Source organism: Leiobunum rupestre, chromosome 6 (genome assembly GCF_980474605.1).
Source record: "Leiobunum rupestre chromosome 6, qqLeiRupe1.1.hap1, whole genome shotgun sequence".
In the NCBI taxonomy this organism is placed as follows: domain Eukaryota; kingdom Metazoa; phylum Arthropoda; class Arachnida; order Opiliones; family Sclerosomatidae; genus Leiobunum; species Leiobunum rupestre.
In genome coordinates this window covers 19,384,681-19,520,832 of record NC_143389.1, presented here as the reverse complement: position 1 = coordinate 19,520,832, position 136,152 = coordinate 19,384,681, and the positions used below count along the sequence as shown (strand labels likewise).

Genomic DNA, 136,152 nt, shown 5'->3' with positions numbered 1-136,152 from the left:
CGGCTTTCACTTTTTCCACTTAATAAAACTGGATTATATCTTACGTTGCCGAAGGTGTGTAATCTATTACGGCAGCGCTGTTCATTTAGATTGGCCGTTGCGAGTGTGTGTCAAACGGTGATTTCGTAAACTGGACTTGTCGCCTTAAGTGGAGTTCTTGTAAAACGCGGTGTTCTGGCTGTCGGTTACGCTACGACATTCTCATTTAAATTACATTCTGCCTAAAGAGATTGAATGACTTACTCCGCAATTTGCATACCTTATTGTAGGCCAAACTATATAATTGAAGTCCATGACCTACAATTTCTAATCTATTATGCAAAGTAATATCTAAAGCCTTTTCCTACAAAATTGATTCGCGTTGAAATCTGGTGTGGAATGCCGTTAACATTTGTATTATAGTATCATTAATTTATAGAAGTGTTAAGTAAGCGTAGGAAATATTTCGAAAGTTTCCGATATCAAATACTTTAATTTAAATATATCAATTAAAAATGTACACTTATAAACCGTGGTATTTTATAGAAAGTTTTTACTTTATTCTCTTGAAAAATGAAACTTAAAAAGTCAATGAAACGGCACAAATGCTATTCAAATTCATTCATATCAATTCAAATTCATATCAGGAACAAATATTAAAAAAAAAAACATATCGTTGTTTAATTCGCAAAACTCATGTATGCTTAAGCTCACATAATGTTTTTTCATGTAGTCCGATATATTTGTAAATTTTGAGCGTGCAAAAGTGGGGTGGCGGAGTGGTTAGCACTTTCACCTGGCAGCAAGAGGAGCCGGGTTCGATCCCAGCTTGTGGCACTGGGTGAAAACTCGGAACAACTCCTTCCGCGTTGAGTTTGCAAGTTCTCTCCCCACTGGTTTAAGGGGTTTCCCCCGAGCTCTTCGGTTTCCCCTTCCATAAAACTTGTTGAGGTTAACGGTAATAGTTAGTGTAGGGAGCTTCTGGCTCGATCGCGTGGCATGCAGGGCTTGCCTCCACCCTCCTACGCAGTGTAACCCGGCCACCTGAATTTAAAGTCTTCAAAAGTCGCTTAATGACTTAGGCCTAAGGTGGTGCCTTGGGTTTTAGCCTAGCTGATTATTATTATTATTATTAAATGTAAACAATTATTTTTAATATTTTAGCACGGTTTGAAGTTTTTCCGTGAAATTGTACATTTGATAAATGCGACAAAAATGTAAGTAAACGGCAGGTGATGGGGCAAAAGGTAGTGAAAACCCTGTGGTGACCTCATTGGACAATTGAAAGAAGTTTTGTTCAATCCCATGAAATTAATTTCTCATTGAAGAAACAGTTAACATGGAACTCGTCATGGTACGTTATAAAAAGTGAATAAAATGAAACTATGGTACAAAAAAAAACAAATGATTCTAAAAAAACCGAAACCTCATTGTATTAAGCTTTTTATGTTAAATACGAAGATAACATAATTAAAATTATAAAGAGTTTAGCGTTTTGTAATAACGAAAATTCGCTTCTTTTTTTGTGATTTTGTTCTTAAAACAAGTTATATTTCTCTTCAAGGAAAGGAGGAGAAATGAGGCGTGTCGTAAAAATTTCTGATCTAAATAGCAGCACAGCACGTAAGTTTCAAATTGATCATACAGAATTGTTTAAATTAAATAATACAAGTGCTTGTGAATTTGTGGTAAGTTCGCGTTTTTATAAGAAAAATAAGAGAAAAATAATATTTTGTGCGGGGGAGATATATTAAATAAGTTTCAATTATTTGAAATTCCACGTCTGTGAAAACTAAATGTTACTAAGGCAATTCTAGTGTTGTTAATTTTCCGGAAAAATAAAAAAAAATTCCGCAAATCGGAAAAATAAAAATATAAAATACTTATTAAGGGTTTTTAATGTTTTTAACTTTTTATCGATATAAAATGTCTAATAACAGTAAACATACTACAAAACATTAATAGTGTAACATTGTTAATCAGTCCAGATTTTTAGTTTTACTTTCAGATTCGAAAAAATGAGGCTAAAATTCCGCTTTATTTAAATTTGGAAAAAATATATTACACTATAATCATGGAATGAAAACTTTTTTTATATTTTTTTCTGAAAAATACAGAAATTTTCCGGAAAAAGGCTTCGATCATTTTCCCGGAAATTTAGCAACACTAGGCAAATCAAAGATTTTGTAACAAACTCTTTTCTTATTACCATCTTTTCCCCGTGGAGGGTTGTCATAGGTTGCCGTATTCTCTTTAGTTAATGGTTGAATGAAAAATTATTTAATTACAAAATGTTTTTTTAATGTATATAGGCTGCACGCGAGTCTAAATTTAAAGCCCTCATTCAGATATCAAGATCCAATATATCATATAATCCTTACGCAAACAAATAACGGAATACGGTATAATCATTTCTATATCTTATGACAACGGCGCTATTTATCTTCATTGATTAAGGCTAATTTATGGAAATAGATTGTACCCCAAAGGCTTGGTTCCTTGTCGGCAGTATCTTTCTTTAAAAACATAATAATTATCTCAAATACCATGGTTTTAAAATGATCTAATATATAAAGATAAATGTTTGTTTGTTTGTATATAAACATGTTTGTCAGCTATAGGATTCTACACTTTTCATCTTAGGTCGACTACATTTGGTATACTATCTCATGGTACCCTGACTGTGGGTTTCGACGGTTACGGTCGCGAAAACAATTTTAACTAATTGAATTAATTTAATCATTTGGTATATCCGCTACATACAAAAGTTTAAACGTTCTTCACTAGCGCTTATTCCTAGTTTATTCAGATAGGCATATAATAATAATAATAATAATCAGCTAGGCTATTACCCAAGACACCACCTTAGGCCTAAGCAGTGGCGTCGCTAGGGTGTTTTAGGCGGCGCTTGAGCCACCTGTCAAATTTCTGAAGCGCCACCTAAAATTTCTGAGAAGAGCCACCTAAAATTCAAAATTTTTCCAATTCACTTGTCGAAAAGTTTCTTCGAACTTAAAAATGGGCATCAAAAATTTAATTTTTCATAGTCGGCCTCAATATTTCAACTTTAAAAACCTTTTTGGGAGCTCCCCCCCTCCCCCATATCACTCACTATAGGATGCCCCTGACCAGTGCTAATGGCTTAAGCGCCACCAGTTTTGAAATCCTGGTGACGCCACTGGGCCTAAGTCATCAAGCGACTTTTAAAGCCATTAATTCAGGTGGCCGGGTTACAATGCGTAGGAGGGTGGTGACAAGCCCTGCATGCCACGCGAACCAACAGCTCCTTACACTAACTACAGTGTATTACCGTTAACCTCTACAAGTTTTTATGGAAGGGGAAACCGAAGAGCTCGGGGGAAAACCCCTTAAACCCCTTCCCCGGGAAATACCGGGTACCCCAGCTAGTATTTAAATAAAATTGAAAGAAGTGGATTCAAAATATTTCTATAATACATCGAAAGATACTTCATTTTGGGGTTTGTTTGATCTGGCAACCCAGGGTCATCTGTTGATTGGTATATTACCGTATTCTATCGTTCTGAAGGTGTTACTCGATCAGTTTCATGTTTTGTACGCGGATAAAAGAGACAGGCACTCTCCTTACTGCATCGCAGTGTCGATTTATTAAACTGTACGGGAAGGCACAATGTGACATCTAGCGGTGTAAATTAAAGTATTATAATTTTATAAACCACGTAATTTTAGCTTAAGTTTAATGATAATAACGGTTTTATAAATTATTTAGTATAAAGGTGGAATAAAATGCTAACATAGGTCATTTGCAAAAAACTCAATCATAGATGGCGATACCACGTAGATAAAACGAAATCTTTTCCTGGACGGTATCATCGCGGCTAAACTAGTAAGATTAATACAGCAATATTCGAATGGCCAGAGGTCGTTTGGGTGAACAAGGAAATCGCATTTCGTTTTGAGGCGATATTGTGAAAAATTATACTCGCTATAGAACGACAGAACGAAATGATAAATATTAGCAATCGAAATGGCATTTTCAATGAAGGACGTCGTGTCGTTTTGCAATTTTTTAGCGTATCAAATTTCGAAATATGAAGATTATGTAAAGGCAAAAGTCGTTCAGATAATATTAAAAAATGAAATCTGCATTACAGTGCAGGTGATTAGTGGCGTAGTGACAGGGCCGGATTAAGTTTATGGGGCCCTAGGCCCAAGTTAATTTTGGTGCCCCCTTTCAATAGCGAGCGAAGCGAGCTAGGCGCTTCCTCAATTTATAATTGAGAAATGGAAGGAAAATCCATTTTGCTGCCAGATTTAGTATGTCGTCAGGGGCTAGACGGCAGTCCGTCAGAGAATGTGACAATCAAACGTTTTTGGTTCATAGGGGTGGACGCATTCCCTAAAATTACTCCGGAAAATATGTTTTGAAAAGCAAATGATTAAAGTTTTGCACTTTTTTTTCGATCCCTCTTGGCGCCCCTTGTAGGCTTGGTGCCCTATTCGGCCTATTGTTTAATCCGGCCCTGTGTAATGAGGTTATTTGGCGCCCAGGGCCAAACTCCAAAATCTGTGCCCCCCCCCCCCCACCTACGCCGGCCCCAATTTCCGCCATAAAACTCCTTGTTTTTAAACGAAACCTAATCATTATCAATAACAAAATAAATATTAATTTAATTGATAAATTACAAAATTTTCAAGTTTCCAATATCCGCTTTAATACTTTAGGCGCCTCTTTGGCGCCCCCCTGACCGTCGGCGCCCGGGGCGTATGCCCCCCCTGCCCACCCCTCACTACGCCTCTGCAGGTGATACATTATGTGTTTAATTTTAATAATGATTTCTACACTAGTTGCGAGAAGGTTTACTAATTAGGCTTAACGGTTTCTCACACGATCAGGGAACAACTTGTAAAACGATATTAGAAAATTTAAACCATCCCAAGTGTTAGAACTACAGTTAAATTTATGCTCGTCATTTTTATTAAGTCATAATGGTATAATTGACTATATTGACTAATGTGAAGGCACCTGGTGAGGTAACGCTAATACCCAAGTGCTAACCACCCCGCCACCCCACTTGATGTCACCAGTCGGACCATACATATAATAACCCAAAGGAACATTACTGTTGCAAATTAAAATTTCGGGTTTTCGTCGCTATTTAATAATAAAACTGAATAAATAAGCGCTAGTATAATACTTGAAGTTAATATTAATTTGATGTTGTAGTACGTGTAGTGTCGTTAGTGTTACGAAATCAACATTTCAACATCCAAAGCCTGTATATACAGGGTTGCAACTAAAACGTTATACAGGGCCAATAACTCATAATGTGTTTTAGCTAGGAATTTGAAATATTTAAGACAGATAGAACGTGCAAGGTTCACTTGACAACGGAAATTTCCATGACCGTGAACCATGTCTTCAAGGTCATTCAAAATATATCTCGAGAACCATTAGAGATACAATGTTGGTTTCAATTAGAAACGTGTTCCAAGTCACATTTCAGGACAAAATAGCTTTGGGTACAAATAATTTGACCAAAAACAAGTCGAGGGAATTTAAACAAAAACTGATAGGTAATGTAATGTTGAAGGGCTAATAACTCGAAAAGTACTCATGCTAGAGTAAAAAAAATTGCTAGGCATACTCATCTTTAGAATTTTTAAACTCAGATGACCTTTAACTCATGGTTCAAGGTCATTGAAAGTTTATCTCGAAAACCAATGGATAAAGAGAAATAATTCCAATTGGAAAAGTATGTGAATTGAAATTTTAACCGACGCAAAAAACACCACGATGAAACCTTTTTATCACGACTCACCGGTTTTTGTCTAAACTCCCTCGATTGGTAATTTATGGGCCCAAAGCTATTCAGTACGAAAATGTGACTTGGAACACGTTTTTAATTGAAACTAAGTTTGGTTCTCGAGGAGTCGAGATAAAATTTGTTTGACCTTGAAGACATGGCTCACGTTCATGGAAATTGACCCCCTGCACGTTCTATGTGTCCTGAAAATTTAAAATTCCTAGCTAAAACACATTTTTAGATAATATTAATCAGCTAGGCTAATACCAAAGGCACCATGCCTAGGCCCATTTCATCTAGTGACTTTTAATGCCCGTAATTCAAGTGGTAGGGTTTAATTGCGTAGGAGGGTGGTGGCCAGCCCTTCATGATCCGCAAGCCAACAGCTCCCTACAGTTACTCTTACCGTTAACCTCTACAAATATTCATCGAAAGGCGAAACGGAAGAACTCAGGTAAAAAACTTTTAACCTGTTGGGAGAGAACTTGCTAACTCAACGCGGTATGAGAAGCTCCCAGTATTCAACCAGTGCCACAAGCTGTGATCGAACCCGGCTCCTCTTTATACGAGGTGAAAGTACTAACCATTCCTCTACCCTACATTTATTGGCCCTGTATCGTTTTTTTAGTTAACAGAAAATAAATACCCAAGAAATAATAGGAACATCAATGAAAAGATACGTAACTTGAACCCTTGTGGCAATACTGTGTATTGGGAAATTTCAGATTGGACTAACCGAATTTAAAGCAAACAAGACAGAACACAAAGAAATATTGGAAAAAACCAAAGTACCCCAAAAGCTAACCCTGTCCCGGCTCTTGAGCTGGTTAATCGTTATAATCCCGTTATAATCAATTTAATCATTTCACTCACATCACAAAGTGCCACATTTGCTTGCACTTATTTATGGACATAAAAAGGGTTATTCCTTAAACACTTGAAATTTTGTAGATTTGATAGATACATTTGGGCATATTGTTAAATAAATCTTTTGGTAAGTAGTCACTATAAATAAAGCATGTCTTTAATGTAAAATATTGACCAAATGGTCGTAATACTTGAAACTTTCAATGAGACCTTTCCGGTCGGTTAGCAGTTTATATCTTGATTTAGCTAGCACACTTTACTTTCCGCCTAAAACCCTGGGATTTAAGTAATTGGATATTTGAAAAGGATACTTGATTTAGCTAAACTCTTTGATTCGTATCAAATTGGAAGATAAAACTGAGTAATCCTTTCCTCTTGGTGTCTTATCTCACCTACTAACAATCGATATTGTAACCTCCGATTAACTATGATTTAGCTCCTTTTAAAATCTGTACTCAATCAATCGTTCGTGTTTAACATTTCAAAGGTGATCCTTGCTAGATGTAACAAACATACTTTATTAGTCAAGTTAGTGGATGCAGTTCGATATATTTATGCAAACATTAAACAATTAACTTGAGATATTAAGTCTTAAGACTAATATAATATAACGCTCACGTTAGAAAAAATCTGGAAATAAATATTAATAAAATATGCTTGTTTTTCTTTTTTTTTGTCAAAGTGAGTGGATGTAGGTCGATATATTTATGCAAACATTAAAAAATTAACTTGAGATATTTAAGTCTTAAGACTAATACAGTATAACGCTCACGTTGGAAAAAACTAGAAATAAATATTAATAAAATATGCTTGTTTTTCTTTTTTTGTCAAAGTGAGTGGATGTAGGTCGATATATTTATGCGAACATTAAAAAATTAACTTGACATATTAAGTCTTAAGACTAATACAGTATAACGCTCACGTTAGAAAAAAATCTAAAAATACACATTAATAAAATAGGCTTGTTTTTCTGTGTTTTTTTAATCTTAAATGTCATAGACCATTTGGAAATCTTTATCACTCGACGTTGAATGAAAGAGACATTTTTCACCATCATTGTCGAGAACACTTGGCTACGTCACGGTCAGCGGCATTCTTCACACTTATGGAACTATAGGGGCTGAACAGATGGACTTTTCTAGGAAATAAATGACGCCACTTAGCCAAATTAGTTTTGTGTGAGCATGCTCGCTTTAACCTCGCTGATAGCCTCGCGCCAGTAGCGTCGGTGCCAGATACAGCGTAATCAAGCTGTGTCCACACTAGAAAGGGGACAAACTTTATTAATAAATTACAACATTTTAATTCTACAGTTAAGCTTCCTATGATAATTGGCACTATTTATTTAAAACCAGCGTATTATTTCGAAAAATTATCTCGATTGAATAAAAATTTATCCAAGCAAACTTAATATTTTCTTACGTATAATTGGTTATCAAATTAATTATAGTTTGAGTTATCTGGTGTTTAAACCGTGTACATATTTGCGTTAACTTTATTTCTTAACCAATACCGCAATTTTGTTCTTTTTTAATCCAATTAAAAAGATATACACAACCGTATAATATATATATTCATTTAATTTTACGAGATCTCCGAGTCTCGCGCAGCCAAATTAGGTTCATTTTCATTAAACTTTCACGAACCCAAAGGAGCAAAACGGGCTTGAATTTTAAGACTTGGCTGGCAAATTATCTTTGCAAATATTTGAATGGTCGGGTATACTGATGATAGAGCAAAGCTCACGAGACTGTCACAACTTCGGGCCGACACTATCCTCGTTTAAAATCTATGGCACGTTGCAGGCCGGCCCCTCTTATTAGACGTCCCTGCGTACGCTTTGCATTCGTTACGTTCCAATAAAGGGCCACTCTAATTTCGGCGTCGTACCTACAGGGACTCGCTGACTTATATTCGGAGTCTATGCTTCTCTGATTAGCACATTCTATTTGGACAAAAGTGATGAGGAATTTCAATGAGCGGATCCGGCCTTACACCCCAGAGAGACATTTTTATTTTATCGGAAATTTTATTGACTTTGCAAAGTATCGATTAACCTCCCGAGACTTCTATTCCACGGTACGTCATTTCCATAAAGATCCCCAACAGGTTGTAAAATCGAAATTTAGAGGAAGTTGCTGTTAGTGGATTGGAAAAAAATCACAATGCATTTGAGCCAAACTTTATTTAATGATTTGACCTTTATGAAAGGGAATTTTCCCGCTTAAATAACCAATTATCAAAATAAATAACGTGTCATAGATAATTTACTTCACTGCCAAACCCAGATTTCAAATAATGGAGTTATTTTCAACTTTTCAGTGGAATTAATTAAATTAAAGCTAGGTTTGTTTTACGGATTTTAAATTATTCTGAACACCATTCCAATTACTAACCAGAGAAAAACTCTAAGAGCCAAGACTATTGTTTGGCGAACGAATTTCAAACCAAATTGTATTAGCACAAAAAAATGTGCCGAATAACTTCATATAATGCACATCTATTATATACAAATTTATTCCGCTGGCATATTTATCTCAGGCAATAAAAACCAACCAATATTGCTACTAGAGGTGGAAAAAACCATGGAAGTACGATTTTCCACACGATTTTTAACAGGAAAACAATAGGTGGGAAAAACCGCGGAAAAATCTAGTTTTTTCAACCCTTGGCAAAATTGTGCCGACCCTGTCTGTTTGTCTTTAAAAATGATAAGGATTCCTTGGCTGAGTCACAATTCTAAGAATTCTGTCGTTGATGGTGAGAAATTTTGACTGTCCTTCTCACAGGAAATGACGTAATATCTTCTCACGAGCTCTATTAATGCCTTCAAGCATTCTCTCTTGGTCAAAAAGGGGTGGTAATTATAATTAAAAATGGCAGCTAATATTCAAGTCAGTTTACTTGATGAGGAAGAAATTAAACAGTATGATATTTTTGTGGACGTAAAAAAATTTCAGGTAAGTTAATTTCCGATAAAATCTTCCTTTTAAATTATAAATCAAATGTTTTCTTCCGTTATATACTGTCGTGAAATTGTGTAAAAATAATATTTATTTTCAAAGGCTTAGTTCGTGCGATTATCGTAAGCCGCCATCTTTAGAAGAATCTTTTTACATTTGACGCTTTTTAGTGACTTCTCATGGAGATAAATATTCTCACGAAGAACTCTACTCAAGAGAAGAATTCCTTCTTAGAATTTTGGACGCACTGCAAGTCTGCAAATCTCCACTATCTCGAATTCGTTGTGAAGTATTCCAATTTTTTTTTTGTATCTCCGAGTGTCTCATCGTCTCGTTCGAAAACGTGAACCTAACCAAATTCTACGAATAAAACTTTTGAAATTGGCATAAATTAACCGTTTTTAAGGCTTAAATTAGATTATCTATTTATTTTATTTTCCGGGTCAAATATATATTTTTTAGTGATCATTTTTATCTTTTCATTGATTCCAACGGTTTGTTTATCAATGGATACCCGAGTAAACATTTTTACACACAAACCTTGATCCCCAAGGGATTTGTGTGTACTAAGATCACGTACTGCGTAGCCGCTGATGCCGCCGTCGAATCTTTGGCGCTAGGAGGCCCACAAGCTGGTTATTTGTCCATTTTAGTTGTTTTTGGCGATTTCGACTTTAAATCTACATACTTTTTAAAATTAAGACTGGCCTGGTTGTAAATTACATTTTAAGTCAGTGACGATCATTTTGGATCTACGTTTACGGTGCCATTAAGAAATTTTAATTATAAGTGAGATTCCTAGTCGATTCGTGGGACCCCATAGCCCACGTACTCATTATTGCCATATTTGAATTTCTTGCCAATTGAAACATGCGCCATCAAATTCGGTTTTTCTAAATATTAATTAAATTTACGTGTTCGCGTTTCGCTAACTTTTTCAAAAACCAGGTACCTTGAAAAATTATTTTTCGATAACATTCGTCATGGGTTAATTTAGTTAATAAAAGGTGATTGAAAATTTCTTAAATTTTAAATTTAATATTTAAAATATATTTAACTTATCGGGGGGATTGTGTGTACTTAAATGTCCGTGACATCTGGTTTTCTACTCGTAAGATCATTAAATAACACCCTTAACAAACGAAGACTAGATGATGATGATGATCTGTAAAGCGGTTTGAAACATTCAAATTTAACGAAGTTTTTTCCTTTAAATTCATAATTTTCATAGATTTTACGTCGTTGGTTTTATTCACTGAGAATTATAAACTGATTTAATTCGCAATGAAATCCAGATGAGTGCGTCCTTCGACAGTGCTCTGTGATTAAGAACGTTAAAAACTAAATTCTACACGCACATTAATTTTAAATGTCAAACGAATCTAAAAGACATTTGAATATAAGCAACATATATAGTTGGAATAATTTTGGGCCTTTTGGCGCCTCACCAGAAGACCTCTAGAGCAGTGCCTGGTTCAACATGCCTCCTCTTCCCCCTATCGGTATGCCTCTGGCAATACTGCAAAGTTATATCTTGGAGTTTGCAGATTCAAGTATTACTGCAAAGTCTTTGTCTTGGAGTTAGCAGATCCAAGTATTACTGAAAAGTCTTCCTCTTGGAGTTAGCAGATCAAAGTATTACTGAAAAGTCTTCCCCTTGGAGTTAGCAGATCAAAGTATTACTGAAAAGTCTTCCTCTTGGAGTTAGCAGATCCAAGTATTACTGAAAAGTCTTCCTCTTAGAGTTACCGTAGCAGATCCAAGTATTTCTGAAAAGTCTTCCTCTTAGAGTTACAGTAGCAGATACAAGTATTTCTGAAAAGTCTTCCTCTTGGAGTTAGCAGATCCGAGTATTACTGAAAAGTCTTCCTCTTAGAGTTACAGTAGCAGGTCCAAGTATTTCTGAAAAGTCTTCCTCTTGGAGTTAGCAGATAAAAGTATTACTATAAAGTCTTCCTCTTGGAGTTAGCAGATCCAAGTATTACTGAAAAGTCTTCATCTTAAAGTTACAGTAGCAGATCCAAGTATTTCTGAAAAGTCTTCCTCTTGGAGTTAGCAGATCCAAGTATTACTGAAAAGTCTTCCTCTTAGAGTTACAGTAGCAGATCCAAGTATTTCTGAAAAGTCTTCCTCTTGGAGTTAGCAGATCCAAGTATTACTATAAAGTCGTCCTCTTGGAGTTAGCAGATCCAAGTATTACTTCAAAATATTTTTCTTGGATTTCGCAGATTCAATTATCACTGCAAAGCCTTTTTCTTTGAGTTCACAGATACTGGTAGTTTAGCCCCAACGAGCAGATAACGCGACTACATTCAACGGCTTCAATGTCTAGTTTTGGGATTAACGAAATCGTATTGAACCAAACCATATTCCATATTCGCAATAGCTCTTCGGAAGATACTTGAATCAACTGACTATATTGAGCAATTATGCTGACGTATTTAGGTGTCCAATAAAAGCAAACACGGTAATGAAGTGCTTTTTATACGAACTACTCTCGTATGATATATTTTTCTCCAGTGAGCGCGCATTCCGTTAATAAGAGATGCGACTAATAAAAAGCAACTAATTCGACCCCGGCAGCCCAGCACTTTATAACGCGCTTCTAGATTGCTTTCTTCTTTGGGCTCGGCCCCAGGTGAGTAGATACTCGTTGGCCAATGCCCGGGCATCGGTTGGCGCGGCTTTTAGTCATTCCTTCGAGTTTAGCCTAATACATGGCGGGCAGCAGTCCTGGGGCGCGTACGGGTTGAAGGCGTTTAATACCTTATAGCGAGAGTCATTTCCCGGAGGAAGACCTCAAGGCCCGCGGGAAAGGCTTTAATGAAATCACCTCGTACGAGTCTCCACTTTCTATAGGTGTTTTACCGATCAAATCAATGACAGTTTGCCGAGGGAAAAGCCGACGTAAAGAAACTCGAGAGGTTCCAGAATGTTTTTCCTTCAACCTGGGCCGCGAGACATTGACGACCTTAAGCCATTGAGAATGCTACAAGCCTTCGGGATAAGTGAAGAGGGAAACCACCACTCTTTCTCCGAAGAATTTAATAGGCTTCTTCGACTTTATCGTCTTTTTATTTTTGCTTTTGCCACCGTTTTCCCGAGCAATGACAGCCTTTAGTAAAATATTTTTATTTTATGTATGGAAGTATAACGTCGTCCGGAGCCGAGCATCGGGTATCAAGCCGCACAATGAGCCGAAACGCGCGGATCCAATCTTGCTTTTTTCTTACACATTCTCCGAAGATTTTTCCTTCCACCATATACGGAGCTACCTATTTTAAAGTGGATAATAAAGACTAAATTTGAACTCTGTGAGAAACTTATTTAAACGGGCCTATCGATTTTTATTGAGACGTTACATTATGCGATCTTCGACTATTTTTGGACTTTTTCGGTTATTATTTTTCACACTTGTTTTATTTATTTTTAAACGCTGATGGTGTATTTCTGTAGACTAGTTTCAACAACTAATTATAAATTTGTGGATTAATTTTTAATTTCCCTGTAACTTTTGAATACAAATGTGGCAGTCGAAAGACCGTAACTCCTGTATCATATTAAGTGATTCGACTTTTTTGGATTATTCAACTTCTCATCGACATATTATCACAAAATTTATTCAGATATTACAGTTTAGCTAAAGGAGCCAGGCTCGATCCCAGCTTGTGTCAAAACTCGGAACCACTCCTTCTGCGTTGAGTTTTCCAGTTCTCTCCACACTGGTTAAAGAGGTTTTCCCCAGAGCTCTTTGGTTTCCCCTATCCATAAAAACTTGTAGAGGTTAACGGTAATAATGAGTGTAGGCTCGCGTGGCATGAGGGCTTGCCACTACTTTCCTACGCATTGTAACCCAGCCACCTGAATTAATGGCTTTAAAAGTCACTCGTTGACTTACACCTAAGGGGGGCCTTGGGTATTAGCTTAGCTGATTATTATTATTATTACTATACCGGTGATGATACTTCAGACCTCAATGGAAATCCTAAACCAACTAACTCCAGATAGAGTTCATATTTGGATGATATGAATATTTCTGCAACCTGAGTGCTCTCGAAAATGCCGCACTTAATTTCTTGAGGCTAAAGTGATTCTTCACCCATTCGCCACTGACATATCCAATCAATGGCATGGGCGTCAGTCATTCTATAGAAAAACGAAAATTGACTTTCCGTCTCGTGAAATTAATATTTTGTTTGCTAGCCTTATAACATAAATTCCATTCGGTAATGAGATCTTTACGTGCGTTAGGTACAAATCCAACCCTTTTTGCTCAATTGATCGTACTGGATCTTAGATGTCGTTTAGCCTGGTCATCCGCAATGGAGTGTGTCTTCTCTAGATCTTTACTTTCTTCCCGCTACGACCCACCGTCCCACCTATACTTTCCCGAAAAACGTCTAGCAATACCAAATATTGTTTTACTCTTTGGCCATAACTCTCTTTGAACTCCGATATAACCTCTTGTGCCCCAATTTAAATTCCTCATCACTTTTGACAAACATCTCACAATCTCACAAAATAATGGTTCTCGATACATGTATAATGTTAATATTGTCATCGTTATTGGAAATTGGCTTTAACTAGGACTAATGTGCTGGACCATTTCGCAGAGATGGTGTCACTCTCCATCGTACGGAATTTTATTCAATCGCGTTTTCTAACTCTTATTCCAGATTTCTTTTCTCAGTTATGGTCATTGACTTAAGTGTTCATTACTACACTTTGCTCATTGTTGACATATTATCCCCTAGCCTATGTCATTTACAGATCTCACACGATAATCATGCCGAACCTTTCCAACTTACAACGACAGTAACCACGTATGACTCTTAACGTATTAGACCACTTATCCTTTCTGACCTAAGTGACCCGCGTATCAATTAGATGACTTTTAGTTCTGGTACAGCGCGTACCGTTGAGGGTACCCTTTTTCTTTGAAACAATTAGCTTACCATCTCGGATAAGTTGCTTTTCTCTCTCCAATATTATCTCCTATAACTTTTTAAATCTTCCTTATATTGTGAATAGTGACCATAATGTTATAATATTCAAGACTACCGATTCACGTGATTCTATAGCCCTAGTGTATTTAACAAATATCTTACGAAATGGGCCGCTAAAGTGCTTCACTTAAAGTGGTCACGTGAATGCTATTTTATCACCCAAGAGACAGCTTCTTACGTATCCCTTCCTTATTAATGGAAATATCTACAAAAAGCGGCAAAATAACCTTAGTTTTAGAGATAGACTAAAAATCAGACCCTGTAATGTACGGGAGAGCGATTCTATTATATTCTAAATCCAAAGGAGGAAGAATCTCCGAAGCTCTTCTTATATAATCTTATTTTCGGGCGTTCGACGTCTCTTTCAAACGTTGCTCGGTCTCGGAAGAGCTATTCGTGATTCGAATTTACCAAATATTCAAGAGAAACGATTAAAGTGCGAGATAATATTAGGCTGTCTTTCAGTATTTTGGGGTTTTTTAATCCTATCGCATTAAGAAATCTGCCTTAAAGACATTAAACTTACGTACGAAGGGCTTTCTCATTGCGCGAGCTCACTCTTCACCGCGACCTAGTTTTCGAGCGGAGATTTTATTTCAAAGTCCATTTGCATGTTAATGATAACGGAAGCTTCGCGCGACTCATTTGCATAACGTTATTACAGTCTGGGGTCTGGATGAAGTGTTCTAAGAAACGAAATGTGTCCAATAGAGAAAGAAATATTTCCTAGAATACACGTCCTTATATACATACGTAATTGTTTCATGGGGATTATATTTTGTTCCGGCTGCGGAACGGATAAATCCCAACGGATTTAGTTTAGTTTAAAGGACTAATGGAATATGATGTTTAAATCCTAATAGCCCTAATTCCAAATTAGTGAAAAGGTTATCTCAATCCCATCGCGTTTAAGCTAGATGTAATTGAAGCCCCTTTGGCCGGCTGTCTGCAGGACGAGAGATGTTCTCAACTCGATCAAGAAAGAACCAACATATTTAACACGTGGTTAGGCCGTATTCGATCGATCTCAGCCCATTTTACAAAATATAATTATTTATAACTATCTCGTTAAAAATGCCCGTTAGTATCTTGAACACGTTAAGTTTATAATATTTCTGTTTATTCTTAGTATTATTAGTTTAACAAAGAGGTCTTAACCATATAAATAAGACACTAAATGGTTAGCACTTTCGCCTTGCAGCAAGAGAAGCCGGGTTCGATTCCGGCTCGTGGCACTGTGTGAAAACTTGGAACCACTCCTTCCGCGTTGAGTTTACCAATTATCTCCCTACTGATTAAAGGGGTGTTCCCCCGAGTTCCTACGTTTCCCCTTTCCATATAAAACATGTAGAGGTTAGTAAGTGTAGGGAGCTGTTGACTCGCGTAGCATGAAGGGCTGGCCGCCAACCTCCTACGCATTGTAACCCGGCCACCTGTTTAAGGCATTAAAAGTCGCTGGATGTCTTGGGCTTAAAGTGGTGCCTAGCTTACGTTTTAAATTTTGGTTCACTTGAAAGCGCCCTGGTCATTCTCAAGTCAGTCACGGAAGTCTCGTTTCTAAGGTAATTATGCATAGAATAAGTAATTTAATAGTTTTCTAAAAATCTTACTTAGTATAGAATATATATTCATTTTTGGACGTCTATGAAAATGCATTATAATTAGCTCCAAGAAATTAGCTACAGAACAACCGAAAGGGGTCAAGGAACTTTTTTTAATAAATATCCCCATATCTGGAAATTATTTAATGTTATCAGGTTATTGTTTGTTGCAGATACAGTTTTAATTACGTTAAATGATCTTTACATAACGCATCATTCGGATGCGAAACCAGCTATATTTCAATCATTTCATCGTAGTAACAGTTATACCAATCTAAACTTAGGTTTAAACATTAAGATTCTTTAATTTATATTACCATTTAGTTTGTTATATAGTTTTGATACATGATACATTTTAGGTTTTGACAAAAAAACATTTTTTACATTTTGCATGTATTAAGTAATTTGGTTTGTAGTAAATTTGTCTAACTTATATATAGTATCTATAACCAGCCCTAAATACTGAAGTGGGTATGAATACTAACCCACAATCCTTAATAATAAATAGAGCGATGTATAATATATAGTGTATCGATTAAATTATTAATATCTGGCTTCCATTTCATCGTACAAACCTAAACATTTGTTATCACGTACTCTTTCTAGTTTAAGTCAGTTATAAGAATAGCTAAATTTCATACAAAATACTATGTACAGCTTCAATAGAGAAACAAATGCATGTTGAAATCGTTCATGGTTAGCGTTAGTAACTCTATAATTCTAAAATAAATAGTGTTAAACTTTATTGAACTTTCTTAAAGAATGATAATCAAACAAAGAATGATAATCAGTGTTGCTTTATTGGTCTTTCTGTAGATCAGGAATTTATTTAAATTCCCTGGGTCCTACGAGGACTCTTTAGTTCTAGATCGATGCGATTGCACCCAGCCCGCATTTAAATAATTGGCCTTACGAACAGAAAGGAATTCAATAAGTATCGCTAATTAAGAGCAGTTTTCTCTCGGCGACAAGACGCCCTTTCTGTCAGCGCACCCCAGGGATGAAACTTCAATTTCTACGCTTTCAAAGAGAGAGATAAGTCGAACAGTGTTTAAGGAACTCCTTTTGCCATGGAAACTGGCTTCGCTTCTTAAACTTATTTATTGTTCTTCCGACTGTAACATAATTACGCTGTTAAATATTTTAGTGTGTAAGAATTGGTTTTTCGTATGATTTTAGTGACTATATTTTCAAGTACCTTTTATTTCTATTTTCTTATGATATCCAGTTGGAACTAAGTTCATCTAGCATACATAACGTTATTTTCGGTAATAAATGTATCTATTTCGTACCATTAAGGTGGTTTTTGAAATGAAGGTTTGTTTGAACTGGTAAGAAATCAGAAATATTCTAGCATTTAATGACCAAAAATTTTATTTATTGATAATAGTGCAACTAATCTAGAAATACTGATTCTATTTTTTTATAAATAATAATAATATTAAATTTAAAACTAATAAATGATTTAATTAAGATAATCGTTTCTTTGGAAACTAACAACAGAGTTCCATACTTTTTTGGTTTTTTTTTGCAATAATACAAATTAAAAAAATATATATATTTAATGTAGTTCTTTATCAATCTAATGTAATTTTTCATTTAAATTGTAAGTACTTTTAATACAGTTTAAACAACGAAAAGTTAAAAATATATATTTGCATTCCATGGGTCGGAAAAGATAAAAATGTGTTTAGATTAAACTCAGTTATTGAAATTAGAATCATTATTCATTCGCAAGATAAATGATGAATAATAATAAATTCTTAAGTTAACGGTCGATAAAAGTAAAAAACTTCGAATTTCCAATTTGTAAAGCCCTCGTTGAACTTATTTTCTTATTGTTAATAATTTTTGCGGTGCTATTCTTAAGGATATCCAATTAAAGAATTTCCTGGTTTTAATTTTGTTTCTTTTGCCGAGGTGACCTAGTTGACTTTTATTACACACACTAAACTGAATAAAACATTGAAAAACATCCTTTTCTTATCCGAGATACCAAATTTGTCTCACGAGTTAGAGTTGCTTGTAAGGCGACTTGTGTATATACTTAAAAATTATAAATTAAACTTAATTTACACAAAACAAATATAATTGTATTGTGTGAATAAAGTTTAATTTTAAATCTTTCAATTGTCTCATGATTTATAAGAGTATCAACCAAAAACATTTATTAATTAAGTTAAACTATTATATATTAATATTGGTAAGCAATATTTCGGTCACAGATTTAGTATCTAATTTACCATATAATCGAAAATTCATTAGGCTGACATAGTTACTTGGGGATTAGGCTTCAAAAATTTCTTCAAAAGGGCAGCCCTGCCTCGCAAACCAACTATCTCACATTCGTTGGCGAAACAATTAATATTTCTTAAAAGTCCAATTAAACGAGAACTGTCACCACCTTAAAATTGGTTAAAAACCATTTAAATGGATAGAGGACGTACGAAAATGGTTATACAAAAAAATTCGTGTTAATAATTCCAGTATTTGATTTATTATTAGCAACCAAATCAAGAATGTATTTATTTATACTCAGGGAGAATGAATATGTCGAGATTATTTTTAGCGTTTCTCCAATTCAACCCGTTGGGGCCTCCGGTATGCTCCTCCGCTTTAATAAAATCCAATAATACTGCAATCTCATTGGTTCTCAAAAATTACGTTTTTCGACGCGATTAACGCTGCTGCAAGGACGCAAAAAAAAGACCGCCTCCGTTTTTCCTCCCCCCCCCCCTTAGCTTGACGGGGTTAGGGCCTCAACGTGTCCGTCGATAGTCTCGACATATTCATTCTCCCTGAGTATAAATAAATACATTCTTGACCAAATTTAGTGTTTTATCCCCCCGACTCGAGAATCTCAGAACCACTTGGTTGAACCGACCTGCAGCGCCATCTCGTGAACGCAATATTTTTGCTATGACATTCTAGAATAGATCTAATGAAATAGGGATAAGGTGAAGGATCTTGAAATTACCATAAACCAACCGTTGGTTTAATAACGGAATACAGAAAATGATAGATCGCGACAATGAAATATTACTAACGCGATGTGAAGCCTAGTACCAAAATAATAGTTTCAAAGGAATCAGTGCACCATTCTACGAGTAATATTTCCTTGACAGAAATGATAAAACAAAAAGTAAAGTAATGCTTTACATATGAAAAAAAAACTTATAATTTGTAAGCGAGTACGGCAATTATACGGGTTAAAAATCTTAATAGTGTACTAAATTACTAATTGAGTATGGCAGTACCTTATCACGACTAAGATATTGCGCCAAATGAACGGGGAAAACTCTTGGCTAGTTTGTACTGTGAAATGTTAGTTTATATTATTTACTTAGCTCTTATTCTTCCTAAGTTCCAAAGTTTGTAGAGAACTGGCGAAATATTTGATATACCGTACTGATTCCACAATCTTGCTCTTCCGTGAATGTAATCGACGTAGCACACTGACAAGGAGACGACCCGAGGTGATTTTCACTGATTTTGTTTAAATTCGGGGCATAAGTAGACCAATATATAACTTGAAATTTCCCAAAAGGAAACGTTTCGACGGGCTTTAGTTTTGCCATGGCAACGAAAAATGTTTTTGATTACTTAAAATCTACTTGGAGAAATCGCTGATTTTTAGGGTCCCCTTTTGTAGCATTTTTGAAAATTAAAAAAATATATTATGTAAAAAAATGTAAATTGAATAAATTCAGGTTAATTTCAATGTATCATTGTTGTAAATATAGCCTAATAATATTTAGGCGTCATGTACCCGGCTGTATTAAAATTCGGAAGATTTCACTAATACGCTAAAAACAATTATAAGCTATTTGTTTGTAACCCTAACCCACGCTAGATAGAATAATTTAGCCAAAGATTCTATAGTTATGTATTGTAATCTTAATGGTAAGTGGACAATAAATCGGTAGGATTTTACTTAACTACTGGTGCTATTCTAATTATTTAGGCATCAAAAGATAGAGGGCACGATGGCGATTATTTTAATGTTAAAATATTTTGCGGGAAATGAATATTTACGAAGGGTATGAATTTTAAAAAATGTTGGTTTTCCCCATAGACATAATAAAGAAATAGACACCTTACGCGGAGTTTGATTTGCCAAAAATATACGGGAGCGATAACTAGCAGACAACCGGTATTTGTTCCGTATTCCTGTGGTACCACGTTTAAGCGACGCCTGTCGATTAGGCGAGAAAATACAAAATCATCACGTGACACGTCACACATGTTCGTGTTTGTAATCTTTTAGGTACTCTGACGTGATTCGCGAATTTTTTAGCTGTGAGAATTTAAAATAAGGTAAATTTTTATTATATTTTTTAAATAAGTCAATTAATTCTTTCAAAACCCAAATAAAAAGCAGCAGATGATCTTATAATTAAAAACAAAAAATTCTAATTGCGAAATGATATTTTGTCAAAGGCTTAAGTAACTATCCGGTTTGTTGTGGTTATGGCTTGTTATGGGAATATTCTGAGATTCTAAATTGTAAACAAAAGTAAATGGAATTTTGATGAAAAGGATGATTCTACCTTGGATTAATAATGATTCTACTAAAGGTATGTAGCTATTGTCCTTGAAAAAAAATTAGCTTTGACAATTTAAGTCTGATGGCTTGACCCTTCATTTTTAGATTTTTGTCCTTCGCTAATTTGTGGAGTCTGAGCTTGCAATATAAATTAATAACTTTCTTAATGATGATGTTCGATTCCAACTTCAGGATCAAACATGTTCGTGGTGATCTGGTAAGATGTCCATGCCAACAATATTTCGTAATACAGCAAGTTCTAGCAAGACTACATTTCTTTTATAGAGAGAGGAATATCTCTTCATAACAACTAAACAAAATTGGCTAAAAACCAAGGAGATCTTACTCAAATTATAATAACATAATTAAACCTACACGAAATGATCCTTGGTCAAAATTTAAAGGTGAGAAGTTAGCATCACCGGTTTTTTCTATTTCACTTTCAACATTAAGAAAGTTATTAATTTATATTGCAAGCTCAGACTCCACAAATTAGCGAAGGACAAAAATCTAGAAATGAAGGGTCAAGCCATCAGACTTAAATTGTCAAAGCTAATTTTTTTTCAAGGACAATAGCTACATACCTTTAGTAGAATCATTATTAATCCAAGGTAGAATCATCCTTTTCATCAAAATTCCATTTACTTTTGTTTACAATTTAGAATCTCAGAATATTCCCATAACAAGCCATAACCACAACAAACCGGATAGTTACTTAAGCCTTTGACAAAATATCATTTCGCAAATAGAATTTTTTGTTTTTAATTATAAGATCATCTGCTGCTTTTTATTTGGGTTTTGAAAGAATTAATTGACTTATTTAAAAATTATAATAAAAATTTATCTTATTTTAAATTATCACAGCCAAAATATTCACGAATAACGTCAGAGTACCTAAAACATTACAAACACGAACATGTGTGACGTGTCATGTGATGATTTTGTATTTTCTCGCCTAATCGACAGGCGTCGCTTAAACGTGGTACCACAGGAATACGGAACAAATACCGGTTGTCTGCTAGTTATCGCTCCCGTATTTACCCCCCGTAGAATCTTGGGTCTATTTCTTTATTATGTCTATGGTTTTCCCAAGGAGGATAGGAAGGGAGGCGAAGTAGGAGGGATGAACGCGACAGCATCCTTGTAAGAAGCTTAGCGAGCGCTCGGCGGGAAAATTTCGGAAAAATGGTGGCAAGATTGCGCCCGCTAGTCGCTACGCTACGTGTAGCCGCCATTTTTCTGAAATTTCCCCGCCGAGTTTGCGCTAAACTTCTTACAAGGATGCTGGCGCGTTCATCCCTCCTACTTCGCCTCCCTTCCTATCCTCCTTGGTTTTCCAGTGCATTTTCCCTAGGACGATTCTTTAAATTCCTAGATTTTAATACGTTTTGGATAACGTAGGACTTATGACGAAAAAGAAAAAGGTTAAATCAAATTCTTAGCAGGTATATCCGCACTCATAACGAATCCAAGGAAATAACACATCATGTAGTAAACTACTAAAAAAAGCTATGGGCCATCTATAACGCAACGTAGAGGACAGCTCCAAGCCTTACGCATCAAGTATCATCAACCCGATTTTAATCCTGCACTCCAGCTCTTCAATTTCGGTTCCCAAAGATCCTATTTTGCCCTTTAACTCAACAAAATCTGTGCATTGTGACTGACTACCACCTTCCAAAATCTCGGGAAAGGCTCCTATTAAAAAAAAAACAAACGACATTAAATCATCTAAGAAATAGGCATGAGCGGCGTTGTTTCAAGCAACTACGAGAAATAATTTACAATTGCAGTCCCAAAATCAAAAAACTTTTATTACACAGAATTCGAATTTTAGGCAGCGCAGTTCAAACATGTTATTCCGTTCGTCGTTTGTGCATCTACACCAACCTTTCAAAATATTGCCAAAATTCGACGCAGCGGTTTTAGCTCGGGTTTTCATCGCGTTAGAAAACCAAATGAATGGAACTTTCTAAAATATTCTCAAAAGCGGTTGCTTATTCAAAAGGTAACTAAGTTTTCTATCTTCTAATACCTAAATAACACTTTTATAACCTAAATAACTAGAATAACATCAGTAGTTTAGTGGATACCTTAAGTAAAATTGTACCAATCCTTAAAATTTTCATAAATTAGGGTAAGGTAAGGAAATAATATATACCAAGCTCAGTCCAAACAACAGCGTAGCGTCACCATGTGTTCTATTTTACCTCATTACGGTAGTGATTCTGTACTCAAGTAGCCCCAAATAAATTATATCAGAACGTAGATTATATAGATTTTGTACGAGGTCTATACGTGTATCATCTTAAATTAAAAGTAAAGACTATATTAACGGATATAAAAACTCATGCAAGTCAAAATACCCCATTTTGAGGAAAATGAGTTTTTGATTTCATATTTATAATATTTGCATTAATAGTCTAAAAATTAAATTATATTGAAAAGAAGACGATCTAATTTTCTTTTCGAATTTCTTTCAAAAGTCACGACTTGCTAGAATTTTGCTCTCCGGTAGCTTAAGCTCTCGCTTAGAAGCGATAGCGGATTTAATATTTTCTAGCTCCCAAAGTTTCAGTGCTATCAGTTTGACATTTAACGAAACCCTGCGTGATTTTACAAGTATGTTACTAAGCCAGAGACTTAACGCATAAATTTGTAGTCTGAAAAGTACTAAAATGCGTCCTTTGTAATGTTGTTAGCACACAAATTTACTTTAAACTAAGCTCTGCGGAGACATTTTGCATATTACCCTACACTTGACCCAAAATTGTTATCCCAATGGCCAATTAACTCAATCCCATTCACCAAAACAAAAGGATTTAACTATATACTTCAAATTTTCCTTTATTATTACTTAATTTATAAATCTAGCTTGAAGGTACACAAACAACATATTTGGGGTTACTTTTCTTGTTATTTTAAAATTGAAACCCGTTGGATAATTAAAACCACCTCGATAAATTGGCGTCTGATGGTACAACTAATTAACACCGACTACCCATGGCAGGAACGGGCCAGTGCGATGACCTCCTAGGTCCCCAGATTTGGCACTGCCGGACCTTTTCCTGTGGGGATTCGTGAAGGAGGAAGTTTATAAGACGCCAGTCCCTTGCAGCGTTTCGACTCCTAACTCCAGCTATGGTCGTGGCTCATTTCAAAATATGCTGTATCGCGCACGAACGTGTTTAGCATCGGATGGTTGAATTATTGAACCTCATTTAGTATAAGACTGGTATATTTGTAAATTTGGTAACACTTTCGGAAATTGTTTTGTCTCTCAAAAATAATTACCAATAAAAATTAATTAAAAAAACTTTCATTTAAAACAGTCATACAAACATTGCAATTTAGATATATTTCTTTTTAAATACGTTGTGAAAAGGCTGGGGCCACCTACTACCAACTTGTTACTTTTCCTGACCTAATATCTCAGTGGAAAATTGACCTATTCCGACCAAAATAAATTTTATTTATGGTTTTCGAGTATGAGCCACCACGGCTCAGTGTTTGTCTACCACCTAGCATAAAAAAAAATTCAAAACAGTGAAAAAAAGTATGATTTTTCTGAGATTTACAAATATCAACGACCTTTCCCTATAGTGTATATCCTGAAATTTTTATATTTTTAGTCAATATAGTTTTAGAGCAAAATGCCAGGGGTGACGGAGTGGTTAGTGTGTTAGCCTCGCAGCAAGAGAAGCCTGGTACGATTCCAACTTGTGGCACTAACGAGGAGTGTACCCGAGGTGTTAATCACCGATTTTGATGAAACTCGGGGGGTATGTAGACCTTGGGGTAACATGAATTTTCACCAAGGGAAAAGTTACGCTGGGCTTCCGTTTTGCTATGGCAACCGAAAATGTTTTTGACAACTTAAAATGAAAAAATCTGCATTGAAAAAAAGCATGGGATTTTCTCGGTTTCACTGTGGAAATTTCTTGAAAAATCAAAAAAAAAAAAAATTTTAAATTTCAACTAAAATGCTAAGTTTGAACTATTTTGGGTAAAATTCATAAAGTTTGGGTAAAATTGAGAAAATTTCAATGAATTTGATAAATAAATGAATATTTGCAAATTTTTACCTAAATTGGGTTTTGTTGAATAATTTTTTTTGAAATCGTCAAAAATTGGATAAATTGACCAAAATTAGATAAATTGACCAAAATTGGGTAAAAAGACCCAAATTGGGTAAAATAATCAAAATTCGTCCAAATGACAAAAATTGGGTAAAATGGTGTGAAAACAACGAATATCGGCTACACTTGGGTAAAATGATAAAATTTTTGGTAAAATTGAGAAAATTTCAATGAATTTGATAAATTAAGGAATATTTGCAAAATTTTGATCTTTTTACCCAATTTTGGTTAATTTATCCAATTTTTGTCGTTTGAAAAAAAATTATTTGACAAAACAAATTTAGGTAAAATTTTGCAAATATTCCTTTATTTATCAAATTCATTGACATTTTCTCAATTTTACCCAAACTTGATGAATTTCACCCAAAATAGTTAAAATTTAGCATTTTAGTTGAGATTTGAAAATTTTAATTTTTTTGATTTTTTGAGAAATTTTCACAGTACCCTGTGAAATCGAGACAATACCCATGCTTTTTTTCAATACAGATTTTTTCATTTTAAGTTGTCAAAAACATTTTCGGTTTCCATAGCAAAACGGAAGCCCAGCTTAAGTTTTCCCTTGGTTAAAATTCATGTTACCCCAAGGTCTACATGAAAATCGGTGATAAACACCTCGGGTACACTCCTCGTAAGTGTAAACTCGGAACCACTTCTTCTGTGTTAAGTTTGCATGATCTTACCCTACTGGTTATAGGGGATTTCCCCAGAGATCTTCGGTTTCCCCTTATCATAAAAACATGTCGAGGTTAACGGTTATATTTAGTGTAGGGAGTTGTTGGCTAACGTGGTATGAAGGACTTGCCACCTACGCATTGTACCCCGGCCACCTGTTTAAAGGCATTAAAAGTCGCTTGATGACTTGGGCCTAAGGTGGTGTCTTGGGAATTAGCCTAGCTGATTATAATTCCCAAAAATGGCCATATTTCGTGAAATATGCCAAATCCCCAAGCAACTACGTCAACCTAATAAATTTGATAATTTTTATATTGAAAATTAAAAAGCACTTCTATTGGAGATAAGAAATTGTTAGTTAAAATATTGAATCTGATTTGGTTACAGATTTAGGATTCTTTCACCATTTGGTATTAATTTTTCAGGTAAAACCTATTAAAAACATTATACAAGTATTGGTATATTACAATTTGAATTTCATGTTTATCATTTCGTTATGACAACACCATCTGAATTTTGATTCATTTCGTTATCGCAAATCATGAGTTCATCATATCAATATTGATTCATTTCGTTATAGTAAAGCATGAGCTCATTATCTGAATATTGACTAATTTAGTTATCGCAAATCCTGGGTTCATCATCTGAATATTGATTCATTTCGTTTTAAAACTTCATAATCCAAACATATATTGAGTTTGATCACGGTAACAATTAATGTTAAGTGAATTGTACATATTTCTGTTCAATTACAATAAAAGTCTACTAATATATTAATCCTTTTCTATACTTTTCTTTCGATGTAACAGTCGGTTAACTTTGTATTGAAAACCCAAAATAGAAATTTGTCTAAATCTTTCAACATAATCCTCCATTTTAGGTAGTTGTTTTATGTTTTTGCCTAATTAAAAATGGAGAAAGTCTCGGTTTATGTTAGAAATTCGTCGAGATAAAAGCTGTAAAAGGATCTTAAGAGAAGTGGCGGAGGAAATTTATGTAAGCCACATCGCGGCAGACAATAAAAGGTTTACCGCGAGGGGGCGCATTTAGAAGTGAAGGTGTTCCCCGTACTCGACTGTTTTTCTTTTATGGCCCAATAAGGATTAGAGGAAGAGAAAAAAATCAATGAACGCTTTCCTTAATCGATTATTTTGCGTTTGAAAGCTTGGCACGATGAATTCCCCGCGAATACTCTTAATGTACCCTTTGGCATTAAGGAATAAATGTTTTATCTTGTATATAGTTTTCCGCTACATGTGTTAGTAAGCTGCGAAGGAGACTAAAAGGAATCGCTATATCGACCGGCTCAAGATATTGGGAATAGATATTCCGGAGCAGACCTCCGAGTCATCGCCAACTCTGCCTCTCTTCTTCCTCTTTATGTTCCGCCAAGAATCACCGGGAAAATGAAAATTAACCACACCAAAAACGTACGAACCAATAATCATTTCGAGATAACTGCCCGCAGAATGCGTGACTCTTTCGATATTTCCTCGAAATTTCACTTCAAATATACTAATCATATTCAATTGATTTTGATCGAAACAATATTTTTTTTTAAGTTTAAGGATAATGAATATGTTGACACTACCCGGGGGCATCATGGTCCAGTTTTCTCCCGCCATGAGAGGGGTGGGGGGGGGGGAGGCTAAACGTTATCGGCGTGTGCTTCAATCGCATCGGAAGACTTACCAGGTGGGTACCCGAGGTGTTTATTGCCGATTTTGTTCAAAGTTGGACGTAATGTAATTCAGGTGGCCGGGCTACAAGGCGTAGGAGGGTGGTGGCAAGCCCTTCATGCCACGCGTTCCAACCCGCCCACCTGAATTAAGGACTTTAAAAGTTGCTCGATGAATTAGACCTAAGGTGGTGCTTTGAGTATTATACAAGCTGATTTTTTTTTAATTTAAGACCAACTGTAGAAAAAAAATATTATTTAACTAAATTCACAAAAACAGATATGTAATTTTTATGATAAGTTGCCATTATTTATCCATTTCATTTTACGTTAGAGCAAAAACACTCCTAGAGAGTGAATCTCGTTCATTACTTCTGTTTCGAAACAGTTGATAATGCAGAAGTCAAGTTGACTGTTTGAATATATCGTTAACCTTCGGTGTAATTCGCTTAAATAAATATACATATTCGTTTCTCGTATGGTAAAAATTTATAAAGTTTTGTTTTACGAACATTTTATTAAAACTAGGAATTTCTTCAGAAAATACATCTTCCTACGATAAATCTTCTATTAATAATATAGTATCATCTGCAAAAGATACTAATTGGCTATCTTTTTACAGAAAACACAGTCCACTCACATATATATCAAGAAAAATAGATCCTATAACAATCCATTGAGTGATATCAAATTCCATTTCTTAAGGGTCGCTTTAATTGTCTTTAGTTTTTATATCGGTATTACAACAAATAGCTCCGAAATCATTCCAATTATATTATTCTTTTATAGTTTATAAATTAGAATTTTTTATAATGCCCTTTTCGAAATTCAAAAATATACCGTTGGTTTTGTTAATTAGTACCAAGCGCCATATACAATCCATTATTCTCGAAAACTATTCATTCTAAAGTTCTGTAATTTTCGAGATATATTTAATGGCAAGGGAACTTTTAATTTTTTAAATTTTAGAAAAATCAGAAACAATTTGTAGTTTTCTAAAAATTATTTTTTCACCGATAGCCATCAGATAAATCGTTTCAATTGGAAAGCTGTAGAGCATACACTTGAAAAAGGTCAATTTTTACTTAGATAAAATATAATTAACAAAAATAAGTTGGATATACCTAAACCATCTTTCTCGCAGCCATTTCTAAATTAGGTTATAAGCATAACACTATTTAGTGTACCAAAAATAGGTTTTTTATTTAATCAAATAATTAGACATTTACAAATTAGAAATTTTTCTTGTCACCGAATACCCTGAAAATTTCAGAACTCTAGATAAAATATTTTTTGAGATTCATAGTATAGTTCTTTCGTTTTGGACAATGATGATGATTTGACACTTGATGCACTTTTCAATAGAAACGTATTTCAAGACAAACCGCGAAATATAACCACTGCCTCGCGACTTTAAAAATATTGCATGTATTAATATAAATAATCAGCTAGGCAAATACCCGCAGCACCACCTTAGGCCCATTCCGTCTGGCAACTTTTAATGCATTTAAACAGGTGGCCAGGTTACAATACACAGGAGGGTGGTGGCAAGTCCATCATGCTACGCGAGTCAACAGCTCCCTACACTCACTATTACCGTTAACTTCTACATGTTTTATATGGAAAGTTGAAACGTAGGAACTCGGGGGAAAACCTCTTTAACCAGTGGGGAGACAACTTGCAAACTCAACTATTACCGTTAACTTCAACAAGGTTTTTTTGGAAAAGGGAAATCGAAGGACTCGGAGGTAAACCCCAAAATTAATAAACTATACTTCGTAGGGGTTTTAACTTATACAGAGTGTTTTTTAATTTATTCAATTACGAAAACTACTTAACTAATTATTTTATAAACTACTTAAGATAGAAATTTGAAATATTAAGGAGAAATAAATACACCGGGGACCTGGATTGGTCAAATTTACAAAAACTATTTTTTCACCACTAGGTGTTAGATCCATTTTTTCAAATGATAATTTCTAGAGCATCATCTGAAACCTAGGAATACCTTTCGTTCGATGGGAAAATACCTATTTTTCACTGAAAAACCTGACTTGAAAAATTGATCAGCTGGGCAAGCCAAAATAAACTTGTTTTATCCGGGAAAGAGATAGCAAAGATATGCAATCAATCGCCTACTATGGGAATCGACGGAAACCTCCAATTAAGAGATACCTGTTCTAGTTTTAATGAATTGTAAATGCCACACACGCAGAATAGTTTGCACGTTCACAAAAAGTAACTTCTATTTTTATACCAAAAATGTTACGCGAACTTTAAACCCTTTATATCCAATTAAACGTTTCAAAATAATTTTTCAAGTATTTTATGGAATTAAAAACGACCGCAGCAAGAATAATAATATAAATTTAAGAAAGTAAAAAAAAAAGGTCTTCTTCCATCGAACCACTTAGCCTTGCGACCCCGTTAATTTTAAAGTTGAGGGCAAATTTGTCCATTTTGTATGTTGGGTAAAAGTTAAACTGGGCAGTGGAAGATGCGGTGAAAGACGAACTCACGATCTCCTGTTTACGAGACAGGCGCTTTAACCACTGAGCCACGCGGCCCCGGTTTTATTTTAGACAAGTTAGAATTTGTCATGTTGGGTAAAAGTTAAACAGGGAAGCAGAGGCCACGGTGAGAGTCGAACTCACTATCTATTGTTTACGAGACAGGCGCTTTAACCAATAAGCCACGCGGCCCCGATAACGTTATGACAAGTTCAAATTTGTCAGGTTGGGTAAAAGTTAAACTGGGCAGTGGAAGATGCGGTGAAAGAGAAACTCACGATCTCCTGTTTTCGAGACAGGCGCTTTGACCACTAAGCCGCGCGAAACCGGTTATGACCATGACAAGTTCCAATTGGTCATGTTGGGTAAAAATTAACTGGGAAACGGAGGCCACGGTGAGAGTCGAACTCACGATTTCCTGTTTACGAGACAGGCGCTTTGACCACTAAGCCGCGCGAAACCGGTTATGACCATGACAAGTTCCAATTGGTCATGTTGGGTAAAAATTAACTGGGAAACGGAGGCCACGGTGAGAGTCGAACTCACGATTTCCTGTTTACGAGACAGGCGCTTTGACCACTAAGCCGCGCGAAACCGGTTATGACCATGACAAGTTCCAATTGGTCATGTTGGGTAAAAATTAACTGGGAAACGGAGGCCACGGTGAGAGTCGAACTCACGATTTCCTGTTTACGAGACAGGCGCTTTGACCACTAAGCCGCGCGAAACCGGTTATGACCATGACAAGTTCCAATTGGTCATGTTGGGTAAAAATTAACTGGGAAACGGAGGCCACGGTGAGAGTCGAACTCACGATTTCCTGTTTACGAGACAGGCGCTTTGACCACTAAGCCGCGCGAAACCGGTTATGACCATGACAAGTTCCAATTGGTCATGTTGGGTAAAAATTAACTGGGAAACGGAGGCCACGGTGAGAGTCGAACTCACGATTTCCTGTTTACGAGACAGGCGCTTTGACCACTAAGCCGCGCGAAACCGGTTATGACCATGACAAGTTCCAATTGGTCATGTTGGGTAAAAATTAACTGGGAAACGGAGGCCACGGTGAGAGTCGAACTCACGATTTCCTGTTTACGAGACAGGCGCTTTGACCACTAAGCCGCGCGAAACCGGTTATGACCATGACAAGTTCCAATTGGTCATGTTGGGTAAAAATTAACTGGGAAACGGAGGCCACGGTGAGAGTCGAACTCACGATTTCCTGTTTACGAGACAGGCGCTTTGACCACTAAGCCGCGCGAAACCGGTTATGACCATGACAAGTTCCAATTGGTCATGTTGGGTAAAAATTAACTGGGAAACGGAGGCCACGGTGAGAGTCGAACTCACGATTTCCTGTTTACGAGACAGGCGCTTTGACCACTAAGCCGCGCGAAACCGGTTATTACAATGACCAGTTCAAATTTGTCCATTTTTAATATTGGGTAAAAGTTAAACAGGGAAACAGAGTCCACGGTGAGAGTTGAACTCACGATCTCCTGTTTACGAGACAGGCGCTTTAACCGCAAATCACGCGGCCCCGATAATGTTGATGACAAGTTCAAATTTGTCAGGTTGGGTAAAAGTTAAACTGGGCAGTGGAAGATGCGGTGAGAGTCGAACTCACGATCTCCTGTTTACGAGACAGACGCCTTAAACACTAACCCACGCTGCCCAGTTTTTGGTTATGACCAGTTCCAATTTGTCCATTTTGTATGTTGGGTAAAAGTTAAACAGGGATACAGAGGCCACGGTGAGAGTCTAACCCGCGATTTCCTGTTTACGCGACAGGCGCTTTAACCACTAAGCCACGCGGCACCGATAATGGTTATGACAAGTTCAAATTTGTCAGGTTGGGTAAAAGTTAAACTGGGCAGTGGAAGATACGGTGAAAGACGAACTCACGATCTTCTGTTTACGAGACAGGCGCTTTAACCACTAAAACACGCGGCCCCGGTTATAACTAAGACAAGTTACAATTTGTCAAGTTGGGTAAAAGATAAACCGGGAAACAAAGTAGACGGTAAGAGTCAAACTCACGATCTCCTGTTTTCGAGACAGGCGCCTTAACTACTATGCCACGCTGTCCCGATTCCAATTATGACAAGTTCCAATTTGTCCATTTTGTATGTTTGGTAAAAGTTAAACAGGGAGACCGAGGCCATGGTGAGAGTCGAACCCGCGATTTCCTGTTTACGCGACAGACGCTTTAACCACTAAGCCATGCGGCCCTGATAATAGTTATGACAAGTTCAAATTTGTCAGGTTGGGTAAAAGTTAAGCTGGGCAGTGGAAGATGCGGTGAAAGACGAACTCACTATCTCCTGTTTACGAGACAGGCGATTTTACCACTAAGCCGTGCGGCCCCGGTTATTACTAAGACAAGTTACCATTTGTCATGTTGGCTAAAAGTTAAACAGGGAAACAGAGGCCACGGTGAGAGTCGAACTCACGATCTCCTGTTTACGAGACAGGCGCTTTAACCACTTAGCCACGCGGCCCCGGTTATGACTAAGAAAAGTTACAATTTTTCATGTTGGGTAAAAGATAAACAGGGAATCAGAGGCCACGGTGTGAGTTGAACTCACGATCTCCTGTTTATGAGACAGGCGCTTTAACCACAAAGCCAAGTACCCCCGGTTTCGATCATGACCAGTTCCAATTTGTCTATTATGTATGTTGGGTTAAAGTTAAACACGGAAACAGAGGCCACGGTGAGAGTCGAACTCACGATCGCCTGTTTACGAGACAGGCGCTTTAACCACTAAGCCACGCGGCCCCGGTTATGACTAAGACAAGTTACAATTTTTCATGTTGGGTAAAAGATAAACAGGGAAACAGAGGCCACGGTGAGAGTCGAACTCACGATCGCCTGTTTACGAGACAGGCGCTTTAACCACTAAGCCACGCGGCCCCGGTTATGACTAAGACAAGTTACAATTTTTCATGTTGGGTAAAAGATAAACAGGGAAACAGAGGCCAAGGTGAGAGTCGAACTTACGATCGCCTGTTTACGAGACAGGCGCTTTAACCACTAAGCCACGCGGCCCCGGTTATGACTAAGACAAGTTACAATTTTTCATGTTGGGTAAAAGATAAACAGGGAAACAGAGGCCACGGTGAGAGTCGAACTCACGATCGCCTGTTTACGAGACAGGCGCTTTAACCACTAAGCCACGCGGCCCCGGTTATGACTAAGACAAGTTACAATTTTTCATGTTGGGTAAAAGATAAACAGGGAAACAGAGACCACGGTGAGAGTCGAACTCACGATCGCCTGTTTACGAGACAGGCGCTTTAACCACTAAGCCACGCGGCCCCGGTTATGACTAAGACAAGTTACAATTTTTCATGTTGGGTAAAAGATAAACAGGGAAACAGAGGCCACGGTGAGAGTCGAACTCACGATCTCCTGTTTACGAGACAGGCGCTTTAACCACTTTGCCACGCGGCCCCGGTTATGACTAAGAAAAGTTACAATTTTTCATGTTGGGTAAAAGATAAACAGGGAATCAGAGGCCACGGTGTGAGTTGAACTCACGATCTCCTGTTTATGAGACAGGCGCTTTAACCACAAAGCCAAGTACCCCCGGTTTCGATCATGACCAGTTCCAATTTGTCTATTATGTATGTTGGGTTAAAGTTAAACACGGAAACAGAGGCCACGGTGAGAGTCGAACTCACGATCGCCTGTTTACGAGACAGGCGCTTTAACCACTAAGCCACGCGGCCCCGGTTATGACTAAGACAAGTTACAATTTTTCATGTTGGGTAAAAGATAAACAGGGAAACAGAGGCCACGGTGAGAGTCGAACTCACGATCGCCTGTTTACGAGACAGGCGCTTTAACCACTAAGCCACGCGGCCCCGGTTATGACTAAGACAAGTTACAATTTTTCATGTTGGGTAAAAGATAAACAGAGGCCACGGTGAGAGTCGAACTCACGATCGCCTGTTCACGAGACAGGCGCTTTAACCACTAAGCCACGCGGCCCCGGTTATGACTAAGACAAGTTACAATTTTTCATGTTGGGTAAAAGATAAACAGGGAAACAGAGGCCACGGTGAGAGTCGAACTCACGATCGCCTGTTTACGAGACAGGCGCTTTAACCACTAAGCCACGCGGCCCCGGTTATAACTAAGACAAGTTACAATTTTTTATGTTGGGTAAAAGATAAACAGGGAAACAGAGGCCACGGTGAGAGTCGAGCTCACGAACGCCTGTTTACGAGACAGGCGCTTTAACCACTAAGCCACGCGGCCCCGGTTATGACTAAGACAAGTTACAATTTTTCATGTTGGGTAAAAGATAAACAGGGAAACAGAGGCCACGGTGAGAGTCGAACTCACGATCGCCTGTTTACGAGACAGGCGCTTTAACCACTAGGCCACGCGGCCCCGGTTATGACTAAGACAAGTTACAATTTTTTATGTTGGGTAAAAGATAAACAGGGAAACAGAGGCCACGGTGAGAGTCGAACTCACGATCGCCTGTTTACGAGACAGGCGCTTTAACCACTAAGCCACGCGGCCCCGGTTATGACTAAGACAAGTTACAATTTTTCATGTTGGGTAAAAGATAAACAGGGAAACAGAGGCCACGGTGAGAGTCGAACTCACGATCGCCTGTTTACGAGACAGGCGCTTTAACCACTAGGCCACGCGGCCCCGGTTATGACTAAGACAAGTTACAATTTTTCATGTTGGGTAAAAGATAAACAGGGAAACAGAGGCCACGGTGAGAGTCGAACTCACGATCGCCTGTTTACGAGACAGGCGCTTTAACCACTAAGCCACGCGGCCCCGGTTATGACTAAGACAAGTTACAATTTTTCATGTTGGGTAAAAGATAAACAGGGAAACAGAGGCCACGGTGAGAGTCGAACTCACGATCGCCTGTTTACGAGACAGGCGCTTTAACCACTAAGCCACGCGGCCCCGGTTATGACTAAGACAAGTTACAATTTTTCATGTTGGGTAAAAGATAGACAGGGAAACAGAGGCCACGGTGAGAGTCGAACTCACGATCGCCTGTTTACGAGACAGGCGCTTTAACCACTAGGCCACGCGGCCCCGGTTATGACTAAGACAAGTTACAATTTTTCATGTTGGGTAAAAGATAAACAGGGAAACAGAGGCCACGGTGAGAGTCGAACTCACGATCGCCTGTTTACGAGACAGGCGCTTTAACCACTAAGCCACGCGGCCCCGGTTACGACTAAGACAAGTTACAATTTTTCATGTTGGGTAAAAGATAAACAGGGAAACAGTGGCCACGGTGAGAGTCGAACTCACGATCGCCTGTTTACGAGACAGGCGCTTTAACCACTAAGCCACGCGGCCCCGGTTATGACTAAGACAAGTTACAATTTTTCATGTTGGGTAAAAGATAAACAGGGAAACAGAGGCCACGGTGAGAGTCGAACTCACGATCGCCTGTTTACGAGACAGGCTTTTTTTTTTTTAATTAAAAATTGTGATTACAACAATTACAATACGTTGTTTGTAATATATCCCAACATCATATCATGATCAGTTTCAATATAAAATCGGTAAAACAAAGTTATCAATAATTAAAAGATTTTGTCTAACATTTTTAACAGCAAAGGATTTTTATATTTTTGGTCAATTAGATGAGATTGGAATAGCCGTGTTTCTTTTTTAACCTTAGCGTAAAACCGATTTGTTACAACGATTATTTCAAAATTGTCATTTTTTAAATAAAAGGAGCGGGCCTCTAAAATAAGAAATTTAAACAACGCACTAAAAAATAAAATAGCTTGAGTACAGGTTTTATATTTTTTTAACACAGCCGGAAAACGTCCAAAAACAATAAGCGCGTCCCTGTCGGGGTTAGATGTTCCCATGACATTGCTAGGTAATTGAAATTTATCGAGAAAAATCCAATTCCACCAATTATTAACAATTTTACACTCTAATATAACATGTTCAAGAGTCTCACTTTCTTTTTTACAAAAAGTACATAAAGAACTGGTTATTAAACCCATTAGTATTAGACGGTGATTTAGCAATACTGCCCGATGTACCACTTGTAAATTGGAACTAATTAAAGAAACTGGCCACCACGAGTTCGTTAATTTCGTCCAATTGACTGCCTGCTGAGGACCTCCAAAAAAACGGCGCCATTGCTCTTCACCCGACGATTCGGTACACTGCGACAGCAAAAGTGTTAAGTAAAAGTCCTTGACTGCCAATCTGTCAAGTTCTTTTACATCATTACGTTGCGCTATAACAAGCGAATCCGCCTCCGAAAAGGCAACGGGTTCGTCCACATGCTCGTGAAAAACTCGCGATAGCCACCGCTCCGGAAGTTGGTCTTTTAATATAGGAAATACGCGGCGCAATGTAGCTTCACCCGATTTATCTCCGGAATCACACGATTCTATTATCGCGTCCATTCTTAAAAATCCTGGAATAACCTCGTAGCAAATGTCACAGAGTCGACTAAACCCTTTTGACTGAAAATATAACTTGTCCGTCGCCGTAACCTCCGATAAAGGAAAGGAAACATTAAAAAAAAAGAGGCTCGTGAAAGGGATCGCGACACGGCACAATCGCATAGTCTGCGCTCTTGAGATACTTGTTCCACGCGATGTGCATCTCGCGAAAAAGCGGAGAAAGCCGAGCCAATAAACGACCGTCAAAGCGACAACGAAGAACGTCTGCCCTCAAATTGACCGCATTTACCGAAAACCCGTTTAAAAAGTAATAGACGATATCGCGAAGATAAAGCGGACTAGAGCACCCTAACACCCGGCATATATCTTTAAGACGAAATGCGAATGTCTGCAAACGAATATCTATGAGCCCGTAACCACCGGACCGCCGAGGTCGAATAAGCGTGTCGTAGGAAACAGAATGAGCTCGCTCACCCCAAATAAAGTCCATGATTATTCGCCGAAAACGAGCTTCGTACTCGTTAGGTATCGTGAGCGACCGAACTTTGTGCCATAACAACGATAAGGCGAGATTATTAACGATAACGACTTTGCCGATCAAAGTTAAGGTCCGAATCTTCCAAATACGTAAAGTGGTCTGAAACTTCGCTGCCCGCGCGGACCAATTGAGTTCGTTTAGTTCGACCACTGTGTGTCCAACAAATACGCCCAAAACCTCCAAAGGGCCCGAAGAAATAGGAATCCCAGATAATAAGCAATCGCCTCTGTACTTCTGGCTACCCAACCAAAGCCCACGACTCTTGAGAACGTTAATAACAGCGCCCGATGTCTTCGAAAATTTGTGATACTCTTCAATAATACGTAGTATGGAGGCGTCGTCGTGGACCAACAGTGCGTTATCATCAACGTGAATCCGTAAAAGCGGGGCCTGTGTCGTACCAGGCCAAGGTATCCGCGACAGTTCCTTGTGGTGTAAAAGACTGGCGCAAAGTGGTTCCGTAGTGAGAACATACAGAAGAGCACTAAGTGGGCACCCTTGTCGAACCGAACGCCCCAATTGAAAGAAGTTGGTCACGTTACCATTAATTTTGAGACACGAACGACTGCCCACGAGAAACATCTGGATCCAAGTACGGAACCGAGGGCCAAAGCCAAAAGCTTCAAGAGTGTCGAACAAATAGTCCCATGACACGCAGTCAAAAGCCTTGAAGACATCCACCTTCAGCAAAATGCCCGGCTGGTTGGTAGAATTGAGAAACTCAATAGCCATAGCTAAAAGCGTCGGCGTAGACGAAGCGTCACGACCCCTGATAGCTCCAGTTTGAGCGTCACAAATAATGTCAGGGAGAACAACAGATAGTCGGGAAGAAAATATTTTGGCCAAAATCTTATAATCGGCGTTCAAAAGGGTGATCGGCCGCCAATTCTTAATGTCCTGTAAGTCCCCGCTCTTAGGCAATAAAATTATCATCCCCTCATGCATCGACTGCGGCAGTGTGTGAAGCTCATCACAAGTAGCGATGAGACGGAGATACTCATCTTTAATTTTAGGCAGAACCACCTTCCAAAATTCATTTGTTAAACCATCAGTTCCGGGACTTTTACCATTTGGAAGTTTCCGCACGATCGCCAAAACCTCAGCCCAAGTGACATCCGCATCACACGTGGAACGCAAATTATCAGGAAGACGATTACGAACGTGCTGAAGAAAATAATCGCGAAGACGGGGATCGACAGCTTCACGTTGGCCCATTTCCGAATAATGATTAAAAATTCGTTCCCGTACGCCTCGGGGATCTGTTTCTAACCCTCCATCCTTGGTATAAATAAACTTGATTAATTTCTTCCTTTGCCTATATTTTTCCAGGCGCAGAAAATAACGCGATGGACGCTCTCCAAATACGCGCCACTCTTGATTGGACCGGACAACTGCCCCACGCAAGTCCTCTTGGTCGAAGTCTTTGAGGGAATCACCCAATCTCGCTAATTCCGTACCATCTGACAGGCCACGAGCAAATTGCTCCCGAGCTTCATCCAAAGCGACTCGCAGTGCCGCGCGCCTTTCACGCTGCCTGCGAATTCGAACCTTACCAAAAAACATGGCATGGTCTCTAAGGCGACGCTTCAAACTTTCATACCAAGTAATGATATCTTCGCGCCATTCGGACGACGAGCGACTGCGTGATATAATTCTGTCAACGGAGCTCAAAAATACTGGATCTTGTAGAAGTTGCGCGTTGAAAGACCAAGTGCCAGGCCCTAATTTTATTCCCTCTAAATCAAGACGCAACTCAACAGCATCGTGGTCCGAGAAAGGGCAATCAACAATTTGGCTTATCGAAATGTTCTGCCTATCGGCGTCGCTGACAAAAATGTAATCTATGCGAGAGCGGGTATGCCTCACAAACACATAACCCGCCCAAGCCTCACGGAAAATCTGAGCGTGCTTCATTCTCCACGTATCAACCTGCCGTAACCTCGACATCCAAATAGCCAGCGGCGTCGGACGAGAGTGACCTCCATCACGGGCTATTGAAATAGGAATACGGTCCAAAGAACGGTCAGCAACATCATTAAAGTCCCCTAGGATAACTGGCCTCACAAGCCCCTGGCAATGATTGTATAATATATGGAAAATATCCTTTCTTCCGCCTTCCTCATTCGGCATGTAAACATTGACTAAGTCCACATGCTCGTCATCCAAGTCACAAGAAATGATCAGGAAACGCCCACATTGGCTCCTAGTTACGCTGGTTATGGTAACTTGCAGACCAGCGCGAAAACAAATGGCAACTCCACGGAATCCTGTTGCCGAATCATTGTCAACGAAAACACGCCCTCTCCATAATTTTCGAAACTGTTGGACATGCCAGCCAGACCAATGAGTCTCTTGTAAACAAATAATATCATGTGACTGTAGCCAAGTACACACCTCGTCCATTTTCCGCAAATCACGGAGCCCTTTGACATTAAGAGTTGTGATTCGGACCATTATTATTGCTAGACTCCGGTGACGCCCACTGACCGAAACTACCTTCAAAGGCAACCTTCTGGAAAGTCCTACTATTACAGAGCTTTTTCAGAGAAGCCCCTTTAAGCAGCGTGCTGGAAAGAGATCCCGTCTGCTTCTCCTTGTGCCGCTCGTCTTCACCACCAGTAGAAGTCGTCAAATGTCGCTTCGGGGCGCCCTTAACGGTCTTCAATAAAGTAGTTGCCTCATCAATCTCCATAGTATTAACATCTTTAGCGCCGACATCTTGAGCGCCCACATCTTGAGCGCCCACATCTTGAGCGCGAATCGAATCAGGAGCGACCCCTGTGGTCTTAGGAGGTATTTCGATCTCTTTTTCATGAACAACTTCATTCCCATCAACATTGTCAATATTGGCATTCAAGGGAATGACAACTTCCGGAATCTTCAAAGTGGGACAATGACGAGCAATATGGCCCTGTTCTTTGCAACGGTTGCAAATAAATTTGGGACAGTTTTTATATAGGTGGTCAGGAGACAGACATTTATTACAAATTTTATTCTGGGATGAATGACGGACTTGATAAAAAGCTTCTCGGCCCGTACAATCAGGTAAACGAATACCGTATGGCAACGACGATAGTCCTTCAGGTAATATCAACTTCACCGACCTTTGACCGTAATATTTGTCATTCAGGAAACGCCATTTAATTTCACTTTTCAGCTCGCATTTAAACTCAATCAATTTCACCCTTATAGCCTCGTCAGTTACAAATTCTGGAATTCCCAAAAACGTTGCAATTACCTCCCGGCTTCCTACCTTCCGTACATTGCAATCTTCTTCGCCAACAGACAAGCCATGTTCGGCACAGGTTTCAGCGTCTTCAAGCGAAACAAAGGTAACGAAAAATCCGCCATTTGTAGGGATAATAGATGAATACGCGTCAGCTCCAAAATTGCTTGATATTTCCTCTTCAAGAATACGCAACGTTTTCTCCTTCGTTTCAATAAAAACAGATTTTTTAAAGGCTTCCATGTTAAAGTAGTAAAAAAAGCGCGAGGCCCTGCAACGGCAGAGCCACACGAACGAAAATTAATAGAAAACTCAAATATTAAAACGATTTAAATTAGGGTTAAATTATAAAAACAAACTTTAACAACCAAGGCTTAGCAGTAACCGCGGAGCTAGAAAGAAAAAACGACCTCTCTCCACGAAAACCAAAACAGCTCTCTCCACAAAGCCAAGTGCCCCCGGTTCCAATCATGACCAGTTCCAATTTGTCTATTATGTATGTTGGGTTAAAGTTAAACACGGAAACAGAGGCCACGGTGTGAGTTGAACTCACGATCTCCTGTTTATGAGACAGGCGCTTTAACCACAAAGCCAAGTGCCCCCGGTTTCGATCATGACAAGTTCAAATTTGTCCATTTTGTATGTTGGGTAAAAGTTAAACAGTTAAACAAAGGCCAGCATGAGAGTTGAACCCACGATCTCCTGTTTACGAGACCGGCGTTTTTAACACTAAGCCACGCGGCCCCGGTTATGATTATGACAAGTTCCTATTTGTCCATTTTGTATGTTGGGTAAAAGTTAAATGTAATGACAAAATTGATCTAGCACCTAGTGGGGAAAAATTATTTATCTAAGTTTGAAAATATTGTCAGAAAACGTTGAAATTTGCATATAAAATTTATACCTTATATCTAGTATAGTAAATGAATTTTTCTTTTTCTTAACGTATTTACACCACTGAAAATTAATTTAAAAGTTCTTATTAATCTAGTTAATTTATATTTATTATACTTTTTTAAATATTGTTTCAAACCACGTTGCGAGCAAATAATTTTTCGTATGTACAATAGTACTTTTTTAGTTGAAAAGAAAATTTTTTATTTTTTCTTTATTAGGTGGCGCGTCACTCACGGTGCTTTGACATTTATTGTTCGAAGAGCCAACCCAAGTAAAGTACCACAGAATCCCTTTTGGGTCGAATTTCAGATAGCGCCTTGTGATCTGTCACGTGACTTAGGCAAACCCTCCGGATTCCGAAAAAGGCGTGATATTTTAGCCTCATTGAAAAGATGCTGTAGTCCTTTAAATACACACCCATTTTTAACAGCAATAGACGACCAAAATTTTTGTACTACAAACATTAACTATAAGTTGGTTTTGTATTGTCTTACCTTTTTTCGAAAGTACATTATTTGAACATAAAACTAACTCTTTCGTGAAACAACAATATCCGAATAATTATAATAATAAATAATATAAGATCAATCAAAAGATGCTATCGAACAATTCGGAAATCTATATCGATTTTGTTCGAATTTGTCTTTCAGGAGAAGAGTTCTGTTCGCGGCGCAGAATCGTCTAAAATAGGTTTTCCAGTGTGAGCCGCCGTTGCAGACCACTTCAAGTGGCCGGGCTCGGGTGGTATGATGGCTCCCACAAGCGGTATTACGTCTAGTGGACGTGAAGGGAGCTTATCTTTTTCGCTTGCAAGTCGAAACGCGAGCGGTTCTCTCCGGTTGCGAAAATTCACACCAAATCGAAATCGCTTTTGGCTGAAGGGATTCCGAAGCATCATTTTATTGCTGAATTGGCTAAACTTGCTTTTGGGAAGTAAAACTTCTACTTTAAACCACTATATATAAACAGAAGTTTCTAATATATCTCTCGCGACAGAAGTATCCGTTCTGTACTGATAATGTTATACAGCTGAAACAGGGACCTCCATCAGTTTCAAAAGGTTTTTAAAAATATGTTTAGGAGGAAAAATATCCATTATATTAAAAAAATGGTTTTTTAATGGTATATTAAGGGTACCGAAAATATATAAAAAATATTCTTTAGGGTTAATTTATACACCTTTAAGGGTTTTTTTTCCAAATTTAAAACTTGAAAAGGTTTATAAACGGTGTTATATTACACCGTAAATAGAGTTATTTAACACCCGATAGGTTGAAGCTCCCTTAAGGCAGTAGTTAGTAAACACTTTAAAGGGAGTAGTTTAACACTTTAAAGGGGGTATTGTAGAACCCTTATGGCAGTAGCGTAACACCCTGAAGGGAGTCGTTTAGCACCCTAAAGGTAGTAGCTAAGAGCCCTGAAGGGAGTAGTTTTATAACACAATCGATGAAATGAAGGAACCAAACAGTGTAAATAAACACCCCTAAGGAAAAAATGCTATCTAAGGGTAGAATAACATCCTTTATAAACCTGTTTGGTGTTAAATATTGAAAATAAACCTTTTAAGGGTGTAGTTTGTAATTCAGTAACTAATTTTGGTAACTATCGCTACCCAGTGTATTATTTACATTTTACATCGTTAAAAGCAGTAATGCATACGAAAAATCTTCATCCGTGGTTTGGCGACTAATTATCGCCTGGCACCTGCGAACGAAAATGTTTAAATTGTATAGCATATTTGGATACTTGTGATGTGCTATAAACTATTGATATCAAGTATAGGTGATATAAACAATTACTGCAACATTTTAGTTCTTTAGTGTTCTTTTCTAAAGCTAGCTAGCATAAATTTTAATGACCAAATAAAATCCCGTATTTTTTCAAACGTTGCTACTAGACTTTTATCCAACTTGGATATATTTATAATTTATCTGCCATGGTAGCAGTGAAGCCTATTATATTATCATTATAAGTACACGTACGAAATATGTCATGAAGGGCGTGCCGCCAACCCCAATACGCAATGTAACCCGGCTACCTGTTTAAAGCCATTAAAAGTCGCTAGATGACTTGGGCCTAAGGTGGTGCCTTGGGTATTAGCCTAGCTTATTATTATTATTATTATTATTATTAAATCCTAAGAATATCTTCGAAACGAGTATAAGATGTTGTGCCTTTAATTATAAACAATATAACTTCATTCGACTATCATTGCAAGGAATCTAGAAAGTGTGTCTTTGTGTGGCGTTGATTAGTGGCTACAGCGTCTGTCTTTTAGGCAAGAGATAATCGGTGTTAATTGTAAAGGAAAAACCAAATGTATCCATTTATTTGACCCGGTGTCTTGTGCAATATTTAAAATTAAATTAGAAAGAATTAAGAGAAACCATCAAATTTGCAAATTAAAAATTTTAATTTTATGTAATGGTCTTGAAAACAGGAGGTCGTGAGTTCAAATCTCGCCGTGGCGAACGTTCTAATTATAAATTATTAAAACAGATTTGATATTTTTACGTGTTACTCAGACAAAACCATGGTCGTGTGGCTTCATGATTAAAGCATCTGTCTGGTACTTTCAAGATCGTGAGTTGAAATCTTGACCTAGCCTGTTTCGTTCGTTTTATTCACAAACAATTAAGCTCGCTTGGCACATTTTAGTGGTACTCTAATAATAATCAGCTCGGCTAATACCAAAGGCACCATCTTAGGCCCAACCTCGTGGCTATAACGACCTTTACTCAATTTATAACACTTACACCCTTATATGATATTTCGGTTAAGAAACTGTTTTAAATATCTGGATCAGATTTTGTAGGGAGCTGTTGGCTCGCGTGGCATGAAGGGCTTGACACCACCCTCCTACGTATTGTAACCCGGTCACCTAAATTAATGGCTTTAAAAGGTGCTGATTATCTTAACTTATCTTACTTTTGAAATAATTCTTAAAGCTATTATACAAAATAATCGATGACCAATTTATTGTGGTTGAAAGCACTATTTTTTATAGAATTTTTCCTGCTTTAATTATTGTATATATTTTTTAACTTATTTATTAATAACTAATGCAACAGATCTTGTAGTTTTCGTAAGGTTATATATTGATCAAAATTTAACTATACGTGATCAAATGACTTCTATTATGAATTTTCTTAAACTAATTCTCTAGCAAGGAAATAAAAAATTTCATTAAATAGTTTGACTGCAACGTAAACTATATTACACTTTTTAATGAAAGTACAGTTGAGAAGCGCGTCACATTTTGATAATAATAATAATAATTTAATTGGTCGAGCAGTTCAAAAGTTAAAGATCTGTTAATTTTGTCATTTGTCTATTGTATTTGACGCTATGGAAAAACTTTCAAAATGCGAAATAGCTATGATTTAATTTCATTGACCAGTGTTTGTCATGAAAGTAACGAATGAAATTGTAGTAAAAAACAACAAAAAGTAAATAACCAACTTTGGTATGTGTAACAATGAAGTCATTAAATACTTCGAACGAATGATATTTAGGTTGGTAAATAACTACTGCTCGACTAGAAATACTGGAAAACTAAACTTAAGATTTAATTTTAATAAAACAATAAATCCAATAAATTGTTTCTTTTGATTATTATTATTGTAGGGCACTGTAGGCTTGCGTGGCATGAAGGGCATTAAAAGTCGCTAGATGACTTGGGCCTATGGTGGAGCCTTGGGCATTAGCTGTTAGAGTTCTGGTGTGATATTTTGGTAGTAGCCCACAATTCTTCTTCTCAGATTTTCAATGTCGGCGACGGGTGTTCGGTAAATGACTGTTTTAATGTGACCGCCGAAAAAAGTCACATTGGTTTTATTCGGGGGAACGAGCTGGATATTTGATAGGTCCTCAGGGTCCAATCCATCTTCCGGGATATTCTCTTACATATCTGCTATAATGCGGCGGCACCCCATCTTGTAAGAAAATAACATCGTCGTGAAATTCGTCTTCATTATTTCAACAATTTCGGTTATTACCGATTCAATTACATTTTGCAACATGTGGAATTAAACCGTACTGTTTAAGTTTAAAAGGGTTCCAACGATGTGCTTTGTCAGAGAACCAGACCACAGATTTAGTGTTTACTGATGTTGCGTAAGAGTTTCTCGGGAAAGTTTTGGATATTCTTTATTTCAGAAACGACAATAAGTGTTTCCATAAAATCAAAATATAAAAAAATGTATAAAATGGTTTGATCTGCGTCACGAGCTCAAGTTTTTTAAATGCTTTACTTGTACGCGAGTTTTTTACGTGGGTGTCAGATTTCGAAGGTTCTCGCGACTGCAGCGCGTGCTCTCTACCTTCAAGAGCTACGTAGACAGAACATTATCACATGGGGTGCGTTCAATAACCAAAATACGCTTTTTCAAGAAAGTGATTTCAATCTCAACGATATTTAAGCGCTGAGCAGAGTGACGTCAGAGGTTGTTGTGCGACATTTTAAAATACAATTTTTTATCGATTCCCATCGTGACGTAAGAGGTTGTTCTACGGTTTATTTTTTCTGTTTTCGTTTTCAGCGATTGCAATCGTGACGTCCTATATTTGTTGTACGGTTTTTTATTTAGTTTTAGATTTCAGCGATTGCAATCGTGACGTACTACTTTTTTTGTACGTTTTTTCCCCCTCTGTTTTAGATTTCAGCGATTGCAATCGTGACGTACTACTTTTGTTATACGTTTTTTTTTCTGTTTTAGATTTCAGTGATTGCAATCGTGACATCCTATATTTGTTGTACGTTTTTTTTTTCGTTTTAGATTTCATCGATTGCAATCGTGCCGTACTACTTTTGTTGTACGGTTTTTTTTCGGTTTTAGATTTCAGCGATTGCAATCGTGACGTCCTATATTTGTTGTACGGTTTTTTTTTCGTTTTAGATTTCATCGATTGCAATCGTGACGTCCTATATTTGTTGTACGGTTTTTTTTCCGTTTTAGATTTCAGTGATTGCAATCGTGACGTCCTATATTTGTTGTACGGTTTTTTTTTCGTTTTAGATTTCATCGATTGCAATCGTGCCGTACTACTTTTGTTGTACGGTTTTTTTTCGGTTTTAGATTTCAGCGATTGCAATCGTGACGTCCTATATTTGTTGTACGGTTTTTTTTCCGTTTTAGATTTCATCGATTGCAATCGTGACGTCCTATATTTGTTGTACGGTTTTTTTTCCGTTTTAGATTTCAGTGATTGCAATCGTGACGTCCTATATTTGTTGTACGGTTTTTTTTTCGTTTTAGATTTCATCGATTGCAATCGTGACGTACTACTTTTGTTGTACGGTTTTTTTTCGTTTTAGATTTCATCGATTGCAATCGTGACGTCCTGTATTTGTTGTACGGTTTTTTTTCCGTTTTAGATTTCATCGATTGCAATCGTGACGTCCTATATTTGTTGTACGGTTTTTTTTCCGTTTTAGATTTCAGTGATTGCAATCGTGACGTCCTATATTTGTTGTACGGTTTTTTTTTCGTTTTAGATTTCATCGATTGCAATCGTGCCGTACTACTTTTGTTGTACGGTTTTTTTTCGGTTTTAGATTTCAGCGATTGCAATCGTGTCGTACTACTTTTGTTGTACGGTTTTTTTTCGTTTTAGATTTCATCGATTGCAATCGTGACGTCCTGTATTTGTTGTACGGTTTTTTTTCCGTTTTAGATTTCAGTGATTGCAATCGTGACGTCCTATATTTGTTGTACGGTTTTTTTTTCGTTTTAGATTTCATCGATTGCAATCGTGCCGTACTACTTTTGTTGTACGGTTTTTTTTTCGGTTTTAGATTTCAGCGATTGCAATCGTGACGTACTACTTTTGTTGTACGGTTTTTTTTCGTTTTAGATTTCATCGATTGCAATCGTGACGTCCTGTATTTGTTGTACGGTTTTTTTTTTCGTTTTAGATTTCATCGATTGCAATCGTGCCGTACTACTTTTGTTGTACAGTTTTTTTTCGGTTTTAGATTTCAGCGATTGCAATCGTGACGTCCTATATTTGTTGTACGGTTTTTTTTTCGTTTTAGATTTCATCGATTGCAATCGTGCCGTACTACTTTTGTTGTACGGTTTTTTTTCGGTTTTAGATTTCAGCGATTGCAATCGTGACGTCCTATATTTGTTGTACGGTTTTTTTTTCGTTTTAGATTTCAGTGATTGCAATCGTGACGTCCTATATTTGTTGTACGGTTTTTTTTTTCGTTTTAGATTTCAGTGATTGCAATCGTGACGTCCTATATTTGTTGTACGGTTTTTTTTCCGTTTTAGATTTCAGTGATTGCAATCGTGACGTCCTATATTTGTTGTACGGTTTTTTTTTCGTTTTAGATTTCAGTGATTGCAATCGTGACGTCCTATATTTGTTGTACGGTTTTTTTTCCGTTTTAGATTTCAGTGATTGCAATCGTGACGTCCTATATTTGTTGTACGGTTTTTTTTTTTTCGTTTTAGATTTCATCGATTGCAATCGTGCCGTACTACTTTTGTTGTACGGTTTTTTTCGGTTTTAGATTTCAGCGATTGCAATCGTGACGTACTACTTTTGTTGTACGGTTTTTTTTCGTTTTAGATTTCATCGATTGCAATCGTGACGTCCGGTATTTGTTGTACGGTTTTTTTTTCGTTTTAGATTTCATCGATTGCAATCGTGACGTCCTATATTTGTTGTACGGTTTTTTTTCCGTTTTAGATTTCAGTGATTGCAATCGTGACGTCCTACTTTTGTTGTACGGTTTTTTTTTCGGTTTTAGATTTCAGCGATTGCAATCGTGACGTACTACTTTTGTTGTACGGTTTTTTTTCGTTTTAGATTTCATCGATTGCAATCGTGACGTCCTGTATTTGTTGTACGGTTTTTTTTCCGTTTTAGATTTCATCGATTGCAATCGTGACGTCCTATATTTGTTGTACGGTTTTTTTTTCCGTTTTAGATTTCAGTGATTGCAGTCGTGACGTCCTATATTTGTTGTACGGTTTTTTTTTTCGTTTTAGATTTCATCGATTTGCAATCGTGCCGTACTACTTTTGTTGTACGGTTTTTTTTCGGTTTTAGATTTCAGCGATTGCAATCGTGACGTCCTATATTTGTTGTACGGTTTTTTTCCGTTTTAGATTTCATCGATTGCAATCGTGACGTACTACTTTTGTTGTACGGTTTTTTTTTCGTTTTAGATTTCATCGATTGCAATCGTGACGTCCTGTATTTGTTGTACGGTTTTTTTTCGTTTTAGATTTCATCGATTGCAATCGTGACGTCCTTTATTTGTTGTATGTTTTTTTTTTCGTTTTAGATTTCATCGATTGCAATCGTGACGTCCTATATTTGTTGTACGGTTTTTTTTTCCGTTTTAGATTTCATCGATTGCAATCGTGACGTACTACTTTTGTTGTACGGTTTTTTTTTCGTTTTAGATTTCAGCGATTGCAATCATGACGTCCTATATTTGTCGTACGGTTTTTTTTTCGTTTTAGATTTCATCGATTGCAATCGTGACGTCCTATATTTGTTGTACGGTTTTTTTTCCGTTTTAGATTTCAGTGATTGCAATCGTGACGTCCTATATTTGTTGTACGGTTTTTTTTTCGTTTTAGATTTCATCGATTGCAATCGTGCCGTACTACTTTTGTTGTACGGTTTTTTTTCGGTTTTAGATTTCAGCGATTGCAATCGTGACGTCCTATATTTGTTGTACGGTTTTTTTTTCGTTTTAGATTTCATCGATTGCAATCGTGACGTCCTATATTTGTTGTACGGTTTTTTTTTTCCGTTTTAGATTTCAGTGATTGCAATCGTGACGTCCTATATTTGTTGTACGGTTTTTTTTTCGTTTTAGATTTCATCGATTGCAATCGTGCCGTACTACTTTTGTTGTACGGTTTTTTTTCGGTTTTAGATTTCAGCGATTGCAATCGTGACGTCCTATATTTGTTGTACGGTTTTTTTTCCGTTTTAGATTTCATCGATTGCAATCGTGACGTACTACTTTTGTTGTACGGTTTTTTTTCGTTTTAGATTTCATCGATTGCAATCGTGACGTCCTGTATTTGTTGTACGGTTTTTTTTCCGTTTTAGATTTCATCGATTGCAATCGTGACGTCCTATATTTGTTGTACGGTTTTTTTTCCGTTTTAGATTTCAGTGATTGCAATCGTGACGTCCTATATTTGTTGTACGGTTTTTTTTTCGTTTTAGATTTCATCGATTGCAATCGTGCCGTACTACTTTTGTTGTACGGTTTTTTTTCGGTTTTAGATTTCAGCGATTGCAATCGTGACGTACTACTTTTGTTGTACAGTTTTTTTTCGTTTTAGATTTCATCGATTGCAATCGTGACGTCCTGTATTTGTTGTACGGTTTTTTTCCGTTTTAGATTTCAGTGATTGCAATCGTGACGTCCTATATTTGTTGTACGGTTTTTTTTTCGTTTTAGATTTCATCGATTGCAATCGTGCCGTACTACTTTTGTTGTACGGTTTTTTTTTCGGTTTTAGATTTCAGCGATTGCAATCGTGACGTACTACTTTTGTTGTACGGTTTTTTTTCGTTTTAGATTTCATCGATTGCAATCGTGACGTCCTGTATTTGTTGTACGGTTTTTTTTTCGTTTTCGATTTCATCGATTGCAATCGTGCCGTACTACTTTTGTTGTACGGTTTTTTTTCGGTTTTAGATTTCAGCGATTGCAATCGTGACGTCCTATATTTGTTGTACGGTTTTTTTTTCGTTTTAGATTTCATCGATTGCAATCGTGCCGTACTACTTTTGTTGTACGGTTTTTTTTCGGTTTTAGATTTCAGCGATTGCAATCGTGACGTCCTATATTTGTTGTACGGTTTTTTTTTCGTTTTAGATTTCAGTGATTGCAATCGTGACGTCCTATATTTGTTGTACGGTTTTTTTTTCGTTTTAGATTTCAGTGATTGCAATCGTGACGTCCTATATTTGTTGTACGGTTTTTTTTCCGTTTTAGATTTCAGTGATTGCAATCGTGACGTCCTATATTTGTTGTACGGTTTTTTTTTCGTTTTAGATTTCAGTGATTGCAATCGTGACGTCCTATATTTGTTGTACGGTTTTTTTTCCGTTTTAGATTTCAGTGATTGCAATCGTGACGTCCTATATTTGTTGTACGGTTTTTTTTTTCGTTTTAGATTTCATCGATTGCAATCGTGCCGTACTACTTTTGTTGTACGGTTTTTTTCGGTTTTAGATTTCAGCGATTGCAATCGTGACGTACTACTTTTGTTGTACGGTTTTTTTTCGTTTTAGATTTCATCGATTGCAATCGTGACGTCCGGTATTTGTTGTACGGTTTTTTTTCCGTTTTAGATTTCAGTGATTGCAATCGTGACGTCCTACTTTTGTTGTACGGTTTTTTTTCGGTTTTAGATTTCAGCGATTGCAATCGTGACGTACTACTTTTGTTGTACGGTTTTTTTTCGTTTTAGATTTCATCGATTGCAATCGTGACGTCCTGTATTTGTTGTACGGTTTTTTTTCCGTTTTAGATTTCATCGATTGCAATCGTGACGTCCTATATTTGTTGTACGGTTTTTTTTCGTTTTAGATTTCATCGATTGCAATCGTGACGTCCTGTATTTGTTGTACGGTTTTTTTTTCGTTTTCGATTTCATCGATTGCAATCGTGCCGTACTACTTTTGTTGTACGGTTTTTTTTCGGTTTTAGATTTCAGCGATTGCAATCGTGACGTCCTATATTTGTTGTACGGTTTTTTTTTCGTTTTAGATTTCATCGATTGCAATCGTGCCGTACTACTTTTGTTGTACGGTTTTTTTTCGGTTTTAGATTTCAGCGATTGCAATCGTGACGTCCTATATTTGTTGTACGGTTTTTTTTTCGTTTTAGATTTCAGTGATTGCAATCGTGACGTCCTATATTTGTTGTACGGTTTTTTTTTCGTTTTAGATTTCAGTGATTGCAATCGTGACGTCCTATATTTGTTGTACGGTTTTTTTTCCGTTTTAGATTTCAGTGATTGCAATCGTGACGTCCTATATTTGTTGTACGGTTTTTTTTTCGTTTTAGATTTCAGTGATTGCAATCGTGACGTCCTATATTTGTTGTACGGTTTTTTTTCCGTTTTAGATTTCAGTGATTGCAATCGTGACGTCCTATATTTGTTGTACGGTTTTTTTTTTCGTTTTAGATTTCATCGATTGCAATCGTGCCGTACTACTTTTGTTGTACGGTTTTTTTCGGTTTTAGATTTCAGCGATTGCAATCGTGACGTACTACTTTTGTTGTACGGTTTTTTTTCGTTTTAGATTTCATCGATTGCAATCGTGACGTCCGGTATTTGTTGTACGGTTTTTTTTCCGTTTTAGATTTCAGTGATTGCAATCGTGACGTCCTACTTTTGTTGTACGGTTTTTTTTCGGTTTTAGATTTCAGCGATTGCAATCGTGACGTACTACTTTTGTTGTACGGTTTTTTTTCGTTTTAGATTTCATCGATTGCAATCGTGACGTCCTGTATTTGTTGTACGGTTTTTTTTCCGTTTTAGATTTCATCGATTGCAATCGTGACGTCCTATATTTGTTGTACGGTTTTTTTTCCGTTTTAGATTTCAGTGATTGCAATCGTGACGTCCTATATTTGTTGTACGGTTTTTTTTTCGTTTTAGATTTCATCGATTTGCAATCGTGCCGTACTACTTTTGTTGTACGGTTTTTTTTCGGTTTTAGATTTCAGCGATTGCAATCGTGACGTCCTATATTTGTTGTACGGTTTTTTTCCGTTTTAGATTTCATCGATTGCAATCGTGACGTACTACTTTTGTTGTACGGTTTTTTTTTCGTTTTAGATTTCATCGATTGCAATCGTGACGTCCTGTATTTGTTGTACGGTTTTTTTTCGTTTTAGATTTCATCGATTGCAATCGTGACGTCCTTTATTTGTTGTATGTTTTTTTTTTCGTTTTAGATTTCATCGATTGCAATCGTGACGTCCTATATTTGTTGTACGGTTTTTTTTTCCGTTTTAGATTTCATCGATTGCAATCGTGACGTACTACTTTTGTTGTACGGTTTTTTTTCGTTTTAGATTTCAGCGATTGCAATCATGACGTCCTATATTTGTCGTACGGTTTTTTTCTCGTTTTAGATTTCATCGATTGCAATCGTGACGTCCTGTATTTGTTGTACTGATTTTTTCCGTTTTAGATTTCATCGATTGCAATCGACGTCCTGTATTTGTTGTACGTTTTTTTTCCTTTTAGATTTCATCGATTGCAATCGTGACGTCCTATATTTGTTGTACGGTTTTTTTTTCGTTTTAGATTTCATCGATTGCAATCGTGACGTACTACTTTTGTTGTACGGTTTTTTTTTCGTTTTAGATTTCAGCGATTGCAATCATGACGTCCTATATTTGTCGTACGGTTTTTTTCTCGTTTTAGATTTCATCGATTGCAATCGTGACGTACTACTTTTGTTGTACGGTTTTTTTTTCGTTTTAGATTTCAGCGATTGCAATCGTGACGTACTTCTTTTGTTGTACGTTTTTTTTTTCGATTTAGATTTCAGCGATTGCAATCGTGACGTCCTATATTTTTGTACGTTTTTTTTTTCTTTTTAGATTTCAGCGATTGCAATCGTGACGTCCTATATTTGTTGATCGTTTTTTTTCTGTTTTCGATTTCAGCGATTGCAATCGTGACGTCCTATATTTGTTGATCGTTTTTTTTTTCTGTTTTCGATTTCAGCGATTGCAATCGTGACGTCCTATATTTGTTGTACGTTTTTTTTGCCGTTTTAGATTTCAGCGATTGCAATCGTGACGTCCTGTATTTGTTGTACGGTTTTTTTCCGTTTTAGATTTCATCAATTGCAATCATGACGTCCTATATTTGTCGTACGGTTTTTTTTTCGTTTTAGATTTCAGCGATTGCAATCGTGACGTACTTCTTTTGTTGTACGGTTTTTTTTTTCCGATTTAGATTTCAGCGATTGCAATCGTGACGTCTTATATTTTTGTACGGTTTTTTTTTTTCGTTTTAGATTTCAGCGATTGCAATCGTGACGTCCTATATTTGTTGATCGTTTTTTTTTCTGTTTTCGATTTCAGCGATTGCAATCGTGACGTCCTATATTTGTTGTACGTTTTTTTTTGCCGTTTTAGATTTCAGCGATTGCAATCGTGACGTACTACTTTTGTTGTACGGTTTTTTTTTCTGTTTTAGATTTCAGCGATTGCAATCGTGACGTCTTATAATTGTTGATCGTTTTTTTTTCTGTTTTCGATTTCAGTGATTTGTTGTACGGTTTTATTTTCGCTATTATTATTATTTCAGCGATAGATTTTAAGATGGTGGAAGCCGAAAAATTACACCTTGCGCTCACACGTGCTCGAAAAAGAATGCACTTTCTCCGATTGCAATCCGATTGGAAGCGTGACGTCAAAACCGGAAATTAAAAAAACTCCGTACAACAACTTTTTAAAAATCCGATGCTTAGCGCTGAGGCTTTTTTTTTGGGTTGTTGAACGCACCCATTACCTCCCGTATATTATAGAAACCAATAATACAGAAACCCTTCATAGTGGTTTCTATAGGGGGCTCACAGATCCGTTAAAAAAATACGAATTCATAACTGTTGCACTCGTTTTTGTAAAAGAAAGGATCACTTTGAAGGTTATTATCCAAATACGGACAATATTCGGTTCGGTGGTCTGGATCTTTCTTGAAGCTGTTTATTTTTGTATGGATGGAATTTATTTTATTTCAGTGCTCTGTGAGCATAAATTTATCAGCAGGAATGTTGCGGTGTTTCTATACAGCTTCGACTAAAACCCGGAGCACACTGTCATCTCCAGACCTAGTATTGTTAAGAGAAGCTCAATTTTTTTTCGTAAAGAACATGCCATTTCAAAATTCGTTAAAGGGTCTTACCTACTAAATTTTTATGTCAATGTTCAAAACTCATAACATTTATTTTTTATTTAAATTTCCCTGGAAATATAATCAAAAACTTAGAATTCTTAAAGAAATTTAACACAACCAATGCAGGTATCGAGATGTGTTTTTAAAAAGAAATAAATGAATCTAAGCGGATGCAATTTACTGATCTTCACAAGAAGGTGATGGAATTGAGATCGATTTCTAGAAATTATCCATTTCATGGTCTATTGTTAACACAATTTAACCTTTAAACTGCTTGAGCGATCGAATTGCATCTCACAGCATTATTCTCAAAACGCGACGCTATTCAACGATACTTCACTTGGCAAAGCTTTCTATTGTAAACGTTAATATTAATGTCGCTACGGTGAAACTACTAAGCGCAATTTTTAATTTCCTAGCTAAAGAATTAGTGTACCCAGGGTTGTAGAGAGATGGTTTTTATTTGGCGAAATATTTTTCTACCACGGATGGTGCTAGTGACGCTAAGTTGCCCCTACAGATATTTTGTGGGCTTTACCTCATTACACTGGAGTACCTATGGAAAGAGAACACTACAAAGTTTTCGTGTCGATCGATCTCGGTTCTTTATGATCTCTAAATTAGTTAATTTTCCCTTTTGATATAAATTCATTAACAATTTAATTTTTGAAAATTGCGAACAATCTAAGCAAACCTAAGCTAATTAAGAGCCAAAAGCAAAACTACAGTCAGTGTTATTCCTTTATCAATTCTAGTACAAAATTTATATTTCAGTTCAAATAAATATCTGAGAAACTGAAATTTAATGTTCGCTAATTATAAATATTAAAAAAATAAATTTCCTGAAAATTCACACGTGTAAAAACAAAACAGAAATTAAAGTGATCCCAGTTAGCTTCTAATATTTAAATTTCCCATTATCTCCTATAAATTAGGCTGCACCTCAGTACGTCTATGCATTGGGGGAATGCCCATAAGTATCTGAAGGGGCTACACAGTTTCGGGTGCGCCATCTATTTGCCACTTTTTCTTTAGCCACACTCTCCTATGGTAGAATTGCTCAGTGATCGAACCATCTCTCTACAACCCTGGTGTACCAAAATTGATAGAATGCGTGTTTTTGCCCCATCTAAAACACAAAATAGTTTTAAAAAAATAGGGCGAAGACCATTATTTTTGGGTCATCCTGCATATTGTTATTTGAGAACAATTAAGATCAGCCTTCTGATCTACTTGCCTGTTTTTTTAAATTGGATGCTTAGTATCTTAAATATTTGTCACTCTATCCCCTTATAATTTTCATAAAAACTTATCAAAGTATTTCAATTTAATTTTATTAGATTTGATTTAATTTGATTTAATTTGATTTAATTTGATTTAATTTGATATAGTTTAATTTATTTTATTTTATTTTATTTTATTTTATTTCAATACCCATAATAATTTTAATTTAATATTTATAAGATGGAGCCTCTACAGTTTCAAGCCTAGATTAAGTATATCTAGTGGCGTGAATTTTAACGGCAGATTTTCGTTTACATAATTTAATACACTGCCCTTATAATTACGCTTTATTATCTTTATTATAGATAGAAATGCATGACTCGCTCTAGTACATAAAAATGCCAAAATATGTCACGCAAAAGTGAATAATAATTCGGACAAGTTAACTATAATTTCGTTCCAACGTAATACAACTTATTTTTTTCTTATTTCTGGCTTCGCGTGTCCCTCCATTCGTACTTAACAATTTTTTCGACCATCTATTTCCCTGATGGTGCTTGTGGCTGATTCTTTGGTATTAGCCATTGTGAATGATTGCCTGTCAAATAATCTATTAGATAAAAGGGAAATGATTCCCACGGGTCCATCGGCTCAGCGACTTAGCACCTTTTAGCCTACATGTAAGAGTGCCAACTATAATCGATTTATTATAAGGCAAATGATTCTCGAAGGGCTTCGTTTCCGATATAGCATTTTGGCGACGAGAGGCAAAATAGCCCGAATCATTGTATATTCCAAGGCCTGTGAAATTCTGAGCATATATCATTCATTCCTCACTCGCCATGATAGCTCTACACATTTTCCAAATTACTATTCCTCGCATTGTGCTTTCCACGCCTAAAATATATTTCAAATAATACGAGAACGCATTTAGGTCCCATTGTCTACAACGCCTCGATTTCTATACTCGGCTACAGATGGACTCTGTGTGGAAGTAAGTTCATATTAATCTCACAAAGGCGTCACTCATGGCGGGAATTTGCCTATTTTTTAAGACTCGTTCAGAGTATGAATTACTCCAATTTATAACACAATATACTTGATTCAAAGCTTAAGTCGCGCATAATGACGCCTCTTTGTCAATTGCATCTTTCAAAGTACAATTTGTTGCGCTTTTTGCATTACAAGTTGAAATTAATAATAAGTTAGAAGTTGAATAGAAAATTTGATATAGCGAAACAATGATACCAAACCAGAGACGTATAGGAAAGACGTATTTATCTAGCACATTGAAATAAAATGTACCTTCGACGGCACTAAGTAACTGTATGCAACCAATTTCCAGTTAAATTGCGAATCTCTACATATAACGATGTTAAACATTTTCCCAGTGAATTAGATCTAAAAAGTAGTAAAACATTTCCTGGGACTTTTATTTCTTCCAAAACATGGATTAAAAAATAAGCGGATGCTCGCGAAGGTACATACATCAAGAAACAAATGGCATTAGCAGTATAGGATATCGGTTAAGGAATTACTGTAATTGATTATCGTAGTCCTGTTTTATACGGATACCATAGCAGGAAAAAAATCCGTCCACAACCCCTTCCTCTTATCTGATCAGATAAAAAATGCTCACCTTATCCGAACTTCTTAACTGATTTACATCAAAAGGGAAAAAAGGTTAGTTCATTGGAGAATAACCTTAGCTTCCGGCAACACATAATCAAAATCTTGCACACACACTTCATATTTGACTTTAGCGACGATGTTATGTAGGAATCAGACTACATAGTTTGAAAACACTAAAAAATGTTTTAACACATTTTGACCACAAATCATAGACGATTTCGTGAGATTGCAAAAGACTGCGCTTCCCTTTAAACTGCGATCTGTAAATCCGGGTAGCAGTCTCGACTTCCTATTAGCTCCAAGGTGCGAAACTTCTAAGAGCAGAATTCATCTCCTTCCGAGACATTGCTTCTCTGAAGTCATTTATCTTAACTTTAACCACTTGATTGCAAACTCTTGTTCGGGCTGCGATGGTGTCGAAAAATCCTAAATAGAGAATGTACTTTGTACGACGGTTTTTCTCCCTCGCGCTTTAAAAAGGCAGAATCCTTCTAAGTTTAGTTTTATCGCGACATTAAAGCTATTATTGAATTGTTGTTCATAGTATAGTTTTATCACGTAGAGCTTTTATCGCCTCATCGAAACACTTGATACTGGCTACTTTTCTTGTAGCTCTTTCTAAGCAAATAAGTAAAGGTTTCCTGTAAATCAGAACAAGGGGTGGGGGGGATGAATATAAATCTCAGAAGAAGAAGAAACGACTTATACTTGCAAAATAAAACGACTGTACTTGTGATCGAAGCATTTGGAAACAGTGTGCAATTGTATAAATAATGCTATATAATATAGAAGACACTTACCTGTACGTGAGACGAGAGATGGAATATTTCTGAACTTTCTGATACATCCCAAAAGGAATTGAAATCTGAGGCTGAGTTAAAAATTTTGAAAGGATTTAAGAAACTGTAGAACTCGAAATTGCTTTCAATTTGAATTTAAAATCAGGTTTTGTAGAAAAAAATCCTTTTACACCGTGTTTAACCTGGCCACCTGAATTAAAAGGCTTTAAAAGTCGCTAGACTTGGGCCTAGGGTATTAGCCTAACTGATTATTTATTTACGTAAGCGTTAGTCACCTGACAAAATATGTTTATGCTTCTATCTGTCATTGCGTACCTTTGTTGAGATGTGATTATTTTCGTGTGGATAAAATAAGTAATTTGTCAATTTCAATAGTAGTTTGCGCGCAAAGTATACAGATATCCAACGCTATCTAAGAATTTCGCTATAACATCAACAAAAAGGCTACCTCGCAAATATCGGAGTTGGAAAATAAACTAATAAAGAGGCTTACTAATTCCAAACAGTATTCACACTGGATACATATTTATATAAAAAAGCAATATACGGGTGCAGTAACGGGACTAACCGAAAATCCGGCAGACCCACACCCGACGACGCAAAAAATCTTATCTCACTAAGTGGTCTTTGCTAGTCTCAGTATCATTTTTCCGTGCCACAAAGCTTTACCTCAATCAGCAATTGCCGTTTGTCGTTCCTATACTTTCGCTATGATTATGTTTTTTCTCCTCGCGGGATTACATATATGGCTATATACGAAATAGGGTTCCATTGTCCGGCTCCTTTCTCCGCCGATCTTTTTCTTCCTTTCTGCCTGCAGCTATATTTATGCTCTATCACTCGGCCTTCTTTTTCTTTGGCTCGTTCGGACGACGGCCGCCGTTGTGACCGATGACACATCGCTGCCCTTAAAAGATTAGGGCGTCCGGGAAAACAGAAAAAAAACGTGTAGTAAAGATTACTCGTATTTTCGCGGCTAAACATTCAATGGGGAAGCTGGGTCTCTTTCTTCGATGAATATTTCTTTCGTCCAGCTTGGGACGTTCTTCTTAAAACGGAACGTCAAACTTCAACGTTCTTATTCAACCAATCAAACGCGAGTCATTAAGTTACTTAAGATATTTCGACTTTCCTGACACGTTCGGGAAAAGGTTTCAAAGAGCAGACTTTATCCTTGATAAAGCTTTCACAAAGTTTTATTTAATTAATTAATTTATTTGGAGATTTTTTGATTTACTGAAATATTGTTTAAATTTTAAATTATTCTTATCTTATTTGTAATTGTTTAGTTTTAGATGAAGTTTCGAAAAAAATGTTCCTTCAATGGTTGCCAATGAAACTTCCTTTTATTTACGAAATAAATAGTCTATGTTCTATAACGTTTCCTATTGTGTTACTTAAAAAGGACTCAAATCTATGATTGATTTATTTCCCCTAGTGTTTACTTAAGAAAATATTTCAAACATAATTTTAGCTACATGTGCATTGCATAGATTGAAGAATTTAAGGCACTAAATCTTCATTGGTTTCCGTTTAATTTAACAATAATTATATTTACGTTTAAGTTATAATATTAACTTATCGAATTACAGAGAAGAGAAACTCATACTTTGCTATTACTTCTATGAACATCGGTTGAGCTGGGGATATATAAAACAAACAAACAAAATCACTATTTCGAAATAAAGTTAAACTAATAGAAGTTTTAATTTTCACGAAAAAACCCCACACTATCGGCGTGATTAGATGAAAATACATATACCGAGTATCTAAATCCATACTTTGATTTTCAATAATTGCTTAAGCCCTATATTTTCGGACCTTTTTATGCAGGCTACGTTTGATTGATGGGCTGTCAGCCTGTCCTTTGAAGACAGAAAACTAATTATTATAGAACTCGTGCTACCGTACATTTCCCAGCAGATAAATCAATAAAAATAAGTATTGCTACATTCTGAATTATTTCTGGAGCAATTATAATAATAATACTTTTTGTGTTATACTGAATAGGCTGAGTTATAATTATCCACGGACAATTATGGACCAAAAATTGAGAATGAAAAATGTTCCTAAGAATATTTTGGAAAAATCTATGACCCACGAACCCATTAAGCGCACTATTTAGTTAGTTCATGACTGAAGATGAAACAGAATAGATGCTTAAATAAAACCTGTTCAGTGATCAGCCTAGAGCCAGGACATAGTAGAAGCGTGATATTTTAAAGCGCGCGCAGCTTAGTAATTCAAAATATAGAAGTGATCTTACACGATACGTGTTAATCATTCATTATGATTGTTAGTATCCAAATGAATGCGATAAATTTTTCCACAAAAAATATCTCTACATTTCAGGTTAGGTTATTATTAATATTATAAATAGAATTCCGATTAAATTTCTACAGGAGTTAATAAAATGCTCTTATTTCACAATTCAAGAGGGATAAAAAGTAGAACAAGTAGAGAATGACGAAATTTCTCTTTTGAAACTCCCAATTTTACAATCCCTCTACGACAAATTATCAGTAAACGTAATCTTTCAGAGTCAATGAGTCATATACTCCTGTTTATTATGTTACATGTATACGTTGCACGCGTTGTCATGCTAAAAAATATTTTTAGTCATTAATGATTTATTTACCTTACTGAATAATAAATAATTTAAAATACCCAGTTGACTTTATGTACCGTGATTAAGATAAAACGCTTATAAATACAACCAGGAAAAAAATTAAAACTAGTTTTTATCTCACACTGTTTACCGGAAAGACGTGAAAGTATCCTTGAGCTATCAGTACTAGTATTTATACACTTCTAAAGCTGCAATATTTAAAGGCTTTGTAAACAGATAACCTTTCTAAATTCTAAGAATAGCCTTAAAATAAACTTGAAGGACACACTAACACATTCGCGGAAACGGATATGTTGTAAGTAGAAAAAAACCTTTGCTGAGAGAAAATACAGAAGAAAGAAATACCCCAAGGCCATTCTGTTTCATCGAACATTCTGATTGGCGGTTTTTTTAATTTGCAACTATCACAGGCACTATTCACTCGGAGCTCGGGCTAAGATTGGGAAGCATATTTCTATGCAAAAGTTAAAATGGGCCCCGTTAAATAAGCATTTTTGGATTTCAACCTATTTCCGCGAAAGTCATTCGACTAATGTAGGCCTACACTGAACTTCTAAAAGGTAATCTGTTCTTTTTTCTATAAATATATTTTTCCCGAAGATTTATCGCTCTTAGATATAAAACTTAAAAGAAATAAAGTATTAAACGCTTCTGGTGAAAGAGACCTTTTAAGTAATAACATTTGAATCGATAAACGCTTCTTCGACAGATTTGTCTTCGAAGCAATAGAAATAAATGGTTGCCACTCCGAAAAAAAATCTGAAAAGCCCTCTGTTTCAAGTATTTCCCCATTGAACTTTTCTCATCTTACGACGTTAGGATCGATGTTATTCGCGAGTTTCGTCTAAACGCGGCGGACATAGGTTCGTTTTTTCTAAAATATCTTGCACCTAATAGTAAGAGTAGAGAGCTCTTTGCTCGCGTGGCATGAAGGGATTGCCACCACCCTCCTACGCATTGTAACCCGGCCACCTGTTTAAAAGGCATTAAAAGTCGCTCGATGACTTGGGCCTAAGGTGGTGCCTTGGGTATTAGCCTAGCTCATTATTATGCTTAGTAAAGGAAATAAGGGTTCTACTTAGGTGGGAATTAGATAATTCCTCTTATTAAGTATAATTTTGTAATAATTGATATTAGTACACCTGTAGTCGGCGGATCTGTCGACAATGTAACTGCTTCGGGTTATCTTTATAGATATATTAAATCTTTTTTGGATTAACTTTAATGGGTTATGGGACGTCTACGGGTTATCAACATTTGACTATAAAGCTGCTTTCGGTTATCTTCAGTAACAAAGGAGCTTATTTGGGCTACCTTTAATTGCTCATCTGGGCAGGTTTGAATTATATTTAATTACTCATGAGGTTGCTCCGGTTTAACTTTAATTACCCGTGGGGTTTCTTTGAGTTATATTTAATTATTCATGAGGTTGCTTCTGGTTATCTTTAATTACCCATAAGGCTCTTTCAGGCTATCTTTAAATACCCGCGGGGTTGCTTTGTTTATATTTAATAATCCATGGGGTTTATTCGAGTAATCTGTAATTACCCGTGGGGTTGCTTTGGTTTATATTTAATAATCCATGGGGTTTATTCGAGTAATCTGTAATTACCCGTGGGGTTGCTTTGGGTTATATTTAATTACCCATGAGGCTGCTTCGGTTTATCTTTAATTACCCGTGGGGATTCTATGGGTTATATTTTATTACCCATGAGGTTTTTTCGGGTTCTACTTAATTAGCCATGAGGTTGCATAAGATTATCTTTAATTACCCGTGTGGATTCTATGGGTTACATATTTATTACCCATGAGGTTGCTTTGAGTTATCGTTAATTATCCGTTCGGATGCTATGGGCTATATTTTAACACTTATGAAGTTTCTTCGGTTTATCTTTAATTGCCCGTGGAGATGCTATGGGGTATATTTTATTACCCATGAAGTAGTTTCCGGTTATCGTTTATTATCCGTGGGGTTGCTTTGGGTTATACTTAATTACCCATGAGGCTGTTTCGGTTTATCTTTAATTACCCATTAGGTTGCATAAGGTTATCTTTAATTACCCGTAAGTTGCTTCGGTTTATCATTAATTACCCGTGGAGTTGCTTTGGGTTATATTTAATTACCCATGAGGTTGCTTGGGTTATATTTATTTACCCATTAGGTTGCATAAGGTTATCTTTAATTACCCGTAAGTTGCTTCGGTTTATCATTAATTACCCGTGGAGTTGCTTTGGGTTATATTTAATTACCCATGAGGTTGCTTTGGGTTATATTTAATTACTTGTGGGGTTGCTTTGGCTTATATTTAATTTCCCATGAGGTTGCGTTGGGTTATCTTTAATTACACGTGGGGATGTTATGGGTTATATTTTATTACCCATGAAGTTGCTTCGGGTTATCTATAATTTTTCTAGGGATTGCTTTGTGTTATCTTAAATTACCCGTTGGGATGCTTCGGGTTATCTTTAGTTAGCCGTGTGTTTGCTTCGGTTTATCTTTAATTTCCCATGGAGTTGCTATGGGCTATATTTAATTACCCATAAGGTTGCGTCGGGTTAGTTTTAATTACCCGTGGGTTTGCTTCGGGATATCAATAGTTACCCATAAGGCTGATTCGAGTTATCTTCAATTATCAAAGAGGGCTACTTTCGGATATTTTCAATTATCAAAGAGGGCTACTTTCGGTTATTTTCAATTATAAAAGAGGGCTACTTTTGGTTATTTTCAATTATCAAAGAGGGCTGCTTTCGGTTATTTTCAATTATCAAAGAGGGCTACTTTCGGATATTTTCAATTATCAAAGAGGGCTACTTTCGGTTATTTTCAATTATAAAAGAGGGCTACTTTTGGTTATTTTCAATTATCAAAGAGGGCTACTTTTGGTTATTTTCAATTATCAAAGAGGGCTGCTTTCGGTTATTTTCAATTATCAAAGAGGGCTACTTTCGGTTATTTTCAATTATAAAAGAGGGCTACTTTTGGTTATTTTCAATTATCAAAGAGGGCTACTTTTGGTTATTTTCAATTATCAAAGAGGGCTACTTTTGGTTATTTTCAATTATCAAAGAGGGCTACTTTTGGTTATTTTCAATTATCAAAGAGGGCTACTTTCGTCTAAGCGAGTTATTATCAGACTTTTTATTTCATCTTCCAATTCGCCCATTTTATTTATTCCCTTTGCCTTACACAATGAAGTTTAATAACACTCTTAATTCGTTCTTTAGTTCACCGACCGAGCACTGTTTCGGAAAATGTGAATCTAATTCCATCGCTAATCCCGAAGTTTTAAAGTTCCAAACACGAATAAACTACTATAACTCTACATTAAATTCAAAGGATTTCACTTTAGCCATGAACATCAAATTACAATTGTTTCACCATGATTTAAGGAGTAACTTTATTTCTAAATTCTTAACAAGTGAGATCAGACAAGAAGGCTGCTACACTGTCATATTTGCTTTGTTCCTTAATAGAATATTCTAGTCATACTTCCAGAACCTTTTAAAGAAGTTTCTCACAAATCGCGTTCCAAATTAAGAATGTCTAAAATATGCTTAGACAACGTACAATCAGATTTTAATTTACGTTTTCAAAAATAATTTTTATTGAATTTTTGTATTGTACTTTCTAAAATAAAAAAATATTGTTTACAATTTTATTGATAAATTTTCGAAAATAAACAAAATTCGAATATTGTTTTTTTTTCAAACACTAAAACTCTAGGAGTATAGTATATCAAATTCAAGCTTACGTTAGGGGCTATTTAAAATTAACTTGTATTTGAAAATCGAAGTTGGGACTTGGGCTTTTAAACGCCGTTGAAGGTGACCCCCCATTTAAGAAACATTCTAAGAAAACTATTATTATTAAACAAACGGTTAAAGATAGAAACTTTCTATGGTGTTTTTTGAAATCTACAGTATGTATTGCACTTAATCCGAATATTTTGCTTAAAACGTATTTGTATATTATATTTTATTCAACGATTCCTTAGGGGGTACCAAAATGAGCTTAACGTCACTTCGAAAAATTGACTTCTGTTCATATTGCTCTAGTTTTGCTTAGTATTTGCGCATCAATTTGTCCGTATTTTACGTGGTAAAAATTTCAAGTGGATCGGCCGGCCCATGGTTGCATGAGTTGTTGATTTGACGTGGAATGACCCATCTTTGATAATTGAAGAGAACCAGAAGCAAAACAATGGGTAATTGAAAATAAACCAAAGCAGCCATCTTTGATAATTCGAATAACACGAAGCTACTACTTGAGTAATTGAAGATAACCCAAAGCAACTCTCTAAGATAATTGAAGATAACCCAAAGCAACCCTCTAAGATAATTGAAAATAACCGAAAGAAGCCCTCTTTGATAATTGAAAATAACCGATAGAACCCCTCTTTGATAATTGAAAATAACCGAAAGTAGCCCTCTTTGATAATTGAAAATAACCGAAAGTAGCCCTCTTTGATAATTGAAAATAACCGAAAGTAGCACTGTTTGATAATTGAAAATAACCGAAAGTAGCCCTCTTTGATAATTGAAAATAACCGAAAGTAGCCCTCTTTGATAATTGAAAATAACCGAAAGTAGCCCTCTTTGATTATTGAAAATAACCGAAAGTAGCCCTCTTCCTTAATTGAAAATAACCGAAAGTAGCACTCTTTGATAATTGAAAATAACCGAAAGTAGCCCTGTTTGATAATTGAAAATAACCGAAAGTAGCCCTCTTTCATAATTGAAAATAACCGAAAGTAGCCCTCTTTCATAATAGAAAATAACCGAAAGTAGCCCTCTTTGATAATAGAAAATAACCAAAAGTAGCCCTCTTTCGTAATTGAAAATAACCGAAAGAACCCCTCTTTGATAATTGAAAATAACCGAAAGTACCCCTCTTTGATAATTAAAAATAACCGAAAGTAGCCCTCTTTGATAATTGAAAATAACCGAAAGAACCCCGCTTTGATAATTGAAAATAACCGAAAGTAGCCCTCTTTGATAAATGAAAATAACCGAAAGTAGCCCTCTTTGATAATTGAAAATAACCGAAAGTAGCCCTCTTTGATAATTGAAAATAACCGAAAGTAGCCCTCTTTGATAATTGAAAATAACCGAAAGTAGCCCTCTTTGATAATTGAAAATAACCGAAAGTAGCCCTCTTTGATAATTGAAAATAACCGAAAATAGCCCTCTTTGATAATTGAAAATAACCGATAGTACCACTCTTTGATAATTGAAAATAACCGAAAATAGCCCTCTTTGATAATTGAAAATAACCGAAAGTAGCCCTCTTTCATAATTGAAAATAACCGAAAGTAGCCCTCTTTGATAATTGAAAATAACAGAAAGTAGCCCTCTTTGATAATTGAAAAAAACCGAAAGTAGCCCTCTTTGATAATTGAAAATAACCAAAAGTAGCCCTCTTTGATAATTGAAAATAACCGAAAGTAGCCCTCTTTGATAATTGAAAATAACCGAAAGTAGCCCAATTTGATAATTGAAAATAACCGAAAGTAGCCCTCTTTGATAATTGAAAATAACCGAAAGTAGCCTTCTTTGATAATTGAAGATAACCGAAAGTAACCCTCTTTGATAATTGAAGATAATCGAAAGTAGCCCTCTTTCATAATTGAAAATAACCGAAAGTAGCCCTCTTTCATAATTGAAAATAACCGAAAGTAGCCCTATTTGATAATTGAAAATAACCGAAAGTAGCCCTCTTTGATAATTGAAAATAACCCAAAGCAACCCTCTAAGATAATTGAAGATAACGGAAAGTAACCCTCTTTGATAATTGAAGATAACCGAAAGTAGCCCTCTTTGATAATTGAAAATAACCGAAAGTAGCCTTCTTTGATAATTGAAAATAACCGAAAGTAGCCATCTTTGATAATTGAAAATAACCGAAAGTAGCCCTCATTGATAATTGAAAATAACCGAAAGTAGCCCTCTTTCATATTTGAAGATAACCGAAAGTAGCCCTCTTTCATAATTGAAAATAACCGAAACTAGCCATCTTTCATAATTGAAAATAACCGAAAGTAGCCCTCTTTGATAATTGAAAATAACCGAAAGTAGCCCAATTTGATAATTGAAAATAACCGAAAGTAGCCTTCTTTGATAATTGAAGATAACCGAAAGTAACCCTCTTTGATAATTGAAGATAATCGAAAGTAGCCCTCTTTCATAATTGAAAATAACCGAAAGTAGCCCTCTTTCATAATTGAAAATAACCGAAAGTAGCCCTATTTGATAATTGAAAATAACCGAAAGTAGCCCTCTTTGATAATTGAAAATAACCGAAAGTAGCCCTCTTTGATAATTGAAAATAACCGAAAGTAGCCCTCTTTGATAATTGAAAATAACCGAAAGTAGCCCTCTTTGATAATTGAAAATAACCGAAAGTAGCCCTCTTTGATAATTGAAAATAACCGAAAGTAGCCCTCTTTGATAATTGAAAATAACCGAAAGTAGCCCTCTTTGATAATTGAAAATAACCGAAAGTAGCCTTCTTTGATAATTGAAAATAACCGAAAGTAGCCCTCTTTGATAATTGAAGATAATCGAAAGTAGCCCTCTTTCATAATTGAAAATAACCGAAAGTAGCCCTCTTTCATAATTGAAAATAACCGAAAGTAGCCCTATTTGATAATTGAAAATAACCGAAAGTAGCCCTCTTTGATAATTGAAAATAACCGAAAGTAGCCCTCTTTGATAATTGAAAATAACCGAAAGTAGCCCTCTTTGATAATTGAAAATAACCGAAAGTAGCCCTCTTTGATAATTGAAAATAACCGAAAGTAGCCCTCTTTGATAATTGAAAATAACCGAAAGTAGCCCTCTTTGATAATTGAAAATAACCGAAAGTAGCCCTCTTTGATAATTGAAAATAACCGAAAGTAGCCCTCTTTGATAATTGAAAATAACCGAAAGTAGCCCTCTTTGATAATTGAAGATAATCGAAAGTAGCCCTCTTTCATAATTGAAAATAACCGAAAGTAGCCCTCTTTCATAATTGAAAATAACCGAAAGTAGCCCTATTTGATAATTGAAAATAACCGAAAGTAGCCCTCTTTGATAATTGAAAATAACCGAAAGTAGCCCTCTTTGATAATTGAAAATAACCGAAAGTAGCCCTCTTTGATAATTGAAAATAACCGAAAGTAGCCCTCTTTGATAATTGAAAATAACCGAAAGTAGCCCTCTTTGATAATTGAAAATAACCGAAAGTAGCCCTCTTTGATAATTGAAAATAACCGAAAGTAGCCCTCTTTGATAATTGAAAATAACCGAAAGTAGCCCTCTTTGATAATTGAAAATAACCGAAAGTAGCCCTCTTTGATAATTGAAAATAACCGAAAGTAGCCCTCTTTGATAATTGAAAATAACCGAAAGTAGCCTTCTTTGATAATTGAAGATAACCGAAAGTAACCCTCTTTGATAATTGAAGATAATCGAAAGTAGCCCTCTTTCATAATTGAAAATAACCGAAAGTAGCCCTCTTTCATAATTGAAAATAACCGAAAGTAGCCCTATTTGATAATTGAAAATAACCGAAAGTAGCCCTCTTTGATAATTGAAAATAACCCAAAGCAACCCTCTAAGATAATTGAAGATAACGGAAAGTAACCCTCTTTGATAATTGAAGATAACCGAAAGTAGCCCTCTTTGATAATTGAAAATAACCCAAAGCAACCCTCTAAGATAATTGAAGATAACGGAAAGTAACCCTCTTTGATAATTGAAAATAACCGAAAGTAGCCCTCTTTGATAATTGAAAATAACCGAAAGTAGCCCTCTTTGATAATTGAAAATAACCGAAAGTAGCCCTCTTTGATAATTGAAAATAACCGAAAGTAGCCCTCTTTGATAATTGAAAATAACCGAAAGTAGCCCTCTTTGATAATTGAAAATAACCGAAAGTAGACCTCTTTGATAATTGAAAATAACCGAAAGTAGCCCTCTTTGATAATTGAAAATAACCGAAAGTAGCCCTCTTTGATAATTGAAAATAACCGAAAGTAGCCCTCTTTGATAATTGAAAATAACCGAAAGTAGCCCTCTTTGATAATTGAAAATAACCGAAAGTAGCCCTCTTTGATAATTGAAAATAACCGAAAGTAGCCTTCTTTGATAATTGAAGATAACCGAAAGTAACCCTCTTTGATAATTGAAGATAATCGAAAGTAGCCCTCTTTCATAATTGAAAATAACCGAAAGTAGCCCTCTTTCATAATTGAAAATAACCGAAAGTAGCCCTATTTGATAATTGAAAATAACCGAAAGTAGCCCTCTTTGATAATTGAAAATAACCCAAAGCAACCCTCTAAGATAATTGAAGATAACGGAAAGTAACCCTCTTTGATAATTGAAGATAACCGAAAGTAGCCCTCTTTGATAATTGAAAATAACCCAAAGCAACCCTCTAAGATAATTGAAGATAACGGAAAGTAACCCTCTTTGATAATTGAAGATAACCGAAAGTAGCCCTCTTTGATAATTGAAAATAACCCAAAGCAACCCTCTAAGATAATTGAAGATAACGGAAAGTAACCCTCTTTGATAATTGAAAATAACCGAAAGTAGCCCTCTTTGATAATTGAAAATAACCGAAAGTAGCCCTCTTTGATAATTGAAAATAACCCAAAGCAACCCTCTAAGATAATTGAAGATAACGGAAAGTAACCCTCTTTGATAATTGAAGATAACCGAAAGTAGCCCTCTTTGATAATTGAAAATAACCCAAAGCAACCCTCTAAGATAATTGAAGATAACGGAAAGTAACCCTCTTTGATAATTGAAGATAACCGAAAGTAGCCCTCTTTGATAATTGAAAATAACCCAAAGCAACCCTCTAAGATAATTGAAGATAACGGAAAGTAACCCTCTTTGATAATTGAAAATAACCGAAAGTAGCCCTCTTTGATAATTGAAAATAACCGAAAGTAGCCCTCTTTGATAATTGAAAATAACCGAAAGTAGCCCTCTTTGATAATTGAAAATAACCGAAAGTAGCCCTCTTTGATAATTGAAAATAACCGAAAGTAGCCCTCTTTGATAATTGAAAATAACCGAAAGTAGCCTTCTTTGATAATTGAAGATAACCGAAAGTAGCCCTCATTGATAATTGAAAATAACCGAAAGTAGCCCTCTTTGATAATTGAAAATAACCGAAAGTAGCCCTCTTTGATAATTGAAAATAACCGAAAGTAGCCCTCTTTGATAATTGAAAATAACCGAAAGTAGCCCTCTTTGATAATTGAAAATAACCGAAAGTAGCCTTCTTTGATAATTGAAGATAACCGAAAGTAGCCCTCATTGATAATTGAAAATAACCGAAAGTAGCCCTCTTTGATAATTGAAAATAACCGAAAGTAGCCCTCTTTGATAATTGAAAATAACCGAAAGTAGCCTTCTTTGATAATTGAAGATAACCGAAAGTAGCCCTCATTGATAATTGAAAATAACCGAAAGTAGCCCTCTTTGATAATTGAAAATAACCGAAAGTAGCCCTCTTTGATAATTGAAAATAACCGAAAGTAGCCCTCTTTGATAATTGAAAATAACCGAAAGTAGCCCTCTTTGATAATTGAAAATAACCGAAAGTAACCCTCTTTGATAATTGAAGATAATCGAAAGTAGCCCTCTTTCATAATTGAAAATAACCGAAAGTAGCCCTCTTTCATAATTGAAAATAACCGAAAGTAGCCCTATTTGATAATTGAAAATAACCGAAAGTAGCCCTCTTTGATAATTGAAAATAACCCAAAGCAACCCTCTAAGATAATTGAAGATAACGGAAAGTAACCCTCTTTGATAATTGAAGATAACCGAAAGTAGCCATCTTTGATAATTGAAAATAACCGAAAGTAGCCCTCTTTCATATTTGAAGATAACCGAAAGTAGCCCTCTTTCATAATTGAAGATAACCGAAAGTAACCCTCTTTGATAATTGAAGATAACCGAAAGTAGCCCTCATTGATAATTGAAAATAACCCAAAGCAACCCTCTAAGATAATTGAAGATAACGGAAAGTAACCCTCTTTGATAATTGAAGATAACCGAAAGTAGCCATCTTTGATAATTGAAAATAACCGAAAGTAGCCCTCTTTCATATTTGAAGATAACCGAAAGTAGCCCTCTTTCATAATTGAAGATAACCGAAAGTAACCCTCTTTGATAATTGAAGATAACCGAAAGTAGCCCTCATTGATAATTGAAAATAACCCAAAGCAACCCTCTAAGATAATTGAAGATAACGGAAAGTAACCCTCTTTGATAATTGAAGATAACCGAAAGTAGCCATCTTTGATAATTGAAAATAACCGAAAGTAGCCCTCTTTCATATTTGAAGATAACCGAAAGTAGCCCTCTTTCATAATTGAAGATAACCGAAAGTAACCCTCTTTGATAATTGAAGATAACCGAAAGTAGCCCTCATTGATAATTGAAAATAACCCAAAGCAACCCTCTAAGATAATTGAAGATAACGGAAAGTAACCCTCTTTGATAATTGAAGATAACCGAAAGTAGCCATCTTTGATAATTGAAAATAACCGAAAGTAGCCCTCTTTCATATTTGAAGATAACCGAAAGTAGCCCTCTTTCATATTTGAAGATAACCGAAAGTAACCCTCTTTGATAATTGAAGATAACCGAAAGTAGCCCTCTTTTATAATTGAAAATAACCGAAAGTAGCCCTCTTTGATAATTGAAAATAACCCAAAGCAACCCTCTAAGATAATTGAAGATAACCGAAAGTAGCCCTCTTTCATATTTGAAGATAACCGAAAGTAGCCCTCTTTGATAATTGAAAATAACCCAAAGCAACCCTCTAAGATAATTGAAGATAACGGAAAGTAACCCTCTTTGATAATTGAAGATAACCGAAAGTAGCCATCTTTGATAATTGAAAATAACCGAAAGTAGCCCTCTTTCATATTTGAAGATAACCGAAAGTAGCCCTCTTTCATATTTGAAGATAACCGAAAGTAACCCTCTTTGATAATTGAAGATAACCGAAAGTAGCCCTCATTGATAATTGAAAATAACCGAAAGTAGCCCTCTTTCATATTTGAAGATAACCGAAAGTAGCCCTCTTTCATAATTGAAAATAACCGAAACTAGCCATCTTTCATAATTGAAAATAACCGAAAGTAGCCCTCTTTGATAATTGAAAATAACCGAAAGTAGCCCAATTTGATAATTGAAAATAACCGAAAGTAGCCTTCTTTGATAATTGAAGATAACCGAAAGTAACCCTCTTTGATAATTGAAGATAATCGAAAGTAGCCCTCTTTCATAATTGAAAATAACCGAAAATAGCCCTCTTTCATAATTGAAAATAACCGAAAATAGCCCTATTTGATAATTGAAAATAACCGAAAGTAGCCCTCTTTGATAATTGAAAATAACCCAAAGCAACCCTCTAAGATAATTGAAGATAACGGAAAGTAACCCTCTTTGATAATTGAAGATAACCGAAAGTAGCCCTCTTTGATAATTGAAAATAACCGAAAGTAGCCTTCTTTGATAATTGAAAATAACCGAAAGTAGCCATCTTTGATAATTGAAAATAACCGAAAGTAGCCCTCATTGATAATTGAAAATAACCGAAAGTAGCCTTCTTTGATAATTGAAGATAACCGAAAGTAGCCCTCATTGATAATTGAAGATAACCGAAAGTAGCCCTCATTGATAATTGAAAATAACCGAAAGTAGCCCTCATTGATAATTGAAGATAACCGAAAGTAGCCCTCTTTGATAATTGAAAATAACCGAAAGTAGCCTTCTTTGATAATTGAAAATAACCGAAAGTAGCCATCTTTGATAATTGAAAATAACCGAAAGTAGCCCTCATTGATAATTGAAAATAACCGAAAGTAGCCCTCTTTCATATTTGAAGATAACCGAAAGTAGCCCTCTTTCATAATTGAAAATAACCGAAACTAGCCATCTTTCATAATTGAAAATAACCGAAAGTAGCCCTCTTTGATAATTGAAAATAACCGAAAGTAGCCCAATTTGATAATTGAAAATAACCGAAAGTAGCCCTCTTTGATAATTGTAAATAACCGAAAGTAGCCCGCTTTGATAATTGAAGATAACTCGAATCAGCCCTTCGGGTAACTATTGATATCCCTAAACAAAAACACGGGTAATTAAAACTAACCTGACGCAACCTCATGGGTAATTAAATATAGCCCTTAGCAACTCCATGGGAAATTAAAGATAACCCGAAGCATCCCAACGGGAAATTTAAGTTAACCATAAGCAACCCCACGGGTAATTAAAGATAACCCTAAAGAGCCTAATGGGAAATTAAAGAAAAACCGAAGTAGGCTCATGGTTAATTAAATATAACCCAAAGCAACCCCACGGGTGATTAAAGATAACCAAAAGCAATCCCTAGTAAAATTAAAGATAACCCGAAGCAACTTCATGGGTAATAAAAAATAACCCATAAGAATGTCTTAAATATGCTTAGACAATGTACAAACAGATTTTTATTTACGTTTTCAAAAATAATTTTTATAGAAATTTAGTATTCGTACTTTCTAAAATTAAAAAAATATTGTTTACAATTTTATTGATAAATTTGTGTAAATAAACAAAATTCGATTATTGTTTTTTCAAACCTTAAAAACCAAATACTCTAGGCGTTTTTTATATGGAATTCAAGCTTTCATAAGGGGCTATTTAAAAATAACTTGTATTTGAAAATCGAAGTTGGGACTTGGGCCTTTATACGCCGTCGAAGGTGACCCCCCATTTTAGAAAAATTCTAAGAAATCTATTATTACTAAACAAACGTTTAAAGATAGAAAGTTTCTATTGTGTTTTTTTAAATCTACAGTATGTATTACACTAAAACCGAATATTTTGCTTAAAACGTATTTGTATATTATATTTTATCCAACGATTCCTTTGGGGGCACCAAATTGGGCTTTACGTCACTTCGAAAAAAAGTCTTCTGTTCATTTTGCTCTAGTTTTGCAACCGCTTAAATTTTTGGCTAAAACTTAGTATTTGCCCATAAATTTGTCCTTTTTGTACGTGGTAAAAATTCAATGTGGAGCGGCGGACCCATGGTTGCATGAGTTGTCCATTTGACGTAGAATGACCCAAATGGCTGCTTTGTGTTATCTTTAATTACCAGAGAGGGCTGCATTGGGCTATCTTCAATTACTCATTTGGTTTCTTCAGGCTATCTTCAATTATCAAAGAGGGCTGCTTTCGGGAATTTTCAATAACCCAAGAGGTAGCTTCGTGTTATTTCCAATTATTAAAGAGGGCTGCTTTTGGCTATTTTCAATTACCCACGAGGTAGGTTCATGTTATTTTCAATTATCAAAGAGCGCTGCATTAGGTCATGGATAGTAGATTTTAGAGGATCGGTAAAAAGCCTGGTTTTTAGCCCCCGTAAACCAATCACACTAAGGGAGTCGGCCAAGGTTATTTGAAAAAATACAAGTATCGCTAAGAGTGGAAAAAAGATAAACACGAAGTACATTTTTACGCCAATAGGTATTTTTTCACGTTTTTATAGATTAATTATGATATACTAAATATCAGTTGATAGTTTTTATTGAATTAAAAACCAAAATTAAAAATTACTAAAATATAAAGCGCAAAAAATTACCAAACAATATCAACCGCATTAGATTGCCATTTTGAAATTTTAAGATCACGTGGTACAAACGACCTTGCAATACTCCCTCGGAGTCTCTCGAGCTGATTGATACGTGGGGAAAAATAAAATGCACTGTGGAAGGGTATCGAAAACCTGTCCTCTTAATTTACGGTCCTTGATTAGGTTATCTTCAATTACGCACGGGCTTTCTTCGGGTTCATTTCAATTATTAAAGAGGGCTGCCTAGGGCTACCTTTAGTTACCCGAGACTGTATCGTTTAGGGAAATAATCTTACGTATAAGGGCATGGTTATCCAATAGTAAACCTGATGTATTGTTTTTTATTTTCACATATCGTTACCATATAATTTTGACTATTGTCCATTTTCGATACCCTTCGAAACTTTTCATCGTATCCTTTTTTGACCAATTATTGGCTCAATCCACTGAATTTTGAATTTCGTGTTCACTTAATTCTTGATAGAACAACATTGTAAACAGATTTTCGTTATCTCCGAAAATAATTTTCCCTATATATATTAGGCTGGTCCAAAAAAAATTAAGTTACTAAATTGTTTCTCCTCAAGGCGGATCTTGTGTAAATTGGATAAGCCCTGCATAATTTCAGATAATTTGGATTATATTTAGGGGTCGCAACTATATTCAACTTTGTGAATGCGTTTGAAAAAAAAATCAAATATACGAAAAATCATGTTTATTGTCTAAATAACGAAAGTTACTTCACAAATTGGAACAATCACAATGATCATCGTCAACAACGTAATAATTATTATATCATTTTGGAAACAAGGCGCCTTCTAAGGGTTAAGGTACGCCTTTCTATGGAGCTCCACCAGGCGCAGAAGGTACTGCTTCTGGGTCTCATCTTTTGTCAAACTTTGATTATATTGCTGAATCAGACCGACTCCCCACTCGGTGCAGTAGTTTACCATCTTCATTTGTGCAGCTTTCTTCTTCATTTCTGTGTTCTACCAGAAAAAAATGGTAATGATCGATAGTATTGCAGCTCATAGGGCCCGCGGTTATTCTTTTACCGAAGTCCGGGCCCGTTTTCACCCTTTTCGAAACAAAGCCTTCCTTTAGTCATTACATTTTATAAAAACCAAAATTAAAACTATTCGATCACCCACAATGAAACGAAATGACATAAAATTCTAAAGTTGTCCGTATTACTGCCAATATTTTTTTATAATTTAAACTTCATTTTTCGTATTAATCCCATGGCGCACTTTTTAATAGTAAATAATTGTAGATTTTTTAATCTTGTTTAGAATCAATGTGCTTCGTATTATATTTCTAATCCAGGATTAATATTGAAAATGGAATCAGGCTTGGAATAATGTCTTTCATAATAATTTTACGATGAAATGATGATGGAAAGAAAAATATGAGTACATTTTTAATTTAGATTAGCTTTATTCAAAATAATATCGGGATTTTTTCTAGCTCCTTCAATCAGTTTTAGCCAGACGATACAACTGAAAGAACGACGTATTGAGCGTATTGTGATTAGTGGTTTTTATATTGTTTTAAGCGTAGAGAGGGAAAGTTGAATGCGTTGAGAGTTTTATATTGAAAAATTTAAAACACGGCTTAGAAACCTAAAGTGATTTAAAACTAATAATAATTTAACAATTTTTCGGATTAAAGTTAACTGAAATCTGCATATTTTATGATCACCCGAAGAAAACGTAAAAATTCAAGAACTTTTCAAACTAGGAGCGTATAACTGCCAAGTGTCGGAGTAGAAGATATATTTAAAAATGGGAGATTACTAAAAGCTAAAAATGATTTTTGCATCCTTCCGGTTGCGCGTTCATTTCATAAATAATAATAATAATAATAATCAGCTAGGCTAAAACCCAAGGCACCACCTTAGGCCTAAGTCATCAAGCTACTTTTGAAGCCTTTTAATTCAGGTGGCCGGGTTACAATGCGTAGTGACTTAATTTCTATAGGATATTTTTCAATATAGTTGTAGAAGACTTCTGAGAACCAAATCCAATATGCAAGAAAAGCGACGACCAAAATAATTTCTGATGTACCTTCATTAAATATCTGATAATATTAGTGTATTTCATCGAACCTCGATAAACCCATGAAAAAAATTACGACTGCTTTACGACTCACGCTTAGCCGTTAACGTTTAACGACGAATGTTAACACTTACGAACAAATATAATAACAAATATAATATAATAATATTAAAACAACATACCTTTCATAAATATTTAAATGTGAATAAACATATTGGATATTAGTGTAGGTATTTGGTTAAATAATTGTGAATAAGGTTTCTTGCTTAAATTCCTTAAATAGGCATTTAAACTCTTTACTTAATTTGAAATTATAAAGTGTTAAGATTTCAACATCTCATTATTGTTTAAAGACAAATTTCACTTACGTCGTTAGCGCAAGTTTAAGGTGAGTGAAATAACCGTAAGACTAAAATGATTTTCCAAAACGAGAACATTTTATTACTTTCTAAATTACGCGTATACGATTAATTAATATTTACACATTTGTTAATGATATACCCTCAATATCTCAATATATTAAATTTATGCCAATCTCTTTATTGAGCGCTTTCGTGAAACCATATCAAAAAGAAATTTTCTCTAATATGTAATATACATCATACTCCAGACCTACGCTAGAGAGTTTTTAAAAACAACGCGTCTTTGAAATTTCGCTTCTAAATATTTGATTAGAAAACATACCGTGTACCTAACACAACCACAATCTTTTGCCGGAAATCCCTCGGATAACGGACACCAACTACCGATTTATATATATATAGTATATTATTCAAACATATCAGTATAAGAAAAACTTTAAGTCCATTGATGAAAGGACGAGATCTTGTACTTTTTGGGGAGACTAAAACAGCAACTTCAAGGCGAGCAATATCAGTAAAGTTTGAAGGGATTTTTCGACCTTCAGTGTCGTTGTTTTGTTCGAGTCATCGGGAGAGGCTGCGTCTAAGCAAAGAAACAATTTCAACGAAAATCAATTACTTTCATAAAATGAATGTCAGTGGCGGTGGAACGAAATTTTGTTGGTGGGTTAAGGGGGAAGAATACTGTAAAAGCCTCTTTTTCATTCAAGCTGAACGTTTCTGTTTAAATAACTACACCATTGAATTATATTTTTCTGATTAGGCTGAACCTTCCTCTAGTGCTTAAAATAATTTTGATAATTCTAATATTAATAGTTAACGAGATAAGGTTCTAACTAAAGGTTAGTTGGGGCGTTTGCCCAACTTGTTTGGCTCGGGGGGTCCGAAATTAAAACGTAATAACTTAATTACTTTTAAATTTAAAATTGTTCAAATTATTTTAATCACTAAACAAGAGGCTGTTACACACTTAAATATTAATTGTATAAGTTAAAATACAAAATTAAAAGAGTTCAGATTGAAATAGCGCGAAAGTAGACAATGGCCGCTGTAGTCTTCCCCCTTGGGCCAAAAACGCTGAAAGTTTCGGTTTTTTTGGTTTGTTTTTCTAATTTTGTATGACATTTGCTAGAGCAGTGTTTAGCAAATAGCGAGTCTAATTCAATATTGAATTAAACAACTTTCTTAATTTGTATAATTATATGAATATATCATTATATTATATATAATGAAATTATAGTGTTTTGGAAAATTATAGACTAAAATCTGATTTATGAAATTTTTGGAAGGGCAATTTTGGGGGTACAAATACATTGACTGTGCCTCCGTCTAAAATCTAGGAGGGTGCCATGTACCCCTGTAACCCTTATGAAAACATTTTTTCAAGACATCGTTGTAAAGTTAGATTACTATAGCTTCTTGCACAAAATTACTAAAGATAAAAAAGAGAAAATAACGAGAGTTAAAAGTGCACAAAACATTGTTTCTCAACACGGTGCTCAGACCAAATTGTTAGCCACACAAACGCATTTGCTGGTCAGGTTTAAAAGAATGGCCGGTTTTTCTGACCGAGGCATACCTCCGAAAATTTAAATCTAATAATTTTCGTACACATCCTTTTGATAATGTAAAACTAAATGATAATATTATTATTAAATCCCTTTATTATTGTAAATTACATTTTTTTGTAATAGGTAAGGTGTTTTTAGTCTTACACGAGCCTAGTAAATATATATACATATTTGCTAGGTTAGCTCGTGTGAGACTCCTTTTTGGGACTGCCGGGCCCACTTGTTTTAATAATTACGAGCAGTGTTTTCCACCGGTTTAACGCGCGGAATACTCTTGGAGGTACGTCATTGAAAATTCAACATCTGTAAGATCTCTACGTATTCGGGCAAGTCTTCATAGTGAGCTTTACGCATTCGGAGTATTTTCCACGTAATATCAGTGTACACCTCTCAATTTTATCGATCTGGAACTAATGTAAATTTCGGTATTGATCAAAGAAAGTTTCAAGCTCTCTATGCGAGCCTTAAAAGCTTTTAATAATCCTACTGCGTTACGTTAATAAAATTAAAACTTTTAAACTCAATAATTAAAGCAATTCGGGAATGAAATTTTAATTGAAAAGTTGAATTAAAATTTAATGTTTAGAATAGGTCTGTACCCGAGTTTAAATTTGGAAATATTTCGATTTTATATTTATTTTTTAAAGGACTCCAAAAATAGGGGTTTTACACTGAAATGGTATTGTTTGGTTCTTTAAATAAAAAAATCACGCCTGGAAGAAAAGGTAAAACAAGAGAAATAAAAAATCCGTGTTCTAATTTTGCTCACTTTTATTTCTCTCTGTAGTTGGAATTCTTCGCCTGGTATTTGGTAGAGTCGCCGGTTGCAAGCTTCCTGTCGTTATCTCGGCTCCAGTTATTTTTAATGCTTCAGAAGAAATTTTATCGAACTAATTATATTATTTATAAAGAATTTTATAAAGGTGAAACACGTAAAACAGCCATGTTACAATTTAATTATAAATATGATGGAAATAATGTGTTGTCTTTCCAATTTTTACGGGTTTAACTTTAACACTTAATGGATGTATGTTTTATATGGTCAGTTAATTTAAAAAGTTTTAAAAATATTACCTTCTTTAGTGTTTTTGGTGACGGTATTTTGCAGAGCCCCCATTACAACGTCTTCACTTTTTGGTTTTTGAATACCTTTAAATAATTAAATAAAAACTGTTAATTATGTCAACAAAGCGAGATTCATTTCAAAGCAAATCATAAATCATATATAGCTTGTGATGTTTGACCATTTTGTTTCATCGTAATGTCTTCGCCACCAAAAAAAAATATAACGGTTTAAATTTATGCAAAGGTCTATTAGAAACTGAAATGTTGTTTTCACACAAACAATTTACGCTTAAATAAATCCTGTTCAAGGAAATACTTATAAAAGCGTTATATTTTAGAGCGTGCGCTGCTTAATATTTCAATAACACTAACATAAACACGCGAATAATTTATTCAGTTGTTCAAGAAAGCAAGCGGTATATATTTATTGAAGCGCCTTTTGGCTATATTAGAGAAGAAGTAACATATTCTTTAATTAATTAGTAGCAATATTTTAAGTTTCATTAACACTACACTTTTAATTTATATTTTATAACTCAGATACTAGTTAAGAGTATAAAGCCATATAAATTAAGTAAAATTAAGAGATGTAAATGATGGAAATTAAACCTATTTGATTTGAAACAAATTGATTTAAAACCCAATTTTTGTAAATCGATAACTAAAAAAATAAAAAGCAATTAAATTTAATCAAGATTTCATTTAGTTTTAGATTATATAACCGATAGATGCAAACTATTCTTCAAATAGGCTAGTAAATTGTTCAAAAAGCAATACATTCAATAAAATTGGAAAATTGAATTACAAAAAGACTATTGATTTGACTGTTATTCAAAAAAGAAAAAGTGCCAACAATCAGAATGAATGTTGTAAATAGATCATACCGTAAAGCCGAATAGTTCCTTCAGTTTCTCCCAGTTCGTTTTTGGCAACGCAAGTGTAGGATCCAAAGTCGTTGGGTTGGGTCTTGAATATCTTCAGTTGAAATTGAACTTTGTAAGCACCTTTGCTGATGACAGACTGAGAATAGTTTTCATTAGGAGTATCAGCGAGTAAATTTCCGTTTTTCAGCCAATAAGTGGATGCAGCCGGTGAAGCTTCAATATTACAAGCCAGCAGCACTTCGGACTCTACAGGGACACCGACCAGTTGGTTTGGAATCCATAACATCGGCTCGACTGCAAAACACACACGCAACGGCAGTTATAGATACGACCAAACATCGACCAGCACACTTTTATAACCCATGGGTGGTTCCTTTTAACTTTAACTTAAGCACACTTTTATAGCCCATGGGTGGTTCCTTTTAACTTTAACTTAAGCACACTTTTAGAATTTTTTTTTAAGAAAACGTAACACTCACTTTCTATAGAGGGTGTCTATGAAGTAAGGAACATACTATTTTTTAAATTTAAGAAAAACTTAAAAATATTTTAATGTTTTTGGAAAATAAATGTTTTGACAGGTACGCGATAGACGAAATCTATCAATTAGAAAGCTGTAGAGCATACATTAAAACGTACAAATAAAGTAAGTTCGGTTAAAAAAATGTAGGAAATTTACTTCGTGTGTGCTAATGCTTCCTAGGACCAACTTGTTATTTTTAATTTCTTTGTAAAAAATCGATCTTTTTCAACCGAAAAAACTTTATTTGTTCCAAGCAAAATCAGATACCATCATAAGACTATCAAGAGCTCAAGGCCCCCTAAGTTTGAAACGAATGGGATTTAACGTTAGGCTAATGACTGGCCAAACTGGCTTCATGAATCCACCGGGTGGTGAAATACCGAACCTCATGCGCAAACCCCCCAATGCATGCTACTGGAAACTGCTTCGTAGATGTATTGGTGGTAGGGGTGAGGGGATTAGGATAATTTGTTCTTTTTCTCCGCCAGGTAGCGTAGATCCTAATTCCCCCCCCCCGCGCCTTTCTAGTGCTGAATACATGGGCCCTTCTGCCCAATTCAAACTCAGGGGGCCTTGTTAGGCTTATGACACCGTTTATATCGGAAATAATGGGGTTATAATCACAAAATTAAAAATTCGATAATTTATATAGTTTATTTTCTGATTAATTTAACTAAATTTCTCTTGAATTAAACAAAAACACAAATTGTGTTTAAGAAATACACCTATACATAACTAACAAAATATTTATTTATGCTATACTGAAGGGGTGTAGAAAGCATTTAAACATTGTTGAAACGTCTCTCTCTGTGTGTTGATACAATTACAGGATTAATTAAAAAATCTTCAAATTGAAAGAAAGGTTACCGTTGTTATAAAGAATACAAAGGGAACTTGGCAAATGGCGTCAAAGGTACTTTCTTAAGCCTGGAAGATATACCTTATCGCGGGTGTTTATGGAACCTAAATGCGAGTAACAACCATAGAAACATCGTTTTTCTTTTGGAAGACTTCCGTTTTGTGACCCTAGAAACATTAAACTATTTTATCTAATTTCAGCACTAATTTTGTACAGTGTAAGAAGGAGCGTGATAGATTGGACGTATAATAAGAAAACGGACACGAATAATAATTGAAACGGAGGAGAAGAGAAAGGAGTCGAGAATTCTGTCACTTCCTTTCCGGGTTTTTCTCCGGAGAACCTGTACGATTTACCAGCAAATGTCATTTCAGGTGTAGCAAAGTCTTAAAACAGGAACTTTTCCTTTAACAAGTCTTTTCGTTATCGATTAGAGCTACTCGCTGCTGATGCGACTCCTTATTGCACCCGAACCTTTCTTCCCGGAAAACCTTCAATTCGATGGGAATTAAACAACGGAAGACGTTTGAATCGAAGTTCGGTAGTTTCGGTACGCGCCTAGGTTGGAAGTTGGAAATCGCCAATGTCTCGAGATTTTTTTTGCCGCAACAACGGTGTATCGAATAAAGTTAGTTACCCCGATGAACCCACAGAAAGACGGACACGGATAAAACGAATATGAAACAAATAAGGCTTACAGATCACGTTCAGCAGGATCCTCTTGCTGACAGTTGGTGGAACTGTGTTATTTGCAATGCAAAGGTAAGCTCCCATGTGCGTTTTCGTCACCTTGGTTATATTTAAAAATTCCCCGTACATATTCTGTACTGAAAGACAATAATTGACGTCATTATGATGATACACGCGTATTAGCCAACAAGCGCTATTAAAATCAAACGCTGTCTAAAATTTTGTATAGAGTGCTAGCAGTTGATGCGTTTTTAAAAGTTAGTGACGTCACAGCCGTAGCTTCCGTAAGGGTTGTCATGAAAACTCGCGTTTTTTCTCAATAGACGTTTAACATTGGTGACGTCGCAGGGTTTCAAGCTGCTGGCACTCTATAATATATGGTCAACTATCTTCTCATCTTCGAGAAATTAATTGCGATAGACTGTTATAGAAAATATTATTTCTAAATAGGTATCAGCATTTCCTAATTAATATGCCAAATTGTCCCCAATCATTCAATTACTTAAATTTTATTTTATATATTTTAAAATTAGTATATTTTGACTCACTAATCTGCTGAATTTCTGGACGTTTGGACATCACGAAGCCAGTATCTCTTAAGCTATTTTCGCCATTTTCATGATCTCTTAATCCAGGTTAGTTTTACAACTAACTGGTTGTTTTTTTTTAATTTTCGTAAATGTTCGAATTTCTGGAACCTAGGAGCAACAAACGCAAGAAGAACGCAGCTAGCCTTTGAACACGCTAACGCAGTGTTGTGTACAAATTTCGTTGCACGAACATTAACACTGAACGTTTTACGGAAAGGGGAAGACAATTTCCGAATTTTCCCCTTCCGACGGCAGCAGGTGCTAAAGCGTCTAACCAATGAAAACTGTACGCGAGAAAATGCATGAATTTTGACGGGTTGCGTTCTTCTTGTGTGGGGTGCTTTGTTTCTTGCTCCTAGCTGGAGCCAAGGGCAGAAATTAAAGGAACCATTAAATTCCAGAAGTCAGGGAACAAAATTTCAAATTGATTATCTAATTTGTTCAGCAAAATAGACAAAAAGTGCAAACGTTCACTGTGAAATCAGCGTCCAGAAATTCAGGAAATTGTAAAAAAAAAATGCCCGATTCTCAGATTCTCACAGTCACTTGGCACTTTAAGTTAAAAAATTCAGTAGCTCAGAAAACGAACGGTTCGTTAATCTGCAAATCTTAAAAAAATCTTAAACAATCTTAATAGAGGTAACAAAAAAAGGATTCATCTTTTCTTAATAGCGGACCGAAACATTGTCATAATCGAAGATCCTATTTCAATGTCGACCTTCTGTGCTAATTATCTCTGAAAATCTTTTCGTCTTAAGGGGAAATTTAGTTTGCATTTCAAACTACGTGTAGCGCTTGACAAGTATAAGCAGATTAGGTTGCACATAAATTCAAATTCTGCAGGGTCAAATTTTTTACTTCTTTTATAAAGAGATCCAATGAGATTTATGTTTATTTTGGTAGTTTTAACCTAATTTTTAATTTAAGAAGGCCAAGTAATTAGTATAATATTCGGTATCTTAAGGATATGACGCTATAATATAATCCAGCGACTAGTGACTGCGTGGTAAACATACCTGTTTTTCTGCCAATGAGAATACTCGCTGAGTCTTCTCTCCTCCACGTAATTTGCGGTTCAGGATGGCCGTGGGCAGCGCATCTAAGGCTTATTGATTTGCCCTCTCGAACTTCAGTGTCCGAGCTGGTAAGCTCTTCGTTTATGACTGGAGGAACTTCAAAAATATCAAAAGAAGTTAATCAACGCTCTTCAGATAACCTTTTATACAAGTGAGGAAAATTAGTCTTAAGTTGCGACTGTTAGTTAAAGGGCCACATAATCGTTCAAATTTCATTAGTCTCGCAGCCTAGTCTCTGGAAATAGGGCGTAAAAATAGGGCAGAAATTTTCAAATCATTCGTTGACCCTTAAAAATAATTGATAATAATAATAATAATAATAATTTAGTTTCTGGTATAAATCTTTGTTATGTTATTTAGTAACGCTTATTCAAATCCCCCTCTCCCCTTTTCGGCGTTTCGTAATTTGTGATAAGTCCCTTTTAATACGATATATTATTTTGTTATATGTTCAAGTCGTTAAGTCGTACAGGGTTTGTAGTTTGCTCCTGTGATTAAGACTCTTTACGGAAATTCAATGTTGACTTACCTACCGCTATGAGGTAGCCAACGGAAGAAATAATGGGTAGCTTAGGGGTAAATTAAAAACTGGATCCACCTATTGCGAGGTAGCTATAACGGACGTAATCATGGGTATAGCTTAAAGTAAAATATAATCTTAGGCCCACCTACAACCAGGGTTGGCAAAAACCCGGCAAAAACAGGTTTTTGCCGGGACATGTGGAAAAAACTGGTAAAAACCGGAAAAAGGAAAAAACCGGAAAAAAGTGGAAAAATCTCTTTTAATGCTAAATTAATCATTGATATATCTATGAAGTGACTAATTTGGTCATTGAAAATAGGAGAGATGAAAAGGGCCAGAAGAAGAGTGAATCGAATAGAAGAATATACTGCTTTTATTATATATTTTGCCACTAGAGGTGGAAAAAAACCATGGAGGTACGATTTTCCACACGGTTTTTAACAGGAAAACCATAGGTGGAAAAAACTAGTTTTTCCACCCGGTTTTTTCCATCCTTGGCAAAATTAAGCCAACCTTGCCTACAACTGTGAAGTAGCCAACGAAAGTAACCATTGGCAGTTTAGGTGGAAAATCAACGTTGAACTCACCTACAACTGTGAGGTAGCCAACGGAAGTAATCATGGGTGATGTGTTGACCTGGCACATGTATTCACCCGCATCTTCTTCTCTGACTTCATTTATGTGTAACCACCACGTGTGGTAACCGTTGTGCGATATTTTATACCTCTGATTTCTGGTAATTACTTGTTCTTGGAGAGTTAAGAGCATGTGCCGATCTGGCTTCATCCAGGCAACCTTTTAATAAAAGGTTTCTTTGAGTTGAAAATATCTTACAGTAATAAAAATGTCTTTCTCAATGCACTCAATTTACGGTTGTCCTAGATTTATCGTTTTTATTATTTTTGATCACTTCGCTGGTTTAAATACAATATTAAACATCTAATAATCATATAATGAAACTGAAATTGCCACGGCTTAAGTCAAAAGTAATGTAATAAGAAAAGAGTGACCTTATAATTTCCTATGTTTTCTACGATACATGAAAGTGTGATGTCTCTGCCAATTGCTTTTGTCACGTTTCGGACGGGCTCTAAAAAATACGGCTCTGGAGCGTGAATCTGCTGACTGGATACTGCAACGAGAACGCAAAATCATTAAGTTCTACGACATTCAGTGCGAAAATGGCTTAGTTTAATTATATTAGTTTACAAATATCGTAATTAGTCAGAAGAAACTTGTAGGAGTGCTTAACTGTCTAGCATCAGTAACATTTCATAAACGTTTATTCCCATTCGACCGAAATCCCATTCGACCGAATCCCATTCGACCGAATCCCATTCGACCGAAAGAATTTTAAAATGTAGCCCAATTGGCGGGGTGATTTGGTATTTTATTTATAAGGTATGTACTATCGAAGATCCATGTTCAGGTTAGGTTAGGTTAGGTTAGGTTAGGTTAGGTTAGGTTAGGTTAGGTTAGAGTTGGTTAAGTTTACTATTTCAGTTTTGGTTCAGTTACTTTTCTTGACCCTCCTTTATTAGCTATCCGCTCCATTGCAAACGACTTCAGTAACTAAATTGAAAACATAGCAAAAGCCAATTTATATAGCAGCGTTCGGTCGAATGGGACACATAAAAGCGTTCGGTCGAATGGGACACATAAAAACCGCACGTTTCGGCGGAATTCGGTCGAATGGGACACCTCAAAAACCGCCTTCGGTCGAATGGGATTTCGGTCGAATGGGACTAAAGCTTCATAAAACCCTCCTGTAAATAAATTTATCTGAAATCTGAAATAATATTCTTCATAGAAAAATAAAGGTAACAGTCGAATTATATTGGTAAACACGTTAATTAGTTTTCGTTATGTTTTCACCAAAGGTTACGAAGTTCAGGATATTCATTTTCCGTATGTGGAAATAAGACATCAAGAGATAGTTTTCCGACAGTGACTTTGTGGTGATTTTCTTTATTGAGAGATGAAAGCCCGGGTTATTATCAATAGAAGCAGCGCTGCACTGCTATGGCGAAACAGATAATACTAATAGCAAACCGAGACCTTTTTATGGTCAGGTCAGCGCACTGCCCTATCGCGGCCACATAACGAAGCTCAACCCGTTCTTCACAAGCCCAGTCTGATTCTGATGGGGGGAAAGGAAGTACTTAGAGTGTCTCGTCGCGCCATCTAACGACCGTTTTTATACGAATTATGATTTTTAGCGCACAACTTACCATAGAATTAATAAAAGCTGTCAGATATTGAAGATTAACCTTTTATTATATTATTTAATTTCGTTTTAAATAAAATAATTATATTGCTGTCATAAAATATTTCGTTAAATATAATTTCTTATTGATAGTATAGATGGCGCCAAATCAAAGCAAATTTTTCCCTTTCCGAAACTGAAGAACAAATTACGCAAAAAAATCGGGAGTGCGCTGACCTTCCCATAAAAAGATCTTGACAAAAAGATCTAAGTGTCAAGGAAAATTTCTATCGTTGAAGTCGGCATTTCACCATCAACAACATCACGACCATTCCGAGTTCTTGTTGTAATCCATTTCACCGAGAAAAATGATATTATTGGCAACAAACGCGGTTATACGAAATCGTGGAAATTGCCGCCTCTCCTTCGAGACGTCTATTTCTTATATTTTAAAATATCGACACATTGGCTCTTCAAAAGCGGAATAAAGTTGCAAAGCACCTTTAGGTCGATCGTACCATAGACTATAAGGAAGACCTTCCTAAGTCTATGATCGTACTCTGACTGCGGAAAGTCGAAGAAGCGCCGTATCCCTGGTAAGTTATCGTTTCCGCGTAAGCACGGCGCATTAAGTACGCTTCTGCAATTCAATTCATAAAACGAGGCTGGAAAGAGTATACTTTCGCTGGTCGAAAGATATCATTTTTTCGCTTATTGTCCATAAGGGGATGTTTTAAATGCTCCGCGATGATATATTATCGGCGGCGCTGAGGGACTGCCATCAATTTATATCAAAGACGCTCGTGCGCCACGAAATTGGAAACGGAAACGTTGAAACGCGAGAGTATCTCGCCATATTTTCATGGTCACGTCATGTTCCACTTGACTAATGACCCAGAGCGCGTCATAGCCGATAATGTTGGCCTCGTCGCGTAATAGCCTTTCCTTCCAGTTTGACCCCTCCTTTCAGACTATCCCGTACCTAGTATATTCGAAGCTAAAAATGTCACTTCTCTCTAACGGTCTACGTAGCGAACTAGATTTAGAAAAATAGTGTAAGGTTTGACTGGAAAATATAGCAGGTATTGCTTTTCAAATCTATTCAATGAAAAGAAATGCCGCAATTTATATATTTTTTAACACCGTGAATTTGGATCGTTGACTGACCTGATTGTTATTGCTATTTTTAATTTTTTTGGTGAGATAATATTTAAGACACTAATTACAAATATTTAATATAATAAGATTGTAATAAAATATAAAGATAGCAATTTATCGGAGATAAGCTTCAGTAGTAGCAGTAGTAATTTATTATTAAAAGTGGGTATCGGAAACTAATTAACCAAATAATTAATTTTTACCCGAAACATTTTGATGAAGCCCAAATTCAAAAATTCGATAAATCAGCCTCAAAATTTTAGATCAAAAGAATTCTGTTTACTAGGTAATATATTTTTTAAATACAAAATTTTGCCACATGCTAATTCCAACAACTAGAGTGTCTTATCAAAAACCCACATTTGAGAGTTCTACATATGACTCGAGATATTTCAAAATCAAAGTTAAACAATAATTGGTTATTTGAACACTTGACCTTCAATATCGTGTAGTTTATATAATGACGTCATATTTAACTTAAATCAATACGATGTATTTAGTATTGAAACAATGTTCAATACAGGCGATATCGAAAATCGGAAACTAATTTTGATTTTGAGATTTCAGGATTGAATTTTGCAAACAATTTGCGATTTTTAAAGTGAATTAAAGATTTCTAAAATCTTTTCCTATTTCGCAAAAGTGTACAAGATTTTCCGGAACGTCTTGCTCCTGGCATTTTCCAGTAAATAGATAATCAACTGTCTATTATAATATCCTAAAAATCGATTATTTCCGCTAGAAGAGCTATTTCTGACTTGCACCTGCCCGACAAAAGACTATCTGAGATTGAGAAGAAAACTAAAATTTTAAAAATAGGTCTTATCCTTTCTCTATCACAAAGTAAATAAGTGGATGAATCGACGTTTATAATAGATAGTTATACCTTAATCGCCCTACTAATAGAACTTATTAAGTTAGAAATTAAGTTGAAATTTTTAATGTTTAGGCTTAGTTTATCTTATCGATATAACAGTCACTAGCCAGATTTCCCGCACGGTACTGGTGAGTTCCATATAGAACGAAACCGGTCTACCGTTGGAATTTCTGGCTATTTTATTTATTTTTTTAAGTAGTTTTTTACTTGAAGATCTATTTGATCCGAGATTCGCGTCTTTTTGTTTGCTCGAAGACATATTGGTACTAGTTATTTGTATGTTTTTAAATTTCTTCAAATTTGTTTAGGGTTTAGCTATTTTATCCCTTTTAATTATTCGCGTAATTTATCGAACTTATAGTAACCTTGTATACAATACCTTGTTTCGTGTTATTGTTCTAAATTAACTATTCCAACTACCAAGTTTTATTTTACTTTTTGTTTTAAATAATTGAAGCCTATTTTAACTGAAAAGGTCAAGGTGTATTGTTTATGGTTTATATCTCGTTGAGAAGAGGTGACTTTTCATAATCGAAACGAAAGTTTTGAAGGTTTTTTTATCTAAAATTTTTGTTGTTCTACTTTTTACAAAGATGTGGTGATACACCCTTAAATATCATCGGTCCAGTTGAGCCCCCGCCTCCAATATCCGCTTTTTCATTTCAGAGATGGATTGAAAAACCCCAGAAGGGCTGCATTTTTGGTTTGTGGCTTACGTGGGTCATACACAAGGATTATTTTTATAAAAGATATGGAATTTTTCAACGGATATTCGCCAAATTTAAATATTTTGGGACATACAAATTATACTTAAAAATAAATGAATTCATTTAATTCATGTTAGAATTTCACATGAACTAAATTAAACAGAATATTAAATCAAATCGAAATAATAAATGGTATATAACATATCTAATAGAATTAATCAATTGATATACCTTACATTTCTATATTGTTTTGACTGTAATTAAGTTGCATAGCTTTAAAAATATGAAATAAAACATTTTTGATCTTTAAAAATCAAATTTTAATTTTAAAATTAAATTAAATTTTAAATATAATAAAAAGCTAGTTCATCATTTAGCTAAGATCAAAATGTAGTATTTTTTCCCCATCAGCTGTTACACATATCTCGGCACATTTACCATTAAAATAGCAAATAGTTGATTAAAATGGGGTCTTGCCCAACTTTTTAAAATGTTGCTCTTACGTCACAATACCCAGCTTTAATAGTATTTTCTTCGCACGAGCGATTTGCACGCGCGCTAGAAAATCTATATTGCCCTGGCGACTGTAGCGCGCGCTCGTAGGCTTGTAAAAGTAAGAGACTGTGACGTAAGAGCAACATTTAAACAAGAAGGCCACGTTCCTTTATAAAAAGAACTATTTCTACAAGATGCGCTAGGTATTAAAATTTAAACCGCATCCTCGTTCAGTTTAGCTTACCTACTGAAATGAGAAAAATACCAAATAGGCGTTTACGGTCTTTCATATTCGCCATTGGCTCGATCCATTATACGTTGTTGATAATATATTTAACGAATTGCCAATAAAGTACAGCGCGGTCAAATAAAAGTTCGTGTAAACAGACTTTTACTGGGAAGGGGATCGTTGTTTGCTTTAAAACCCCATCTTAATTTAATCGAAAACTTATCATTAAATACTTTCGCGTTGTTGATTTAAGGAAGCGAGTCTAACTTATTTAACATCGCGCTCAGGCCGGATAGAAGTTCTTTTCAGCGTATCTCCCCGGAGAGGGCGCCAGTGGAGTTCCGGGCTTCCCTTTTATCTATAGCGAGTCTACTCCTTAATACATCGTGTCGGTCTACAAAGCCAAGTTAGAGGCATTTAATAGCGAGAGTCATTTCCCCGAGGAAAGCGTCTGAGACCCGCGGGAGACGCTTAATGAAATCAGCCTCGCAGCATCGCTGTCGAAAAGGGCCTTCTTTAACCGATCAAATCAATGACACGCTGCCTTCGGAGCCTCGGACGGACTCGCTTATTCTATTTCGAGATCGCTTGACGAACCGCCGCTCGACGTGCAACTCGAAGGACGTTCCAGTAGACGCGCCATTACGCCCTCCTCCATATTCCGTTCGTTTCCTAAGTTTTAAAACTTTAATACCGCTCGTATCTCGAAAACCCCCCGAGACACGGACGAAAGGAATCGAAAAGAAAAAGAACCAAATCAATTTTGACCCTGTGTTTATACCGTTTCAGTTGAAAAATATCGAATGTTTTAGTCACTGGGATTCAATTTCCTACAAAAAGAATTCCTGGAAAATATGATCTAGCGAAGATACGATGAAAAAATTCGTAATAATATCATTAATCGCTTGAAAAGGTTTCTAAACGTGAAGGTAGTCACTTAAATAATCAGGTTCGATGCGTCATCTAGGTGTACCTGATCAATCTAGAATTCTTGCTTTTCCTATTTCACATTTTCTATGGTACCAATTGTAAGTAATCCCTAGAAATAAAAATTAAAATCAAGCAAATAATAAAATCAATGTAAAACAAGTAAAATTTAACGTTAGATATAAGGTTTTGAAACTGAAATTGATATATTATGAAAATACTTTTTAAAATATTACTACTAAGTAATTTTCTGCGATTTTTTTGTTAAATCACAAAACATTTGCGTAGTTACAAATAAACCTGGTTCATCTTTTACATAATAACAATCCAATTTTAAACACCACTCCAAATAGTGAAATAAATTGAATTTCGCATAAAATAGATAATTAACCGCTGTGGAGCTGAAATTGGAGTATCTAATCACGGTTCATAGTTTGCATTTCATATTTAATCCAATATTTACTTTGAATTATATCAGCGCGTGTGTACTGCTAATCCAAATATTCATTTGCTAGAACGGGAAAAATCTTGAGACCTCAAATTTTTTTATCTTCATAAAAAATGCAGCGAGTTTAAGACTTACCGGTTTTATTTGCGCGATACGGATGCCGGTACAAAAGTTATTAAATTAAATTGTACGATTCTGTTTGAGAAGAAATAAATATTTAAACAAAATCAATGGATAATCCGATATATTCAAAAATACAACATCGAGATTTTGGGAGGCAATATAACGGAGAAGCCGCTGCGAAAGAGGTCGAAGCCGTTTTTCAATCGGGACTCTCGGGATTAGTTTTGTTTCTGGAGTCCTGCGCGGGCCTTAAAACAAATCCTCAATATTTCTTGTCATGCTCGCGTCGAATATATGTCTCGATATTTATGCGTGATTGCCAAGGCCTTTTCGCTTCCATAGACGACTCAACCAGCGAGAAACATACTTTGGCCAATTGTAAAAATACGCTCGTAGAAGTCCATATACGTGTCCCTAAAGTAAACGTTATATTGAGGAAAGAACTCCAGCATTTTTGACTAGTATTGATCCGTCGTATTTGCGACGGAACTCAAAATGCATTTTTCATTTAAACGTGACGGTACGTGATGCCGCGATATTGCGAATTAACCTTTTCATTCGCGATAGAGCCACCTAGCGGGTGACGGAAAGCTCTTCGATATTACGTCGTAGTATATAACGCCATCCACGGCCGACGTAATAGACGATCACACCCAGCGTCGGTCCATTGCGATTGCAATTCGAGGGAAAATGAAAAATTTAAAGTGTAATTGTAATGGAAATTGAAATGAAAATCGTTGTCAAAAATGGAAACAGATTCAAACTGTCAGATATGGATTGAACGATACGTATTTTGAACTTTTCAAATTGGATATTTTAAATTCTCAGAACGATGTTACTATTCGTTTTATTCAATTACATAAATCTTTACATGTTTTTTGGAAATTATTTCAAATTTAAATTTGAAAAATGTGTTAATGATGATATATGGCTTGGCCACGGGGGCAGATGGGCAAAATCCGACGGGGCTACAACCAAATTTTGTTTTGGGGCCTTCCTTTTTTCAAGGGGGGGGGGGGTGGCGGTGGTTTGAAACAAATGGAAAAATACAATCAAGTTTCAAACACTGGAGAGTTCCACCGTCATACCTTTTGGATCGAGTTAGCAAAAGATGGGACTATGCCCACCTAACTAAAAAGCCGGAGAGTTACTTGTATCAATGGCATTTCGCGTGCCCTATATATGTAACCTGATTTAGGCAGTTGTGTATGTAGGATGGTAGGTTGATTCAAACGATTTAACTGTTGGGTTACCATGGAATTATAAAATTTTTACGTCTTGGATAACCTCGGCAATGACAATAAAGGACGTTTAGACTACAAACCAGCCTTACCTTAAGCGATTGCTACGAACAGAATGCCTCACGAAAAGAAACTCCGAACAATACCTTCTGCGTTGAGTTTGCTTGTTCTCTCCCTACTGCGTGAAGGGGTTTTCCCGAGTTTTTCGGTTTCCCCTTCCCATAAAACCTTGTAAGTAATAGTAAGTGTAAGGAGGTGTTTCCTCGCGTGGCATCCAATTCAGAATAATGTTTATTTTATCAAGTTGGATATTGAGAGGATAGAGGGCCCAGTCCTCTTGCTACTTATAGGAAGCCATCATGAAGGGCTTGCCACCACACCCTCCTAAGCATTGTCACTCAGCCACCTGATTAGTATTTTTATTATTATTAAGCTGATTGGCTGAAATGGGAAATAATTTCTTCCATAAATATTTAAAATTTTACTTTAAGGGACGATTTAATTTATTTCATTTCATTATTGGAATGTCTTTAAATTGGTTAGTTCGTAAAATCTCTTACAACTTATCTTTGGGAGGGAGGAGAATGTTGGCTTTTCAGCTCATATCATCGAAAAAAGTCGGAACTAAGTTAAAAATAATTGATATACGGAGCGCAAATATCAATAAAATTGCAGTTCTGTCAATTTCTAAGCTAAATTAAAAGAGACTTAAAACGGTTTTAAATTCACAATATATTTATTTATAAAATCGAACGTTTCGGAGGAACTCTTCCTACTCCTTCAGGGATTTTTACACTCCGAGAAGTTGGATTTTATAAATAAATATTTAAAACTGTTTTAAGTCTTTTTTAATTTAGTTTTTTCACAATGTGCTTCTCTTCACTTCCAACTTCTAAGCTGCTTGTTGTTAATTATTAATTATTTGCAGCGTTCGTTGAGCTCGTAAAAATTATTAATTACGGTTCTTTTTTCAATGTGTCGCCTACTATACGAACAATCTGTATTTACATAAATTAAGCCAAATCTAACTTGGTTGAAATCATTTACGTTTCGTTTGCCCCCTCGCGACCATTACAGAAATTTGATGAGAAAACGCTCTCCTCTGGCAGTTTTGGGGAAAAACACCGACAAAGTGCATGCACCTCCAGTCGCGGTTACACAAAATCTATATTTGTCTTTGACATGGATTTTACACTGCACCTACTGATGCTTTAGATTACCAGTTGCAGATTGTGGTTACCATAGGCGCCCCCAAGGGGCAAAGGGGGTCAATTTATTCTTTCATGATCCATGGAACACAATAATATTATCTTAAGATTGCCCACTTAGAAAAATGGCACTGCCATAGTGTGGTAACTTGAGCATTAAGTCACCCTACCAATTAAACGTTCTTATAGTTTGGATAAATATTCCCTCAATATATGGCATATTAAACCAGCTGATATTGAACGTTTTAGTATCCGTTACTGAACAAATATTTCCTCAGAATTACTCATTTATAAAGCTGATATTGAACGCTTAATAACCATTAGTTGAACAAAATCCTCAGCATTTTTGCTCAAAACATTATACATTTATTACCTAGAAAAGCATCCAATATTGCATATTGTTTTGCGAAATAATGGTCAATAATATGTTCTGTTTCGGTAACAACAATTTTAATTATTTTTAGTCTCTTCCTCTAGTATAGAGGAAAGAGGCTGTAATTTACGCTCCCGATGCACGCGGTGGTGGTGATGTTGATGGTGAAGGTGATAAATACAGTGGAAGCTATAGGTCCGTATAGTCTATAGCTCCGAATAGGTCCCCGGCAATCGACGAATTATCTTCAACGGCACTCGATATAAATTTAATTCAGGCGTCATTCGATTGGTATTAGATATTTCTATATAACTATATATGCCAGTGCTGAGCCGCGGTTTTTAACCAAATGGGTAAAATCAAAAGTGCTAGGAGGAAGAGGCTACTATTGTGGCTGTGCCATCTTGCTCTTCCTATTTTGAACATATTATTCTATAAGAGTGGATTCTATACACTCTTTTTCGCGCCTCCCCTCCCTCTTATATGCCCCCGCACGCTCGCCACTACCTACACCCACGGCGGGGAGTCCAGGCTGGGGTCATTGGGCAGAGGGTATGGAGAATGGGGGTTAAAGGGAAAACTTAAGATGGACGTGCCCAGTGAAATACCGGGAAAAAGAGATTAATTTATTTGATCTCATTCGTGATATATGACATAATGTACATTTTCATTATTTTTACAAAAGCTGAAGTCCCACTATGTCTTGTAGAGTTTTTCTCCCTTGTATCATTTAAAACTGGCATTTAAACTGACTTAAACTGGGTTTTAAGATTTAGCGTGACCCTGGCTTAAAAGGAGCTATAATATCATCAGCCCCCTTCAGAGGTTTTCTTTTGTATAAGAGGAGATACGGGCATTTTCATTTCCACAGTCCAAATATTAATAACCCGGCTATCTTTGAGGCAGCTAGAAGATAATTTGGGGATTTGCGAATATAAATGTTAAAGAAACTACCAGTTAAGTGTCTCCTTCAATTTAAAAGATAAAATTGGTATGAACGTAATGAGAATGTACCTTTTAAAGTATTAAGAATGTACTGAAATTGTACATTTTAACATATCAAGAATGTACTGAAATTGTACATTTTAACATATCAAGAATGTACTGAAATTGTACATTTTAACATATCAAGAATGTACTGAAAATTTACATTTAAAGGTATCAAGAATAAATAACTTTTCAACTTCAAGAATGTACATTTTAACATATAAAGAATGTTTTGAGAATTTTTCTCTAAACGTATCAAGAATGTATTGATAATGTATGTTTTATCATATCAAGAATGTATTGATAATGTATGTTTTATCATATCAAGAATGTATTGATAATGTATGTTTTATCATATCAAGAATGTATTGATAATCTGTATTTTAACGAATCAAGAATGTATTTTAAATGTATATTTTAAGATATCAAGATTGTATTGAAAATGTATATTTTAACTTATCAAGAATGTATTGAAAATGTGCATTCTAACGTTTCAAAAATGTACTAAGAATTTGCATTTTAACATATAAAGAATGTTTTGAGAATGTAGGTTTTAACATATCAAGAATGTATTGAAAATCGGTATTTTAACGAATCAAGAATGTATTGAAAATGTATATTTTAACTTACCAAGAATGTATTGAAAATGTATGTTTTAACGTATCAAGAATGTATTGAAAATCTGTATTTTAACGAATCAAGAATGTATTTAAATTGTATATTTTAAGATATCAAGAATGTATTGAAAATCTGAATTTTAACGAATCAAGAATGTATTGAAAATCTGAATTTTAACGAATCAAGAATGTATTGAATATCTGAATTTTAACGAATCAAGAATGTATTGAATTTCTGAATTTTAACGAATCAAGAATGTATATTTTAACATATCAAGAATGTTTTGAAAATGTACATTTTAACGTATCCAGAACGTTTTGAAAATGTATATTTTAACATATCAGGAATGTATTGAAAATGTATATTTGAACATATCAAGAATATATTGAAAATGTACATTTTAACATATAAAGAATGTATTTGTACTTTATAAGAATGTTTGTGTCGAGGCGATCATACTGGCAGACCTTGAGGTGGACATGCAACATATCCATTCTTCGTAAATATCAAGAACACATTATTTAATAAAGTAGCCTCTTATAAAAGATAAATTATATTTATCCTGATAACTACTTCTGGTATTTTAATTTTTCAATTTAATGAACATGATATTTAAAATATAATCAAATAACAGAAGACCTATCGGTAAGAGCTATTAGTAAGTTTTTAAGTTTCTTCAAATTTGTAGGGCTTAGCTTTATTATCCCTTTTCATAATGGACTAATCTACTTATTCGCTAATTTTATCATCCTTTACAATGCAGTCAAAAGGTGGTTCCTTTTCACTTAACAGAAACATAAGCTGCACAAAAAACACACGATTCAAATTTTTTCATTTTTACGTGATGATAAATTAACTAAATACCATTTGGTGTACAAAAGTTTTATTAAAACCTAGACGACTAGTTTCGCGTCCCATTCGGGAGCTTCTATAGCATTATACATATATAATTCGTAAAACCTTTGTATAAGAGTTATTAAAATAACCTTTTTTTAAATATTTAAAATCGCAGTAATATATCTCGGAATCATTTTACTTTTTGTAAGAGCTGGAATTATCGGAGGTAGACGCGAGACTTTTGGAAGAAAAGCAGAATTCAAAGAAGTGGCAGTAGGAGAAGACACTTTTAAATTTTTAGCGCTCCACTTCGGTGGCCTTTTCAGATTTTTGCCCGTGCCGCTGATGATAATCGGAAACTTTTTGCGCTTTTATGTCGGAAAAATCTTTTAAACCGCCTCACTTTTAAGTGGTCGAAGAGCCTATCCTTCAGAAGTTCCCTGACTCAACTATCTCGTTCCAGGCCATCGCTGAGGCTCCGGTAATGCAAGCGCGATTATGCCACTCGTCTCCTTCCTTCCATCCTGCTCCGTCTACATGCGCGCGCTCTACTCTGACTCTGGCTCCCGCTCTTATCAAATCAATACTTCTTATTTCGCAACGTTGCTGGTGCTTCCATCTAGGAGAATCTCGGCGTACTTTTCTTGGTCAGGCAGGGCTTATCGCGAAGTATAAAATTTGGGAAATCTCTATATAAATAGTAAGGAGGAGTCTAAGGTTCGAGTCTTGGACTGTTTAGTTTCAAAGGCGGTTTTAGCTTTATCGCGTGTGACGTTCGTGGTTACCAATTTTAAAATTTTATTTTATTAACCAGATTCAACGATTAGTTCACTCATACGTGTATGGAATGTCTAATTTCGAACTCGTTACGTATACAAACTAAACAGTTTCTTAGCAGGATAAATATTTATTCAGGATATAAATAGAAACAGCGTTTACAAAAGTAAATAATAGAGGTGTTGATAAAATTGCATTTCAACTTTCAGAGAATGACTAGGTTGACATGATTTTTAGCGTTGCTGCCATTCTATCGCTCTAAAAATCAGTCTAGTATCTAATTCGTTCCCTAAATCTGACGTCTTCCAAAGCCGGGCATAAATTAGACCAGGATACACTCCTATCGTCTCAATATAGGCATTATCTTTAACCTATAATAAAAACATTCTTGATAACACAATGGTAATTACATAAATACTAATTTCAATATCATTACAGTTATTTAGCAGGTTAATATTAATTAATCAAAATATAAAAGACCTACTTAAACCATTTGAAATTAATTGACACACATATTAAGAACATCTTCTTAAAAAAATATTTTTATATTAGTTTTATTTATGTTGGAAAATAATTGAAATTTGCAGCGAATACATTGTTGAATTTAAATTTAATATAAAAAAATTTTAAGTACCCTGGTTAAGGCTTTTTCAATTTGATCTAACATTTTTCAAATGAATTTCATCTATTTACAATTTAATTAGTGCGTGGTGATACATTCTTGGGAATATAACCAAATTAACAAATTCTGAAGTCAGACTAAAGTAACGAAGCTTTTAAAAGGGAGCTCAAAATAAAATTTGCTTAATTTTCACATTTGACGCCCATGGGGAAACCTAACCGTAAATATCAAAAACCTCATTTGATTAATAAAGCATCGTGTACGCTGCTGCACTGTCAACGTAAACCGTAGCGTTAGATTTCAAATTAATAGACTTGATGTCTAGTACGACACTTGGTCTCTAGATTAGGTCACATACAATACAGCAAAGCAGACTTATAAAGGGGCTGAGTGACAAAAACGAAATACAATGCGATTCTCTTGTCCTCGGCAGTCTTAAGAAGAGAAGAAGGTATTGGTGCTAAATTTATCGTGAACGATGTTCCATCAAATTCCACAATAAAGGTTTCCTTCCAGCAAAGCGCGTTTGGTATTGATGAATGACGTGAAGAGTATCGAGGTGTCAAGTGGTACAACTCAGTTGTCAGGGCTCCCTAATAGTGAAGGATACTCCGGAAGGCGCTGCTTCCAGCAGCAAAAAGCGGATCGAATCGTCGGAAACATGTTCAGACACGGAGTATACTCGATTGTACGGAGCCGGAATGCAGGCTAACGTGGCTTATTCCAGGCGCATTATCCGATGTTTTTTGTCTTTTCACGGCTCGGTTACGTGAGAAGGAAGCAGCCCACTTCGGAATACTAATCCTATAATCTTCTCGCTTTCTTTGTTTCCGAAGAGACGAATTAGCCCCTCTATATCCGTTTTGTTTCTTTCTTTCCACAGCGAAAAAACTCTCAATTCGGGCGGCTTTCTTTACGTTTTGTATTAAATTCGTTTTAATGATTAAAGGTTGCGTGTCCTTCTTAAATATTTAGACGCCAGATTATTCGATCAAAAGAGACGGGTATTGAGATATCGCGTTTTGTCAGTCTTGGCTCCCATCCAATTTCGCAACGCTTCGGTCGGAATAACTTCCTGAGCCGTGTCTAAATGCAGTGTATTAAACCTGCCTTAACCGTATTCCGTTTGTTAATAATACCTAATTGGAAATCAGCTTTAAATACAATTTTTTCAGTGTCAACCAGTTGGGAATCAGTGTTGCCAGATTGTGGGAAATTTATCATATTGTGGGAATTTATAGGGTCCATTTTGGCTCTGTGGGAAAAAGGTAATTTTTGTTCAAAAACGTTGATTTTGTGGAAATTTTCATGCCTTTCAATTATCTAGAGCAGTGTATTTTCTTGAACATTGGGATTTTATAAATTATATAAAGGAGACGCCTCCTAATACTACAACCAATGCATAGACTTAACAACCGAAATGTTTAAAAATTGTAATTTGAATAAAATTGTATTAAAATTATTTAATTTCAATAAAATTGTATTAAAAAAATTAATGTCAATAAAATTGTATTTAAAAAAAATTATTTCACAAAATCTTTTAAAATTATGACATGTTTTCCGTTGAGTTTTCGTTGGGATAGGGCTAAATAAGGGTATGGGAAATCGTGGAAAATTTACTATCCAGCAATGGGAATTTCGACTTTCGAACATTGGCAACACTGTTGGGAATAAGTAATGTCAGAAGTATATAATAAATCTCTTACGAGGGAAGTATTCATCTCCCTGTCATGCTGACGTTGTTCACTTGAAACATCAGCTCCGATTTATTTTTAAAATACTTTTTGGAAGAAGAAATAATGCGAGACGAAGTTCAATATATTGCGAGTTTCTAAAATGACTTATTAATTGCTACATACTTCTATACCGTGTTATTTAAACATTATACACGTTTAGTAATAGTAATAGTAAGACCTAAAATTTGAGCCATGATGCAGTTTGGCGTGAAATTCGCTCCAACTCGAACCTGCGAAAGGTTCATGTTTCCTTTATTTTTAGCAAAGATAGATTCTTATTTCGTAAAAGACGTATTATACGCTGCTGGTAATAATTAATTTAACGTAACAGCACCCAAAACATATACATTTACTGTGAAAATTAAACAAATTGCGAGATTCATTTTGCAAATCAATCACGCACCTTTATTTCATTGAAATTTTAAATCCTATTACAATGAAATAAAATTGATACGCAATGAAAAAAAGATGTTTTAGCGTTTAATCGTTCACTGTTATTAAAAAAAAACATTTAAAACAATATCAAAGAACTTACCCCTTAGCTTTTAGTGACTTTGGTTAAACTCCGAACGAATTGTATTTGCTATTACATTATTGAAATTGTAAATGTTTAAGATGTTACAACTCTTTTAAATTTTCACTACATTTTTATACCTAAGAAATCCAAATCAGATTCAAAAAGTAGTTTTGACTAGTGAAGCGCGCTGACAAAAGTGATTATTATCCAAAAAGATATCGACAACAGAATTTTTTTGGGGTTGTATTGAAAGCGGTTAATCAATTTTCCATCATTCATGAAATCAATTTTCACTTTACCTCTAACGAGATTTTATCTCGCGGTTAAATTTTGCTGAAATCTTGCTGAATTGCTAAATGTGACTTTTTATATCGCGCTGATTGACAATGAATCTTTTTGAGACGGTCGTAGCATGGACACTGGTCGTAGGTGCCTTAGGGGGAAGGAGCTTACAAATTTAAAATAAAATTATTTGATTTGATTTGATTTGAACGCTAAAATTCGTCTCAATATGGTCATTCTCCCGACAGTATAAATTAATAATGGTTGCTAATGCCTCATCGATTAAAATAGACGATATCAACATAACACCAGTATCTTGAGAAAAATTTCGAAGGGTCCTGGCACCACTGTTAAATTATATTTACCTGAGTTTGGATGACGAAAATCTTTGACAGAATATAAGTTGTAGAAGTCACGTCTTAAGATAAATCAACCATGTGTTTACTTCAATCAGTGTTTAAATACACTGCTCGATAAAAATCAACGTAAAATGAACATAAAAAATTAAGTAATTTTGTATTGACGGCACTATCTCGCAAAAGTTAAGCAAGTCTGAAAACCCCTATTTGAGAAAAAGCAGTTTTAAGTTCGAAATCTAGCATGAACTGAAATGAAATGCTTTTATTTAACGTGCACAACAACAGTTACTTATCGAACAAACAAGGCTGTACAAGGCATAAATATATCAATTATAACAATGGATTATTTGAGGAGTTTAAATATCTAGAAATGTATACACTTGTATTAATGTAATTGTTCGCATAATAACAATGATAATCTAATAATGAAAATTGATAAAAATAGAGTTAATATATATATTGAAAATTTTGTACTGAGTCACCTTAATTTAAAAACACTCAATGATTCTTATTTTGAATTTCTTTCAATAGTCACGTAACTCGACTTACTATACTTTTGCTCTCAGGTAGCGAGCAGTAGTAAAGGTCGCGTAAACAGAATACATTTAGAGTACCAGCAACGTTACCTCAGAGCAGCGGGTAAAAGAAAATGTTTTTGATCACTTAAAACAAAAAAATCTCCATTTAAAAAAGCATGGGATTTTCTCGGTTCCACAGGGGTGTTAGCTAAGAATTTTTTTTAATTTGAAAATCACGAAATGGGTAATTTGTACCACATTTAGGTAAATTTCATCATTTTTGGGTAAATTGGAACAATTTTGGGGTAAATTAAGGAAAAATTCTTATTTTTTGTTAAAGTGATCAAAGACATTTTCGGTTGCCATGGCAAATCGAATGGGAAATTTCATATCTCATATAGGTCTACATTACGCCCGACTTTGAGCAAAATCGACAATAAACACCTCGGGTAATCTCCTTGTTAGACAAGCAATTTTCCGGAGGTTATTTAAACATATCATGCTGGATTTAATCAAATGTTCAATTGAATTTCATCATCGGAAAAAATGATAAAAAATACAACAACAAATAAATTTAATAAAATTTGAACTTTTTATCAGTATTGTTTAAAATTCAAGTTAGTGAACCCAGGAGCATTTAAGATTAGAAGAATAGAACTTTGAATGTTGGCTGTTGGAAAGAATGGATTTTTTTATTCGCCACCGAAAACTATCCCTACGCCCCCTTTGGTTCGTCATTGAAAGCTAGATAGGTAGCGGCTAAAGCAGATGCTATTAGTTTTTCCTCATCGTATATTTCACTTTATAAATAATAATAGTTGCATTTGAATATAGTTTTTGCATCGTTTGCTTACATTTAGGTTTATTTAAGAAAAAACGTTCTTATGCTATTTTATTTTTTTCTGTAGCAGACGCTAGATCATAGGCCCTATCTTGGAGAAGCTAGCTCCGTTACGCCATCTAGACTCGTTTCGGTCGCAAATACTTAGAGACAATGACTATAGGTTGAGAAGATTTTTAGTGTTTTCCCCATAACTTCCACAAGTTTGATATTTCTGGTACCAGGTTTCACAGAAGCTAGAGGTGATTGGTGATAACCATTCGTAGCGCGTGATAAAATACGATTTTAAAATTTCGTATCTACTCCCTCAAGCAGAGCCACCTGCTTAGTGAAGTAGCCAAGTTTTTGTAGGATAGCAAGATTGGAAATTCAGTTTTTTGTTTGATAAGTTAGAGCTCTTTAGGTGCAAAAATGGATAATGGGAATCTGCATTGCAAGAGTGTGCCGGTGCAAATGAAAGAAGGATTAAAAAAATTACGTTGATCGAATTTTGGAATTGTGGATACGCTTGTTTGTAAATTATCTAGATCCAATTTTGGAATTGTGGATACGCTTGTTTGAAAATTATCTAGATCCATTTTTGGGATTGTGGATACGCTTGTTTTCAAATTATCTAGATCCAAATTTGGATTTGGGAAAAAGCTTGTTTGTAAATTATCTAGATCCAATTTTGAAATTGTGGATACGCTTGTTTGTAAATTATCTAGATCTAATTTTGGCATTTTCGATACGCTTGTTTTCAAATTATCTAGATCCAATTTTGGAATTGGGAAAAAGCTTGTTTGTAAATTATCTAGATCCAATTTTGAAATTGTGGATACGCTTGTTTGTAAATTATCTAGATCCAATTTTGGGATTTTCGATACGCTTGTTTTCAAATTATCTAGATCCAATTTTGGAATTGGGAAAAAGCTTGTTTGTAAATTATCTAGATCCAATTTTGGGATTGTGGATACGCTTGTTTTCAAATTATCTAGATCCAATTTTGGAATTGGGAAAAAGCTTGTTTGTAAATTTTCTAGATCCAATTTTGAAATTGTGGATACGCTTGTTTGTAAATTATCTCTATCCAATTCGGGAATTGTGGATACGCTTGTTTGTAAATATGTTGAAAAAATATCGATTTCTAATTGTCGAAAATTTCTACGTCCAACCACAAATGTAACAATTTTCTCTTGCGATAGGCCGCAATTCGGTGAAGTGGAACGATAATGTCTCTCTTTTTTATCAGCCAACGATAAAGCTATTTGTCAACCAATCAGCATAAAGCTCTTTGACAACCAATCAGCCAACGATAAAGCTCTTTGTCAACCAATCAGCATAAATACTACAAATTTATACTATTTTGATGATATAACCTTATTACCAATATACAATTTTAAAACTTGTTAAAAAGCGCTGAAAATTTAGATATATTCTAACTATTAAAAAAAATTGTACAGCCTTGGTATACTTGGGTACTGGAGGAAGAACTGCATTATTTAAATAATATACGATAATTATTTTATTTAGACCTATATAATTATTATAATTGGACGTCAAATTAAAACTTACCTTTTTCTTTTTTTCTTTAATGCTGTAAATATTATGAATTTTTTTTTATAAAATTGTATTATAATAATTATTTAAATATAATATTTTCCGGATGGTTTCGAAATAACGCAATATTTCTTAAAGATAAATAAAGATAATAATAAGTATTATTTTTTACTGCTGTCCATTTAAATTGTTTTCAATGCTATTGGTTTATTCATAGAAACTACCACAGGAATAGAAGGACCTGCCTTTGTACGTGCTTTACTAAGATGACACGGGCAAAAGGTTCTCCCTTCATTTCCGGTTATCTCTGGTCCAATAAAAAAAAGGCTTTGGAAATGACGGCCAATTAGATTCCAGCGGAAATGAACGGAGAACCTTTTGCCCGTACCGAGCCCGTCACACTTTTCATCGACTCTTTCTATTCATCTTGTTGTTTCTATGGTTTATTTTAGATCTATGCCTTTAAAATGGTATAAATATACTTATTTAAATACCCAAAATTCGTATAAATTATGTCCATCACAAGTTTCGTATCGGAGAAAGATCGTTGTCCATTCACTACTAAAGCTAAACAAGGCTTTAAAAATTTTCTATTAACACGCTGAACATAATAACAATTTTTAGCTCTCCAAGGTGGCTATGTCCCCTAGGAGGGGTTATAAAATCACCGTGTCTCTGGGTGTGTGTGTTTGTCTGGGCTGCGAAGTGTAATCGCTGCGTTCAAAGTTTCTGGAATCGCTGCGTTCAAAGTTTCTGGGAATCGCTGCGTTCAAAGTTTCTGGGAATCGCTGCATTCAAAGTTTCTGGAATCGCTGCGTTCAACGTTTCTGGAATCGCTGCGTTCAAAGTTTCTGGAATCGCTGCGTTCAAAGTTTCTGGGAATCGCTGCGTTCCCTCCGTTCGAATTTTCTTGGAATTAGGGAAACGATTTTTCCAAAAGAGCCCTCATTTAGTTATTGGGTGTAGTTTAATTTTATTTTGCGAATCGCGAATCTTGTATGATTAATTTTTGACTTATGGGACGGACCGAATGCTGAGGGTTACGGTAAACGTCTCAACGTCCAAATGGCAAGGTTTCCACCAAATGTTCACGGTATACGTATTTTAATCTATTTGCGTTAGTATAAGGCGGGGTTCGTACCCAAGTCCACCTGCGTAACAGGTGGGTGTCCTACCACAGAACCCCCGACGCTTACTACAGTACTCAGTTATTAAGTTATTTAACTGTAACGAAGGTGAATGTTCCGTAACGCGTTATTATTACATATTTTGAATATTAAAATTCGCGATAATATCGAGCGGATTTCGAACCCAACCCCTTCTGAATGACAGGCGAGTGTTCTACCACAAAACCACCGATACATGTTACGCGTAACTGAAAATTAGAAACTCAGCTTAAGCGGAAGAGTATATTAATAGTTTTTAAAGTCTTACATTTTTTACGTATGAAATTATAAAGGTCAAGTCTTGTTTTAGCGTAGTCAGCAGAGATAAGGGTTTTTTTTAATACGGGAAAAACTAATGGGATTAGGGCTCAGTTTACGATTTACATTTACGTTACGAAGTACCAATTTTAATTATAATAATAACGGGGCCATTTACTTAAAGTTACCAAGGGGTTTTAAAAGAAAGAGTTCATATTTACCAGAGCTGCCAGGGGAAAGTCCATTGATGAGTAAAGGCTTTAAAAGTCGCTTGATGACTTAGGCCTAAGGTGGTGCCTTGGGTATTAGCCTAGCTGATTATTATTATAATTATTATTAAAGGGTAAGACCCGTGGGTTGTCCACTAAGTTAGTTTTTTGTGCAACAGTACCGTTAAGGGTCATTTATGAATACAATTTCAAGTGGTATACTACGCGCTATTTTCGTTTTGCTTACTTTACTCGTAACTTCGTAATTTATTTTACGTGTTTTCTTATCGGCTTTAAATGTGCGATACATTTTCATTAATGTGGATACGCTGGTATTATTTATTTTAAGATATGCGCTTTTTTTAGCTTTCACTATTTAGTTAAGGGATTTTTTTGTGTGCGTTATAAGCCGGGAATTATTAACGGTAAGGTGTTTTTGGTTTTTCTATTACAATTTTCATTACCATGGGTATATATGGATTGACATTTTCTGGATTTCTAAGTATTTGAATTACCTTGTTGTTTGATTTTGTTATTATTATATATTTTTATTGCATATTTCTGTTAATACAATGTTTATTACTGTGGGTATTTAGTTCGACTTTTTCTTGATTCCTAAGTATTCTATTGGTTATTTTTCTTGTTTGTTGTTTAAGTGGGGGAGAATTAATGTCTACGGTTTTTAATTTGCATTGATTTTTATCGGCTTCGTTGGGTTGTCGTCATGACTCTCATGAGCCCACGCAGTTTTTATTAGTGCTTTCACTCATAGTTTTGGTTTTCGATTTAACCTTTGTTTTCCATAAACATTTGGTTGGTTTTTGTCTATAAAATAGTATATTTTACATTTTGTGAGCGTTCTAATAATTTTAAATTTTGTATTTTGTATTTCTCATTTTGTTAATTTAATAGCGTTTTGGGTTTAAAGTTGGTTTTTTGTTCCTATTGATATTGGGAATTTGCTTAAGGCAATAACATTTGTAATATTTATTATAATTATAATAAAAATATTCTACTGGTTGTGATAGTACCGGGATTAGGTTTTTTTGGTGGACGCTTTGAATATGGCGAAATATCGTTGGGTGCCGTGCCCAGTAGTTAATACGCCCAAAGGCAAATTCTTCCGAGGACAGTTAAATTTTGGCAAGCTTGCCAACTTGTTCTATTTACATTAGTTTAGATCTATACGTTACGTTAAAAAAATTGTTTTACTATAATTTAAGCTTTACTTGGTAATTTTGCGCAGCACACGTGTGGTTACGAAAGAAGTGCATTCTCCACTCAATCTATCCAAGGCTTAATAACTTTTTCGATTTTCTTTAATGTTCTAAGAAAAAATATTTTCCAATGCTTTTAGGTATATTTTGGAACAATGCATTTTTAAAATAATTTAAATTTTAAATACGAAAGAAATAACAATTCGTAGCATTTGTAGAGTAGTGCAAATATGGTGTAGTTTATTACTACTCACGCCTCTAATTGCTGATTAGCTGGAACAGCGTTATCCGTTGACGTGACCGATGTAACTGCGATATACACCCAGTGAAAAGTATACTTTAGAAACGTTAGTTCCTTGGCTCGTGAGTCAAGATGATTTGGCAAGCGAGACCCCGATCGAATACGGTGACATGCTTCTCATCTTTTCAAAATGTCACTATACGCCGTCCGGGAGCTAAATCGGTACCACGATGACCCGATTGGACCCGATTCTATTAAAAGCGAAGTATGAAGAACAGCAAGAACTATCAGCTAGGTTTTGGAATTTTCACATTTGTGGAAACTTAGTTAAACCTCTATGCTTATTTAAGATAAATTTAGTTCATTGCATTTAAAGAGAGTTCTTTCAAAATTAACCTGTTATCTATAGTTTGAGATAATATTATTTTTAATTATATTACATTACGAAAGTTCCTTTAAAATTAACTTGATATCAATACTAGTTGGAGGTAATATTATTTCATTGCATTTAAAGAGAGTTTCTCTAAGATTAACTTGATACCAATACTAGTGTCAGGTAATATTATTATATTTTATTATTATTCTATAATAATTTTCATTTTATTTAACAAAACGTCGTTAAATATTAACTTAATATCTATACTAATTTGAGATAAAATAATTTTATCGTATTAAGAAACCTTCGTTAAACAATCAATACTAATTTGAGCTAACATTATTTCACGCGTATTTAAAATATTGATACGTTTACGCGATAAATTAGAAAGTACTACTAATTAATTTAAGTACTACTACGAAATTAATACGGCTTAGTAAATTTTTATTTCGTCCAGTATCAAAGACTTGTAATTTATTAATTGCTAGGCGGGCGGCATTTAACGAGTGTAAACTTGAATATAGCAGCGGCGATAGGATTGATAAAGGGCAGTTCCCTCCTTTTGGCAGCTTTGCTCGTCCGAGGCCAAACAAATATTTCGGACTCGTATTATCAGCCGAAATTCGGTCCAGTGTTATGAGTCGCCGAAGCGCTACCTTTACAGAGAGACAAGAAGAGATAAAAGTTATCCATTAAAGTTTCAGATAAAGCGTATTAAAATTTGCATGACGACGTGCCGGGGAGAGTGGATCTTTATATACTTCATTGATTTTTGAAGAGCCGACGGTGTTCCCGCATTCACACTCCGCGTTTTAATAGCTTATTCCGCCGCGCGCCCTCGCGTCGCTGTAGAACAATACGTAAGAATGCTTACCCGTATTAATGGCTAAATAATAGTTTGGTTTTACGTTTAAGGTTATTACAATTTCGCTATTATATTTATAGCCGTTTCCATAACGATTTTGTTGGAAATTATAATAAATTTCGACTCCAGTCGCTTATTTTTTTATCATTTCAACTTTGACAGTGCGTTCTATATTTGTTACAGTTAATTAAATTTTTAATTGAAACATATTTTCTTTTTGTAGCGACTTTAATCTTTAAGTTTTAAGAATTATTTATCAAATTGCCATTAACAAAACGTACGAAAATTCTTAAATCTGAATACGGAATTTGACACTTTCGCTAGATTCATTTTTCACCTTTTCTAAATGTAACTATAGAACAGTGCGGCGTTAATCTTTTCCTAATGGTGATAGACTGAAAGTTTTTACAGACGTCTCTTGGGCAGATCAAGGCTCTCTTTATAGTATTCGGTGCCCCAGGGCAAAGCAATAAACTGAGCGCCTTAAACCCTAACCACCCAGTGGGCGTGAAGGCAATCCTACTTTATTAGCACTGGCAGATAAATCGTTCTTCTACATTTTCGACTTTTTAAATAAAGTAGGATACACGAAGGCAATAGCGTGTTTGGACAGTACTAGGAATGAAAATGTGAATAAAACTAATTATATGAAATTTCAATTTCTACAACATCCCTCCATATGGGCCATCTTGTACCATTGTACCATTTTTTTTACTTAATGACGACAATCGGGCATACCTTTGTAACATTTTACACGAAAATTTTTATTCCCACAAACCCCTAATTAGATATTTTTGTTACAAACGCAGAGGTGTTCTAAGTTTCGACTTTGAATTTCATAAAATAATTATGACGTAGTTGACAAATTTATTTTTGGTTGTAGCTTACATTTCAAGAGTTTCATTTGTGAGAAAATTAAATCAGGATCAATTTTATAATCGATGGTATTTAAATCTGTCTAGTTTGAAGTAATTTATTAAAATATGTTTGAATATGAAAGGTAAAACCAACTCGTAAAAAAAAACAAGTTGAAAAATACAAAGTTTTAAAACTTTTTTCCCCCAAATAAAATTTAAGCAGCCAGTGAAGCAACACACTTGTAGAATTTGCCGGCATCGTGGGAAACATTCAAAAGAACTGTTGGCGCTCGAGAGAGAGAGAGAGAGAGCTGTTGCGTATACCTTTCGGCCCGTCCGTGATAGTCGCTTTACGTTGATGGCATTTTTTTGCATTCATGAATAATATCATCTATAATGCTTTCACTTTTGAGTTCTATTGTCTAATATTTATTTATAAGCGAAAGTTTTGAGGCTTTCATATAGTAGGATCAATAGGCCCCTTTTCAATATATTTGAATGTTTTCGATTCTTTTTCATAAATTACAGGAAATTCATCCAAAAATTAAATATTGTATAGCGGTTAGAAGGCTTTTATCAATATGTTTACACCACAACGCATTATACATTTCTAAAGAAAGTCGTAGATTAACCTGATAGGTACTTTTAGAAAACTGTTTTAAAATTAAATTTGGTTAAACATATTTGCATTGGGATGGTGATAAATTAAAAAGTACGGATATCTTAGGATTAATAACATAAGTAAGAGAAAAAATATAAGTATGACATTTCATATGATTTAAATACTAATTTTCTTAGATTTGCAACGGAACTAAGTAGTCCTCGGTAGTAAAGTCTATTTATAATTTTTAGACACGAGGGGGCTTTGTGCTGAACTATACACCTTGATTGTGGAATAGCTTTGAAAATCAGTTTAGTTACTTTAGTTAAATTTTTGGATATGTGTCATACTTCTTTATTACGTTATTTATGTTAATAATGATATATAAGCTTAACTCGCGATATAGGAGGAATAATTTCAACGACTGTTTACAAAAAAGAACTGAAATATGGATATTGAAGAAGCGACAAAAATAACGCTTATACGGAGGCTTCATTTTTCTTGGTCTCGTCTCGGGAAGACATTTTTCAAAGGTTCTGGTTACCAACTGCGATGGAAATTTAAGCATCTTCGGAAGAGCGGCATTAAAAAGTCGCTCCAAAAATTTGATATTTAGTTTGAGAGGCAAAAAGAACCGAGAACTTATTTAGGTGGCTGAGAACAACGCACTAAAATCGGTGGTAAAACGATTATCATTAGATACAAGTTTCAATTTTTCTCTTAATATAATAATAGGTGAATTACAAGTTTTTTGCTATAAATAGAAAATTCGGTTAGTAGATTATTGGCTTGTGTATCATTGGACAAAATCCCATTCGACCGAATCTCATATGACCCAATTTCCTATTCGACCGAAAACCGCGGTTTTAAGCAGATTTTGCTATAAGCAAACCATACCTAACCCATATATATATATATATATATATATATATATATATATATATATATATATATATTAAAAAGACAGATCAATATTAAAATAGCTATTTTTGAAATATTTATAAATATATTTAAAGATTCTCATACAGAAAAATTCGGTTAAATATTATTTGGTCGTGTGGGATTTTGTAAAATAGTATATAAGTGATTATTGTGTCAAGAAGTAATATTTTAAGACGAACCGACATATGGATTCTGGTTGCTTCTGTTAACGGAGTGTCACGAACGTTCTCAGTAACCTAAATACGTTTTGTCAAACTTTAATTATTTGTTACCAAAGAATTTCATCTAATCAATTGAACTTAATAGAAAAACGTTTTAAACTAGTTCTATAAATATTATACTATCTGTGGCGTGAACAGTCTCGAAAATGAATATTCTCTATATATTCTCTATATATTCTATATGGTTATATTTACGTCAATTATAATATATATTTCAATAACAAAATATAATTATGAATCATAATTTTGCTTTGTTTTGTACTCTAAAAATTAAAATTCGTAACGGCATGTCCGTAAGATATCGGCAGGTGCTCCATGGTCCATATTTCAAACCGGCAGTGACAAGTTAAACTATTGAAGGGCCATGCTATTAATTCCTTCGTTAATTTACCGTGAAAATCTGATGAGGATGCTACTGAATATTTATATAAGCTTCAATATTAAATTTCGTGCTAATAATGAAATTGAACCATGGCTATATAAATATTTTTCGAATCAGAAAGTGAAACTAAATAAATCGCTTTAAGGGGCTGACTTAGGGCAATTTTCTTTGAATCTCTAGTCAGAGGACTAGTGCGTGATTTAAGCTCAATCTATCTGTTTCAGGCTACAAAGTGTGCCGCGTGCGTCGTGTTTGGTAGATTTATCGATATTGTTGGTATTTTTGGTAAAGCCAGATAAAAGACTAGAACATTGTTTGTTTGGACAATACTATAGGACAGAAAATTATGTCAATCAAAAACTAAAGCTATACGGTGACACTATTGCTTAAAACCACTTTTAATAGAGAATTCATATCAATTGTAATGGTTAAAACTGGCTTTGAATCCTACCTTAACTGACAAGGAGACTACCCGAGGTGTTACACACCGATTTCGTTCAAACTCGGGGGATTGGTAGACCTTCATGTAACTTGAAAAATCCTAAAGGGAATTTATTCAATGGGCAACGGTTTTGCCATGGCAACGAAAAATGTTTTTGACAACATAAAATTGAAATTTTTCCTATTTAAGCCATATCGGTTCATTTTCACCCATTTGGCTCAAATTGATCAAAATGTGATCAATTTGGATTTTTTTGGTCAATTTTTAATTTTTTAAAATAATTTTGGTACTTCAAAATTTTTCAATTTTTTAAAATCTTTCCCTTGGAATTGGTCCAAATCCCATGTTATTTTCAATGGGAAAATTTCCTTTTTATGTTGTCAAAAACATTTTTCGCTGCCATAGAAAAACCGTTGCCCATTGCATAAATTCCCTTTAGGATTTTTCAAGTTTGAACGAAATTGGTGTGTAACACCTCGGGTCGTATCCTTGTGAGTTTTATATCTAGATACCACCCTTTTTAGTTTTTTGTAAAATTTTTGGTCGGGCTTTCATTTTTGGGATGGCCAGGCCCCAACCAAGTTTATAGAACTTCTTACCCTAGATTCGAATTCCAATTGTAACGGAACGATTACCAACTTTGCGCACGTGACCTCCAAAAAATTAGGGTGCTATCTATAGCTAGTTACCATAGTAACTATGGAATATAATTTTTCAGAGTTCCAGCAGGAAGTGGGTAAAAGCTGTTATTTTGAATCCAGGGTACGAGGTCTATATTATCCTTGGCCCCAACAAGCCTACAGAACTCTACACCTGTTAATAAAAATACACCGTATTTTTACGTCACATCACTTACAAATAGATCGCAGATATGGTTTAGGACTATTAAATTTTCCATATAAGTTTTCTTTTTCGTAATTTTGATAAATTTCAGTATTTTACGATTAATGTATGCTAGAAATCCAAATATTTGAGGAAATTTGGATGATTTAAAAACGTTCCCAAGGCGTGGTACTTAATTCAACTTCAATTAGCGAAAACTTGAACAGCAATAAAGGAATGAATTACAATGCATTAAATTAAATTAATGTACGTGATGTTACTTTCATCTTAAATTCTTTTTCATAGAACACCGCCACCCATTTATCTTTTTCTTACGTTTTCAGAGAAATAATTTTAATTATAAATATAAATATAAATAGATTGTTATTCTTGAAATTTCGCTAAGACCTAACTTCACAGCTTGGGACCAAAGGCCTAACCTTGCCTGGTTTCGGTTGGAATTGTCGAGAAGAAAATTGGGTATAAAATTAAGCATACGACGGATTTAAACTCATAAGTTATTATTTATATAGTGCTTAATTTAATAGTTGGTTAAAGCATGACTGATACTTCATGGTATTTTTAATTTTATTAAAAACAGTTAAAATTTACATGTTTCCGAAGCTTTCGGTTTCGAGACCCCTCGTCAAGCGGTATTTTGAGAACATACAAAATACCGCTTGACGAGGGGTCTCGAACTAAAAATTTTAACTTATACGATATAGTGCTTGTTGAAATATTAGAAAGCTGGAAACTTTCTCGAACGTAACATCGGTTTTTGCCAAGCCTTAATATGCCGAAAAAGTTACCTGGTTAAAAGGAAACACTTGTTGCATACCGTACTTCAAAAGTAATAAGTTTACTTCTAAAGGAATGAGTTTTCATCTTTTTCCAAAAGAATATTTTATACGAAATAAAAATATTACACATAATTTTAATTATTTATACCATAAGAGGATCATAATAATAAAATTATCTTCTTATACTTAGTTTTAGTAACATTATATATTTTACCTTAAAATATATTATCGAAAATTAACATTAGTATGTTCCTTATACGCGTGAGCCGACGCATTTCTTATCTGACGCCAAATTCTCATGAGGGAAAAAACGCGTCTCCAATTGGCTTCAATATGACTTCATGGCTAGCCATTCTAACCCTTTAACCGACCGACCGGAAATAGCTCCTTCCCAGATGAATTTGGAGAGGGGAGTAAAAACCGATTATCTTTTATTGAAGCGTCCATTTTTAAAAAAGGTTTTAAACTTGATGCGAGTAATCATTGACCTATCACGGTCCTAAACGCTTGCGCTATGGTGTTCGATTTTATCACCCAAAAGCATTTTTACAACTGGCTCAAAATTCATAATCCCGAAACGCAACATGGGTTCGTGAAAGGCCGTGCTATTGACCCCAATCTTGTCTCATTTGTCATCTATATTGACCCGGTGGTAAACAACCGTGGTCAAGTGGACACCATTTACATAGATTTATCGAAAGCTTTTGATAGGGTGTCCCATCCTCGATGTGACTTGTTGAGGTTAACGTTAATAGTTAGTGTAGGGAGCTGTTGGCTCGAACGCGTGGCATGCAGGGCTTGCCACCACCCTCCTACGCATTGTAACAAAGGAAAAGGATATGTTAATGGAAAGAGCTCGTGACTTGTCCAAAGATATTAAAATAAAAATAAAACAATTTATATTATCCTTAAATACCGGAAGTCGGCTGGCGAAGCCAGCAGAGAAAACTGAAGCACGTAGAGTTTAAGCCTTAGCACTCTCAACAACAGATTATTTTAACTTCCTAACCGTATTTGGAATCAATACTTCAAATACAATAGTCATCCATTCTTCGCTAATTTTATTTTGTTATTGGAAGTTCTCCATTTCATTTAAATTGTGAATTCCGCTTTCATCTTGTCCTCCGTGGGGTTTTGGTCGGAACGATTTGAGGCAACAAAACGCAACCCAACATTAAGGTTTGTTTGAGGTCTTAAGGACGGCACACTCGTTTTGGGTAATGGCTCACTCTACTTAAAAGTGGAGGAGAATTCTCTTATCATTTTTGGACTATTTCAATTATTAAGACTTGGATAATCGTGAACAATAAAAGGTGAATTAATTGGTTAACTTTTACTTAAAACCAAGTTTCATAAATTACATTACTTTTAACAGAAATTACAGTGAGTTTCATTTTTCTATACAAGGAATAGTTTAAAGCCACGATTTCAGTCATTTTACCTTAAAAACAATATTAAATCAGTTTGAAGATCAGTATTGAACAACGACAATTAGAGACACTGACACGTGACAGGCATGAATATAGTCAAAAATGTTTCCAAATAAATTTGTTCTACTTATCAAACTCTTTAAAATCCGAAGTGATATTTCCAGAAATAAATTGTAAATAAACTACAACATTATACCGTTTATAGTCGATTGCTTTCAGATAATCTCTGCAACTATCACGAGTCAACAATTCAGTTGGGGTTAAAGAAGTGACAATGAAAAATATAATTCATTTTCCCATTTGGGGCGACGAAAGCTTGAAACTGCTATCCAAACGAAAATGATTATTAAGCTGAAATATAGTTCAACAATATTCTCGGTGGTTGAGCTTTGAGGAGTTGAACAAGAATAAGTGGAAAATGACTGATGATGCGCGTAGTAACTCCATTGAAAGAGCATTTGCTCGTCTGTCAAAATGGCAGAACAACCGTTACATAAAGAAACTTACTATTAGACGGTGTAGTAGCTTTATACTTAGCAAATACGTCTATCTTCTAAAATAACTGTACGCTTATTACTAACACACTCATTTTGACTTTTTGTTAAAAGTTTAACCACTAGGAAAAATGTTAACACAATAAATTGGTTAATCGACGTCTTTAAGCTATTAGAGGAATGTCGATTAAAGATTTGGTTAACCCAATTTTTGTTTACGAGGCTTCTGATTTTAAAAAATGTTTTCATTAATAGAAATCAAATATCACACCACCAAGTTATTGCTTCTTGCCCTTGTGTCACTCTTTTCGTTGCGCTAAGCTCCTTCCTTCAATCAGGCAATCGTTCTGTCAATAGTTTCAATCGTTTTCAAGGGCTGAAAGGAGAGGCTAAAGTTTTCGATGGAATTTATACCGCTGAATATTAGAGGAAGTATGATATATTTTTACGAAATATCATTTAAAATTTTAAGTGTGTCTTTGATTTTTCATTTGTCGTTATTTTCCACAATTTAAATGGAAAATGACAAAATTGCTCACGAGGCAAATTAATCATTGATTCTCAAATAAATTATAAATTTCTGAGTCTGATAATTATATTTGTTAATGATTTTGTCATTTCAGAACTTACATTTTCCACAGATTTGGGACTTTAAAAGGGGTTTTCGATTTTCAAGCATTAATTTCAAAATCCTTTTCCCGGATTTCGAGAATCAGCGGGTGGTTTTTGATTCCTGGATTTTGAAGCTTTTTTTAATTGCATATTATACGTTCTGACAGATTTGGCTTGACAAAAAATTTAAAAGCGTAGGCCCGCTAACATAAATTATATTACGTAACAGAATGAATATAAGGCATTGCTCGAAAGGAGAAATGTTTTCGGACAAAGTCCGTGTACCGAAGCGGCCTTTATAAAAATCATTGGTTACGTTATCCGGAGCAGCGCGTAAATTCCTTGACTACAAAGACAAGATTAACGATCACACTTATCTGGAGATGTCGCAGTTTTGCAGCTTTACTTAAAGCGAAACTGTTTCTACGTGAAAACCACCGTGGACACCAAAGCCGTTTCTTCTCTGGCGCGCTTAATACTCTTATCTGCAAAGAAGAGCTTGAATAATAGAAGAACGATATTTCCGGCGCTGTCCGTTTTTAGACCAAAAGGACGATGCCCCGCATCTTACTATCTGCCCAAAATAGTCTCCCGAAACACGCTTAGGTGTTTACCTACCGAGAACTCTATTCGTGATAAATTGTTCTCCAAGTATTACGACGAAGTCTTTACTCTTAAGAAATTTTCATCATACTAATTACTTCAATTTGTATGTCGTTAAATAAGTGTATACAATGGCTTTAATTCATACGTGTATTCAGAATATTAATGTATCTGCTATCCAAATTGCTTTTATCTTCTTTGTAACTTTGAAATATTGGTTTCCATTCTTTTTGCTTATTCTATTTCGCTCACCTCAAGAGTTACATACACTTTACAATTTTTTGAACTTCAGAGAATTACCTCTAAATCAGTTTAACCTAAGACATTCCAGCCACGCGCGAGTAACTTAATTGCTTATGTGGCTTCGAGATGATGGGAAATGTAATATTGCATACATTTGTAACAATATGACCGAGAATGAGAGACAGATGTCTAGAAAATATACTAAAATATTAGAACACAAATCAACTAGATAATTATTATGAAACAACTATTTTCGCAGGTATGATCATAGATATAAGAAATGTATATAAAGGTCTAGATAAATTTCGGGACGTCTAAGCCTAACATAAAATACGGAATTGACACCTAGCAGACACCGAGGAAAGCACGTGACCAAGAGCGCGAGCTCTCTTAGCATTTTAGTACTAAGTGCTTGACCTTTCCGCAGGCCGTAGTCTTTAGACACCTTCTGTTGGTGACTTTTAGTATAATTTTTAAGCATGAGACAATGGCTCTCGCGACGATAGTACGAGCTTTATTACCGGTAGATAGCGCCTCATAAGGATAGCCTGCAGAAATTACGCGTTTCTGCTAGCTGTCACTCCCTTTGAAATATTTTATCTAGACCTTTATATACGTTTCCTATATCTATGGGTATGATTAAGTCAAGAGGCCATTATCAACTGTTCGAAAAATGATAAAGCATTAGCATCGGATAACTTAAGCCAATGTCATGAATATGAAATGAAGGCCCAGTTGAAGGGCGCTAGAGATTAGGATTATTGCAAAACCCAATCATTTTTAGATGAGGTTATCACGCGAAACTATAACCAAAATGAAAAATACCAGTAAAATGATAAAAGTTGATATTGCACTTATATACATATAGGTCAATTAAGAAAATAATTTCACTTTTGTACAATACAGTTTTTATTTTTTAAATTTTTAAATATTTAAAAAAACGTATGACTAGTTTCGCTTTCCCGTCAGGGAGCATCATCAGGTCTAAATTGTAGCGTTAGCGCTAAGCTCTTATAAATATGTCATTCACATAAAAGATTAAATTAGTACGAAAAATATTATACGAAATTACAGACAATTAAAAAAATAGCAAAACATTTTGAGGCAGTTTATCTTTAGGGGGGGGGGGGACAATTTTTATCTACTTTGAATTTCCAATTTTATTGGTATCTTCCCATTGCGCCGAATCCCATTCGACCGAATTCCCATTAGACCGAATTCCGACAATGTTTTTGATGAAATTAGCCCAAAGGCGCATTTTGTATTTTTCTAATCGACCGACGCAATATTCACAATTGAGCGACCGCAAAAAAAAAATAGTTTTTCTTTCTACTGTGGTGGTAGTGGGCAAATGAGTTGACCACTTTAAAAATTGCCTGGTTAGGTTAGGTAAGGTAACACTGCATGATGTTCTGACAGATGCTGAAACGGATACAACCGAATCCTAAACCCGGAGAAGTGCGGGTTTTTCGGTCGAATGGGACAATCCCATTAGACCGAATCCTAAATCCACCAAAGTGTGGCTTTTTCGGTCGAATGGGATTCGGCGCAATGGAACAGATTCATTTTATTGGGGTTTTGTTTACGCTTCTTTGTGATCTCTAATGATGCGCGTATGTCTAAGTGGACGGAGTTGTTTACTTTACAAATGACTTTTGTGTCCTCGAAACGGGGGATATGTTTCGATTCGGTGGTGTGTGATTTGTTGTGAAGCATTATGTTCTTTAAGTCTGATGTTAAAATTACGTTTGGTTCGGCCTATATATATTTTCCCCACAAGAACATGGTATTTCATAGACACCATAATTATCTAATTTATTAATTTTATCTTTTATGGGGGTGAAGATATTTTATAGTTTATTTGTGGGTTTGAATATGAGTTTAATTTAAAAGTTCTTCTCGATGAGGCATTGGTGGAATACTTTTATATGGAAATATTAGACATTATAACATTAGTAGAACTCTTGTGTTAAAAATCGTTTCTTTAAAGCTAATGAAAAATTCTACATACAAAAAACTAGCTTGGCAATGGGATCACCCCTTTGTCCCCTATTGTGTTATATAAACATGAATAACCTGGAAAAACTACAATATTAAATTCACCATTTATCATCGATTTTTGGAAAAGATATGTGGATGACATTGTGGTAGTATGGTGGCATGGAGTTGGAGAAAAAAATCAAATGCATTCTTAGAATACCTTCACTTACAAGATAAAGCCATCCAATTTACTTTTGAAATCGAAACCAATAATTATATGCCGTTCTTAGACGTATTAATAGAAAAAGCTCTTTCGCCTCGCATCAAGAAGAGCCGGGTTCGATTCCAGCTTGTGGCACTGACTCGTGAGTGAAAAATCGGAACAACTCCTTCTGCGTTGAGTTTGCAAGTTCTCTCCCTACTGGTTTCAAGGGTTATCCCCCGAGTTTTTCGGTTACCCCTTTCCAAAAAAATTGTTGAGCTCAACGGTAATAGTTACTGTAGGGAGTTGTTGGGTCGCGTGGCTTGAAGGGCTTTCCACCACCCTCCTACGCATTGTAATCCGGCCACCTGAAATAATGGCTTCAAAAGTCGCTTGATGACTTAGGCCTAAGGTGGTGCCTTGGGTATTAGCCAAGCTGATTATTACTTAATTTTTAATATAATTTCTATCCAAGTCTAAAGAAAACCCTTCGCGGTAACCATGCCTCCACAGGCTAAATCGAACCAACAACTTTCAGCGTTTATTATTTCATTGACCAAGCTATAAAGATATGCTCGAACGATGAACTCCTGAAACAAGAAATCTCACTCATAAAAGCGATAGCCGAGGCTTCGATACCTACGTACTCAATAGAGGAATTGACAGAATTGTAAATAGTGACAGAAATGAATTTTGTAAACAAGTCATAGTAGTAATATCGTACAAAGAAACCGTGTCTACCATCATCGGTAGCGTGTTCGGCCCGGCGAAAATTAAACTAATATTCAAACCCAAAAATAAGCTAAAAAACATCTTCACCCCCATGAAAGATAAAATTAATGAATTAGATAATTATGTTGTCGATGAAATTCCATGTTCATGTGGAAAAATCTATATAGGTAAAAGGAAACGTAATTATAAAATCAGACTTTAAGAACATAATGCCGACGTACGTCACAACAGATCACATAAATCAGGTCTGGCTGAACATACCAGCGAATCGAAACATATCTCCCGTTTCGAGGACACAAAATTAATTTGTAAAGTAGACAATTCCTTCCACTTCGACATACGCGCATCATTAGAGATCACAAAGAAACGTAAACAAAACCCCGACAATATTCTAAACAGAGACGACGGACCAAAAAACCTTATTGCGCTTTATTGGATTAAAAATTTTAAATTCCAAGTAGATAAAAATTATTCCCCCTAAAGATAAACTTGTTAAAAACATTTGTAATTTTTTTAATTGTCTGTAATTTTCTATAATTTGCTTCGTACTCTTAAATGTCATATATAAGAGCTTAGCGCCAACTCTACAATTTAGATCTGATGATGCCCCCTAACAGGAAAGCAAAACTAGTCGTACGTGTTTTAAAAAACATTTAAATTAAAAAATAAAAACTGTATTATACAAAAAACGAATTATTTTCTTAATTGAGTAAAATGATGTTTTACTTCTGACCTTCACATATAAGCCGCAATTTTTCGAAACCTCAAACGGATCCACCTTTATTGTTTCATTTTGGGTTAGAAACATTAAATCATATGCCAATTAAACGCATTTGAAAATAGCTCTCTTGTTGCGAAGAGAACAATTTTTTATGACCATTTTCATTATAAAGAAAAAGATGATTAGTTTTCCATCACTAAACTTTTAGTTTGTGTCCAATCAGAGTCGTGCAGTGCCTGTACTTTCTGCTGCTCCAATTTTCACGGCTCTGTGTTCAATTTGTTAAAGGTCTAGTATTTCTTCTGCCTGTTTTCCTTTAAGTTTACTTCCCGCCGCGCAAATATCCCGGTGGTAGGCCAACCGGAGAACACGTTGGCCTACTACCAGGATATTTGGGTGGCGGGAAGTAAACTTAAAGGAAAACAGGCAGAAGAAATACTAGGCCTTTAAGAAGAAAAACACGTTACTTTGCTAATGACCAGAGTTTGAGTGTAAGTCAGCAATTGTAAATCTTATATTTTACAAGAATGTATTTATGAATTCTTGGTTAGAATGACTATGATGAGAAGATAAGCGTGTCTTACAACTCACGGTCTGCCCCTCCCCTGAACAGCCAATCAAATCGGCTCGGTTTCTCATTGGTTCCTTACAACGTAGTCTTTCGTGGCGATTGAAACCGGTGGGTGACGTTATCGTTGTTTCCCCCTCGTGCCAGATGAAAACTAGACCAGGGTGCCCGCGGATCGTACACAAATAAGTTTCTAAAGACACTTGAAATACGAAAACGTGAGCTTCAGATGATCCCTGTCGATGGAGCTATAAAAATCTCCATAGACGAAGTTGGCCGAACCGACCTAACTCGAAAATTTTTGAGTTCTCAAGTGCCCATGGAAATCTAGTTTCAGATTTCACCCTATCGCTGGAGACTCATTTTCAGAAGAGGATGTGCCCCCTTTAATATATAAATTTATTAATAGAATTTTGATTATAAACCGACTAAATTCTAATTTGCTTACAGGGAAGATATTATTTGGAGAAAAGCTATTGAAGGTTTGATTTTAATGCTTTATTTATATTAGATGGCACCAATTTATACTTTTTGGTGGGATAGGTATAGATACTTACAGATTTTATTACAAAAAGCCTAACACTCTTATGAACGATGTAAAAACTATAAACAATGCGGAAGAACGTCACCATAAAAAGAAACACAAAAACATTTCACGGTTTTTTGATTATTTAAAATTTATGTTTCAGACTGTTGGTGCCATCTGGTAAGATTTATCGTGTTTGAAAATTGACCTCCAATGTCGCTACCATACAAATGTATTGTTCAATTGTTCAACAGTGGTAGTGCAAGGATTATTCAATCAGGTAATCCAAGGAAGTGGGCCCCCTATTTTTATTTTTAGACCCCTTTCGAAAGATTTTAGGGCCCTTTCTGGTATATAAAAGTATCAAAATTTACTGCCAGTGACGTAAGAATAGAGGAGGCCCCATTAGTATTGAGGCTAAATTATTCTGGCTACGCTACTGCTCAAAATTTAAATTTCTTAACTCCTTAAATTTTAATATAATTTTAAATAATTTAAAAGTTAGCTCCCTATGGTTTTCGAAAATTTACATTTTTTGGTCCTCCATTTCAAATTTCAAATTAGGCCCCATTTTCGACCCCTAACCTAGCCAAATATCGTGGCTACCCAATTGAAGTTTCACCCGAATTTAAACGACTCGGTGAATAAAATAGCTGTGTATTTTCTGTAGAATATTATTTTGTAGAAAATATTTGAAACATGAAACGCGAACCGCTTCGTCCCTTTGACACCAATTTCGTTAAAAGAGGTCCTTTTTCTGCACCGCCAAACCCTTTTTAATTAAATATTTATGGACGAAATAGCCGACTTTAGCGCTCTCAAAATTATCATTCATAAATGCAAAGATATTCAAGCGATAAGGAGAATAGAAGAGTGAGTAAAAAGAGCTAGGTTGAACTCTTAATTATAAAAGTTTCACGAAAAAGAACTTTAAGGTTATTTTAGAAATTGAGACAACACTGGCTCGAGCTACTTTGGAATGTACAGACCAACAATTAAACAGCTGGACTGTTAAACAAAAATTAATGTGGACCCTTTAGTGAAAAATAAGTAAGTAGATAAAAGAATGTGGAAGCATTAAAAACACGTTTCGATTGTTGAAATTTAAAATGAAATTTAATCGGTTCATAGAGGTAACCATATTATAGAAATTAGTAGTTATATCGTTTCTGTTTTCGGGTTTTCTGACTTATTCTAGATCTGTAAAAGATATCCTAGTCCGTTCTAAAGTTATTCTTCATACTAGTTGGTCGTCATTTGGATATCCTCAAAATCAACAGTTTGATTTATAAAATATAAGTAGCCTGCACATAACAAATCAAATTATATTATTACAGTACTTGGAGTACTTCCTCTATTACTTAGATATCGTCAATTAAATAATATATTACTGTTTATTTGAAAATTTAAGGTAAACATTTAGTGCTTACTCGTTTAAGCTGGTCTTAGGCAGTTAACGAGGGTGACAAGTCTGCCAGATTTTTGTTTAAAATGGTATTAATGAAAATATAAGGCGCCATTTTTCGAAGACTCAAACGGATCCACCTTTATTGTTTCTTTTTTGGTTAGAAACATTAATTCATGTAGCTATTAAACGCATTTGATAATAGCTACCTTGTTGCGAAGAGAGCATATTTTGTTACCATGTGCTCATATTATAAAAAAATTAAAGCTTTCAATCTCTAGACCCTCTATCCAATTATTTTAAAGGTAGTTAGATCGGTTTTTAGACAGAGACAAAACACTATACTTCAGCTACGTAGAACACACTAAATAAGCGAATTCCTTTTTGTTGACAGAATAAATTATAGTTTATCTTGCTGACGGTAAATGTCAGTGAAAATCAGTTCTTTGAGAAAAGGATCGAGTGTTACTAAAAGTCCAATTTGTGCTCCCATATAAATCTGCAGTTTTCGCCTGACCAAGCGTTAGTTTTCATTATGAAAGCGCATACATTTTTAAAAAGCCCCTGTATCAAATTGGAGTCGGACCGACGTCAGCCAAAGCCACCAGTCAAAATGTCCTATGGGAGTTAGGGTCGGCCGACCATTAAAGGTCGACTGTCTGCCGACTAAAAATCTACCTGATTCCTACTCAAAACGACGTCGAGCCACAGTCGGCCCAATTTCAAAACCTGACTCGATACCGACTATAAATGTGATAGTTAACCAACTCCGAAAAAAGGAAGGGCCAACTGCATAAAATGGCGTATTTCTGACTCAGAACTGACTATAATAATCATCATCTGGGCTTATACCCTTGGCACCACCCTAGGCCCAAGTCATCTAGCGACTTATTATGCCTTTTAAACAGGTGGCCGGGTTACAACGCGTAGGAGGTTGGTGGCAAGCTCTTCATGCCACGCGAGCCAACAACCTTCCTACACTAACTATTACCGTTAACCTGTACAAGTTTTAATGAGAAGCGGAAACCGAAAACCCCAGGGGAAAAACCCCTTTAACTAGTGGGGATCGAACTCGCCTCCTCTTGCGAAAGCGCTAACCACTCCGCCACCCCACTGATTTAAAGGCATATAATAGATGAATCATAAATAAAACCGAACAGTGAATTTTCAACAGAGAGATGTTTTATTTCTAGTTCACGTATCATATACACTTAAGTATATATTTCCTACGATTACATGAAAAAAAGAAATTGGTAGAGACAATGACATCTTTAATTTTATTGATAAATTAAAACTTGATACCTTTATGCTTATTTACTATTTGAATTTTGTTACTCTTATTAATTAATATGAAACATTGTAGTGGTTCAGAATTGAAGGTCGCCATACTGACGTTTTAGCGATTCCTGTTAACTGGCGACGCTGTTTAAGGAAGAATATTAGGAGAGCTCGATTTTTGACGCGAAAAGCTATAACATAGATATTGGCGGCTGGTGTTTTGACGGGAAAGTCTGGCTCTTCCGATTAATAATTTTCTTACTCTTATTTTTTATTATTTATTCGTTATATTTTTATAAAAAATATTTTTATAATATAGCCAAGTAAGGCAGCACATAATTTTTCGAAGCATAAGAATATATATTAAGAAAATATTATTTTATAGCAATAAAATAAAGCATGAAAATTATGTTCTTCTGATTATAAAATTATTTTACCCGTATTATAAGATTTATAGCATTTATTAAATAGTTTAACGGTTTCGTTATTTTTTTATAAAAAGTATTTTTATATTATAATAACATAAAGCAGCACATTAATTTTTGAACCATGAGAGGTTAACCAAAAGAGGGTTGAATAGTAATAAAATAGCGAATGAAAACCACTTTCATAAATATTATAAGCCAACATTTTCTGGTAAAAAATCTCAGTTAGAAAATGAAACATATAATTTGGTTTTTGGGACAATATTTATTTCAAAACTTAGCTGATAGCAATTAAAATCAATCAAGAAATAAGTTGAGAAACAGCAATTTCACTAGAGCACTAAAATTGTGTAATTGTCTAAAATTATGTTCTAAATAATTTTCCGCTCTCGATTACACGTAAAACAACGGTCCTGTGATTGCATCATTAGCTATTTGATATAAGTTGTTCTTCTTCTAATCTAAGGCTCTGACATTTAGGTAAAATATGATAAAATTGACAAACAATACATAAAATTGGCTCGGTAAACATTTGATGAATGTCAAATAGACTCCAATACATATTTCATCGCAACTCCTAGTCTACCTGAGGAATGGTTTTTTCTCGGTAGATGGAAAGTTTTTGAATATAGGTATAAACGCTGGTTGATAGCTATACACATGGTAGCCCAGCTAATGATCTTCGATACACTGAACCAATTCACCACATCATTAGTCATAACCCACTGTATACTACCAGCAAATAAGGATCTATAAAAAAAACCATGGCTTAGAATACACCCAAAGTAGTAATGTATAAGATTGCCTTTTATAATTCACTCTTACCTGTATAATGTTGCAGTCTTGGAGAGAGGGAAATGCCAGCCCTTTTTAATGTTTCGTAAATTTTGATCAAGTTCGGGCCTTGGCTCTGACAAGAGATTGACAAATGCACTTTTCGGCGCGCGATAACGAGCTAGAAACTCACGTTCCCATAATTTCAAAGAATCTGACTTATCGTGTTATATTATATTCCTTTTTAAATAATGTTCAAAAGCGTTTACCTCTCAATTTATTTCCTGAGCTTTTCGGCAACCACCTAACGGACAATAATCCACAATTTTATTGGCAAGCTTTTTTGTCGGCTAGCGATAACCACTCGCAAAATAAACAGAACGCAATCTTTTTGCGATCGAGATATCAATGTTAACCGATTTTACTAATATCCGTCTAACGAAATAAGTATCCATTTAGACCATAAGGGGCTATTAACAAATTACGTAACGCAAAAATAACATTTTCGACACGCGCACTATAAGTTACGTAACCAATACTCTGACTCACTCATTTGAAATATCACCATAAGCCTAAAAATTATTAAATTTATTAAGCTTATTTATTTATTGTTTTAATTATAGAAAACTAATTGTATTTTTCCAAACCACGCACCATTTCTGCTAATTTAGCGAGGAATCGTTATTTGGCGATTCTAAAAACCCTCTTTCCACCGGACCCTTAGACGTTTAGAGTTGGAATTTGGACCAGGACCCAAAAACGACTTTTTGAATGAAGCCCGATCCTAAGTCGACTCTTTGCGCTACAGGGGAGCCTTTCCTTTTTAGCGAAATTAATTTGGCATTATCGCTACCTGGATTGTAGCTAGTGCCAATTTCGTTTTGCGGTGTATAAGTGAATATTTTTTTCAAATCATATTTTAGACGGTTTCAAAAGAGGAAATTAACGCACTGTTAAATATACTTTAAATCATATAGTTATTATTACATATAGATCGAACCACGAATTATATTTCTGGACTTTACAATGTAAATTTACTGTTAACTTTTATTTTCCAATTAAATTTAATAGGATTTGAGAAATTTATTTGTAGTAACCATTGTTGTTAAGTTTAAGGAATATACCAGTTTAGTTAACTGCTCTTGTGGTTTTGTGGTTGGGCTGACCAATCTTAGATATTTTAATTATGGATGATCAGCCAAACGATAGAAATCAAATTGATGATAACCTAACTAACTAACTGTTCTACAAATAAGATTTAGTCAATTGAAACGTTAAAAGGAACCACCTATGGACTGCAATGCAAAGGATGAAAAAAATTAGCGAATAAGTAGATTAGTCCATTATGAAAAGGGATAAAAAAGCTAAACCCTAAGCAAATTTGAAGAAATTTAAAAACTTACAAATAGCTCTTACCGATAGGTCTTCGAGCAAACAAAAAGACGCGAAACTCGAAACAGTTGAGGTTTCTATAACATAAAATAAATAAAAAGTAAAAAATAGAAAATGTTGCCTCTTACGTCACAGTCTCTTACTTTTACAAGTCTACGAGTGCGCGCTACAGTCCCCAGAGGAATATTTAGGTTTTTCTTGCGCGCGTGCAAATCGCACGTGCGAAGAATATACTAATAAAAACGTTTTTTGTGACGTAAGAGCAGCATATTCTATTTTTTGACTTTTTCTTATTTTATTTTATAGAAACATCTATTGTAGTATTTCACTAGTTGACTTAGGCCTGTGTGGCTCCTTGGGTATTAGCTTAGCTGATTATTATTATTAACAAGCCAGTTGTAGTTAGTCATTTAGGTTTTAACATTGTAAAGGTCTAAGCCCAAAAAACTTAGTTTGATGCTACTAATAAAATGAGCTTCCAAATTCCATAGAACTAACCAAGAAAATCAGTGAATGTTAACGTTAACGAATAAAATATTTAATGGGTTGATACTTAGTTATACAAAAAATCTTTTATTAGAAAACCAAAAATCAGATTGTTTGCTTAATCGTAAAATGAGCTTCCAAATTCTTTAGAACTAACCAAGAAAACCAGTGAATGTTAACGTTAATGAATAAAATATTTAATGGGTTGAAACTTATTAATTAACTAATTAAAAATATTTTATTCGCAAAACCAAGAATCTTATTGTTTGCTTAATCTTAAAACGTGCCTTTCAAATTACTAAAATATTTATTTAATAACAAAAATTGAGAAATATCTGTTCGTAAATAAATGTTACAAATCGTGCCGAGGCTACTTACGTAAACCAATGACATACACAAAGACGAACAAGGACGCAGCCTGAATATCCGATAAAAACAGCATAGAGGACGTAAAAGAATGAGTGGTCTTTCCACCTGATCCAAATACGAGCGTCAAACGTCAAAAGTGTATTTCAGGGTGACGGAGAATCTGTTCGACAGCTTTGGTCCGGAGGCTACATAACGCACTCGGACATTTCGAAAACTTCCGAAGCAAACTTTCTCAAAAACGAGAACGTTCCTCTCTTGATAAACTGCTTTTAAACGTTCGTTAAAGAGTTTATGACACGAAGGAAAACTATTAATTCCGCGATGGGCCGTTGAAAGTCTCGGAGCGTGTCTTTTCGACGGAGCGCTGAAGACGGCGTTCGTTCGCTCCGGGAGGGAGCAGTTCGCGGACCGAGTATCTCCTTCGACGTCAAGCCTTGTTTTGACAATGCGATCCGATTATGCTGGCTCCCGTTATATATAGATATATATTGTAGAGGAGAAAATCGTCCCTTTTATTCTAATCAATACTCGTTTCTTCCGAGAGTTGGTGCTGACATCTAACGTGGAAAATTCTTCGTCACACATGTTCGCCTTATTCGCGGGGATCGAGTTTGAAACGAATCTTTACGCTTCAGGAGTCTATTATACGGAGAGCTGCGGGCGAGAGAGAGAGAAAGAGAGACTCGGTTTTCTCGATAAACTACTCATTAAAGAGTAGGGCGCAATTATTCAGCTTCTTGACTCGCCCGAACGGGTCACTATTAGGCTTAAGATTGCCTTTATTAAAAAAGTCATTAAAAAAAGGGCACTTTTTAAGAACCAATTTCTTTTCGACGTTGGAAAAGCAAACGGCTCCGTGAATATTTTTACCCGCTTTTTACCAGTTTCGCGGACTTTCTTTGAAAGGTTGAAAAGGAGTCGATATCCGAGTATATCTACTTTGAACCTTTCGTACTTGTTACGATGGATATATACCGATTAAAAATAGCGGTGCACTTTTACGGATTCTGCATTTCGGTTTTACTAATTGAAAACCCATTTTATTTGCATAAATTGGGCTTTAATTAATTCAATTAATTGTAATATTTTCTAAAAACCACGAAATAAGTACGACATGAACTCAATCTAAAATTATTTTGGCATTATTTACGCTACAGCGGAAAATTTCCAAAGGACGTGGGCTTTCGAAGCCAGCTTTCGCTGCCATCTTGAAAAATGGCCGTCATACTAGAAGTTCTTATATATCTTTGAAACTAATTAAATTAGTTATTAAACCATGGTGAAAAAAATTAAACATATACGATATACGATCTTTGAAACTGTTTATCCAATTTTTATTATATTTGAATAATATTCGAATTAAATAATGAAATTAGAGTACGTGTCTGATTGTTAAACATTTATTTTTATTTTTCAAAACCAAATTAAGTTCTTAAGTTAATTATGTAATTAGATATCAAATAATATCCGATACCACGTCAACGAAAATCTGCCATATTTTGCCAGTACTTATAGAATGATTCCTCTACAATATAGCCGAGAAACGAATGCAACTCAGACTTCTAGAAAGATTTTATATTAAGATCCCTTCATCGGTTTAATAGCTTTAAACCTTTTTTATCTCTTTAATAATGAAACCTAAATTACGTCATATTTTACACGTAATAATTATATAACCAACCACTTACACTGTAACTATTTCTTTGAAAAGTCAACCGTCAGATAGTTTAAAATGTAAAAATTATTTTTAAGTTAGGATTAGTTAATAAATTTACACCACTGTTTTAGAAATAAAAGTTGACAATATTTATTTACAACACTACCGCTGTAAATTAATGTGATCAGCACATAATAGAGTTTTTTTATTCCCCCTTTATGGACACATATACCGGTAGTGCAGATTTGAATAGTCATTTGTGTTTCATATCCGCTTCTAGTGTTTTTACGTGTGCTAGTATGTTACGTTATGTTTGACCTTTATATGACATTTAATACTTTTTTGTAATTTATTAACGCCTGGTTTTCCAAGGGTGTCAATTTTGTCTTTCCGCGGCGCCATAATTTGGTGGATTATTTTTGTTACCCCTTAAAGACTGAAATGAGCCCGTTGTTGCCCAAAAAACATCCGATTTTATGGACCAAATTATTAAAATACAAACAAATTAGGTTTTTGTCCTTTAAAGACCTTGGTTTTAGTTTCGTATTATTTAAAGTGTCTAACTTATTTTTCATTCCGTAATAATTTATGAACGGTAGGTTAAAACCTCTGCTCAATGCTATTTTACTTATGAAGTTAAGTTCGTCGATGAGCTGAACTTCGACGTTATACTACAAACATTTGTGGTCGTTTGATGTATCGGCAACAGGCAGTCTTCACACATTCACTCCTATGAAGTCATATGTTCAAAAACTGAATTTTTCAATTGTTTTCAGTTTCAAATGTGAATATCTTTTTTGATTAATATCGTTTATGAACGTCATAAATGTTTCAAAATTGTTCATCCCATCTATGAGCAACAAACACAGAAGAACGCAATGCTTTTTAAGACGGGCATTTTCGTGTGTACATTTAACATTGGCTAGACGCTTTAGCGCCTGCCACCGTCAGAGGGGGAAAGTTCTGAATATGTCTTCCCCCGCCCGTAAAATGCTTTTCCAAAATGGCGCGTCCAATGAAAGTTGTACGCGAGACGGGGGTAGGGCGTTCTCCTTACATGTTTGTTCCTCCTAGATCTCATGCTCTAATTGGGTAGTACGTCATCGACGTAGGGGAATAAGGGTCCGAACTTGACCATCGTGCAAAAATCAAGGAGGTCCCTCTGTTAAAATGTGGAAAAAAAAGATTACAACTTAATTCAAGATAATCGCTAGAAATAAGAATAAAAAAGAGAAAGTCAACTAATCAATCGCGAAAATGGCCCTGTTCACCACATTATATACTCATAAATTTATATTTAAATCTCTCTCTTTTTAGATTGGGACAAATCCCTCCCCCCCCCCGTAAAGGTTTAATAAAAAACGATATAGTTGTGTGCTGATCGCCGCGATTTTGATGATCGATTTATAGGGCTGTGCGCGAACTCGAACATCATCGACCTCGGATTAGAGGCTTGCGCCGCCGCTAAACGCCGCCGCCACCGATAATTTTGAACGCGCCGATCACGCCGCCGCCGCCGCCGATACCAAGAACGGCGCGCCGCCGTTTCTTTTTTTCCTTTATACACTTTTTTTTTGGTATATTAAGCTTGGTTTTCATTTATTCATTGATTGGAAGGCTTAGAGCGTCAGTGGCGTAGCCAGAATTTCGTCAAAGGGGGTCCAAGAATGTTAATATTAAGAGGGGTGTCGAGAAGGGGGTGTCAATTAAGTATAGTCAAGATAGGCCCAGGGGGTTGACATTGAACCCTCCTTGTCTACGCCACTGCAGAGCGCTATCGTGGAGCACGACCAAAAAAATAAAAAGCCAATATCGAGCCTTCATCCGAATTTCAATCCGGCATAGCTGTAAATAATTTTAGATGCCATTTGACGTCAGGCCAGTGGCCTACCTCGGAAGGACCATGAACTAATTAATGTACTTCGCACATTAAAACATTAAAACAAACGTTTTAGAAATTGAGCCAGTCCCACGTGTTTTCCTTCTTCCCCGGTTATCATTAGTTTGTTAGTTCCTAACTCCGCCGCCAGAGCACACATTTAACAATCGCCCGAAGCAAATATTCGGGAACGGAGCGTCCCTGTACGAAGTACATTAATTAGTCCATGGAAGGACTAGTACGAGTTGGTATTTGCCCGTGCCCTTCTGGTCGCGTGTTTTTTAAACTGTCGCTACAAGAAATAGCTCTGAAATCTATACAAACGCCGGCGTAAGCCACCGCCGCCGGTATATTTTGGGTCAAACGCCGCCGCCTACCCATATCAGATCGGCGCAGGCCTCTACCTCAGATAAGTAATTGGAGAATTCTCGTCGATTACCGAGTACCAAAAAATTGCATAGTCGGGGTACTCCATTACTCGAATAAGTTGCGCTCTTAGCTCTTCGAGTATTTGTTATTTCTATCCTCGTTACTTCAAAGTTCCAAGAGTTATTTTGACAACTTTGGAGGGGGGGAGGGGGTCAATAAACGGTACCTACAAAATTGTGGAAACTGTGGTTCTTTTAAATTAAAGAAATATTTTTCAGCATTGAAAGTTGATTTATACTCCTTTTAAATTTAATTTCATAATTTCTTGAATAAAAACAGCTTCTAATCAAGTTCTCGATAACTTGACTCGTTAAAAATATCACTCTAGGTTTTTTTTGTAGTTACTCGACTCGAAAAAGAGAAAGTTTCCCTTTAATCAAGTACTAGATAACTTGACTTGATACCAGATAACCGACTCGATTGCCTAAAACCCCTAATCGCACAGTTCAATCGTTTAGTATATCGACGAGACCCGTGAGTTGCTTTGAAACCGCCGTTGTGTTGTAAATAGATATTTTCAACTTTTAATTTTACCACAGTGGTGAAATTCTAATCATATGTACAATTGGGACGGTAAAAAGAATTCGTTTATTTATTCTTCGGTTATTTTTTGAAAATTAAAATGACAACTAATTTAATTTACTTAAATATGCTTTTCGTCTCATTTTATGAATAACGGGTACTCCTATTCCATCACCTGACCATAGCATCTGTGTACCAAATGAAATATTTTTAATCGAATAACGTGTCTATAATTTACACTGCATTCACTCAGATTTTGTAGATTTAATAGTTTTACGAGCTAACTATATTTTCTTTCAAAATGTTTTTTGAAAAAGCAACGTAAGCCTGCAAAGGTGGAGGTTTCAAGCAAAAAACATTAGCGGGATAGGTGAAAGGATACTCCTCTCACGAGATATTTATTATTTACTTCTGGTATAATGATCATTATACGATTGCTAAACTTATTAACCAAGGAACACATACAGAACACTAGGTGCAAAGTCTCATCCTGCATTAAATTAAAAGCGCGGTTGTTTTATTGCCCGTAGCAAGTAGAACCCGAAACAAAACACACTTCAACCCTTGGGAAATATGTGGAAACTTGGCCCTTTTTCTCAAGAACGTTCTTAAGAGTTTCTTAAGAAATGATTAAAGCAAACTATTAAGAAAGCCTAAAGAATTGGTTTTTCCAAAAACATATATTCTAAAGAAAACCTTAAAATTTCCTAAACATTCCCTTAAGATTTCCCTAAACATTTCCTAAAGAATTCCCTAAACAGACAAAAATTAATGATAACTTATTTCTTTCAATTTGATATTTTTACCTGTCCGAGGGGACTTTGTACCCTAGGAGGGGTTATACAAACACCGTGTCTGTCTGTCTGTGGGTCTGTCAGGCCTGCGAACGCATTCGCATTTTCGGGGCAAAGGGTAATCACTGCGTACGCAGTTTCTTAGAATCAGGGAAAAGGTTTTTCCAAAAGCGCCCTCTTTTTGTCATTGGGTGTAGTATAATTTTTTAATCGGCCGGGATTCGAACCAGAGCCCGCTTGAACGATAGGTGAGCGTTCTACCGCAGAACCACGGATACAGTTACGGTTCACCGAAAATTAAAAACTCTTCCGAGGAGAGGTATATTTTGGCTTGCCAACTTGTTTAAACGTGTTGTAATTGACTTATATATAAAATATTTTTTGTTAATTTTTAAATGGCTATTAAATATTTAAGCCCAATAAAATGTTTTATTATTTATATAAGAAGATCTGGTTATATTGGCGCGGGTCATTTTTTCCTATACCTCAAAAAGTTTCCTTTTGGGCCCCCACCTCTTAAATGTGCCCTTGTCTTTCGGAAAATAGTAATATCATCAAACTTCAATTCTTTCCAAACTTCATTTATGCTAAGAGTTCTTAAGACTACTATTCCAAGTAAAACAGAACTTATTATGTTATTAGATCGTTTGTCCTGTTTGTTTTTATTTATTTCAATCCATGCCAGCGGCTCTTTCGGTTATTTTAATGGTTTTTTAACAAGGATAATTTGATAATAAAACACTATCTCCAGTCAGTTTTGGAAAACCAATAGACGCTAGCATAAACTCTATTAATGTCTTATTCAACTTGTTAAGAGGTTCCACGTGCGCCTTGACATTTTAGTATAAAATGGCTCGAGCGATTTCGCGCGAGCTCCCTAAAATAATAAAAATGCGCGAGACTTTTACGCTAAAATATCAAGGAGCGCGTGGAACCTTTTAACAAGTTGAACAAGACATATTTAATTTATGCTAACGCCTATTAGATACAAGGCTTATTTGGTTTTTTTAACGGAAACACTTCAAGAGAATGATGTGGATTGGGAGCAACGATAAAAGTCGTCTGAAAAGGTGGAAAATAGACCTGAATTTCTAATATAAAACATAAACCTATCATATGGTGTATCAATGGTAAGAATAGCCTCATAAAATCAATGGATTATTGGTAAATTAATTTACTTTAAAGGGGAACGGCCAAGCTTTTCCAAATATGGCCTTATTTCCGTATCAAAAGATTAACAAGACGTTCAATATACTAACATGTACCTTTTTGTCTTGAAAAAAAAGCTTTTGGCCCAAAAAGTTTAAACGAAAAATAACGCCAGGTGTTTGGGTTTGAATTTTCGCCGCCATCTTAGGGGCTGCCGCCAGCGCCCCTAACCCCGTATGAGCGATTTGAGAACTATCCTAACTTTTAAAATCGTGCAATTTAGGCTTAAGTCTCTTATAACTGGAACGCGCCGCGCGTACGAAACAAATTTTTTGCGTCTTCAGCAGCGCGCGCTTTTACGTTGTTTTTCTGTCTCACCGACTTCTCACCAGGTGTCGCGGCGGACACGCGCTTTTCGATTTCCCGAAATTTCTTTATTTTATTAAAAATTAACCACTCAATATTTTATGATGTGGTTTTCGCCATAAATTTTAGTTTTTAATGGGCTATAGGGCTATATAACTGGTTAAAGCTTGAACGTTCCCCTTTAACACCAAGATTCTAATTAAAAAGGTGGTGACACTTTAAACGAAGATTTTACGACTGGTGACCACTTAGGATTTAATCCACCACAATAGGCGAAAAACATGCAAAATTTCCAGTGCACAAGTTTAGAAGGTAGATTCTATATAGATGCAAAAGTAGAGCTAAGTTTGGGGAAAATAGTCAAATGGGTGCCACCTACTGTATAAAGTTCAAGTGGTGTTGAAGATTATAATAGTCAAAATATTAACCAGCACTAAAATCATGGGCAAAAGCTCTATTCTAACTTACGTTATAGTTCTGCGAATCAAAATCCGGTTCGTTTGACCCCCAAGCAGATGCATTATTAAGCCCTCAATATAAGATATGTCTGAATATACTTACCGACAGTGTATTTCAAATTGAATTTTGGTGCAATGTTTTATTTCGAGGTCTAAACTCAGCTAAAGGGCAATGTTTAGAAATACTCAATCACGCAGTCTGTCGGCGAGCATTTATTGATAGACAATCTTCTCTGGATTAAACTGCCCCCCCCCCCGCGTTCCAACAATACCTACCAAAGACGTTGTATGACACTATCCAGCCCTTAATGGGTCACGGGGTGCAATAGGTGGTGGCTTTAGCGGGGCGTAGGAATCTTTCACTTGTAACCCATAAGGGTGGTAGCGGACTGGGAGATGTTACCGTTGGTAAAATGGTTCCACCCACATCTAAGACATCCATTAGGTAACGGCCGGAAACTGGGCTTCAGCTCAGGGTAACGGGAAAGATCCATGCACCACATCGTTCTCACGAAGTTTGTTTCCAGCTGTGTTATCCGCCTTTGAGGGCCTTAGCTTCCGGACGTTGACTCCTCCCTCTTGTGCTCTAGGTGTCAGTCGATGATCCTACATAAACCATTCTTATTCCCTGGCTGTGAGCAAAGTGCGGTGCTAGTCGTCCCATTGCTGCTTTTTTCGGTTGATTGAATGTCTTGCGTCTGTGGTGTTACTGTTAACAGTAAGGCTCTCATGTTGTTTCAGGCTGTTGGTCACCGCCTGGGCTGTGGACCCTATCTCAGGGCATTGTGATGATTGATTACCGGTGATATACAGGGTGTCTAATTTTGCTCGGACGTAGTAATTTTCTCAAAAACTATATTAGGTAGAGTTTTGACTATTATCAGGGCATACATATGGCGTAAGGAACATTCTATTACCTAATTTTCAGAAAATTCGAAAAAGATTTTAATATGTTTCAAACATTTATTTTTGACCGGTAAATGAGAGACGAAAACCTTTCATGATAAAATTGTAGAGCATACTAGAAAACGTACAAATTAAGTAAGTTTGATCAAAACGACCGATTGTTCATTAAGATATGAGGTCTGGAAAAAACTTGCTGTTAATAGGAGGTAGTCACTTTTTCGGGCACAAATGTAACAAAGATGGATCTTTTTATTCAATCAAATCCCAAAACGAAACACCAACAAATTGCAGTTGGAGATAAATTATTCCTACGTTTGATGCAATGCATGTTTCCGCATGATGACGCATTTCTCGAAATGAAAGCTGTATCATATCGGGAATGACCAGTTGGAAGGCAATAATAATTAATTGGCGCCATTCTTCGAGCGTCGCAATAGGCGTCTGGTAAACGTACTCCTTGATGAAGCCATAGAATGGGACCGTTCTTTCCACTTCATCGCTGAAAGAACTCAGCATTTAATTGAGCTACAAGAGCTTGAGGCTGATGTGGTGGCACGCCGTCATGCTGAAACCATAGCCGGCGGTAGTTCGTTTAGTGAGAGCTCCAAATAGTTCTGCCCGTTCAGACATTTTGGTACAAAAGGGGTCGATCAGTCGATTGCAGGCCAGACCCGCCGAAATTTCACTTGATGATGGTGAGTTAATCCCCAGTGAGGATCAACATCATCCGACATCGGTTTATTCTGGTGGTTGAAAGGCTGGAAAACGAACATTTATCGGACACCAAGAGTAGATTTAAGAATATCCAGATATTCTTTGCACATGATGCTCAGCCAGTTTTAAAAGTGCTCGAATACAATAGTTTTTAAAGAAA

At 35.4% G+C, this 136,152-nt stretch overlaps 1 protein-coding gene and 20 non-coding genes across 22 annotated transcripts; all 21 read right to left on the bottom strand.

Moving 5' to 3' along the window:
• Window positions 1-32,175: 32,175 nt before the first annotated feature.
• On the bottom strand, window positions 32,176-32,248 carry TRNAT-CGU (transfer RNA threonine (anticodon CGU)). Its single transcript has one exon. It is a non-coding gene; the product is annotated as a tRNA-Thr (tRNA).
• Window positions 32,249-32,453: 205 nt separating this feature from the next.
• Window positions 32,454-32,526, bottom strand: TRNAT-CGU (transfer RNA threonine (anticodon CGU)). The gene has a single exon. It is a non-coding gene; the product is annotated as a tRNA-Thr (tRNA).
• Window positions 32,527-32,588: 62 nt separating this feature from the next.
• Window positions 32,589-32,661, bottom strand: TRNAT-CGU (transfer RNA threonine (anticodon CGU)). The gene has a single exon. It is a non-coding gene; the product is annotated as a tRNA-Thr (tRNA).
• Window positions 32,662-32,723: 62 nt separating this feature from the next.
• Window positions 32,724-32,796, bottom strand: TRNAT-CGU (transfer RNA threonine (anticodon CGU)). Its single transcript has one exon. It is a non-coding gene; the product is annotated as a tRNA-Thr (tRNA).
• Window positions 32,797-32,858: 62 nt separating this feature from the next.
• On the bottom strand, window positions 32,859-32,931 carry TRNAT-CGU (transfer RNA threonine (anticodon CGU)). Its single transcript has one exon. It is a non-coding gene; the product is annotated as a tRNA-Thr (tRNA).
• A 62-nt stretch (window positions 32,932-32,993) lies between these two features.
• TRNAT-CGU (transfer RNA threonine (anticodon CGU)) lies at window positions 32,994-33,066 on the bottom strand. Its single transcript has one exon. It is a non-coding gene; the product is annotated as a tRNA-Thr (tRNA).
• A 62-nt stretch (window positions 33,067-33,128) lies between these two features.
• TRNAT-CGU (transfer RNA threonine (anticodon CGU)) lies at window positions 33,129-33,201 on the bottom strand. Its single transcript has one exon. It is a non-coding gene; the product is annotated as a tRNA-Thr (tRNA).
• Window positions 33,202-33,406: 205 nt separating this feature from the next.
• TRNAT-CGU (transfer RNA threonine (anticodon CGU)) lies at window positions 33,407-33,479 on the bottom strand. Its single transcript has one exon. It is a non-coding gene; the product is annotated as a tRNA-Thr (tRNA).
• A 62-nt stretch (window positions 33,480-33,541) lies between these two features.
• Window positions 33,542-33,614, bottom strand: TRNAT-CGU (transfer RNA threonine (anticodon CGU)). Its single transcript has one exon. It is a non-coding gene; the product is annotated as a tRNA-Thr (tRNA).
• Window positions 33,615-33,668: 54 nt separating this feature from the next.
• TRNAT-CGU (transfer RNA threonine (anticodon CGU)) lies at window positions 33,669-33,741 on the bottom strand. Its single transcript has one exon. It is a non-coding gene; the product is annotated as a tRNA-Thr (tRNA).
• Window positions 33,742-33,803: 62 nt separating this feature from the next.
• On the bottom strand, window positions 33,804-33,876 carry TRNAT-CGU (transfer RNA threonine (anticodon CGU)). The gene has a single exon. It is a non-coding gene; the product is annotated as a tRNA-Thr (tRNA).
• A 62-nt stretch (window positions 33,877-33,938) lies between these two features.
• Window positions 33,939-34,011, bottom strand: TRNAT-CGU (transfer RNA threonine (anticodon CGU)). The gene has a single exon. It is a non-coding gene; the product is annotated as a tRNA-Thr (tRNA).
• Window positions 34,012-34,073: 62 nt separating this feature from the next.
• On the bottom strand, window positions 34,074-34,146 carry TRNAT-CGU (transfer RNA threonine (anticodon CGU)). The gene has a single exon. It is a non-coding gene; the product is annotated as a tRNA-Thr (tRNA).
• A 62-nt stretch (window positions 34,147-34,208) lies between these two features.
• On the bottom strand, window positions 34,209-34,281 carry TRNAT-CGU (transfer RNA threonine (anticodon CGU)). The gene has a single exon. It is a non-coding gene; the product is annotated as a tRNA-Thr (tRNA).
• Window positions 34,282-34,343: 62 nt separating this feature from the next.
• Window positions 34,344-34,416, bottom strand: TRNAT-CGU (transfer RNA threonine (anticodon CGU)). Its single transcript has one exon. It is a non-coding gene; the product is annotated as a tRNA-Thr (tRNA).
• A 62-nt stretch (window positions 34,417-34,478) lies between these two features.
• TRNAT-CGU (transfer RNA threonine (anticodon CGU)) lies at window positions 34,479-34,551 on the bottom strand. Its single transcript has one exon. It is a non-coding gene; the product is annotated as a tRNA-Thr (tRNA).
• A 62-nt stretch (window positions 34,552-34,613) lies between these two features.
• TRNAT-CGU (transfer RNA threonine (anticodon CGU)) lies at window positions 34,614-34,686 on the bottom strand. The gene has a single exon. It is a non-coding gene; the product is annotated as a tRNA-Thr (tRNA).
• A 62-nt stretch (window positions 34,687-34,748) lies between these two features.
• On the bottom strand, window positions 34,749-34,821 carry TRNAT-CGU (transfer RNA threonine (anticodon CGU)). Its single transcript has one exon. It is a non-coding gene; the product is annotated as a tRNA-Thr (tRNA).
• Window positions 34,822-34,883: 62 nt separating this feature from the next.
• TRNAT-CGU (transfer RNA threonine (anticodon CGU)) lies at window positions 34,884-34,956 on the bottom strand. Its single transcript has one exon. It is a non-coding gene; the product is annotated as a tRNA-Thr (tRNA).
• Window positions 34,957-35,018: 62 nt separating this feature from the next.
• On the bottom strand, window positions 35,019-35,091 carry TRNAT-CGU (transfer RNA threonine (anticodon CGU)). Its single transcript has one exon. It is a non-coding gene; the product is annotated as a tRNA-Thr (tRNA).
• Window positions 35,092-76,216: 41,125 nt separating this feature from the next.
• Window positions 76,217-127,549, bottom strand: LOC149940141 (lachesin-like). Of its 2 annotated transcripts, XM_090178097.1 has the most exons (10): window positions 127,128-127,209; window positions 90,500-90,565; window positions 84,865-84,986; window positions 84,442-84,649; window positions 83,272-83,427; window positions 81,674-81,802; window positions 79,594-79,887; window positions 78,719-78,793; window positions 78,414-78,512; window positions 76,217-76,656 (listed from the first exon to the last, which is right to left on the bottom strand). In XM_090178097.1, exons 4-10 carry the CDS (start codon window positions 84,638-84,640, stop codon window positions 76,556-76,558), a joined length of 1,053 nt encoding a protein of 350 aa, XP_090034223.1. In that variant the 5' UTR covers window positions 84,641-84,649; window positions 84,865-84,986; window positions 90,500-90,565; window positions 127,128-127,209; the 3' UTR covers window positions 76,217-76,555. The 2 variants fall into 2 exon arrangements, with proteins under 2 accessions (XP_090034223.1, XP_090034222.1); XM_090178096.1 differs by lacking the exon at window positions 90,500-90,565 and having other exon boundaries at window positions 127,128-127,549.
• Window positions 127,550-136,152: the final 8,603 nt, after the last annotated feature.

Bases quoted from the DNA above. Each gene is read 5' to 3' on its own strand.
- LOC149940141 (XM_090178096.1), bottom strand. From the start codon at position 127,191: ATGCTGTTTTTATCGGATATTCAGGCTGCGTCCTTGTTCGTCTTTGTG. The intron at 83,428-84,441 runs GTGAGTTCAACG...ATATTTTTGAAG, and splicing joins TGGCTACCTCACAGTTGTAG to TTCCTCCAGTCATAAACGAA. The intron at 81,803-83,271 runs GTATGTTTACCA...ATTGTCTTTCAG, and splicing joins TCTCATTGGCAGAAAAACAG to TACAGAATATGTACGGGGAA.